The sequence below is a fragment of the Perna viridis genome, chromosome 3, assembly GCF_037379345.1.
Source record: "Perna viridis isolate PV_CMFRI_1.1 ecotype Kerala chromosome 3, ASM3737934v1, whole genome shotgun sequence".
Lineage (NCBI taxonomy): Eukaryota > Metazoa > Mollusca > Bivalvia > Mytilida > Mytilidae > Perna > Perna viridis.
The window spans coordinates 8,525,441-8,626,767 of NC_142447.1; the positions used below are offsets into that span (position 1 = coordinate 8,525,441).

The following is a 101,327-nucleotide window of genomic DNA, read 5'->3' on the forward strand; positions in this document are numbered from 1 at the left end:
AGCATTTCCAGAGCGTTTCAGTTTATATTGAAATAAAATAACGAATATATTGACATTCTTATATCTTAAGAACACAGTTCATGGCTGAACTGTTTAAAGATCCTTCAAAACATGATCTGTTGCGAGAATTTAATAACAATTAAGATATCTTGACAAGATAATCCTAACTTTGAAAATGGTTGTATTCCCGAAGCACCCTACTAAGGTATTTACTTTTCATAACTGGTCCGTTTTGCTCGCTCGAAGTTGTAATAAAGTATCAAGTTTTAAAGAACGCAATATATTCCTATTTCTCACCGAAAAGCTTTTGCACCAAGGGTACCGATTTCACAAACTTCTAGAAAAGGCTTTGTTAATATTTTTAGAAGTTTTTAAAGTTTGATAAAAGAATATAATAGCACTTGCAGGTTCTTAATTAATAATGATGTTGCTTACCCAGTTTTTTTAAAATGAAAATATAGTCTTTTAGATTTCTTTGATGCGATTTTTAAATCATTGTCTATTCTTTTAACCTTGTTTTTACAAAAAAAAAAAACAGATATTCGACACCTAATTGCAACCCTACGTACATACTAATTCATTGTTAGTATTGCTTTTATCAAATATCACCTTTTTAGTACATGACGTTACTACTCCAAATCCAGTCCACTGGAATTGTAGTGACCGATTACTTATAACGCTGGTAATTTTGATGGTATTGTCGTTCTTTCGTATGTTCTGAGTTTGCTTGCGTTCTTTAATGGGATATTTCATTTTGTCTATAGGTTGTATGTTGAGATATTCCATGAAGGAGAATTGGATATTTTACTTGGTGAATTATATGGTGTGTGTTGTTTTCATTTTTTACCTTACATTAAAAAGGGATGGTTAAGGCATTATAAAGCCAATTTAACCCCGCCGCAGACATGCGCCTGTCCCCAGTCAAGATGTTTTTTAGTGTTGTTATTAGTTTCTTTTGAAGAAGTGTCATCGTTCTGTTACAATGGATTTTATAACTATTGTTGCCCGGAACTGTCAGAGCTTCCTTCAAGGTGTGTCAATATTTACTGAAGACCTTTTGGTGACCTCCTAAGGTCATTGACAATCTTAAAATATATGTGGATGGCCATTTGATATTGACGGGAGGTCTTGGAAGACTTCGGATCAAACTATTTATTTTTACCATTTTAATGTTTACAATAATTATTTGTTACATAAATCGAATCATATTTATGTTCATAAATGTAAAACTACAATGTTCAGATCAGATTTGTTTGAAAGGATCAAATGATTTATCTCCCATCTTCGAAATTTTTTTTCGTAGAACACATCATCTCAAGCTTAGACAAGAAACTAATGAAGGAGTCAAGATAGGTATTTTATAATCTTATTTGTGAATGATTTATCTCCCATCTTCGAAATTTTTTTTCGTAGAACACATCATCTCAAGCTTAGACAAGAAACTAATGAAGGAGTCAAGATAGGTATTTTATAATCTTATTTGTGAAACTTGAGTGTATGCATTCTTCTTAAAAAATTATTATTGCTTTCATCATAGATTATATCCTGGTTCAACCGGAATTGTCTTCGGTATATCAATTATCCAATTTCTCAGATGTATCATATACTAAGTTTTATACTAAGTTTTAAATGATTATTTATTCGTGATTTGCAATTCATTTCAGTTTTGGTTACAGCTTATTAGTTATTTTCTTTAAACAGTTAAAGGACAAGTTCTTGTAAATAATAAAATCAATTCACTGACTTAATATCTACTCATTGACCTAATATCTACTATGAGCAACTTATTATTTGAAGCGAAATAAAAACAATTATAACCTTTAAAAATAATAATTTATTTACAGAACATCGTATGCTTGAACGGAGTCAAAACAAATCACCGTATTTGTATTTTTTTTCTTTTTTTACGACTAAATGTTAACAGCAAACCTCAAGTGTGCTAAACTATTTTCGAAATAAATTTGAAATAAATATAACCACATAATCAAGGAAGAGAAAAAACGATAAAGGAATATTTTTTTTAATTCACAAAGCTTGAAAACATCTATTGTTCTTTAATTCTGTTGTGTTTAGTTTTCTGTGATAACTCACTAAACAAAGCGAATAGAAAAAATATCGTTATTGCAGATTGTACTTTAAGTTCATAATTACAGACAATGTGTATCAAATAACTTTTATAGAAGTCTCTGGTGCTGGATTTGGCTTCCTATGTTTGATTTTGAGTACCAGTACTAATTCATTTTTAATCTTTAATTTCCTCAGTATTTGGTTCTTGTGTTTTTTGTTTTCAATGTTAATATGATTGGCATTTTAATATTTCCATAGTTGAAAGTATTTCCTATATTCTTTTAAGATCTTGCTAATCATTAAACCAGCTCATTGACCTTATATCACCTACGATAATCAAATAATTTGAATCGAAGCAAAAATGATAAATTATGTACGGAACATCGTATGCTTGAACTAAGGAAAACATATGAACAATATTTGTTGCCTTTCTACTTAATGACTTAAAGTTTACAAAAACAGCGAATCTCAATTGTGCTTGAAATTTACGTAATAAAGTTGAAAATGATCAACTATAACTAAAACAAGGAAGGAATAAGATTCACAAAGCTTATTTCTTTTCCCTTTAATTATATGATTCATTTTGTTTGCTGTTTTGTTCCGTATTTTTTTCTTTTCGTTTTGTGTGGAAACTGACAAACACAAAAACTAGAAAACTATTTTTATTGTAGGAGATTTGTAAATTAAGTTTAATAATTACAGACAATGTATATAAAATAACTTTGAAATAGAAAAAAAATATCTCTTGTATAAAATATACAATTTTTAACATATAACAGTTTAATGAAAACCAACAAACAAGTAGAAAACACAGTTGGCACAAGACCTAACCACTAATAAGATGACTTGACACAAAAAGTAAAACTCAAAACTATAAGTAGTAAACATGAAGCATAAACAATAAGACCCAGTGTATAGCGACAAAAGCTTGAATTTTTTTAATGTTTCAGGTGAGTTTGTTTTAAAAGATAGACAAAAAACTCAGTTGGAATATTTAATCTTCTTTTAAATATAATCTTCAAAATAGTAAAGAAAACATTACAATGGTTTCCAATAGTGAGAGCAAAACAGAATTTTCTGTCAAATTAAGCAACTTTTTTAACGACTTTTATATAATAAACTGATGCCAGATCAAACGAAAATTACAACTTTACTAACGCCTAATTTACAATTTGCTTTCATTAAATGTTTGTCCACCAGAAAAACATGCAAAATCATTTTTTTTAAATATTTATTGATGCACCTAAATTTTCATTTCATTTTGGTTTATACAATATATAAGGGTGTGTTTGAATCATTTTCAACGGAAAAGTCACTTTCTTACGATTTATTGGTATTGAATGCTTAAGGCCATTAAAATCGTGATTTCAGGCCAATTTTTTTTCATGATAATGAGGTGATTTATCACTGATATTCTTATAGGATATTTGCATGGTTTTCTCATAGACATCCATTTAATCACCTTTTCAAATTTATCTCCGTCAGATGAAATAAAATACATTGAAGCAAACTAAAAATACTACATAGAAATTACACATAAATTGCAGCATTTGAAATAGCTTTAATAACAAAAGTTCAGTAGACTGCAGTATTAATTAAGCAGTTATGTCTAATTGAAATTCAACTTCTGAGTGAACTACAACTACAAGTTAAACAATATGTTAAAAAGACACAAACCATGTAATAAGTATTGATAAAGGAATATTAATATGTATTTTAACAATTATCAACACTTGGTTCAACTAGTAATTACGTACACTGTACAATTTGATAACATATACGTGTGTTTTAGTATGAAATATGCAGTATTTTTGTACCAGAACTTACTAACTTCAAAATAAAAATCTGCTTAAAAATTAATGAATGAAATAAATTCAACATTTAGTAACAAATAAATTGCACCTTTAAAGCTTTTTTGAAGACAATCACAGATACGCTATCAAGTCAAGTCCAAAGTTATATGCAAGTACAGATCAAAGCAGTTAAATGAACTTAAAACCAAGGCTCAGTTGCTTAAACTTGCGATTACTACCATTATTATGTATACATAAAATAACCATAAAACAGCTTGTTCACAGGTAGAACAAATTTCAATTTATCAATGAATTGACTATATGTGTATACATCAATGGCAATACAACAGAACTGAATAATTAAAAAAAACATGAATAGTAAGTAGTCCTTGGTAATACCTTCAACAAAATAATTTACAATCGCAACAGGGCATACAAATTCAGGTAAAAAAGCAAGATAACAAAACAGAGAAAAATCTAGCGCCATACAGAAACAAAACATGTCTATATTTAAGTAATACAATATATATTGGCATTTAAACCAATCATAAGCAATAGCATCTTGTAGTTTTTTTCACTTTCAAGACCTAATTCTAAAGCATAATAGAAGTTGGTCTAATTTGTTATTAGCATTTATTTAATTTAACACGGTAATCTGGAAATTGTCCATTTTCCTGAACAGTAGTTAACCACTGAAAATCTAAAGCATAGGAATGGATCTAATGTATCTATAATTTGTTGACTAGAAGAATGAATTGCCCTGCTATATCAAATACAGTAACACCAATCATATAGAAATTATAAAACACTTTCAAACTTATTGTAAACAATATCCTGAAGAACTAAATCACGCTAAAATCATAAGTACTTTTTAAACTGACATTTTTTCATTGAAAACAGCACAATGAGCAATAACAAGAGTGGAAATGATGCAAGGTGTTAACCATTGATTGATTATAATGTGACAAGTGTACTTATAGATTTTATGATGAGAGTAAAGGTTGGGTTATTATACCTATTTAGTATAGGTTGAACATAAGACAATAACCTTAACTAAAACAGATTATTTGGCCGTGTATGGAAACTATTTACATTAAACAAGAAGAAAAACAAAGACCATAATATACATTTTGAACCAGTGAGATTTATACAGCTGTGTGGCTATCTATGACATTTCTGTAAATTTGAAAATATTTTATAATGTTTTCATAAGAAGTTTTTTCCATCACTGCTAACTTTGTGAAAGTTATTAGTATTCACGTGACTTAAAATGATTCCTTTACAAAACTTACTATTTGCATTTCTAGTTACACATTTTCTCAAAGCATGTATATTAGTAATACTGTTAATTAATACTGAATGTAAAATGACGTTTTAATTTATTATGTTTGGAAGATCAACTATGGTTCTTCTTCCAAGAAAGTTTCCAAGTCTTTGTTTTTCTTCTGGAGAACTGTTACGTCCCTGAAGTTAAGTACATCTTAGATGACATCTGTTAGTCAAGAGGTCTATTTACACTGAGTCTATCTGTATCTTTTTGTAGTCACATAGTACATTCCTTGAACTTGTGACAACTGTGTTTGCAAATCTTCAATTCGGATTTCCTTAAGATGTAATAGCTGTTCTAATCTCCGTATTTTCGAATTCAGTATCTGGAAAGAAAGCATATTTTTTTAAATGCTAAGCATGACCAGACGTATCTTATTTACTGATAAATGACAATTAATGTGTAAATCAAACACAGAATAAGAAAAAAAAACCAATTTTTTATATTAAACAAGTTAAAATTACTTTCCCCCATTCTAAGCCAGTGATTAAATATGCACGAAACAAGGGGGTGATTAAATTTCTGCTACAGTATTCCATATTTCACAGTTTTCTACAGACTTCATGGGAGAAACAGATTATCCTCCAATGCTCTACGGGAATACAAGATTCCTCCACTCTCGATAGTTAAATTTAAAATTTTCCTATCTGAGTGATGAAATTTTGTAATTCCCTCAAGACTGAAGGAGAATTTATTTATTTTTCATGACTTCGAAACAAACATCCAAGGAAACAATCAATAAAGCTTGATGTTTCTCAAGAATGACCGATTCATAATCACTTCACTCTACTGCATTATACATAAACCTAAATAAGGAGCATTAACTGCAATCTTATTACAATTAGACCTGTCAATTGTTCCATTCAGTCACTCCATGTAGGGTGTAACAAAACTCCATTTCTTCCTTCTGTTCAGTTGACCTTTCCAGAATTGTTGGGTTTTTCCCTTTGAATAATGCTTTCAAAATCATGACAGATGAACTCTGATTGGCTGATCATCTGAACAGAAAGTAGAATGGAATATAACTAACCAACGTCATATTTCAAAAAAAAATTCTGAAATTTCTAGGTATTTCTCAATTCAAAATCAAAAATTTCCCGCCTACACATCCCTTTTTATTACGTTAAATCTTGAAAGATGCTGGATACATACTAATCATATATATGTAAAGACTTTTATTTTAACGAGGTCCTTGTCTTCCAATAGACTCCTGGCTAAACTGTTGTGCCTGTCTGTAATACATACTTACTTTAATGGTTTCATTTTTTGCAAGATTTTCCATTTCTTTTTCTTCTAACAGACTTCTAGCTACACTGTCTGATGATGGTACTATAAACAATTTAGGTTCGTACAAAGGCTGTTTACCATCTCCTAAATATGTCCTGCGAACAAAAACATAATTTTGTAAGATTTGTAGATCTCTTGACATTAAAAACATTTTTACCGGAACCGGTTGTTTTGCACTCAAGAAAAAAACGTGTTAATATCAATTTGCAAATAATTTTAGACGAACAAAGCCAACAACTGTTTGTATGTTTATCATCAACCAAGCCGTTTGTCGTAATTTTCATTAATCAAGCAAATTCTGTAGTTGTTTTTATTGTTGCAGAGTTTGTATGGCATACATGCGACTGTGCTGGCAAATGACATCATATGAATTGAAAATGAAAAACGTGTGCATCTCAATTCATATGAATTTCAAATGGCATATTTGACAAACCGGTACATTATAAGTAAGCAACAATTATAATCATGGTTAGAAAACATAATTTTTTTCAAGTATTCTTTTATTAGATCTTGATTAATGCAATGCTTAAAGTTGACCAGCGACCTTTGGAGAGCCTACTGGTTACGTTGTATGAGTTGTCGTTATCTCCGTTCCAGCTTCAATGGATTATTTGCATGTTGTATCTTATGCATTTGTAAAAAAATGTATTTAATCCTTAAAGTAAAGGGTATTTGACGGGTTTCACCAATCAGTAAGTATACTTCGAGGCAAGTAATAACGTCCAAGTACCTTGTCTACTACGACTATTTTCACAATTACGAATCTGTGAAATCGACAACAGAACAGTTTCTGTTTTGTGTTTATTGGCAATTTTTACATATTCAATGAGTTAAAGACAATTACATGATATGGTACACATGTACATGTACTTGTTTGTTATATTTTCACTGTATTAAGTCTATTTTTTTTACTCTTTAGTACCAAAGTCTATGTATCCCTTTATAAATAAAATAAATCTAAAAAGTGTTTAAAAAATGTTTTAAAAAAAGAAAAGGGCAAGGAAAATAAAATATGTCGAAGTACAACAACCAGTAACAAACTCAACAGTAGCGCCTTCCATTCTACAGGACTAACTATCTAGTCTACAGTCTAACTTATCGAAATGTAATACCTAAATCCTTAATTCTAGCTAATTCACACCTGTCACCAATTTAAGAATTCTGTGTGTGACAAAATATTATTCAATAATTTTCGCAACATCTCTTTCACCAAAAAAAAATCAAATACTCGTTTATCTTTTATGATGAACTGATATGGTTCGTGTTCATGTATAATTAAAGCTACACATTTAGAGAGCTTCACATGCACATCACAGAGGAAAATGTTTACATCCACAACATCAAAACCATCTATTGTATGTATGTTATAAACACAATATTTATATTGCCAAAATAATAAAATAAAATATGACAGTTTCCTATTTAGATTTGTTTATCATCTCATCTCCAGTTAAAGTTTCATGCATACTAAACTTTCTATATTTTAGCATTAAACAGATATATTAGAATGCATAATTAATTGGCAGAAAAATGCAAAAAACAAGTAGTAGCCAACTAAGCTTTTATTGCATTTTCTTACCAGATTATACTTTTAGGTCTAGGAAATTTTCTGGAAAATGACAAACAGAGTAAAATTTAGGGCACACGTAGTAGAAAAATGCCCAGAATAAATATTTTTTATTACGACTGTTTCAGATTTATATAAACAAACTTCCATTTTTTTAATGTTTCATTATTGTCAAATAATGATAATATCACCAAAATAATCATTCAATTGATTATTACGTGTTCCTATAAATTTTATTTGTAATAATAACATTACTACTTTTATATAATACCGAATCCTATAAACTTATTATACACCAGAAATAGTTCAAAATCTATTGGTATTCTGAACCTACCGAATAAGAAAATTAAGAGTTCTAATTATAAACTATGAAGAAGCTTATGATTTAATTTCTCCAGGTTTTAATCTTTTAAGTTCAAGATAAACCTAGTTCTTATCATATGTAAATACTTCCCCACCAAAACTAGTGAAGTAATCAGAGTATTGATATTCAGCTCAAACGCTTAATGACTTATCAATAATAAATACAGCATTAAATTGGAAAAAAAATGGCAAGCTGTCGATCAGTCTAAAAGTCTGGTTTCGTATCGATCAGATGGGTCATTGCAAGCAATAATCAACAGCTCAATTTATATTTAATCACTCTGCTTTCAAAACATAAAAGTTGGAAACTAGTTAATATATAATGTACAGATGTACAGGTAAATGAGTGTATAATAGCCTCATGAGATGACATTGGGCCAAAATCATCGTTTATATATATATATATATATAACTGATTAATATTCATGATGGTTTTTTACCTCATAAAAACTTATTTTAAGTCAGTAAAAACATAATTGAAAATCATCAACCCACATTACAAACTGGAGCATTAATTGTTAGGACTCATATTCAGCATCTATTATTACATGTAATCTAACATAAGTTTTTTAATCAATAATTGATTTCTGTGAAATGTTTAGATAATGTCTACCTGTTCTCATTGTTCAAATATATGTTCTTTGTTATCTTTTTTCTTATGCATTTTTACTGATGAAGGAAAACATAACATATACAACCTATTTCAATTCAAACTGAGGTTAAAGTGCATTCATTTAACAACAAAGAAGTTATTATCAGCTGCTTCATTTGAAAATTAGGGTTTTTTTTAAATCTCAGTTTTTAACAGCAAATCAGTCTTATGCTTGCAATGTATATCAAAAGCAAACCACTGCCACGGCCAGAAACATGGTGCAACCACAATCCAATCTAAATCAATATTACCCTGGATAGTCGTTTAGACTAGCAGAAAAAATGCTGGAAATAAAGTTTAATTTCTAAACATTACTTTTTTTTTTATAGAAAATGATCATAAAAGGCTATACAAAAAAAATTATTAAAACTCCAAACAAAAAGAAGCCCTAAGCAAACTGCAAGACTTCGCTACTGCATTGACAAATCGGAGGTTTTCTTTAACGAAATGAAGATTTAATGTCTACAGTAATTTAGTCTTATAGCTGTTACACTAAATAATGGCATGAAAAGAATGTATGTAATCTGTGTTTTTTTTATAAATAAATATATATATATATATATATATATATAAATGGAGTGCCACTGTTAATGGTATAGGTAAAATCAACAATTACCAAGGTAAGATTAATCTCATATAATAAAAAGTGGTATTTAAAGAATCTAAATACAAGGAAACATTAGTCAAATGAAGAGTAATAACAAAACTACCGAACTGATTAACTCCACGCAATAGTCAAAAGAAAAAATTAAAAAGGAAAGTCCATAAAACAAATGCCAATATCAAAGCAAAACCGAGAAATGTTGCATGCATGTGAGCATTATTGAGTACGACAGCTTCCATGTCGGTTCATTTAGCAAAACTTTAACGAATCAATTGTTGACTGATAACATTGAGAACCTACGATCTATCTGGGTGACTGTGAGGGATTTCTCCTGCATTATATTTTCTTGGAGACTTCACTTTCTCTGGTGAACTTCTCCCTGTTGATTTGGAAACTGGAACTAAAGCCTCTGTAATGAAAATAATGACATTGATACTATTTACATTTGAAATGGAAGGCAATAATAATCATAAAAAGCATCAAAATATATGAATAAATCATATGTTATCAAAACATTACAGGCTTCGTTGAAACATGTAAAGTCACTTTATCAAATAATATGTAGGGTTTTCCAAATCTGAAAGTTTAATCAAAAGACTTAAAAGTCTTACGATGTCAACGGCTGACTAATTAATTGCAAGTTTGATGGGTTGAACTGTCGTACGTTATCTGAAACATGTAATCATAAAAGCTATAAACATTATAATGTACACTTACTATGTTAAAATTGTCAATTTATTCGTTTGGTTTTCCCAATTAGAAACAAAACATAACTGTTACTTATAAAAATATTTTGCTTAGTTGAAATGTCGTAGAATTCAGAATTTCTTTTATATTGTATATATTTTTATTACTGAATATATGAACATGCAGTATTAAAATGTTGGTTTAAATGTTTATACAGCCATATATAATTATAGTATGAAAATGCAAAATACGTAAAGTGCTGTAGTTACAGACTCATTTATGTTTTGTTCGTCAATAGGTATGTATCAAGTTACAAAAAACGTTGCATTGTTAAAAAAAGACTAAACTGTCATGTCATTGTCCTTATAGATAGTTTTGACAGAATAAATAGGTAAATTATTCTACAGCACGACATAGACAGTAGTAGAACATAAAAAAATGTATCGACAGTAACAGAAACAGGGGAACGGGAAACTAGTGTCTTCTGCTTTTCTAGAAACACCACATGTGCGAATCGGGAGATTTTGAAAAGAGGTTCTAAATACAATTAGTCACTTGATCCCACAGTCCACGAAATTAACCATCATTTCAAACAAAAGAGGGGATCCAACCGCCAAAACCCAACCTCCCCCACCCCGGGTCCACCAATGCACTACATGGCCTACGTAATAACTCAATCATTTATATCACTACATCATAGGCTAAACATAAAAGTCTACCAGAAAAGAACTGTGCAAAAAATTAATAACAGCATCCTCTCTCGCTGTGTAATGAATAAGGTTCACTGCTGTTCATTTGTTTTACCGATCGAATAAACACAAAAAGCGATAACATTTATGCTATTATTTTATTTTGTTAGTCTCTTTATTCCCTTTCTCAGCTTTATAGCAATTGTAGTCTAAAGTCATTTTCAGTAGGAAAATGTTATTCAAATTAAACTGTTAAAGCTTAAAATGGTATATGTAATTACCATTGGTTTTACGCTTCCGGAAGTGTAAATGACGCAAACTATGTTTCCCTAATCTTAATTCACAACTAAATTACAACTTTAAACTCTGTGGAGAAAATATTGATATTTATTCATAACATTTTAAAAAGGAAAGACTGGTAGCATATCTATTGTTGAATATTATAAGCTTTATTTCATGCAAAAATTATGTGCGATTTTGCGTATGTTTATAGAAATGCTGTTCTTAACGTTGCAATAAAGATTGGTATAAGTTTCAAGCCCTTTAAAAGAACATAAACGTGTCATGGTTAACTTTATAACAAACACGAACCCTCACACCACTGCAAGAAATTGTACAAAAGAGTATGTGAAAGAAAAACAATATACATTTTACCACATTTATGTACACATTTCTAAGTACACCCTCCCTGTCTTAAAAAAATTGTTAAGTATTTGCTAAAACCAGTTTAGATCTGACATGATTTAAAACAACATTCATTTTTGAAAGATTCAAAATTCGTTTGCATATGTATCACCCAAGTTAGAGTAAAGAGAGTTCATTTTTTTATCCAAGGATTACTTTATTTGTTTAAAGAAGTATATGTTCAAGCCATGAAAAACTATCGAAGTGTAGTTGAGGGTCATCTCAGAACTAAAACAAATCTAGTTTTCTACGGCCCATAAATGTGTAAAACTGCTTACCAAGGTGTAGACACAGCAAATATGGAGTGTTAAGTAGCAGAGTCCATGTAAATCACAGCAGACTGGATTGAGAAATGTTTTGGAGACTTACTTGAATCTTTATTGAAATCCTTATTGAAATCTTTGTCCATAGATACGTGTTGTAAGTCGATTTCCCGACGACTCCTACCTTGCCGCTCGAGCATTTTATCGATCTGCATTCGTAACAGCATGAGTACTTTCTCTATCACCCTGGGTTTAGGATTTGTTGTGTTAGCTAAAGCTCGAATGACATCATCAGATAAATCTAAATCTAATTTACGAAGAACTCGTCTGAAAAAAATATAACTTGTTTCATAAATTACGGTTCTGTACATAAAATAGATATGATACAACGAATAACTGGACGTGTACTATGCGTATCACTAGAAACAAAAATAAGCCACAGTGATTTATCATTTGGCATGCATTGTCATTATCTGGATAAGTGTCATGATTAAACATGTCTTCCTGTACTCCAGCCTTGATATTTTCTGACTTGAAAGTAGCTGCTATGGAGGAACGAATTTTAACCTTTCATGTTGTAGGACCAGTTTTTCTAAATTGAACTGGTATAAATGTAAAAAGCCAATTGCTGTGATTCAACCTTAGGAATGCTTAACTGTCAACATGACAGTATTTATCATCTTTACCTGGGTTACGAATAATCTTTGTGCCTCGTTTTCATATTCTGTACAGAAAACAGCAGCGTACAACAATTTTTCAAGATTTGAAACTTCCATCGAATTCTCAAATATAGAGAAGGCCAGTAACAGTAAAGAAATGCGCTTTCGCATTGAACGGATTGCAGTGAATTCAAATAAGAGCTGTCAACTCCTGTTTCAATATTTTTAAGTTAACAGAAGTATAGTAAATTCACTGTGTTCTCTCGTAAAGAATGTTCTAGACAAGGAAGAATAATATACAATTATGATCAGTATTTGTCAATTAATGCCAGTACACAGTAGATCATTTAAGAAACTAATGCATAAGAAAGGAGTTGGTTAAGTCATCTTATATTTTTGCGCTTGTATCTCAACGTCGAATGAAGGTCAAATAATGTTAAAAAACGGTACCTTTCTACTTTAAAAAAATTATAAAGTTTTATCGAATTCCTTTTGTGATCTAGTTGATCTCGCGTACAGTGATGAAATATAAATATCATATTGACAGTGTACAAAACAGAAATCCCGAGGCATGTACTCAATGATACTTTATAGAACTGCAAAGTGTCTGTTACTCATATAAAGTAGGAGGTTGGTATTCCGATCCTAAAAGTCGGGTTTGTACCAAGTCGAAAAATAGCTTGCCAGACAAACTCTTGCATTGCTAGAGTAATTTTCTGTATACGATAATCAAAATCGCGTCCATGTTGCAGACCCGAGCACAGACATTGCATCAGTCACGTGATCACAATCGCTTTCGAAAGCAATTCTAAGGACGAAGAAAAAGTAAATAAATGGGGGAAACGCCATACTTAGTAATAACACAAATTGTAAATAAATGCAAAAACATCAGTACTGACAAATAAGATTAACTGGGGACAGAAACACTGACAGAAATTTCAGTGGCAGATCCAGAGAACCAATTAACAGATTAAAGAGGGCACCAGGGGGCTAAAAAATCCTAAATAACACATTTAGACACAAAAATACGCTATTTTAATTTTTGCAAATTGATAAGCAACCCCTTTTGGATCCGCCTATGAATTATACGTTAGTACATGCTAGTCCTTACATAACAAGTGAAATGAATATTTTTTAACGTACATGAACTGCGTGGGTTTAGTAATAAAATATACACTTATATATGAACTTCATACAACTCAGCCCAAGAACTTCTAAATTTATGACACGAAAATTACTTCTTTCTAAATTTGTTCAACAAACAACTTAAATGTATGTGTCAAAAGTCAAGTATTTTATAGCAGTAGTGTAAGTTAAAATATCTTACCTGTTTAACAAGTACCAATTTTCCATTTTCTGTTTCGTAGCAGCTGCTGGTGTGTAATTGTGAAGTTCTACCATTTTGGGTAGGTAATGAGAAATTATTTCTGCGACTAACACTGAAATGAATTGAAAATAGCGTAAAATCAGAGTATGGAAATAGTTGAAAGTAGAAGGAACCAATCCATGTTAACGGAGCAAGAACGATGAACGAGACATTCAAAGTTCAGGGACAAAGACTTACAAAGAAAACATCACAAATAATACAATATTAGCTCAGAGACTGTGTACAGACAACCAAACATTAAATGAGCAACCTGGACGATGATATTGATGCGATTAACTTTGTACGTAAAAAAGGCAAAAACACTGAACAGAGAAAAAATCAAAGCACCAAGACTAAAATTAAGAGATAGAAACAGATCAGTCAATATTGGATTTGATAGAACACCCTGAAATAACTCGTATGATATCAGCTAGTTAAAGCATTCACGGGTTTTATGACAATGCAATGGCTAAGAATAAAACCCTCTAGAATTACGATGAACAATTTATAATTACATCGTTTCAGAATTTCAGTGTAAAACCAAATAAGGGTTGTATAACATAATCGAACTATAACTATCGGAAGGTTCAAACCTTAAAGCTTGTGGTACAATGTAGCTTACTTTTTTTATTGTAGACTAGCGCACATCAGTTACCGATAAAGTATGCCTAAACAGATTTTATAGTTTCGAAGTTTGTTGTAGCTGACAAGACTTTCAAAGCAATTGGAATTGCAACTTAACCAAATTTAAAACACTTTTCGTCTCCTCTTGCATTTTTATTATTAGACCCAACAAATCTGTTTTAAAATTCAGAAGACATTTCGTAAATCATGATTGCCATGCTTGTTCAAATAGCTAGGTGTGGATATAACAACCCAATACTCTTGTATATAGACACGCTTATTTTCAAATTCAATTCCTCCTCTCGATGTTTGTATTGATAATGCAAATAGTTACAACTATTCATTATTGAAGATAATTTTATCAAATGAATAAGACAACTGTCACCCAGTCAGCACGATCATGATGTCAATATTATGGCGTGTTGTCGATTGATACCACGATGATTAAAATTAGAATTTACTCAAGTATCCACAAGTTTGCTTAGAGATATGTATATAGGAATGGCTTCCTGTCATTTAATTTCCTTTACATAATATTTAAGACCATTGAGACGCTGTAATTGTTGACTTTATGGCTAAAATACATATTCCTTCCACTTCTTGTTTGGGATTAGTTCCTAAGACCCCCGGGGATTTTAGTTCAGGATTTCTTTTATTTGTTAAGGTTACTGGACAAAGCACTAACAGCAACAATTTGGAATTTAAAAATTAAATTCCTGATAACATTCACTTTTTTCTGGTGATAGGTGCTTTAAGTGCTGTCGTTTTATTATACTGTACTAGATGTATTGTGCGATTAACTTTTATTTGTTGTAGTAAATGGGATTAAATAGCAACGGCCTATATAATTATACAATATCATATGGTTTTTTTTCATATCAATTGCCGTAATATCCCTGACACATATGTTAATACGAGGGTTTCTTCGAGAGGGTTTATATGGGTTGAGGGGATATGGGGGAACATTCATATCATTCTGTTTATTACTAGAATATATATCGGACAACATCACTCATTTAGGTGATCTATGCCGTTATGGATGCTTACAGTCAATCCGTGTCATCTATGCAGAAAACCCAATGTTATAAATAAAACAAATCAAACCGTTATCCTCAACCCCTCTACAGTCAAAGTTAACATGTGGGTTCTATACGATCAGTGCAAAAAAACAATACATGGTCCACTAGTTGAAAATAAAAGTTTAATATCACGGATTCATACATTATCTCTTTTCACAGTCGTGCCCTTTAACTACATGGCATACAGTGCCAGGGGGCATATTGAATAACCTGTTAAATGCAGGCTCCTTTATTGTAATATTTAATCATTGAAAATAGTTTGGTTATTGGTAGGGGTTGTTTTTTGGTACAGCGACTGGAAGGTATACTAGACCTATAATAGGTTTCGAATGGAAACTATAATTTGCCGATTGGTCAATTATTTTTTGTTTATATACGTAAGACATATATTGCATGATACATGTATATATATATATATATCTGTACTTTACACTTCATATTTTCATATATATGTAGCAATCAAAATCATTCTATGACATTAGTGCAACTTCTTTCGTTGTTATGTGTAAAGGACTATTTAACACTTCCAATCGCTTTGATAAAAAACTTGCTAAATAAGATCCTCGAAATTAGACCCTGAACAAAATCTAATGAAAGATTTAAGATTCTCCGGTAGACTGACTGTCTTTGTGTACTGATTAAAATCACGAAATCAGCCAAAAAGTTATACATAAAAATCCATAAAAAATAAACTATATGCCTTGTTCTGTTATAAATAATGCAAGTTACGGTTATGGAAAGCAGGAAGTAGCTGCATTCCAGAAGGTTAAAGGATACAAATACGTTATGTAAACAAGAATCTTCATTTAAAGCAAAGCCACTTTCTGAGATTGCCTATAGGTTAATATTGTAGCCAGTAATCATCACCACGTCCTGTGCTTTAATAGGAAAAATGGTATGTGCGTATTTGTGTAATCATGTACCTAGTTTGATTGATTGAGAAATGTAGTTTAACGTCCTATAGCAGAAGTTCATGCATTTCTGGAAAAGAGCGACTGACCAATCGAAAAGACCCTATCAGCCCCAGTCAAACAGACTGAGCTGGATTTTAGTGTGCTAGCACCCAGAAGCAACAGTCCGTGGGAAAACGCATTATCCTTCTTGCACAGTATTATAACTCTGAACCAACCAGTTGTAATTCTACTCCCCACTTGGCAAAATATTCCTAATGAACAAACCAAAAAGCTATACTGGAAAGACCTTTAATTCCAACCGATACTCGAATGTTATGCAGAAGATCAGTCTTATTAATTGAATTAGAGACTTTCAATTGGATTGAGAGACTGAAATATTTGGAATGCTTGACAAAAATATAGATGCATGAAATAAAATATATACGCATTAATGAGAATTGTTTTAAAATATACAAAGCAGGTCCAGTTCCAAGAATTATTTCAGCATTTCAATGACATTTAGGCATGACCACGGGGTTTAGAGACTAACGAAAAAAATGAACCCCAACTTGGTACCCCGATATCTTAAGTGTATGCCGGTCGTTTTGAGTGGTCTGTTATACCCATATATGACCCGAGCTACAACAAAATATATCAGTAAAAATGCATGTAGACCTATTGAAACAATATTTAAATTACGTTTGCTTGATTCACGAAAAACAGTGATTCTGCCACATGGAAAAGTTCGGTAGAATATATACATGTAGCGGAACATGTCTTTTCAGACATTAAATTGGGGAAATATATTTATCAGATTTCCACATGTCATTTGAAGACGCATTGACCAAAAAAAACCACTGAAACAATTATTTTAGTACAAAAAACAGCAGTCCCGTTTTACAGGATGCGGAAGGTTAAATTGGAAAAGCCCTGTTGTATTTATATTTTATATTTTAACCACGATTGAACATAAATGCATATACATGTACATGTATGTTCCAGCTTGTGTATTATATAAGTTTCGTAAAAGATTAAGCTACGGTAATCGGCTTTAGAATTCTTTCAAAATAAGCTCATAAATTTGAACTTGTACCAATTAAACGCATTTGATTGATAAATGGTTTAAAATCAATGCCTATCTTGAAGTGGTGACGACACTTCAGTTCAAAATAAAAATCGTTTCTGTAATGTGTGAATCAAATCTACATTTGAAGTTAGAAAGGACATCCATAAGGCCAAAAAAATACAGGGAATATGATTGTTTCCTGTTACCCTAATTACCCCTTTTTGTACGTACCCTAAACATTCATAGCCATTTTTGGCTTCAGCACTTGTTACCTCATTAAGTCAATGTAAAATGTTTATGAAAAATAAAATAATCTTCCTACCTACATTTGTACATACCTTTCTTTTCTTGATGGTAGCAGGAAACAAGACTATTATTTATTTTTGGGCTTAATTTGCGAACTTTTTGTAGTACATTGATGATTGGGAACAGTCCAAATAAAATTAGCCCCTCTGATTTTTATTTGTTTCGCCAGAGGTACCTAGCAAACAAAACGCAGGGTCTAATTTTAATTAGACTGTCATTGGGAGAGGAAATAAAACTTACTAAAAATCCATCAAAATTAAGTATCTACATGTTCTGTAGCAAAAACAAGACCCACAAATGATAAAAGTAGATGTATTATGACATCAAAAGTAAACAAGCAACTCACAGACTATGGGTGCAAGCTTTAGATTTTTTTGTTGGAGTCATTATTTATCATTATTTTTTGTTTTAACCAATTTAAAATGAAGACCAATTGATCTTCATAGAGTAGTTTTCACCTTTGTAGTCACCATACCAAGTCAGTCACAATTAGAGATATTTTACATATGTTCAAGGCTGCATTAATGTACATGTACATGTATATTTTAAAAGGCAATTGATTACCCTATCCTGCAGTAAGATTAAGTATTTTTACATAAATTCAAAAAGCAGCCGGATACGTGAATAAAGATTTGTACTGTTTTTAGCAGCTACATGTACATGTACGTAACATTCATTAAAACAGGAAACTACATGACCTGTATCTACATACAAATGTAAGTGTTCCTTTAAATGCAGTGACTTTAATAGGATTCCATATACACATGTACATTTTTATTCTTGAAATAGCTACACTAATGACACTAAAAGCACTATGTAAAGATTATTATGAAAAGATTGTAAACTCTCAACAGAAAATTTATTAGACTGCAATGAACAAATGTTTATCCTTGTGTATAATATTTTTCCACTTAACACTTTCACAAAGGAAGAATCATACACAGCTTAACAGGCATTTTTTACATATATTGTCACTGTAAGGAGTTATTTTTCCAATATAAATCCTCTTAACAGCCATAAATGCTACATGAATGTAATCTAAGTATGTGCTTAGAATGTAGAACCAACATGCAGTGTATATTTCTCCTAAAGCCAGATCTGGAGACTTAGGAAGCCCCAAAGCAAGATCTGGAGACTTAGGAAGCCCCAAACCCCCAAAATTTTCCTCCAGAAAAATGAAAAAAAAAAGCATGCACTGTATTGTACAATGTATTTAGTACACATATTAGGTGTATCTCATGAACATACATATACATGTAGTTACAAAACTGGTTCATTTGTGAACATAAAAGACTGTAGAATTTAATACTGAACTTTCAAAAGCACAAAGTAATAGGGAACTTTTAAATATAGACCCCTTGCATGTACAAGTACATTATGTACAAGTACTTATCAACAAACAGACAACTCTAATACAGTATCTCTGAGCATTGAAATTTAATTGTATTTGCAGATTCAAAAATCTATATTTGTACAAAAATTAAGATTAAAGATTAAAGAGACATGAAATATGAAACTTCATATGAACAATATTAATTTTTATGGAAATTTATACTTGTAATTACAGTAACTAATTGAGAAACCTGTGTAAAACAAGTTCAACCTCTCAATATTTAAATGAAAGGAAAGAGTAAACATTCCATAAAACAAATCAATTCTCTAAATTGATCAATTTCATGAGCATAAACACTATTTTTCAGGGTCTTAAACTTTTGTATATAAAATACCCAGTGTAATAAAACAGATGAGAGGGTTTAAACAGCATATCACTTTGGAAACAAGTGACGTGGTTATGTAAAGCCTTAAAAGCTATTTTACATTAATTGATCTATAAAATAGGTTACAGTTTTATGTATTTTAACTTTACTTTTCCAATTAAGTTATATTATTTGAATAAGACTGATAATCAACAATTTAAACCTATAGTTATCTAAATAACATTGATCCTCTAGTTTAATTCTTAAGTTTGAAATTTCTTTGCACTTAACTACTCAAGGTTTTAATTTTTTCAATAATAATTAAAATTTTAGGATTGAACTGTATGTTTCAAAATCTGTCAGTAAAATAAAACCTAATTTGTTCACGGTTCAATAAGAACTACTCTATTTAAATGTTTCAAGATATATATCGCATACCTTTCAACACAAATGTCCAACGGTTTTATCAAAAAATGTATGCCAATCCGATATAATAATACAATGGAGGAGTATAAATACTTTAATCCCTTTCCTTTATTTGGAGGCTTTAAGTCCAAAGAAGTGCATTGAAAATTATACAATATTTAATAAATATATCTAATAAATGACCTCCATGCATGACATGTAGGAGAAAACATCCAAAGCAATTACATGTATTTAATATACTGGTTAGTTGTAATTTATGTTATCAAATGTTTCAAACTGTTTCTTTTCTCTTAATTTATGGTTGTCTTGCCTCATTGGACTGTAAAATTACTTTAAAAACATGATAGCAGTATCCAAGCTACACTAAACAAATACAAAATAGTGAAATATCAATCAGTCAAAGTCTGTTTTGAGTATGCAAAGTATTTTCGCTTTCATCAACATATTGGGCAATATACTATACATGTGTATATACTGTATATGTGTATACATGTACACATCTTCCTGTACCAGTTCTACTAGTATTTTCAAAAAAAAAATTTCAATTTGTTTTCTAAGATTTTGAACTAACAGTCACTATCCTTATAAACCTAAGTTTTGTGGAGATTACATGAGATATTACTTGTAAATGAAAAAAATAGAAATAAAATAAACAAATTTTGTTTCTTGGAATTGAAGGTATCCTGTAAAATGTTTTAAGTGGGTGAATAATCAGCAAACCCTCAATGCTTTGCCACCTTTGAGCATGTAAATTATAAAGAATATATGTAACTCTGAATAAGTTGCATGAACATGACGATGTATAACATAATGAATTATCAAAAATGTAAAATTTGAAATGAATGTACAAACTAATACATGTGTATGTTAGTAAGAAATTATCTCTGAAAGAATAATCTTCTTTATATAATTCCTCATTTTATCATTCATTTTGATGTACATGTACATGTATGTGCAGAAAGTAGACAGAAAGTATTCAAATATACATGGAAATGTATCAATATTTATGGTCAAAGTATAATTTGTAAAATAAACATGTAAACTTACACAAGTACCAATCTGATTAAACATATCATAACAACTGATTTTAATCAGATTGTTCATGTACATGTACATTTTGGTACATGCAAATTTTAAAATTCTTTAAACTTCCACAAATGCTACACTTTAATGTACATGTACAACAAATAAAGAGTTGCCTGAAAGCTAAATTCTTGATTTAATGCACCCTTATGTTCTACAATACAAAAAGTTACCATAACCCCTCAGTCTGACAAACATATGTACATGTAAGGTAACATGTACATGTACTTGCACTTGAGGTAGAATCTTGCAGTAAGATGCATGTCCTATGAGTGATTGATCAAGTTGTTTTTGTTAAATGTATTTTTTTCATTATTGTTTTTTACCTTCCTTACAATTTGTATTGATTCAACCCACCAGGGTTAGTTTTTTTTGCAATGAAATTATAATAATAATAAAAGAGTTACATGTATGTAACTAGCACAGGAACTTGAAATCTTATCAATCCTGTTCATAGCTCTATATGATAGACCTCAATAAAGCTCCAACTGATATAAAATCCATATTTTAAAGCCACTAACATGCACACAGCATTTCAAGCTCAACGATGAAATCTCATTTTGAAAGTGCACAAACATTACTTAGAATGCATTCCCTACCTCCGTCAGAAAAGTCTTTGCATATATTTTTCTTTGGTCTTGTTAAAGGAATTCTGTCTAGCCAATGGTATAAATTTTCTACTTCAACTTCATCGAAATATTCTTCCATGTCCACTCTGGTCAGTCCATTTAACTGTTTACGGAAAGTAATTGTGTCCATATCCATTATGAAATGTCATTTGAGAACTATCACACAAAAACAAGAAATTTTAAATTCCAATCAAGTTTTTTGTTACTATTTCCGTTCCTGTTTACATTCATTGAATACACATGGTTATTAAATTACCTGTGATCGAATACAGGTGAGCTTTGTTGTTGTTTGGTTACAATTGTACTATTCAGACGACATTACTTCCGGTTCAGATAGTGCCTTAATCGTCTCGTATCGTTTCCATTTCGGCCCATGGAATGACCACTTATGTAGAATTCTTAAATGTTTTACAGGCAAGCAGTGTTGATTGAAATTATAAAGATAAATATTATAGATCAAGATATAGTTATTTTTAAATCAACTCAAAATTCAAATTAAGGAAGACTTTTTAAAACTTTAGAAAGCAAAGTATTTTAACAAAGTAAAAAGGAAACAACTTCACGAGATTGAAAAAAAAATCATAAACACAATGAGCAACTCGGAAACCACAAAGTCCTGGTGCAAAAGTTGGACAAGTGTGTGTTTTTCTATTTTGAAAAATTTGTTTATTTTGCGCAAAAATTTGTGCAAAAAATGAGCAGTTGATAGCCTGGATTCACCTTTTTTTTTAAATAAATATCCAACCGCAGCGTAATATAAGTTTTCTATAAACCAGTTACTTATTTTTCCTTAGGCCTTATAAAACTAGTTTAAGATGACCGCAGATTTCACGCGCCTGTCCATATTTGGTCATTAATAGTATGTCGTTATATTACTTTTCAAGTTGATTTCGAAGAATTGTTATCGTTCTGATACTTGGAATTTTATTCCTTTTGTTGTCAAGACCTTTCAGGGCTTACTTAAGGTATGGTTACACTTGTTAAATACCTTTTGGTGATCTCTCAGAGTATTTATTAGTTTACTATATGTACCGTTCTTTCCCATCATTTCCAAAATTAATAGCGTTTCCGGGTGCTAAGAAATATTTGGATACTACAATCTTCCAAGGATGTTTTCTTTTCATAGAACATTTTGAACATATCACCAAGTTCAAATCTAGTGCAGTAAAATATATTTCGGTTATTTTCTTTGTATCTTGTTATTTTATTTAAAAAAAAAATAAAGTTAAAAATAATACAATGCAAACGTGCAATCAGGAAGTTAAAAGTCATATATACATGAGTTTATTCCAAAGAAGACTATGTACATGTATATAATTATTTTTCCATTGATAACAAATGGAGGTTATCACACAAAAAAATGACAAGTTTTAGTCCAACATAGCTCCCCTTAAGGGTATTGTATCTTTTAAAATGAACAAGTGAATTATTGACATCTGAAATGGATTATATAAGATAAGATAACTATCATTATATTTATATGATAAACGCACATTGTCGCTTAATCAATTTTACAGCGCGTGTGTTTTCAACTTTGTAATAGGAGTAAAAGTACGGTTCAAACTTTAAAAAGATATACTTGTAAAGTTGTAAAGTCTAAGTACTTGAAGAAAGTAAATCTTATAACTGCATGACGGATTAATTCAACATGGGACAAGAAAATTTGACTGTAGAAATTGAATATTGTGAGCTTCGGAAAAATGACAAGGATACATGCCGAAGTAAAAACAAGGTAATTCTATGATCGACTTTACATTGGCTTACATCCCAAATAAAAGATTTATACCTTTTTTTGTTTGGAAGATGTGATTTTGAATTGGTGTAAACAGATATTTCTAAGTAATTTAATTCCCAACACACCCTTTCAATTCTTATAATTAGATTTGAATATTATTTTCTTTGAATCAGCTAATTCCCATGCACGAAACAAAATGCAAGCTCTTTTCATGGTTGCTGTTAAATCATTGAACTAATATGTTCCATCATAATAAATTATAAAGAATGAAATGAAAATATGGGCTCATATTCTTTATATTTTTTACGTTTTATTTGTATTTTATTTTTATGTAGTTCCTGTTTACCTTTCAAACATAGCTATTGTTCACGTATTCGTTATTTAAATTTCAAGAATATTCTTGACAAAATGTTTCTTTCGTGCACAGGTCACCTGCCAGATTTTAAGAATGAGTATAACATGGAATATTAAAAGCGAGAATAAATGTCAAAATAATTAAATGTTCTCAAAATTCTGCCACAACGAAGGATATTACTTATATTGCATTTATTTTTTTTTTCAAGGAAGTAAAAGAAACAAATTGTTTACACACATGCATTAACATTTATAAGTTACCGCTTATCAACAAATATATTTTGCAGACGAAAAGCGCACGACATTCTTTGGTGAAAAAGTGTTGAAAACATTTTTTATTAAATTCTTATATAAACATGTACTACTAAAATATTTAAACTATTTAGACGGAAAACATAAAATCATAGCTGCTTTTGACTACGTACCCTGTAAGAAATGTACCTAGGAGTAAAGTACAATAGGACAATGCCCAGTGATATTATCAGCCGTATCAGAACAAACCGTGATACAGATAACAGGACGTGGTGATGATAAAATTATAGTTTTATGTAATTTTTCATATCTCACTTTTGTTTAACACAAACATGTACTATTATGTAAAGTGAATAACATTACATATCATTATCGGTTGGAGGGAGCTTGGAAGAAAGTGTAAGAAATGATATTCAGTATTTTTTCAGTACGTGTAATTTTTGGAAATATACCCCTTTCTCCCCCCCCCCAAAAAAAAATAATACAATAAAATAAAAACATCTCTTTGATTGTTTAAGGAGATAGACCTAGGATAAGGGACGCAACTCTAAGAAATCATTGGAACGTTTGTATTCAGCATTTTACTTCAATTTTATGTAAGCATCAAAGAAACTTGGATTGATTTCATTCAGTTTCAAATGAAAGCTTGATAAGCTTTGGTGAAATCAATATGATACAAACATAAAAGATCTTAAGAGTTATGTCCCTTACCCTAGGTCTACCTCGGTAAGGTGTCATAAAACTTTTGTTTTCAGTGGCGGATGAAGAAATTCCGAAAAAGAGGGCGGGGTATTGATTGATCTAATAGGGTGTCCAGTGATTTCCATTTTTCTTATATATAATCAACAAAACTTTCGAGCAAAAAGGGGGATTCTCCTAATGGATCTGCTTATGATTTTTTTTTTCAAATTGCAGGATGAAAAGAAAAATAACTTTTTAGAGAAAGTTGTCCATCTGTGTTCCATAGCAACCATTGTTCTACTGTCCCATGCAACTGTGTATAAACAATGGCTGATACCATATTTTTACGTCATTGTGACGCCTTTGCTTATACTTTACCGTGTGGTGACATACTGGTGAGTACGTTTGATGTAAGTTGAAGCTTCAATATATTGTACTTACTTACTAAAAAGTCCAAACTCAATACATAGGTGCTCTGCAAAGAAAAACAAACAAACAAAACAAAACAAAAATCAACCTAACAAAAACATCAAATATAAATCCTTCAGTAAAGCGAGCATTAGCAAGCATTTTAAAAAAATCGAAATTTTACCATAGAGAGTTTCCTCAAGAACGGAACCACCGAGCATATGGACTCTAGGTTTGCCTTTGTTACTCATTATCAGACATTCGAAAACCTTAGCACAAAGACCTACAGACAGCACTTTAACATACACAAAATGGCGAACAGAAACCAATAGAAACCATACAGAAAAGCTCAACGTAAATGAGCATCCATCAACAAATAGAAGCATGAATAAAGTGCACCGACAAAAATAAAACGGTACGGTATCTAGAATTATACCGAACTGCATGTTAAGAAAACGTTCATTTCAGGAAAAATACTCAAAATCTCAACTGAAACAAAATTCTCATTTGCACGTAAGTTTTTACTTCATTTTTGAAACTTTGCAATATAATATCTTTGTTTAACTATGTATTGCAATTTTATTTCTTCTTTCTTTTGCTAAATTGTTGTTCCTGACAGTTTCCATATTATATGTAGTTCACAAAATATATATTTAACTTGAATCAGTTAACAGCATTCATATCAAAATTGCTTTCTTTAGATGGTAGCAGCATCAACGGTTACATTCAATGTTGTGTTTGTGTGTGTGTGTATTTTAGATGATAATATATCGTTTTTTTTATTATTATTATTTATAGGCAGTGCAAATACCAGTACTTCTTATTCGACTACTGCTATTATGCAAATTTGATTCTGTTTATCTATATATGGTGAGTAACTTTTAAAAATATTAACTAGATAGACTCGATTCACGTTTCTTTTTTTTTTTTTTTTTTTTTTTTTTTTTTTTTTTTTTTTTTTTTTTTTTGAGTTTGCAGAAAATTTACATTTATGAACTTTTTTATGAATTGAACTTGTAATCCATATTTTCTTGATTCAATATGGTCCTAATAGTAAAGAAAAATGAAAACTCGGTTGTTTCCTCTTCAAAGCTGTAGTGCATTAATGGGGGTATAAGTCCTTACCTTTATCGTCCAAACCGTTGTATATCTTTGTATATGTTTATGAGGAGAATGGATTATGTCAAAGAGACAACAACCCAAACGGGATGAAAATATCAGGTCAAGGTCACCCATGTTAACTTTAAATCATAAAATCACCAAGCACATTTTGATAAAGCCCACTAAAATATAAAAGTTAAAATCATATTTCTTATTTATTTGATAAAAATTTCTGCTCGCATATTTTGTTTTTGTCTGTTAGGTTTTTTTTTTTTAAATTTTGTTGCGGTTTGTTTGTTTGTTTGTTTTTGTAATGCTTTTGATGCCTTTTCTTTAGTTTTACTAAGTCAGTCTCATATGACCGCTATCATTACATTCCAGGATACCCGACAGTCATGTCATGTTTTACTTAGTTTTCGGCATGGCCAATGGACCTTTAATATGGGCAATGTTTGTCTACAAAAACTCTGTCGTCTTTCACAGCGTTGACAAAGTGACGTCATCATACATCCATTACCTGCCACCTCTTTTATCTTTTGTGTAAGTTTGTCTTTTTTTTTTTTTTTTGGTATAGGTATGTTTTATTTGTCTTATCTGTTTAATTTAATATCTACTCATAGATTAAGAAAAATGCTTGTTTGTGCCGGACTGATGCCCATTTCTAAACCTATGTTTGTGAGAACTAATAAAAATATAATATTTTTGTTTCAAATACATGTATTATGTGTTCCAAGTTTAATACTGACATCTTCGTATACAAAATTTTCTAGCGGAGCCTAAATCTGAGATTAGAGATGGATAGTTTTGCATGCCTAGATATCCAAATATTTACTTTATATCAACATTAAGTATAGTTGGCCTGCAGCTCGTATTAACAAGTGAAGCTCGATAGTTCATTTTCATCTAATTTGGCAAAATTCAGAATCAAGTTTGAATGACATATAGTCATATGCATGTTCATATACATAATATTTCTTTTTAACAGAATTCGGTGGTATCCAGAAGAGACATTAAAACACTGGGTAGCTCACTATAAGCCACAAACCAATGTAGATGTTAATATGGTGGTTGGGTTAATAGCTCTACCATTTCTTAGCTTCTTTATTCACAGTGTAAGTGGAAATGTTCCAATAACTTGTTAATGAACTGTAAACATACACAAAAAACTAAAACACAAGGAAAAACAAGTACAATGTACTATCTTTAAAAAAAAAGCAGTAATATTTTGTTCTTTTACTAACAAGTTTCCTATTTCATTCAAGAAAATTAGCACATGGTTTCGATACAGTTTTTTTTTCGAACACCACTCAGTTATCAGTTTTTGGCCAATCGGGAAACAGGATTGCGATCAGGTGACTTGCATTTCCATAGAAGGGCGTCCTTAGAGTAAAAGGGTAAAAAGCGAAACAATACCGACTGCGTCAGAAAAATCATAAATATATGAGCAATCCGTATTTTGTTTTAATTCACTCAATCGGAATACCTGAGCCTTTCTAGTTACACTAAAGAAATAAAGGTTTTTTTTTAGAGTAGCGGAAATGGTCGAATAGTTCCGATTGATAATTCATTTCAGAAGTAACACGTTATATTTTTTCGGTCTATTTGAAATAACCTCAATGCCAGCGGTGCACACTTGAAAAAAACCTGTTACGCAGGTTATATGGTGTGCACTAGGTGATTAAGGTTATTTTTTCCTTATGTAAATCAACAAGCAAATTGTGTTCACTTCCTAAACACTTTGAAAATCCGTCTCAATACTACAATGCATGCAAAAGTAATTTTACAGAATTCTTTGAAGCTATAACTATGTGAAAGCTGAGGTATGAATTAGTAGGAAGGTGGCATTTACTTATGCAGTGAGTTATATTTGCTAAAACAGAAAATAAAATCACAATGTAATCATGTTAAAATGGAAACACCTTTGAAATAATGATTCCTACACAACACAACCAGGCCGTAAGCACATAGAACCTTATTCTTATTTCTTTCATGAATAAATTTGTTGAAAATTCAGGTTAATTTTTTTTTGTATAAAATTTCAGATGCTGTATTACATTATAGTACAGAGGTTATTAAAGCCTACAGATGAGTACGTGACGAGTTATAGTTACCTCGGTTTAAAGGAGGAGACGTGTCTGTATAAACTGTTTATGTGCTGTGGGAAAAAGTAAGTTAATTTCTCATGTACAATCTACTTGTATTGGTAAGAGTATGTAACCTGTAAGAAGACGAAGTTGAATACTAGTATATTGATATTGTTATGCTTTATACAGTTTTACATCGACTTGAATTTTTTTTTTCATAATTGTTTTTTTTGTTTTTTGTTGTTTTTTTGTTTTTTGTTGTTTTCTTTTGTTTTTTGGGTTTTTTTTGGTTTTGTTTTTTGTTTGTTTGTTTGTTTTGTTTTTTTTGGGGGGGTGGGGGGCTTTTTTCTGTTAAAGTAACGAAATATCTGTTTTACAAGTTAACTTCCTATCAGACTGAAACCGCTAGGGTCATGGCTTAAATTCGCATTGATAATTGTTATGATGACTTCGTTATCTATTACTGGCTTTTACCTACAATACATAGTTCATGTTGAACGTGTTATAATGACTTAAAGTGCATTAAACGTAACACCAGAAAAAAATAATATTTTTTACATTTCTATTTCAGGAACAGATGTATAATGTACTATGTGTTTAACTGGATATTTTGTTTGGTGACTCTGACTGGTGTGATGTTGTGGTATCATTTCTACATAGCACACTGTGTTTTGCTAATATTCCAAGCATGCGCCATTATATGGAACGGAGCGTCGTATTACATGTATGTGTTTTCAAGACGAGGCACTGACTGAGACTTTTTAAACACAAAACTTGTCAAAAATGTTGATATATTTTATTATTTATGCAATACAAGATTTTATTGGAATTAGTGAATATGGTGATCGAAGCTAGGAAAAGAATTTTTGCTATTCTTTTAGTATTTTTTACATGAGAGAAAAGGGTTAAATGCGTGTCCGGCATATTTTAGTTCAGCAGTGCTATTTTCTTTCAAAGAGTATTTGTATGCTAATGACACAAAGATCTGTGTAAAATGTTACTCCAGCAATGATAGGGGTTGTCTGGTAAGCCATTTTCTGACCTAGTTGGGGTATCCAACCTCTTACATTGTAGAAGTATGTATAACGTATTAACAGTGTTATATATTATTGTCGAGAACTTTACATTTAATCAAAGAACACGATTTATATTTTCTATGAAAATAATAACAGATTTTCAAGAACCTACTTTTGATCCCATCAATACTGAATACACTTGGTTACAAACTAACAAAGATACTAATCTGTCGAATTATTTAGTGCATAAAAATACCAATTTTCTTTCATTCGAATATTTAGGAAGACCGACAAAACGGACTTTTAAAATATTTTTTTCGAAGAATATTTTTTCTTACTTAGAACACATTAGAACATTGTATTTGTTGAACTCAGGACTCACGATGTACGCAACAAGAGTAAAACATATAAATCGTTAACATACAAGGACAAAAAATGTAAACAAATGTACAAACAAAACAATAGAAGCAAAGTAAATGGTCAGCTCACACCATTGACCTTATACTAATTAAAGTCTAAGAAGGCAAGATTCTAGACAGAATTCCGTCTTGTAAGCTGGAAGGGCATACATGTATACAAACCGCTTTTATCGAAGCTAGGATGCACAGATGAAAAAAAAGGACAAGTTACAAATTCCAAAAGTTTATAATATTTGTGATTAACCCTAAATCGGTGGTGTTTCATTAACTTCTTTCGAGTTACACCAAATGCACTCGTAAACACACATTTTTCCATGCTCCACGCAGCGGCAGACGTTCGTTACCTCTCTTACTAGGTCTAGGGGTGTGATATAGAGTATGCGATATAGGTCTAGGGTGTGACACAGGGTATGCGATATAGGTCTAGGGGTGTGACACAGGGTATGCGATATAGGTCTAGGGTGTGATATAGGGTATGCGATATAGGTCTAGGGGTGTGACATAAGGTATGCGATTTAGGGTTTATACAATCACTTATAATGTATATACAAAAAACTGTATAATTTTATCTAAATATATGATATAAGTCATTATTATGAACAGGTGAGTATGGCTATAATTATCTTCAATGTTTTTGCTGATCTATGTCGTTTTTACTTTTTGGTTCTTTGGTATTGTACGATTTTTTGTACTTCATGTGTTGTCGTTTTGTGTTCCCGATGTCTTTTTTGTTTTTTGTTTGTTTGTTTTGTTTTTTGTTTTTTTTTTTTGTTCAAAATAATATCTTAGTTTGTGCCTTTGATATTGCCAAATATTCTTTCATTAAATCATCTATATCATCTAAGTGAAACTTGTTTTTTAAAAGGGTTTTTTATATTCTTATAAATGAGCCTCTTCAATTGGCCTACTACAGCAACTTAGCTTACTTGGTATCTCACATATGAGCTTCAGGGTATGGAGTAAAAGATATAAATCAGATGAGAATTTAACGTAGATATTTTGAAGAATTGCCAGCATCATTTCACTGATCATTGCTTTCTCTGTATCCATTATGCTTTACATGTATATCCAAAATCAGAATTATTTACCTTCATTATTAAGAAAAAAGACTGTCCATTATCCATGCTTAATGCCTTAAGTAGCACTCCAGGTAAGAATCGTGCAAAATGTGATTCATGGTTGGAAAGCCTGCATATTTTTATTTTTGATATTTTGTTTATAATGTTGTGGTTAACAGAAATTGACATGTGGCTTATCATTTAACCCGTGATCTAAGGAGATAAAAATTATATAGAAGAATGTACTGTAGAATTCAAACCGAAGGGATAACTCTGTAAATGACTCTAAAATAAAATAGTAACTATTGGATTTTCAATTAATTTGTATTATCTCCTATGAGCAGACAACATGCAATGAATGATGATACATTTCATCATATAGACCTACAAAACAACTTGGTAACAAAAATAAAAAAAAATGTGTATAGCCTCTTTTAGGTGTATCACATATTACCGAATGTGCATATCAATTCTTATACAAAGACTGCTACTTAACTGCTAGTGCTTTTCAAGATTACGGTATTAAATAGTGCAAACTTTTATGACCTACTAGGAACAGTTTCTATTGTAAGTTACATTTCATGCATTAGGTCTGAAAAATTCCCAACGATGTTAGAACTGTCAAACTCGTACCGCTGTGACATCTATGCAGGCGGTGTTGCCATAGATGTCACAGCGGTACGAGTTCGAGTCCCGCGGAGGGAACAACCAAAAAATTGGCATCGCAAATTTGACAGTTCTAACATCGTTGGGAATTTTTACATGTGCATGTTGTTTTCTGAGAAAAAAACATAATTTTCTGGTAAGATTCCATCCTGATTTAAATGATATGCAAGTAAATAAAGAAAAGAAAATATATGAAAACAATCGAATCAAATGCGACAAACAAGCTTTCGACCAGACAGATGTTTTTTGTTTGTTTTTTTATCCCCAGAGCTTGGATAATCACGGAACCCATTAAAGACACCCAAGCCCACGTTTAAAACTGTTTGACAATGCTGCCGCTCTATAAACATACATGACTATTTGTCCGTGAATCTAGTCTGGGCTTGGGTCAATTTACTAAATAAACTGCGACTGGTGCCATATGTCAGTTTGGGTTTTCACCACTCTTCTTGCAAAAGGGTATAAATTCAGATTTTCTAAATTTCTGTTGTAAAAAGAAGAACGATCGAAAAGCTTGACTTTGTAAGTAGATTGCTATTATTTTATGAAGTTAGCTATAATCAAGGAGAGAGGTTACTTAATTTGAACGACAATAAATATAAAAACAAAATAAATAAATAGATAAACAAAAAAAAATAAAATATATCAGGATAAAAAATTAATGAAGAGATTACATGTACCTTACGAGTTATCAAAATTACCTCGAAAATCATTTTAAGTTTAATCTTCCAAATCAACAATCAGTTATTCAAGACATGGAGCTGAGACAATTAATTAAGGAGAAAGTGAAGTAATCCGAGAGAAATATCTAATTACCTGCCATAATTTAGTTCTGACATTAAAAGTTATATTCTCACACCTTGTGATTAGATCGCTTTTAATTCCTTCAAGTGATATTATCGATAATGTATCTACGAAATTAACATTGTTTTCACCGGAGCAGATATCAGATATTGGATTATTGGGGTGTCATATTTTAAAAAAAAAATGTAAATTTTAGCCAAAGGTTAGTTATTGAATAGTGTTAATTTTCATGTCATAATTCATTTTTTATAAAGTTATATAAAAAGGAAATACGATATAATTTAATGAAAATCACATTGAAGTAGAGGAGACTTGAAGTTGACTACAGAGGTATCTATTTATTCAATATTTTTTTTCTTAAAATCCATTAGTTATCTGTATAATAATAACCACTCAAAACAAACGTATTTTTTATTATAGTGCCAATGTCGTTCTTTTTTATAAATTTGATTTTTGGTTTGTCGTTTATTTTGAAAATAATGCTAAACATTAACGATTCATCTTCTACTACAACATTTGGGAAGAACGGAAATCCACCCCCTTACGTTGTAAACATATTTATCTTCGAAAATGCATTCAACCTTAGCCAATAAGCCTAAAATGCACTAAATAATCTGATGCACAATATTATCTGATACGAGATTATCAATACCTTTTGAAAGCACTCCAAAGTAAAATAAATGTATGTGCATTTTTGACAGGTTTTTATAAAGAATGCAACTTAAACGAAAATTGGCTTCTCCTGGGAGTGATGACAGCCCGAAGAAACCCAGAGCAACCCATGGAGCATCTTTTAAACGACACTTCTCTTTCGGCGTAAGTAGAAATCTATTTTCCAATTTGTTTCGAGTCTAGTTTTATTCGCTTTGTAAAATTGATTTTCAGTCCAGTTTAGCCTTCCCCAATTAAGCCCATATAAATGCATTCATCACCAAAACTCTGGGACCTAATCTGCACATTCCATCATTAAAAATCATGAATAATTGCTTCCGTACTCTTGACTAAAAAACTAAATCAAATCTGTAGTATAGATTCTCTTTATCGTCGTTTAGGACAACCCAATAGAAGCCTTTGACGACTTCTTGTCAGACGAAGCATACATTGCCGATGGCAGCCGACCGTACACTCTACCTACTGTTGCAGGGCAACACAGTGACTTAAAGAGCATAACCCCAGACACAGTGAGTATAAAATAATATTACAAAGACTGCATGGTTAACCTAACGTTTTGAAAATTATATAAATTTAGAAAATAAAGACAATGTACACATCGAGATGAAACCGCATTACACTCAAATCAAACATCTTCACAATATATAAAGCCAGCTACAATAAATACAATACGTTGTTACAGGTAAATCATTAAAATTTAAAAAAAAAATTAATAAAAACATCAAATTGTGCATGTTATCGTCTAAGACTAATAAGTATACTAATCATTGTGGACTCCTTGTAGCTGAAGAATGTGATATGTGGGCGTTACAATGACGTCATTAGGGGCTATAGAATAATTGACTGCAGGTACCCTTATGAATTCGAAGGCGGACATGTTAAAGTAAGTAAAAGGGGACCAGTTAGTTCCCTTTGGATAAACACTTAGTTTGTCGATTATCCAGTCAAATGAAATTTGATAAAACGATTCAAATTAGATAAGCATTTATTTTATTCCTAAGCTTAATGCAATATGTTTTTAGCTTGAGACAACAAAGCATAAGGGAAGAAAAGAATGGTTTAAAAAGCCAAGTTATGTATCGAGAACGAGTCACAGTTTGTTTGTTTGTTGGGGTTTAACGTCCGAGCAGCAATATTTCAGCTATATTCAGACGATGGAACGAGTCACAGAACGAGTCACAGGGCGTGACTGATTGTAACAGGCCAATGCAAAGCACAGTATAGGCCTCCTACAAGCATAGTTTCACGTTTTGTCGGTTCTCTCAATATTTTTAAGTGTTTTGATCATCGTCTGAAATTTTTGCATTGTACTACACGTATTTTTACTTCATTCGAATGAAACAAAAAAAAATAATTGTTGGATAATAATGATATTAAACATTGTCGTCGTTTTTTTTTCTTCTCCGATATGGCTATATTATTAAATCAATGTATGTTACTTCGACAAATACAGTTATAAATGCAAAACTTCTTTTTTTTTATCTTTAGAATGCTGAAAACCGCTTCACCGAAGAGCTGATTGACGAGGTCCTCTTCGAAGCCATGGGTAGCAATCAGTCTGAGAATGAAATCATTATCTTCCATTGCGAGTTCTCTTCAAAACGAGGCCCAAAACTGTGAGTAAAGTTGATAGGTAGTTTTCTTAATTTTTGGCTTTAAGGATTTTCAGTCTCATAAATGTACAAAAAACTAGGTTAATGTACTGCTCCAATTCAGAAACAGGAAAAACCAAATATGCAAACCACTTAATGTATGCATTTTCATGTGGCAAAGCAAATGAAAAAAGCTTGAGTCATTGCGTGGCAACTTGTTAGTGATTTTCATGACCTCTTACATACATGTATTACAGATGCAAATACCTTAGAAATAAAGACAGAGAGTTGAATGGACAATACTACCCAAAGTTATTTTATCCTGAAATCTACATTTTGGAGGGAGGATACAAAGATTTCTACAACTCTAACATGGTAAACTGGAATACACTGACATTATTAATACACTGACAGATCGAAAAAAAGTTCAATAAACAGTATCTTTAATGCACATCGCCCAACGAGATTCGACTTCTATAAACCATTGATTTGCTAGCTATATAATGGCTTCCCGAACGGAATAAGTAAAAAACAAACGCCGTCAAGATAAATCGATATACTGAGGATTGGTGTAAAACTTTCGTCATCAAATGCCTGCATAGGAAAAAAAGTAGTACATGTATATTTAAATAGTTATATCAAATGCATTTACGTGTTTTAAGTTTTGTATTAGATATTTTAACTAACATGAGTGGTGCTCAAAATGTCAACAATTTGTACTTGCAGAATCTGTGTGAGCCTCAAGCCTATGTACCAATGTTACACTCGGAACATAGTAAGGAAGTTGGTCTTTATCGTTCCAGAACATGTAATACAAAAAGAAACTGTAAGAGAAAAATAGACATCAACATTACTCCCCAGAAACTGATTTTCTCTTCATTATGATTCGGTTATTGTGTTTTGTTTGCTTGTTTTTGTTTTGTTATTACGTATAGTGCTATTATATACTAAGTAATTATTTTGTATTTTGTTTATTTCTGTTTTTTTTAAATTGAATACCATTATCAATCTAATAAACTGCCTTAATTACGATTTTTTTCAAAACGCTTGAATATAAAGAAAAGGACGATACGTCAACCCCATCATAAAAATGCAGTTAAAGCAACAAACAAAGAAGGCACCATTTACGCTTCACAAAGCGAAAAGATATCAATGAATTATATCGCTTCTTCGACCTATGGAAGAAAATAAAAACAAATTTACAGAAGATCTTCCTATCCTTGACGACATCATTAAAAAGGAAAAAAAGGCAAAATATGCGAATACGAGAAAAGGACATAACTTTCATGAATTTTTGTCCACGATATTATCGGTTTTACTTAGGTTTTAATTATTGAATTTTTTTAGTTCAAATGCACAGATTTTTGTTCTGGGCTATACGCCATGATTTTTTTCATCACAATCCTCTCTTTCACCAGGGACTCTATGTATACACTTACTGCTCTCGCTGTCGTAAACACTGCTTGGAAAATTTTCAAAATTCTGTTTATGTCAGTGATATAATGAAGTAGCTCTTATTAAAGTAATAAATATAAAAAGCAAAATCGACCCAAAGATAACCCCAAAAAAACTAGAGCTTATTAAAGGGATAAGTATCATGTTACTCCTACAACGTAAGAGGTTGGAATTCCGTTCCTCCATAACCCAATGATGGCACCAAGTCAGAAAATAGCTTGCCAGATAACCTCTTGCATTGCTGGAGTAGTATCATGTAAAAAACAACAAACTCAGCGATAAAAAAATTTACTCAATATATTGTATACTGTAAAACAAAATACAAAGAATGGTAAAAATCAAAGCAAAAGAAAGTTAATTCGAAAATAAAAAAAGAAGCAAAGAGTAACAATTCAAAGAATCTTTGGCAGCAGTTCAAGACTTAGGCTAAAGCACCAAACAGAAAGAATCTGTTTAAGAAATAAAGAAATAACTTGCTGATAAGATTGTAAACAATTTAAATGTGTTTTTCACTGGTATTTGAGAATCTCTGGTCGCGCAAAACGACATAAAGCTGAGTTTATATACGATAATTGTTCAAATATTTTTCAAAATTTGTCATGGAAAAGTGGTTGATCGGAATTAAATTTTAGAACTGTAATTGTTCTCAAAGAACTTAATATATTTAAAAGCACATGTTTAGCCGATATACCGTCAATATTTCTAAAAGATGGGGCATAAGTTCTTATTTAGCCTATAGTAGCAAAGACAATAAAAGACAATACTTGATTTGATAAACCTCAGACACACAGTTGTACAAGAGGACATATACACGTACAAACATAATCACCACTAGGGTCGAATGAGGAGGAGTGCTAGCCGAGATTCGTCTGAATATGGGAGTACAAGGACATTATTTGCCATTTTGTTTGTCTATCTGCTTGTTGTAAGCGTAATTTTCAAAGCCAAATGTAGTCTTAAATTTTTAATAGAAGTCGCTACTACCTGAGCCACACCTACTGAACGCCAATGCTGTTTAAACTGTCTTTCAATTGTATTGAAAGCATTTACTTTAGTACTTGCTTCTAATTATACTTGGTCATTCCAGATAAACGATAATCCAGTGTCATCAAAAATCGATTTAACATGGAAAATCCACTTGAATTTTTTCTGGGTCTAAAGAATGTAATGTTGACATAAACAATTATCTTGTACATGAATGAGGATAGTTTTGTATTGTTTAGCAGAAGGTTGTTCCAAAACATTACCATTCTACATTCGATACTAATATTTAAAGGAAATCTACCTAATTCTGATAGGCGTGATATTTCGAAACTTTTTTTTTCATACAAAGCATAAAGGGTATTTTGGCTTTGATCAAACAACCTTTTCTTTGCTTTGTGGTAACTCACATTATAACTAAAAAACACGTCGGCCTAAGTATGAATGGGTGTCTACAATATCAATATCTACACCATTAAGTTTGAATTTGTGATTTAATTTCATTTTATCATTTATGCGCTTTGATAATAATGCTGTATCATCAACATAAAGAATAAATAAACAATTTTACAAATATTCCTATAGACTCTTGACATACATCAGAAAAGGTTCTAAGACTTTCAAATCATTTGGAAATAGGGAAATAGAAAAGGAGACAAATGTTCTCCTCGCTTTACACCAATGACTGACGCAAAAAAGTTCGAAATCTCTGCACCAATTTTAATGCACGCTTTGATATTCTGAAACATACTATGGATTACAATTAATATCCTTAGTGGCATTATATGTAGTATCCATAGACATGTAAACATTCCTTTATTATGTCTAAATTATTAGAAAGAGCTGTTACAGTATATCATTAATTGGAATATTACTTGAATAAGAACAATTTATCATATGAGTTACAATTTCTGGATTTAGGTCCAAATACTCCACAGACACATGTTTAATACATTTACTATAACATATTAAGTCACAGAATGCACGAGGATTCTATACTGGCATATGATTATGTTCAACCTATAAAAAGCATTGACACCGTCGATCATCAGATATTACGTAAAAAACTTCAAACATTGGGTTATTATCAATTGAACGGTCTTATCTTACTGATCGACACCAGTGAGTTAATGCAAACGGCAATATATCTGATTTTCTTGGGATCAAATTTGGTGTCACACAGGGAAGTACATTAGGTGTTTTACTACTTTTATGCCATCTAAGTGACATGTCTACCAGTGTAGGGTCCGACTGCAAGCTGTTGCTATATGCAGATGATAGTGCAATTTTATTTTCCGATAATAATCCAGATAATATATCGTCTAAGTTAAGCAAAGAACTTCAATCTAGAAGTAAATGACTTGTGGATAATACATAGAATCTCCATTTAGGTCAATCGGAGTGTATTATATTTGGCACTAAAAGGAAACTTAAGAAAATTAGAGTTGTGTGTTACATGCACTAAAAAAAAACGCAAAAAAGCGTTAAATACCTAGGTTACAAATTTATCCGTTCTGGTGGCATTATAGTAAATGGTATGTACTTTAACCGTTCAAAGTGAAGCCAGTTTTAAGACATGTACAGTAGAAATTCTTTCTCTAGATATTTTGAACTTTGTACCTGTGGTAGAATTTTATGTCATATGACAGTTGGAAGCACCACGGTGTTAAAGTTTTAAAGGATATAATAAACATTGAACATAATAGATTTTTCACATTTCAAGATCTCCAAAACAAAATTTCACTAATACCTTTTTGTGTTACTATAGTATCATATCACAGACTCCCAAGAGTATTAAGATTTGTGTTAAAGAGCATTGCAGTAAGGATGTTTTTGTTATTTTTTCTGTGACACATTTCTTGAACAGCTTCTTCATGTTAAAAAACCCAAGTTTTTATACAGTCTTCCTACTAGTAATATATTTTGTCAGCCAACAGAAAAAAACTTTGAAGTGGGAAGAACTGTTAGAATTAGAAACTGTACATTGGCAAAAATACTTCATTTTTAACAAAAACATGTTGTTCTGACAGTTATCTGAGAAGTTTTCAATACAAGCTACTACATCGTATTATTCCTACAAATTCTTTTTAATACGGAATCAAGCCAAAACCAAGCAATCTGTGTTCTTTTTGTAAACTAGATGAAGAAACCATCGAACATTTATCTTGTGATTGTCATATCACAAGACATTTCTGGTTATCAAATACTTTTGTACAACAAAGATTTACTATAAGCAGCAAGATAGTATTATTAGAGCTTCCTCCAGAAGATTCATTTTCTTATTTTGTTGTTTATAATCGCAAAAAAATATCTATATAGATGTAAATGGAAGGAAACTATTCCAAATATGGTTGGCCTTTGTAACCGTATTAAACAGTACTAATCTCTTGAAAGTTACGTCGTAAACAAAAATTGCACATTTGACAGATTTGAAAAATATTGGGCTCTTTTACAATTAATCTATTTTCCATCATAATTTTGCTGTGGACACAGATAAATTTTTATGTACCAATTTCACTTTTCTTTCTTTCTTGAACGTTGAATTTCTGTTCTCCGGATATATTGCAGTCCAAAATTATATATTACAATGAATGAGTGGTAGGTGAATGATATGAGAATGGAAATAGAATATATTAAAGTTTACTCATTTTTTTCATGATAAATATGTTATATGTATCTATAAAATGTTGGTATGTCAGTGATAATATCTCTATTAAGAACTCCTGGTATACTATTGTCAGGTGGTGTTGTAAGGGAATTGTGTAAAATCCTGACTACTATTGTCTGGTGGAGAGGGAATTGTGTAAAATCTCGACTACTATTGTCAAGTAGTAATGTAAGGGAATTGAGTCAAATCCTGACTACTACTGTCAGGCGGAGAGGGAATGGTATAAGATCCTGATTACTGATGTCAGGTGGTGAGGGAATTGTGTAAAATCTTGACACTGAAAAAAAAACAAATGAAAAATATATTACAAAACAAATTAAAGGTGCTGCAATTTCAAATTATACGATTTATTAAAAGAATTTCTTTTTGATAAATGAAATATTTTTGCAAGATACTTATATGTCATAGTCTAATGTATTTTACTTTTATATTTTATTTCTGGTAAACCAGATTAACATCACCATCGTCGTCGTTAACATTTTTTTTCAAAACTCTTCTTCTCTGACCCTACTAGACCAATTGGAACCAAACTTGATATGAATGTTCCTTGAGGTATAGAACAAATGTGAGGGTTTTCGATCCGTCGAAAAAACATAGGTCAGACAGTAGTTTTTCGCATATACAAAATGTACCTCCAAAACCGTTAATTTAAGCCGAGTTGTGACTTGAGTTAAAGAGTTCAGTACGATGAGATGTATCTCTGTTAAAATTTTCATTTTAATATGTTGAGCCATGTACGAATTATTGCCCTTTTTCGGTGTTTTTGCTATTCTTAATGTTATTTCGTTAAAAAAATCTTCTCTTCTGACAATACTTAATCAATCGGAACCAAACTTGGAATGAATATTACTTAGGGTATCCTGCATAGAACTGATGTGGGGATTTTCGATCCGTCGAAAAACATGGGATCAAATTTGGTATGAATGTTTCTAAGGGTATTTTTTAAAGAACTTATGTAGGGATTTATGATCCGTGGAAAAACATCGCCGCTGTTACCAGAAATATAACAAAGGGGTCAGTCATAACATTATCTAGTTTATCTCCAAAACCGCTATGTCTAGCCGAATTATTTCAGTGATGAAATGATCCTTATACTAAGTCCTACAATAGTCTCCATGAATTAAAGTCGTCAGATGACTCCTTGTAAGAGTTATTGCCCTTGAAAGGTGAAAAATAACGGATTTTTAATAGTTTTCAGCCAATTCTTGAAACCTATGATAGAAAGAAAGAAACTTTCAATTGCTGAAATGATCCTTATAATTTGTCTCACAAAAGTCTTCTTGATTCAAAATTGTTGGACAACTCGTCAAATTAAACCAGGTGAGCGATTCAGACTCCCGGGAGCCTACAGTTAATAACTTTTTTAATCTATATTTTTTATCTGAGGACCCCATTGGAATATTTATGGGATATCCTAGGTTTAATATCAGCTTTGGATCAAACTTAATTTTAGCCCAACCTGTTTTCTTGACAGTTTTTTTCTTACTGATAACTTCATATAAAGCGGTTTTATTTATCAAAAATAATCAAAGAAAGATAACTCATTTTTAGAATTCAACTCGGAAGTATTTCGCTTCCGCACCGAATTTTGTAGTCAAATAATTGTGTCGACATCTAGCGGCAATATCATAATGAGCACAATGTTTGTCAATACTTGAGCCCGAAAACCTTGCATTTTCGTAAAATTGAGATAGAATTGACCCAGTCAGGTATCCTTATCTAGATTGCACTGATTTTTTCGTATAGAGATTCTTCCTTTTATCTAAATTATACCCAAACACTTCTGCAAATACGCATATGTTGATTATCATGGCACCAACCATTTTGCATCCAATTGACCCCCATGACAGGTCTATCATGCACAGACTCGACCGTCAATGTAATTGCAATTTTCCTTTTCAACATGATTTTCGATTATAAAGATCAAAGTTGGTAATAAACACTTGCTATATTACCTCACACTACTGTCATCAGTTTGATGTTCATTATATGACATAGTCTCATAGATGTGATTAGTTCAAATTGTACATACAGAATGATGGCAGGTTTGACGTTGAGACAGAAAATATCAGACTGTACAAGATGAGGGAAATGTGTTCTATTGACACATTCAAAATTAATATTGTTCTGTTTATTGTCAGCATCAATAATGAAAAAATGCAATATTTCGCTTACCCTACTGGTGCACCTGGTCCATGCTCCCAGTTTTTAGTGGAGTCCAAGTTGCTCATTTACTTTTGTTACTTTGTATGTATGATTTTAGTTACTTTATGTTCTTTGTTGTGTATGTCTGTTTTCAATGTCTGCTCTTTGTCCCTGGATTACATTCTTTTGATTACCCGCCCCATGCAGGTCCGGGTGTTAAAAGAATAGGCCTGCAGCAGCGCTAAGCTTGTCATAAAAGGCGACTAAATAGTGCTCAGAACCCTAGCCGGGGGCAAGGGCACTCTGTACACAGAGCAACTGGGATGTGTGCCCCAGGTGGTGGAATGGGGTACCCCTGGCGTGTTACATGCTGGGGTTGTCAGGCTATAATATGGAAAACCTGACCGCAAACCATAGTGGTGCACCGTGTTGGGAGGCTAAATTGCCCGACCCTTCCCACCTCTCCCTATTTCAAGTGGCAATCAAAATTTTTTGACCCCATTGTCCTTGTGTCCCATCCCTTTTTCATTTCATCATTTCATGTTCATTTTATCATCAATGTCATGTTCATCGTCTGAATATAGCTGAAATATAGCTGCTGAGACGTTAAACCCCAACAAACAAATTTTGATTACTCTATAACCTTGGTTCCTTTATAACTTTTTCAAATAAAAGTTAATAATAAGTGAACAATAGCCATATTTAAAAGGTAAATGGAAACTCAATAATAATAAAATGCATAAAAATTCAGAAAGGAGGCCAGAATTTTTCAGCCTTACGGCTTTCATAAGGGGCAAAAAGTTCTAATTCAATAGTAGTCTGAAAAACAATCAAGTTGCAGATAGAATATTCTTGAGTCAAAAACATTAGTACAATGCATGAAAATTTTAATTAAACTCACACAATGCACTGATTCTTTTTGAAACATTTTTGTAGCCTTTAAAAAGACTGATACACATAATTTTAAGATTCTTTTTGAAACATTTTTGTAGCCTTTAAAAAGACTGATACACATAATTTTAAGATTCTTTTTGAAACATTTTTGTAGCCTTTAAAAAGACTGATTTGATTGGCCTTCAAAAAGGCTCTTAATATGTAGACTGGCATAAGTGTCCCTTTCATGTCTTTCAGCTTGGTAGTAGACTGGTTATCTTCTCTTTGAACAGTTTGTCCTTGAGTTTCAGGTTGAAGTAGCTGATTGATTTTCCCCTGGATCGCTCAGGGAATATCTTTCTTGGTAGATCTGCAGTTGCATGACCTTGCATCAGTACCACTGTTGGAACAACCTTGTAAAGATGATCTATAAAAGTATTGCAACAATCTACTGTCAAGTCTCTGCTCCAAAATGTTGTAATGGCATTTTCTAAATCATCTTTGGTTTGGAGGTTCTGCTTGGCTAGTCTGCGCTTTAACATGTTCCACACCATCTCAATCAGGTTTAAGTCTGGAGATTCCAATGGCCAGCATTCCCACCAATTGATGCTGTTTTCTTTCATGAATTCTTTGGATAATTTTGAATGGTGTTTTGGATCATTGTCTTGTTGAAAACGATGCTTGTCTGGGTACACCTGCTGAATGAATGGTAGAAGAGTCTGGCTAAGAATCTTTTCTACAAAAAACTCTGATTTCAGTATGCCATCAAAAATCAAGACGAGTACAAATGTAGTTCCTCGTCAACTAATACCTCCCCATACGTGTACTTTTAGAGCATGCTTAGTTTGTGGAATTGGTTGTGCTACTTGGTCTATCAAATGGTATATAATAACTTTATTGTATTGTAGTTGAACCGTACATTCATCAGTAAAAATTATGTCATTAAAATTGTCATTGTCAAATATCAGTTGCTGGCAAAATGCTACTCTTTTCTCTTTATTGGGTTGTCGAATCATTTGACAATAACGTTTATATATATGGCTGTTTAACCAGCTTCTTTGATGGCAATATGTACAGTTGTTTTTGATACAACTGTACCTCTTTCAATAAGTTTACATCGAACATCTGATGCTGTCATTGTGCAGTTTTCATTCAAGGCAGATTGAACTGTCGCAATGTCTCCTTCTGAAACTTTTCTAAATTTAGTGAAGTTTTCTGGTTTGGAGAAAAGGTTGCCTGACTTGTACTTCTGGATTACACTTTTAACTGTGCTCCAATCGACGTCTACACCATGATGACTGGAAAGATATCGGCCGATGGCACTGACTTTCCAGCTCTGTCTGTACAGAGAAACAATCTCTAGTCTATGTGAATGGCTAAGCTTGAACTTAGGCATGTTGTTTATTCAAATGAACTTTTTAAGAATGTAATGATTTTCTCATCATGTTCTTAAATATGTCTTATATGAAAACAATAAAACTGCCAAATGGAATTTACACAGACAACTTGTAGTTTTGGTTCCGGCTGAAGAAATGGTAGGAGAAATAGGTGGAAATGGTCTATGTAATATACAATAAATGAAACAATATGAGAAAAAACAATTTCTTATTGTGACACAAATATCATAATCTGCCATGTAATGTATAATTTAAAAATATATATATATTTGTGTTTTAATATTTAATTGATTTCCAAAAGTGAAATATTTTTTTTTTTTATTTGCGCTATTTAAAACTGATTTTACAAAAATATAAATGAGAAATATGTAATGTTTGTATTGCAATTACTTGACTAATTTCTAGCTTTAAATCTTTTGTTCAGTTCAAAAGTTGATTATTTGTGAATTAACACATTTGTATCTTATTTAAATTGCTGTAAAAACAGAGTGGTGTTAACTATTCCCTAGACCTTTAGAATGTTTTTGTAAACAATATTAACAAAAAAAAAGATGTGCAAATTTATTCAACAACAGATAAAAAAGAACACTTTAAAAAGCATAAATTTATATATTCATTCTTTATAATAAAATTTGATTTTATAAAATATTTTCATTACTTTCATTTATGAATTACAATCCTTATTTATTTTAATTTTAACAATTTTTTTTTTTGATTTTTTTAATGATTTAAATAATTAACATAATGCATAAGCTTTACAAAACAATAACTTAAAAAATGAATTACATTTAACTACTTTTATTTAACATAAAATGTATTTATTTATACAATAATCAATGAAAATTAATGATATATTTTTTGACTAATTATTATTCATTTTTATCTAAGCTTGGTGGGTGTATTTAAGAAGGCAGTTTACTCAAAATGTAATGACCAATTAATTTGAAAATAAGATAAAAAGAGGACTATCTCTTTTTTGTTTTTATAGTTTAGCCAATCACAAAAGAAATCAATGATTCTCAATCAAAACTAAAAACATATAAATTGTTGTGGTCAGTAGGCTTGCACATTATTAGAGTACTCAATACTATGATGACTGTTGGAAATATAACCAAAGAATATGGCCATTTTCTTGTCAAATTTGGCAAAGGCCAATCAGCAGAATACCATGTTGTACCCAGATCCAAGATTATAGCTGAGGGGCATATCAAAATAGGTGACACATACAACACCATTTGGGGAAGCAGTGCAAAGTCAGATGATGCAGAGATAATTTCCACTGGGGAATGGCTTGACATGCGCAAGCTACTACGCACTAAGATTGAAGAATCTTCTCAATCTACACATGACTCTGCAAATCAATCCAGCAACAGTGAATCTGTTGCATCTTCTTATATATCACCACCACCAAAACACAAAAAACTAGCAACCAATGTAGCACCAAAGCCATCAAAGCCAGATGCTAAAGTACTGGGCTGCAGGAAAAACAGTTGCAGCTGACATATATGATTTTGATGCAAGGACATCAACACCACCCGACTCTCCAGTTCTTTCATTTGAATTTGATCCACCAGCACAATACAGTAATAGTGCCTCACCAGAGCCTGAAAAGACACCTGAAGAAACAAATCTACATAAACTTCCAAGAAATGTTTTGCTTACTGCTATATTTGACCTTCAAGCCAAAGTAAAAGTCCAAAATGAAAGAACATTAGCTGTAGAGCTTTCAATGTCTTGCCTTGAAAGGCAAAATGAAAGACTTATTCAACTAGTCCAGAGTCTTATTGATAAGCAGTCAGCATCGCCATCTAATCCTACATTCACTCCACATAGACCTTGGGACAACTTAACTGCAACACCTACCAGAGAACAGCCATCTTGTTCCCAGTACTTTATTTCCACCATCAACACCTGCCTCAACAACTATTAATAATAATCTCAACAAGTCAACATCCTCACACAGACTCTCAACAAGTCAACATCCTCACACAGACTCTCAACAAGTCAACATCCTCAGACTCTCAACAAGTCAACATCCTCACACAGACTCTCAACAAGTCAACATCCTCACACAGACTCTCAACAAGTCAACATCCTCACACAGACTTTCAACAAGTCAACATCCTCACACAGACTCTCAACAAGTCAACATCCTCACACAGACTCTCAACAAGTCAACATCCTCACACAGACTTGTACCATCAGACACTCTATTTTCAACAATTGACAGTCAGTTACAGAATATTCCAGAGGCTAACCATATTCCCACAAGTGACCTTGTTAGAGAGTTCAATTCATTATCAGGTCCTGGTAATTTTGCCTAGCATATTGTTGAACTATTATATCCAGAACTCTTTACATCTGAGTGTTTAAGACGTTTTTATTCATAAAATGGTGACATTAAGAACAATAAGAATCCATTAGACCCTGTTCGCCTGCAGTACCTTCACCAGTATGTGACTCACTTTTATCCTGAAGTGAAACAGACACAAGCTTGGAAACTCATGGTAGTGACAAAAGTGAATCAAGCTTTAAGACACCCAGTGAAAGTGGTTAAGCAGATTGTGTAAGAACATTTGAAAGTTCATAATTACTAAATAAAAGAACTGTATGACATTGAGGTTAATGTTGACAAAAATGTATATTGTTGTTCATCAATTGCTATAATCATGATAATGCTACAATATTTTATGCAATAAATTTAAATTGTTATTTAGTTTTTTATTTTCACTGAAGTCATATATCCCATGTTTTATGGTGTGACATTAGAAAATAATTTCAAAATGCATAATTTATTATTAATGCTGTGCAAGCATTGAAAATAAATTGTGCAGGTAATTTATTTTTTGATGAAACTCCTATTAATTGTTAAAATGCCAATATTATGATGATAATGTTCTAGTTATAATTATCTATTTTTTTCATAAATAGAAACAGCCATCAATAAAAAAAATAAAAAATTAAAAAACAACCTTTTTTCCAAATCATGACATTTATTTTTAAAAAGAATCTGCATATTTTTTAATAATTTGTTGGATGGAAATAAAGCTACAAAAATAAAAGAACAGGTAACATGTTAATAAAACCTGTGAAACTGCAGGTCAATACAGGATGTTAACTACACACTTGATTAACCCACCATGTAATCCTGATTCATCAGACCATGGTTTATGACCCCCAATAAATGTCCACCATCTCTTGGTTTATGACCCCCCAATAAATGGCCACCATTGGATGGTGGCCATAGAGGATGTCCACCATTTATAGGGGTATGTCCCTGTGTGTACTGTATGTGCACCTTTGTTGGAATCATTTAGGTTTATTGCAGCTGATGCATATATTGCAGAAAAAAATGACATGAAAATTATGTATAAAAAATAAAAATTTAGCCATATTTTCCTAACATGTCAGTACTGGTCAAGTAGCAGTTTTTGCTATCTGATAACTCTAGCCACTTGAATTTTCATTGTCACCTCTACGAAAAGTTCTCGCTGAACTTAAGGATCAAATATCCAATATATTGTAGACATTTTACCCTCAAAAATGAGATTGCATTGAGAAATAAAATTTGATTGACCACATTGGCCAGAACTGCTTCTGTTGTGAAATGAGACCTACTCCTTGAACAGTGATTTCAGTAAGAAATACATAGTGCATTTGTTAAACTCTGAGTATCAAGCTGCAACTTTTGAAGCATTTTATTGAATGCCAGTTTTCTTTTTTCTTTATCCCAATCACTGCATGTATGGCAAACTTTAATACATGTACATGTATAAGTTGTATGCTTAAGGTACTACATGTAGGTAACAGAATACATGTGCATATACAATGTAAGGGCCTTCCAAGGTCGTTGCATTCCATATTTGTTGTTCAGTATTACTTGAAGTGAACTAAGTATTTCAATGAAGTGTACATTTGTACTCTCTATGGAGGAAGAACTTGTATAACTACATGTAGATACTAAAAATATATTAAGAGGATGTATGGTGCTGTATATTTTCACTTTTAATTTGTTTAAATCAGTGATTTTTTCAGAGGCCAAAAAAAAAAATGTCTGTTTAGGGTTACATTCATCCCAAAAATAGGGTAGGTCAGTCGGCATTTTCATTTTTTTTTTTTTTTTCATTTTATTTTTTCTTGACTAAAGTACAGCCTATATTTGTAAAATAGCATCATTTTTAAGTCATGAAAGTGTTTGGTTTTAAGTAGAAAGTTTAATTTTTAACATACACACCTATTAATCATGTCTTTTATTACAATACACTTATTTTTTGTAGGAATTTTGAACAAAACATAAGTACACTGTATTTACGCTTGGATTTACATGATATAAATAAGTCTCCTATTCAAACACTATTGTGACCTGGTTTTTAATGTACTTTTGGTTTTATCGGAAATGATCCGTATTATACCTGAAATTGGAAAATTACGATTTTTTCAATTTTGGAGAAAAAATGTATTAGGGTCGGTCTGGAAACCCGAAACAGACATATTTTTTTTTGGCTTGATATACATGTCATATACATGTACTGTACACAATATTAACAAACACAACAGATTTGTAACTCCTATTCCAGCTAATAGAAAACAGGGAAAAAAGTGTTCTTCCCAGGATTCTTTTTTAAGTGCTGAATGCGTGTGGGAAAAGAGAACATGTATAAACACATTATCAAAAAAGAAGCACATTTCAATAAAAAGAAAGCTAAAATAGATACACACCTTACCCTTTATGCATTTTTTCTGACAAAAATTACTACATATATATATATATATATTTTTTTTTTTTACATTTTCTTTTTTTTTTGTAGAATGGGCAATTCAAAATCAACTAAGTGTGCTGAGACTGTTTCCCTTGGGATGCCCCAGAAAGAAAGAGATCTGCATCTTGCTGTAATGGCCAATGATAAAGAGGGAGTAAAGTTATGTATATCTCAAGGTGCTGATTTGAATTATCCCTGGAGCAATCCCGATGTACCCAGTGTAAAGGACAGTACTACACCTCTGCTAGCAGCAGTGTCACTTAATCATGTAGAAATAACAGAGGTACATAAAGGGATAAGCTTATTTTTTAAACTACAACAATGTGCACTGTGATAATATAGTAGTAATGACAAACATCCCAAACTTAGTTTGCAGCATTTAGGAGGTTGAAAAGTGGATTGCTCAGTGTCAGAATATGTGTTTGAGTGGTATGGCATGCCTTCCTGCAGGCTGCTGTTTCTTTCAGCTAGCACATTGAAAGTCTGGCTCAGTGTTTTCAGACTCAGGACTAGTACAAAGCAGGGTCTATTTGGTTGAAAAATTCTTCTCATACTAAAATTGACAAAACATCTGCTACGGGATTTAAAAGTTTAAACTAAAAAAGAATGTAGTTTCTTGTATTGAAAGTCAATGAGCCACTTATTGAAATATATTTACTAAACTGATTGGGTTACAATTTTCATATTATTCCTTGACCACACAACACAAATTGTCAATATTTTAAACTGGAAGTAACACATACCAGGACTGAATACTTAATTAATTATATGAATTTTACATTTGGAATATATATGAATACTAGACATTAGTTTTTTTCTAGAACAATGTGAATTTCCATTTCAGGCTGTACCAGAATTGCCAACTATCAAAGTTTTCTTTGTTTCAGATCCTAATCAAAGCTGGAGCAAAAATCAATCTTACTGATAGAAATGATTGTACCCCTTTATATAAAGCTGCTTTCCATGGACGACCTATTCTGCTTGATATTCTGCTTAAAGCTGGTACTGTATCAATAACCCTTTGTCTAAATTTGAAATTTTTAACTCCATATTTTGACCAGACCATAAATACAGGTCATACATGTATTTGATTATGCAGTGTTCTAGCTAAGATTTGAAAATAGAGGGGTGCAGAAGAGGGCAATTTAACATGTAGTATGTTTTTTTTTTTCAACAAAAAAGGGACATTGATTTTGTATGTTTGTGTTAAGTCAGTAATTTGTATTCTTTTTGCTTAACTGCCAACTTTTTAAAATGATGGTCGTATCATAATTTGCAAACTGAGTAAATTTGACTGCATGATTAATATATGCATGACACCTTAATTGTATTGAAAGACCTTTCTCAGATGACCAAGTGCTTTTAGAAAACAGATACATCTTATATAACACATATATATAGAGGTGAATAAGCTGAAAATGTATTACTGAAGCTTTAAGTTTCCCTATGAAAGAGCTAAGAATTCAGTTTCAATATGACCAGGTTGTTGTGTGGACACAATTTGTCATTGTTCTTGCAGTGAGGCAGCATGTCAAATCATGGTTGTGGTAAGGGCATGTGATTCTTTACATTAATGACATACTATGAGGTGAAATGTTGTATGAAATGTTACAAATATTCAATATTGCTCCAATTAAATATCATATTCTTAAGTAAGTAGAAGGAATATTATTTCCTATAACTACTGCAATTACAACTTATGGAAAATGTCCTTTACTGTTGAAGATATAGGCAATTTTAAGCAATAATTTATAATTTATGGTGTTTATTGCTACTACTATTCATTAGTTAAAGCTCTTTTCATTCTGAAAATTGTGAATGCAAGGGTATATGTGATCATAAGGTTGATTTTACCCTCTTTCAATGAGTGGATAGTATATTGGAATCTCCTTGTCCATCCATCATTTCATCCTTTAAAATTTTTGTCACAAAAATCTTGGCTTCCACTCCACAGATTGATTTCAAATTTGGTATGTGTCTTTACATAGATTGGGCATATGTTGTCAGCTTTTTTGGTTGCTGTCCAAATCAACTTCCTGTTTTGTGGGACTTTTCCCATTTTTCACTGTATTGAATGGTAGAGAAGATTTTTGTCACAAATTCTCAGCTCCCATTTGACAGTTTGATTTCAAATTTGGTATTTGGCTTTATATAACTGGGGCATAGATTGTATGCTGTCCACTATCAACTTTCTGTACTAGTCAGGGTATACCTGGCATGACAATACATGCAACTTTACGTTTTTTCTATTTTAAAAAGGATCCTCAATCTACCCAAGCAGATATTTTTCTGTAACAAATGTTAAATCAAATCTCTGTATAACTAAAATTGTGATACACATGTAAAAGTCATGTTTGCTTTAGTTCTAACTCTAAACAAAGCTCACAGTTTTAAGTAAGATATAAATATTCCAGAAACTTTTCTAAACCAGACAGCTGTTGTCTATTTTTCTCAATGCATTTTGAATTTGTACAAACTAATCTGAATAATCCTGAAACTGTTTTAAACAAGACAGCTGAAGTCTATTTTTCATAATGCATATTGAATTTTGTATAAACTAATATAAATAACGATAATTCTCTTAACCAGACAGCTGAAGTCTGTTTTTCATTATGCATATTGAATTTGTATAAACTAATCATCCCACTAAACCAAACATTTCAGCCATTCAAAGAAATCAGATTTCAGCAGTCAATTTAGAAAAAAACGTGGTAACTGTATAATTGATCCAAAGTAGTGACATCGCAATGCTATTTTCTGTTGAGATGTCATTACATAATCAACTTTATACTTACATTCTTTTTTCTTTTTTTGTGAAATTGACCTCAGGATTTAAGTGTAAATCTTCTTTTATTATCAGGTGCTGATATAAACAAGAGTGATAAAGTTGGACAGACCCCATTGTATATATGTGTACAGAATGCTATAGTACATTCCAGTTACAAAGCTGTGGAAAGACTTCTCACTGCAGGAGCCTCAATGCAGATGTAGGTCAAAATCATCTTTGATGTACTGTTTAAGTGTTTTTTTAGTGTGTTTGTTTTTTTGTTGTAAAAAAGGGCGAATTCACATTATTTTAATTTTTTCGTAAACTCACAGAGAAATAACCGTTAATTGTTATTCATGATAATTTGTGAAAATAGCGAGAATCAAATGACAATGAAAAAACACTTATACAATACTCTTCAACTTTATTGTAATTCGAAAAGTATCCATTGTTTGTTTGTTATAGGGGTTTTTACATTTACCTCCGGGACAATATTGTTGGGTACATACATATTTTATCCTTTCCAATCCTTATGCCATTCCACAACAACGGAAAGTCTCATGGACTTTTTTCTTAATCCTTTACAACTATAAAGCTGAGTTTTTGGTGTGTTTTTTTCTCTGAAGGTTATATTACATATACTCTAATGAGGTATGTATTTAACTGTTTCCTTTATATTTATTCTATTAACTGACATCACTGTATTTAACAGTAATTGACAACACACCTGATATTATCTATTAACTACTTCTTCTTTATACTGAAATTTCCATCTTTGATCTTTGGTGGGGTAATACACAAAATGTAGAAACAAGACTACAAACTACTACAATCTACAATAAAACAAACATTTTAGTAACCATGGCAATGAAAAGAACTTTTCTCATACTTTGTGAAACTTCTTTAACTCCACATAAATACTGAAAACAATTTGATAACACATGTAAAAATAGAAAACGTTAACATGTTTATTTTAATTTTAGTGGATCTTTTATTGCTCACATGTAATTATGCTGCTCATTTGAGTACATGTATCGGGGATTATCCTGGGATGGGCCCTTTCAATTTTTCATGAAAATGTGTTGAGATAGAATTAAACTGGGCCAATTGACAAGGCACAAAAAAAACTGTTTATTTGTCCCTTATGACAGTATTAAGAGATTTCTGGCCCATTGAAATTTTGCAAGGGTCTTTTTTTCAAATGCCCCATTGAAATCCTGAATACTTTCATAGGCTCCTTTATGAAATGGACCCTTGGTCCATCTTATGGGCCCATAATGGTCTAAAGCCAGAAAACTCCTGTGTGGTCCATTTATAGTACATGTACTAGTGTTAAAAGTACTTATTTAATGAGGATAGGTATGGTGTAGATGTCAAAGAGACAACAACACTACTGGGGTGAAAATGTCAGCCCAAGGCCACCCAGTGGCCTTTAATGAATGACAAGGAAACCCTCATACCACAAAGCAAACTGAAGCTGACCCCAAAACTTCATTATATGCAGGTGCAGCAAAAGAGTTTACCCTATATACTTAAGCAACATAAAAATAAACTAAAGGTGAAATCAAAACAAGACATACAGAGGCCAGAAATTCTTACATAGGTGCAAAAGAAGTGGCGGGAATGAAGTACTTTGGCGTGATCACAACCCTCCCCTTCCAAAATCTGACCACTTTGAAAAAAATATTCCACAAATAAACACGTCTGAAAATTAGATCAAAAAGGTCTGAGTCTTTTCTTACAACAGAAATAAAGAAACTACTAATTAGCTATATTTTTCTCTCTGTGTCAATTTTTTAATTATTTGTCTTGTTATAGAGGACAAAGTCCGCACAAGGGTATTTAATAGGAAATAAAGGCAGAGCTTGGAAGCACTGAGAGCCCGATTTCAGTGTGACAGGAAGTCACATTTTTCAGCGCTTTCCATACAAATTGCAGTATTTTCATATCTTCATCACTATTAAAAAAAGCTTTTGTATGGTCTTCAAAAATTATTTAAATTCAGATACTTTATTCCAATTCTGCCATAAGAGTAGGTCATTAGGCAGGAAATTGGAAGTATGAATACTAAGTAATACCTGTCTTACTAATTATTGACAAGAAGTGTCAGGAAGCATCTAGAAGTAACAGAACCGTCAAGATGTCCAAAAAAGCAACAATAAGGGGAAAATAGCAAGAAGATTCAACTTCGTCCTCTCACAGGTTGCATCTGCCTTATATTATTGGAAGAAATAGTAAGAATACTCAGATATGTGGAAGGTTTGATGATGAAATACAGTTTTACAGACACATTTTTTATTACTTTCATTTTTCTTCGTCAACTGATTCTATTGACAATGGAAGGTTTTATTTCCTTTATGCAGCTAGTTATATAGTCGTGTTGTTTTTCTAACTAACAAAGAAAACCTCATTCTTTACTCCTGTCTTTTAGTAAGAATGGTGATTTGATATAGATTCTCTGAACCAATGACTGTATCCTTAAAATCACCAAGTTCTGTGCAAAAAAAAAACAAAAATTATATGGTATTGCCTACAAAACATGAAAAACATCTCTTGCTTTGACACTTAATGCCATATTTTCATAAGATTTTACCCAAATCAGTTAAATTCGTGGATGTACTAAGTTTCAGATCTCTCCTGTACCAGTTGATTTTGCTTTGATTACTATGGCCAGATTTTAGACTATATTTCACCAGGTTTAATGATTACTTTGGCCTGCCCTATTAACAGATTTTAGATTATATTTCACCAGGTTTAATGATTACTTTGGCCTGCCCTATTAGCAGATTTTAGACTATATTTCACCAGATTTAATGATTACTTTGGCCTGCCCTATTAGCAGATTTTAGACTATATTCCACCAGGTTTAATGATTACTTTGGCCAGATTTTAGACTATATTTCACCAGGTTTAATGATTACTTTGGCCTGCCCTATTAGCAGATTTTAGACTATATTTCACCAGGTTTAAACTTCAAATAAGCTTCTAGAAAGAGAAAAAACACTTTGAGATTTAAAGCCATTAGAAATGAAAACTCCTTCATAGAACCTCTTTATCATTGATGGAATATACAAAGACCTAATTTTGCAGGTTATCCCTAAAATGTGAAGTAACAAACCTTATAACCTCTCCAGTCCCTTATGTCTGTGACAGTGACCCAGGCTAATTGCTGTATAGGGTATCAGAACCTCTCCAGTGTGAGCCCATTTTGTCTGTGACAGTGACCCAGGCTAATTGCTGTATAGGGTATCAGAACCTCTCCAGTGTGAGCCCCTTATGTCTGTGACAGTGACCCAGGCTAATTGCTGTAATCATGATTTTGTCTTCAGACTTTATCTTTTACAGTTGTGACAATGCAGGTAAATCCCCTTTACATGTTGCTGCTCACTGGAAACTTAAAGACATGATCAAAATTCTCCTCAAAGCTGAACATGATGTTAATAAATTGGATAATAAAGGACGTACCCCACTGTATGTGTGCGTAAGCTCCCTCAGTACTGGGCTGTACAAAGAAGATTTAAAGTATCAAGTACCTTGTATTAAAGTTCTGTATTCAGCTGGATGTGATATGCTCAACTTGACAGACTGGATAAAATGGAAGGGACCAGGAATTCCAGAGGAGCTCATGGCTGATGATCCAGCTTTCCTGGATTGGTACAAAAATAACATGAACACTCCTCACAGCCTGGCAAATTTAAGTCGACTCGTTATTCAAAAGAGACTTTATCAACACCGAAAAAGAAATATAGTTCAACTGGTTCCCAAACTACCAGTTCCTTGCAAAGTTAAAACTTATCTAAGTCGAGCTATGTTTCATTTACCAACCCCAACAACATCCATTTAGTTTATTGTGAGTCTGTGTGTCTGTGTGTGAATTTATAGATTTGTTTTATGTAAATAAAGAAAAGGTGTATGGCAAGATGACACAGTAGACCTGAGTCAGACTTACAAAAGGCTGAACAGGTCCTTTGTAGGAATGAAAGATTTGGGTTTTTTTATGTATTCAAAATTTTATTTGTTCTAAATATAGAAAAGGAGATATGGAGAAATCACCAATTAACAAGATATTCTTCTCTAAAAATTGTTCTTAAAAGGCACCTTTCAGTTTACTATGATGAATTCTGATGTTATTCAAAGGAAAAACATATATCTATTTGAATGGCAGTTGTCTCCCTTAGAATATAAAATTACAACATTTCCTTGTTATCATATTGACAAATTTCAAACCCATTTTTAGCCTGAATATGGTTTGTTTAAACAGTAAACGTGCTTGTATTTGATAATTTATGATTTTTGGAATTTCATGTTCCTTGTGAAATATTTTTATCTGATATAACAGATAATGTATGTTTTAATTATTAATGTGTTTTTTGTACAGATGAACATTTTTGTTTTTGACAATAAAAATCATGTTAATTAATTATTTATGTTCAATAAATTGGGAAAGTATTGACAACATTTTCATTCTCTGTCATTGTAACAAATATCATTATGCTGTTTATAATTCCTAGCTTGTTTTGGTTATGTAATCAAAGATATTTTACAAGTTGTAAAATGTATGAGAAAGGTTGTGTCACATTTTATGAAATTTAAAATGCTTTTTTTTTTTGCATACAGTTTGCAAATAGAACAAAAATAAATTGAATGTTTATTTTTGGTTTAAAACTTTCATTCGTTTACATAATGTTATGACAAAAAGGAAACTATGTGAGTTTACTGTCATATGGTGGAAATAGGATCAAAAGTTTAAATTCTTTTTTATTCAATGGTTTTATTAATCAATATATTTTTTAATACCTAATCACACGAAATGGCAAAGTATTATATGATACCCTCCAAAATTGTGTGTCTGTCCGTCTCCTCACAGTCTCCAGATGATAGTTTCAGAGGATTATATAGTTAATATATATCATACAATACAAGTCAAGTTTGAATTTCAGTTTGATTGGATTATTTACACAAAAATTATGGTCATTTTGAATTGATTTTATGCCCCAATATTTTTTTCAACATGGCAGAATATCATTTAATGCCTTATTAGATGCCTTAATTTTCTTCTCCTTAGATCTTAGGTAGAGAAAAAAAGTTATAAGGGCAATAAGCTCACATCATTTCCTTTTTTGCTCTATCACAGTGGGGCTGGCCCCATTGCTTGTACTTATGTGAGTAAATGTGCAACTGGGAATAAAAAAACTTTTTTTTATTATACATAGCATCCTGTATGTTTATAAAATTTTAGAATAGCTTGTTTTCTTATATGCTTTGAATAAGATCATGAAATTATACTCCTGGTATAATGTTTTTTTAATACATTGCATTTCAAAGTTTTTGTGCGTTTTAATTAGTGGTTTTTTTTTTCGTGATATTTATTTTACATTTTGTAAGGAATGAACAGATGCTCCAAAAATATGCATATACAGTACATGTACAAAAATTGGCTAGCATGATTCTCTGAATTTGGAAAATCATCAAATATTACACACATAAGACTTGTTACCTCAACACTTGTACATGTATTGAGATCTTGCATTTTAGAATTTTTGTATGAATAAAGCAGGATTTGTTATGATTTTGCAAAATTGAAAATAGCATTTTTGTCAAAAATGACAAAATTGCAATAAATGCTGAATTCACAGTTATGATTTGATTTTATAATACATATAATACAAAATTCCAGAATTTATTATTTTCTTAATTATCATATATTTGCTAGAAGCATGTGGATTTTTTTTTCTGTGGAGTTTTTCTCCAGGCAGATTCGTAAGAAGCTTGTTATTCAACACTATATATAGTTGTTACAGAGTTACTGGTTAACTTAAGATTGATGTGATACAAACGAGTATTGTTTGTGGACAAGGCAGCCGGTCTGCCATTGTAAGCCAAGTTGGCAAGTTTGAATGGATTATTTTATTTCAATTTTTATTGCACTACCTTGTGAATAACTCATGCAGTTTTTTTGCAGGAAATTACACTGCAGTTGATATGACTTTTATCATTTCCACTCACCTTCATAGAAGTGGATATACCTTGAACAGTAATTTATACTGCTTTTAATTACTCAACATATAGAATGGACAAAATGGTCTTGTTTTTACTACATACACCTTTTTGTCTGTCGGTCTGTTAGTTTTGTTACAGATTGCCTAGAATCATTTGAAATTTGGTATATGCCATTATCACTTACATGTATGCTGAATAAGAGTGCTTAGGAAAACAAGAAGTGAAAACATCTTGACTCTCCCTGCATCAATATAAACACATTAGAAAATATATTGCACAATATCCAGACTTTCACTATGGAATGGTTAAAGGCAAATTTATATGATCTGTAGTGTACATAATCATATTCTTTGCAGGTGAGTCTGATAGAAAATCATTTCTTATGAAATGTTTTGAGTAGATAATGAATATACCTGTACATGTAGTCTTCAATATATGAGGAAGATGCTACTATTCCTCATCTCAAATGTATCAAGTTTTTTTTTTTTTTCTTCACTTTTATAAGTAAAAAAATGACATTAGATTGTAATTATGGATTTTGCCATCACTTATTGGATAAAAAATGTACTTTTAAATAGCATTAAAATTATCTTTCTTTAAACTGACTCACTTGCTCTACTTTTATCTAAGGGAATGATTTGTTTTGTCAAATTCTAGTTTAGTTTTATCATTTATATTATAGATAGTATGTATACTAGCCATAACATTAAAATGAATACAATTGGAAAAATATCTCTTGGAACTGAAGATTTACTTTGTTAAGTTCTTTTGATAACACAGGTCTATGTTCACATAAAAAGATAAGAATTAAATTCAAAATAGGGTTGGAATAGTTAATTTTCAGGTCCCCAGTGTTAATTATAGAAAGGCTTTAGTTATGCCCGGTTATAGATAGATTTAAGGTATGCAGAAGTTGTATAGACTGGTTTCATCTATACGTAGTGTTTAGTGTTTTGGTTTTAGGAATGCACAATGTTAAAAACTGAATGTTTCAGGTATGCCCATTATCAACAAAATATATGCCCAGTGTTAAATGTAAATTGTTTTCCAAAATTTCATACTTACGTTGAATACACAGTAGAATGTGAAAGGTAAAGTTTTACATTTTTGTTACAGATTATGTGTAATTATGTGAATCGAGTCACCTACACTATATTCCACATGAATTTCATTGAAAATATTTATTTCTTATTTAATTCACATGAATTTCTTGTGTAGCTTGTTTTTAACATGATCTGAGTCAACTACTATGTAGAGGATAGTACATTTTAAGGGCAGATCAAGGGGGTGCAAGGGGTTTGAACTACTCCGTTTTTATTTTTTTTAATTTGACATTTTCATGTGTTAAATTGACAAAAAATGGTAAACAATGTCCTAACTCCCCTTTTTTCTGAGGAACCATGGCTGGCAGCCCTCTATTTCAAAGTGTCTGGATTTGCTCGTTTTATGTCTTATTTTGTGTAAGTAAAGACGTTACCAGGCTGGTCCTGGGAACACATTGTCTACTTTCATTTCCTTGGTGGATTGTACTCTAATAATACCAGTCTCTGTAAAAATCAGGTGAATGGGGTGCGTTATACTTTCATTGAAGTGCAACATATGAACGATATGAGGGAAGATCTTTCAAAAATCAGTTTTATAAATTTTTAACACGAATTTTCTCAATTTTCACTGTCATAGATATCTTTTACTGGTCCTTTCAATTAGGTATACATACTACTGACAGGTTGGTGTCTGCAATGCATGTTGCATATTTTCCAAATTCTGCCTGATTCTTTAAGAGCTGTTTTTATATTAAGCATCTGTCTTTTCTTTTTTTAAGAATCAGGCAATAGGTGAAATATGATATGAAATTCTCACAATAGGGCATGTAAGTCTGGTTCTAGATTCATTTCCTTTACCGGAATTTCGGATGTATTGAAAACCGAAGAACAATCTGTATTTTATTGTTTGCTTCCAGGTACTCGAAACTCTGTATAACAATGCAAAATCTTCTAGTTTATGTTTTTCTTACTACATTTATCATATAGACATAGTTATTTGTCATTTTTATGATGATTTTTTACACAGAGAGATTTTTGCCCTTAACACTGAACTCAGCACTCTCTAAATGACAAATCTCCATGCTTTTGAATGGTAGACTAGGACCCATATATCGTGAAATCGCGGGGTCACATGACGATACTTACGTACCCTATTTTGACAGTTTAATTTGACCAATTATAATATCAGAATAAAGGAATGAAAACGATTTTCCCTATCATTTTGGTAAAATAAGTTAAAATTTCATTGATATGCACTAAATCACTGTCTTAAACCCCCGTTTTCGTACATTCTATTGAAAAAATTACAAACATTTGCAGTGATGCAGATATTAAATAATGGTCACATGAAATGAAGAAGACTTAGTGAAAGTATTATGTCAGATCTGTGGGTTTTTTTACATACAGATTGGTCCCATTTTGCCTGATTCTTACCTAGAGTTTCTCAGAGCTGTATAATTCTACAATATTTTATTATTCTATGTAACAAGTGTAATCAAGTTCATTTTAGTCACATATATGATAGACAATTGTATGATTTATTGTTGAATTTTTTTTATTTTTAATGATTTTATATTGTTCTGATTGTAGTCAATGTTTTCTATTGTATGAGTAATTCTGAGTGAGGTGGATATTGGACTGGGGTGGCTTTTGATTTATGACATTACTGATCTTTTGTTGTATATTTAAAGTTTTACAATTACTTCTTATTTATTGATTAGTAACTTTGAAATTGTGTAGTAAATTATTAATTGTGTTTTGACCTACCAGAACGAGTTTCATTGTGTGGATTACATTATTTATTGCATGAACTTCAGTATTGTTGTTTGCAATGTATTGTCTATAGCTTTCAATCACCATTATGTTCCAATATTGGTCATTGCTAATTAGCATGCGTTTACTTTTGTTAAAAGAAGATATAACATGGCATTTAATGAAAGCAGGTGGTTAGATAATGCCTGCAGAACAGTCTAATAAATGTAAACCCCCCTAAAAAATCTGAAGGTACAGGATTACAATTACCCTTCCCCCCCCCCTTTCGAAAGTTCCTCTTTTATTGTGTTTCTTCCCGATTTTTTTCTTAGCTCTCATAAACTTTATTGCTTAGTACATTGTGTATTTGCTAGGATCAAAATTACATGTGATTTTATTTCATTCTCCAATTTCATGTTGAATTTGTGATTTGGTCCTGTGGAATTTTTTACATAAAAATGATGATGAAACATACAGGAATCTGGCTTTATGTATGTGTCATTATTAGTGAAGTTTGATTGAATTTGAAGTGGTGAATTAGTTTTTATTTGTTAAAATTGGCCTGTACATCATATATTGGGAAGGGGGATAAGTACTGATGTAGTCTTATTGTTTGTGGGGTATCAGTTTGTGGTTTTCGTTGATTTGATAAGCCACAAAATTTGTTTTTGAATGAAAAGAAAATATCCTATACATTTGCAGGATGGAATTGTCAAATTTACAAATATTTTTTTTTATTCCAGAATATTAATAACTGACATTTCTACCCTAAACCACAAAAAATGATAACATTATCAAAATAATAAATGAACTTGTAAAATCAAGGATAAAGTAGAAAAAAAATAAGCCACTATGTTCTTGACCAGGTACAAGAATAAACCAAAGTAGCCCCACCACCTCCATAGTGACCTAAGAATTCCAGTGTAAATTTGTATTTTGCACACAAGAGTAAAATAGATTGTAGTTGGATATCCATTTGGCTTGAAGTGGAAGAGACATGGTGGATTCAGATGAGTATGTCTTATTGTGGAAGTCTCTATAAATAGTGGAGGTAGTATGATACAAGAAATATGTGTTGGCATTACATATATGGTGTTGATTCATGATCAGAATCTTGATTTAAGTTCTGTTGCATTGTTCTTATGAACTTTCAAATTACGGTCATGTTGATATCAATTTGTTGTGACATTTTCTTGAACATTAAATGGAGCATGATTAAGACAAAATTAATGCCAGATAAACAGTATTTGCCAGTGTATGAAAGAGATTTTCATGGAATAATATGTGATGGAGACTGTTAATACTTAATTGTACTTGAGTATTGAATTAATGACCATGTATATTATTTCTTGGACACATATTGTAATTACTGCTCAGATAAAGTATTGGTTCTGATCCTATTTGTTGCTGACATCCATCAACTTTTTTGTTATTCGTGTGACATATTTATTTCATCTGATGAAATGTTTGAAGTTTTTTCATCTATTTGTCATTGAATTTCTCCAATGTTTCTAATGCTAAATAAATCAAATACTGAAATTTTGTTGTTTTTAATATTTGTATAATTTAAATGTCATTTCTGCAGTCAAAGGAATATTACTCCATCAAGAAAGAGGTTGCTTGGCAAGTTTTCTTTCTGACTTAGCGCCATCTGGTGTTGGAAGAGTAATCAAGGGAACCAAGGTTATAGCGGTAATCAAAGGAATGTAATCCAGGGACAAAGACATGGAAAACAGACATACACAAAAAAGAACATAAAGTAACTAAAATCATACATACAAAGTAACAAAAGTAAATGAGCAACTCGGACTCCACTAAAAACTTGGAGCATGGACCAGGTGCACCGGTAGGGTAAGCGTCCTGTGCTTTTCTAGAAACATCCGCAGAGTTGCTAATAAAAAGTCAAGTCCGGGGTAGACAAACGAGGAAAGGAAAACTATGACCCGTTGAATAAATCAGTTTTCATAGTGCAGATGGATACACCATAACGATCCACGAGTTCATGATGACGACCATAAAACTTCTGTAGTTGTGACTTCGATCTTGTAGTAACATAACCCTGTTTTAGAAGCCTATTTTTTAGAGTTGTAGTGCGATACAAAAAGTCTGCGTAGTTTCGACAAGCTCTGGCATAACGTATGAGTTGTGATATGAACACTCCATACGCAGGAGCCGAGGGGATGTTGCCACAGATGAAAGGAAAGTTGACAATTCTGAATGAAAAGTATGAAAGAAGGAATCCCAACAGTTTACATTGATGGAACAGGAGTCAACTGATTTTAAATGTCACTGACATGTGTCTCCAAAGTATGGTAAGGATAGGGAAATAGTTTTTTTTTCAGACAAATGCGTGTGATTAAGGTGGTTGAATAGTTTTATGAATTTAAAACACTGACTTCAGATAAATAAATGGTACTTCATGAGGTCATAATTATACCACCGCAATCGAAGTATGGGGGTTTATAGGTTTCACACCATCTCTCCGTCTGTCCGAACTATTTTCTAAGCAGCTTGCAGCATTGTTATGAAATTTTCTTGGATGTATTATTACCACATGGAGATGTGCATACTATTAGGAATTGATGTTTAAGCAAAAAATTGTAGAATTGACGGATGATGGACTTCTACGTTTTTCAACAAAACTTGGTCTTGTGCGTTGTCCGCAACTCCTCCTCAAGGACTTGCAGGATTATTACGAAACTTGATGGAGTGTTAAATTATCATATTGGGATGTGCATATCGTCAGGAATTAATGTTTGAACAAACATGGTAGTAATGACAGCTGTTGAACTTAAACGGTTTTTTTTTAGCAAATCTTGGACTGATGCATTGTCTGCATCTCCTCCTTGACGACTTGCAGGATTGTAACGAAACTCAATGGAGTGTTTGATTATCTTATGGATGTGCTGTGTGCATTCAGTCAAAAACTTGTGTTTAAAGTAAATTTACAGTTATATTCTATCATTGATTTGAGTTTGCAATTGAGTGTTTAAGAAATGGCAGCACATTAGTGTGTCAAAAGTGCTTATAGTCTATTCTTAAAGCAATTGTGTCCAAAATGAATCATGTGTCCACTTTGTTTCCCAAATGTACAGGGTTCAACATGTTGCCGGGGTATTATTGCCGTTATGGGCAATGTCTAGTTTTATTTAAAAAAAAGCCTCTAAATTACTGAATTTAAACTTGATCTCAAGCAACATATATTTGAGACTGCCAAAAATGACACAATACACTGCCTCTTAATGTATAAGAATATTTCACATTGTGTGCTTATCCAGCAACTCACAAAGGGAGGTAATTCTGTTGACTTGTTGGAAATATATCCGAATATAACGAATCTTTATATTTTTTTTTCTTTAATAAATTAGAATTGTACAAAATTTTAATATCCTCTGAACAGCCAATGCACATTAATTAACTCAACAAAATGCACAATAAATTCTACACATTTTTACAACAAGAAACAATACTAAAAATGATCACAGATATTTGAATCACAGTAGAATAATTAAAAAAGCGATTCTAATATCAAAGCAAAGGAAGAAAATATCAAGATATGAATAATTGTGATAAGATACATGGATAAAAAACATGAAAATAAGCACCAGAAAAATGCGTAGTACAAAGCCATAGAGGTAGAAAAGTACGGAAGCCCATTTGGAACGTGAACAAATAAATGACAATGACATCATTATCGTGATATAACTATACTGAGATAACAGTATACAAAACACGTCGAACGAACGATAAAATATGCTATTACAACAATATAGTAATATTTATATAACGATTTGATTATATCGAGATAACAAAATATCGTTTTTGTCCTTTCTGGGCTTTCGTGGAAAGTAGTCTGAAAGTGAAAGAAATAGAAGAAACAGCACCATCCTTCTCCGTCACCAGCTAGCATATTCCTCAACCCGTCTGCACATTTAAATGTGTCTGACTGTCTTACTTGATGTTTAACTAAGAATAAGAATGAAATCCTTTTTCACAATTAAGTCTTGTATTAGTTTTAATTGAGTTCCTTCTATGACTGATCGTTGCTTTCTGTTTTTTCACCTTCCTGAGTTTCAGTTTTATCACCATCTTGTTCTTCGGGTTGTTCACCCTCCTGTCTTTCACTTTGTTCACCAACTTGAGGTTCATTATTTTCCGTTTGTTCTTCCTGTGTTTCAGTTTGTCCTTCTGGTGCACCCGTTTGTTCTTCTTGTGCATCCGTTTGTTCTTCCAGCGTTTCAATTTGTTCTTCTTGTGTTTCAGTTTGTTCTTCTGGTGCATCCGTTTGTTCTTCCTGCGTTTCTATTTGTTCTTCCTGCTTTTCAGTTTGTTCTTGCGTTTGTTCTTCTGACTGTTCCTCTGGAGCAGGGTCTTCCTGTTCTGTGTGTGTTTCCGGGGAATCTTCAACTTGAATTTCCCCAGGATTGAAAAATGAAGAAAGCTCTGAAAAAGATGCACAGATGTTTTCAAGACAGTAGGATGATATACCACAATTTTCACTTTTTTTCAACTCGGACTGCAGAAAGTAGTAACATCGCATTGTGGATTCTCAAAAGACTTCATGTTTACTTACATACGTTCGAATAAATTATTCGTCTAAGCTTTGTCGGTAAAGTGGCATTGAACAGATCTACATGAAAAAGTAAAAAAACAAAAAACAAAAAACGACACTTTAAAAAGTTAAAAAAACACGACAATTTCTTGTAATTTAATTTCAAATGAGTGACAGTGCAAATTTTACTATTGATTCGTTATTATAACGTTATTTTGTTTAGGACTATTTGAATAGCGGAGTACAGACCAATTGGCGCTAAATTAAAAACTGGTACATGCTCCGAGTTTTTTAGTGGAGTCCGAGTTGCTCATTTACTTTTGTTGCTTTATATATATTATCTTATTTATTATATGTTCTTTGTTGTGTTTGTATGTTTTCCATCTCTGGTCTTTGTCCTTGGATTACATTCTCTTGATATCCGCTAAATCTTGGTTCCCTTGATTACTCTTCGTAATTACGTCAAAGTACCAAGCTAGGTTATACAAAATAACCTGGTTTGCTTAAAGAGAACCAACCAATCAGAAATCTTGTTACAAGTATTCTTAAACTATAAACCTATACACTTTAAATTTAGTCTTCAGTTATATACAGAAATATACATTATAAGTTCTAACAGAAGTAAGTTAACAATATTTATTCGTTATTTAACAATTTAATGACTAATTGTTATATAGAACGAACAAGGTATTAAATGGAGATATGATGGTGGAAACCTGTATAAGCTTGACTTTGGGACAATGCCATTCATGTGTACTTTTCATCTTTGAGTGTTTAAAGCTTCTGCTTGTTGTAGCTGTCTTCATAACTTTAATCGTTACTTCTTGACTTTTCAAGTTTTTAGCTTTTAATTACTTTTAGCTTTGTCCGTAGTTGCTCTTCAGAAAACTTCGGACCCAATTATAAAAAAAAACGGGTCTAAATGATCGTCTTCTTTTCAATGTGACCAAACTCGCATTTCTTAGCCTACGTGCTAGATGTAGGAATATTTGGAAGGATTGTCAAACCTTGTGCCGTAATCGTCCCGTCGCCACTTAAATCAATGGTCTGAAGCTCTTGTCGGAACTCCTCGGCCTCCTCGTCATTAAGCTGTTCGTTCCCTTTCGATTTAAGGATTCCTAGTAATTCATCGATTGGATAACCAGCTTCGGGATTGTCAGAGTTAGAAAACAAAACATTTAATGCCTCGACAATGTCGTTTCTTGCCTGGTCTTGTGACACCAAACATTTTGAGATCCAATCGTTATACTCGTCTTTGGACAGACCTGGTACAGCTGCAAAGTTCAAGATTAATTTACAATATTTTATGTGTGTATGTGTGTGTGATATTTCATATATTTCCCACCTTTAAAATACCTCATAGACACCACCAGTATGTCTTTGACAACCTAAAAGTACAATATATTTAACTGTGAAACAAATAGGCACTGAAGACGTTTGATTGCTTCGTCACACTTAATTGATACCCCAGCAAAATATCAAAATTCCAAGTCTCAGAAATACTAAGACTAGTTTCTTTTATAGCATGTTTCATGTCACAAATTACTCCTATCAAGGTCTACCTCTATCGTAGACTACAAGACATGATAACTGACCATCTCAAAGACAAAGGGCGATGCGATTGCCCTACCGGTGCATTTAATCCATCTTAAATGATTGATTAAAATCCTTCCTCATTTCTTTAGCCATTTGTTTTATTTGGCAACGTTAAGAATTACAAAATGAATTTGATTAACAGCTGAACTTATATTTTAATATTCTTCCGACAAAAGAAAACATGATATTTAACTGATTAATTACAAAAATCATTGTAAGTGGAAAACTCACAGTCTTTGTCGAAATTTTCAAAAACAGTATCGACGGCTTCGTCTGTAGGATTATTATTCAGGACTTGTAGAATGGTTTTGAATGCATCTCTAGTGACCACGCCATCGGTACAGTAGTTATCAAATAACTGGTCCAATTCTGAAATGTATCAGGTTGATTTGTTAGTGTTTTAAGCCTGGCGGAAATATTTGAGTCTATGTGTACGTCAGTTGTTGTGCTTGAATAAGAACACAAACCAGAATTACCGTACTTCAACGAGTAATTTAACAGTTGGGGTAAGCTTCTATATTTCTGTTACAATAGAAATCATTTCTTATCTCTGAACACTAAAACAAGAATGACGGTGAACAATTTCACACAAAAATTAATTACAACTATTTTATATATAATTTTCTTTCATAAAGGCATTTCCTATAAAAGATACACACGCTATTCTGTTAGAACTAAAAATAAAATGTATGCACAAGACTTTTTGCACACACAGGGTTGGTTGACGCACCATGTTGATATCGAGCATTTTAGAGCAAACTTGAGCCCGGAACTTCCCTCTTGAACTGCAGAACATAATACAATAGAGTTTCATGGGCCCTCGAGGGGCATAAGAATTATAAACCATGAACAGACTGTTAGGAAATGCATACAATGTTATAAATACTTACTCGCTTGATTAGCTTCCTCCATGATATGTTATTTTCTTCGATCTGAAATCAGAATGTAATGATGATATTTCTATTTAGTATACTTAGTAACCAATGATCTTTATGGTATTATTGAAAGGAATTTTATTGCTTGCTTCTGTCCATCTACCTGTGCAAGTATAGAACAGTATCATTTCTTTTCCAGTTAAATTTACAATTTAAGGGCCCACGTAAGGGCTTTTCACCATTTATTACCTTTTAACACATCCACTCTCATTCAAACTGTCGTAATTAAGCCTAGTTGTAAAGACCCATTCCACATGCCTGTGCTATTTTTTCAAACAGGGATACTCTAATCTTTTCTAAAGTCCCCTAACACCTTAAGTTAACTAACGTTAACTATCCTCAATGACTTTATCAGCACTTGGTAAAAAAGGCCACTGCTTAAGTACAAGTCCTCGTAAGAATCCGGCAAACTGTATAAAATCTAATTCACAAATGTAAAAACCTAACGTTCAAAAGGTTAACATTCCATGCACTCATATTGTCCTTTTTTACAATGAAATTCTAGAAAGTTTGAATTTTTACCAGAATAGTCTGCCCAATCCGAAGAAGCCGACGATTTCCGCCACACTAAATATGCAAGAAAAGCCGAATAGCTCGCTCTTTCAGTGCATCATAGAATGGTATAACTCAATTTTACAAGCAAGATATGGCAAATTGGCATATACATATTTGCTCTGATGCTACAAACATTGATATCATACTGTCAAAGCAGTGTTTACGTTTTCATACACTGCATGATTATCACAAAGACTGGTACGACAACCATTACTTTATGATTGAAGCCTCAATAAATGCAACTCCGATAAGTAAGAATAGACTTAAAAAGATTTGATAGATTTTGGACCTAGTGTAAAGTTATTTTACAATATTACCCCCGCAATGCAAATATTTAAATAAGCAAAGATTTTGAATGAAATGTGTATTAATACCTAAAGAATTTAAATATCCCGACCTCCCCTTACAAACAGAAATTTACTATTATTTCTTCTTAATGAATTTGTTCGTTGGCTTGTAACATTTAAATCAAGTAAGTAAATACGCCGAAAGGTGATATTATTCTTATAAATATATTTGACTGCTTGTTGACCGTGTTTTTGTTTCTGAATTTCAAAGTGCATACTTTAATTCATTTCGAATTTTCTCTGACCCCCTGCAATCCTCCTCTTTTTTATTGGGATATTTATACGTACAAAAAAAGATTGCATATACAATTAAAGAAATAAAGGATAACATGGTTGAAATCTTTTAGGTCTACCTCGTTAAATACATTCAACATTCAATTGGTGTCATGATATTTTCATTTTTATTATGTTTTATTTTAATTCATAGAAGGTCGCGACGACACATACTAGATTTCCCTAGATTTCGATACCTGACGAAACTTTTTCAAGCGATCCATATACACATTGGAGACCAATGACTTCGTTCCGCTCGCATAAATCAAACTTCGACTCCAGCAATAACGAAGTCAGTTCCCCAACATTTAAAAAACTGAAGAATGAAAATCTTGTATGGTCCTATTTCATTTTAAAAGTTATTATTTACATAATCATGTTTGCTGAGCAAAATATAGTTGACTTTGGTGCATGCATAAAAATCATAACACATAATGTACATTTTAGAGTATATTAAACAATACCGAAATCGAAAAGTTCATAGTATTAAGTATACCTTTTAAATAGTACAAAAGGTCAAACATATCGAAAGTGCTAGTGATATCTTAATTGGGAGTAAAACATCTGGACTGAAAAAACGTCTTTTATATCATATATCGAACTCTGGACCCAAATTATTAGAATCCGCTGCAACTACTGGGGATTATTACAACAAAATTTTTAGCATACAATTCTTCCAGTAGAACCTTCTAATTAAGACAGCATGAAAAATATGTACCTTCAGAGTGCTTTAGGCAAATAAGAGAGATACTAACAAGTATTTGCATCTGATAATTAGACTTGTTAATTATGCTTACTCATAAAATTAAAACAAACACCTAATGACACGAATTTCAAATACACCTTTCAATATTTGAAATATTTTGGCATGTCTACGTTCATCTAAGGATATGAAACATGAAACACAATGTATACTTGAGTACCAATATTTGTTATAGGTTTAAGTTCGAACTATTTCTACTTCTGCACATATCCTATTACTTACTACTACATGTACGGAAGCGTATAAGGCCAGTATTGGTATTTTGTTTTTTTTTTTTAATTGTCGTCTTTAAAGTTGGAATTATCGACTTTTAAGTCAGAAATTCCAACTTTGATGTCGATTAATGTCGATATTCAAGTTTTAAAGTCAATCATCGACATTTTGAAAACAATAAAATACAGTGGCCCTAATACGCTTCCGTATACATGAGGTAATGTCACGCTTACGCACGTATTACATACGGACATGGAACATGTGGTCACACTGTCCTTGCTCCTGTCGGATAGCTTAAACTCACACTTTTTTCTTCACATGTTTCACTTTAATTTCTTCTATCGCATGAATATAGCTGAAATATTGCTGCCCGGGGGTTAAATCCCAACAATCAATCAATCACTTTGATTTCTTGGTATCTTGATCAAATTTCATGCAGTTTAAAATGAATTATCCCCCTCACCCGAAAATTTTCTCCTATGATAAAATGATACAAATATTTCAATAAAAATAGAGAGAAGTGGTACGTTTTTGGCAATTTATAAGTATTTGGACGCATGAAAACTTTTAAACCAATATTCTCATTCTTATGTGTCCACTTTCGTCGAATATAAGAAGATATAGCAACTTTATGACAAAAATTCTAGCAATAACAGAGGCTTGGTAGGTTGGTAAGTTACTTTATGACTTCTTGTCGGTATGAATGTACGGAATTCCTACCTCTTACGTTGAGGGAGAATGTCACAGTGAGTAAGAAGGGAAAGAGAAAGCAAATATATAAACGACCTGCACTATACTAAACTGTAAAAATCTGTTGTGTTCCACGCGGATAGCCAAGGCTACCGTCCACGTTACAGAAGTTTAAATGGATATTTATCCCATTTAAATAACATTTGAACCTACTGTATTGAATGTTATGATAAAACATATATGATTATAGGAGAAATTCTCATCTTACAAAAACATCACTTAACAATGAAATTGTTTTAGATAATTGCATTAACAAATTAATTTTAGAATCAATTTGTTTTAATTAATGTAAATGTTCAACTCACCTTCCCGTGTGATGGATTCTAACTTTTTGCTGGTTGGTAAGCGGAGTCTGTTTTGACAACAAAGTAGTATAATATATTCATGTTATCTGGGTAGTTTCGCTCAAATAACTCCTTAAGTAAACTGTGACGTCGTGTGTGATTTAAAAGGGTCTAAGGCGTTGAGTGAGATAGTCTACAATTAAATTTTATTGACTTTTTATTGAAAATCAGCAGTTAAGTCCTGACTTTTGAACTTTCGTAGATTAAAATTTTTAAATTCCCTCTTTTGGCCTCCATTTTGAAAGAAGAGCGTTCATAGCAACCACACCATCTCTCAAGAGGAAGATTTAAATGAATTAAATCTTAATGTGAAATACTAGTGAAATCACTTGGAACATTTCATTTCAAAGTTGTGTCAATTATTTTCTGGAAAAGAGTTATGTAAAAATACAGCAAAAAATAATGTAGGCCCAGTTTACATTTTGTTCATAAATACATGAGATTTTAATTCTCCCGACACACCCTCAACTTATATATATATATATATATATATATATTTATGAATATTGCTTAAACGTATGTTATTCATTTGTCAAGTATTTACAAATATACCCCATAGAGACGCAACTTCAACGAACAGAACAGTAATATGTGTAGCAGAATACAATGTCACCATATTATGTAAATTAATTAGCACGATTAAAGCAATATTATAAAACACAGAACCCAAGTGACAAAGATAAAAGAAAAAAACAGACATACAAACAATGTTTGCAATACGAACACGGACAAACAAAAGAAATTGAAAGTAAACGAGCAATAATTGACCAGGTGATCCGGTAGGGTAATTTAGAAACAGAAACAAAGCAGTGAATTGTAGTTAAAACGCTTTTTAAGATTTGTTGTTCTTGTCTGTTTTGAAGCAAAAAATGTGTAGAGTTTGTCAACTTCGATCACAGTTATGACAATGTAGACAAAACGGAAATATTAGATTGAATGCAAACAAACATATTGCTTCATAGGCAAATATTTTTTTTTTTTCAAATGATATTGAAGTGATTTGTATGTGAAATGGACTTAACATGAACATCTTGACGGTTCGACGCGTTTTAATGTTAGGTAAATTATTTCACAAATGTTATTTGATCAAACCAGATGAAAATCGCGTGAAATTCGTGTGAAATCACGTGAAACGTCTACATGTGTACAAGCATGACAATTGAATACTTGTGAGTTTGAAAAGACATGAAGATGAAAAAAAATTACCGATTCGTAAACCGGATTTTCCTCAGTACCATTAATTTGGAAAAAAAAATCTGTAAAAAATCCATTTTTTTTTTGTAATGAAGACGTTCATTTCGCTATTGTTGTAACAATCACCAAAGAGTTAGAACGAGGGAGTAGGAAAGTATGGTTATGATCAATCATGATCTTTTCAATAAGAATACTTTTTTTTCTTTTTAAAAAAAATGACAATTGTTGACTATTTTATGGATATGGATCCGAATATGGATCGAATTAGTGTTGGGTATTTTTTTTTTTTTTTTTTTTTTTTTTTGTGTGTGTTACCCTTATCTACACATTTTTTTATACATAACTCCAAATATTAAACCGACAGGACATACACGTGGGTTAAAAATACTTTAATCTTAATAAAAAAAATAACAATAACGGATACTCAGGTAAGCACGTATTTTGTTTTCATTTCATTTCATCTATCCCTTCATTAGTTTTCAAATGAATAATGACGATATTTGAGCCACGCTACATCACAAGACGTGAAACAAACGGTCGGCATTCCAATGGGAACAAATTGTGCTCCTTTACTTGCTGACCTATTTCTTCACTCTTATGAGGCTGACTTTATAGCTGATTTGATCAGAAAGAAAGAATATCATTTGGCTAGATCCTTCAATCTCAGTTTCCGCTATATAGATGACGTATTATCTTTAAACAATCCTAATTTCGGGGATTTGATACATCGCATCTACCCAAAAGAACTTGAGATAAAGGATACTACAGACACTGTGAAGTCAGCCTCATATCTTGACCTACACTTAGAAATCGATGGTAAAGGAAAACTATTGACCAAACTTTACGACAAACGTGATGACTTTTCATTCAGAATTGTCAACTTTCCTTTCGTTTGTGGCAACATTCCTTCGGCTCCTGCGTATGGAGTGTTCATATCACAACTCATACGTTATGCCAGAGCTTGTCGAAACTACGCAGACTTTTTGTATCGCACTACAACTCTAAAAAATAGGCTTCTAAAACAGGGTTATGTTACTACAAGATCGAAGTCACAACTACAGAAGTTTTATGGTCGTCATCATGAACTCGTGGATCGTTATGGTGTATCCATCTGCACTATGAAAACTGATTTATTCAACGGGTCATAGTTTTCCTTTCCTCGTATGTCTACCCCGGACTTGACTTTTTATGAGCAACTCGGCGGGCGTTTCTAGAAAAGCAGAGGACGCTTACCCTACCGGTGCACCTGGTCCATACTCCCAGTTTTTAGTGGAGTCCGAGTTGCTCATTTACTTTTGTTACTTTGTATGTATGATTTTAGTTACTTTATGTTCTTTGTTGTGTGTGTCTGTTTTCCATGTCTGGTCTTTGTCCCTGGATTACATTCTTTTGATTACCGCTATGACCGTGGTTCCCTTGATTACTCTTTCGAAAGGATCCTTGCGTTATATTCGAACTTATTTCTTGTACGGCTTGAGTCAGTCGATCTTCCTTGCCGTTGAATAACCACTTTCGCTTTGCAATCAGATTTGTTATTTAAGAAGCGAACGTTACAGAACATGCGCGGATTAAGGTCACCAGAAGTCACATGCATACGAATTTATCTAGGTCGATTTTTTGTCTTGCAAGACAATAAATATATAACCACCTATTTCATGTATTGAATGCATTTTATGTGTGGATATCAAATGAAACTATACAGGAAAAGTACAAATCAGTAGAAATAATTCAAAGTTAAGGTATATTTCAACAGAAAAAAAAATTGACAGCTAATGCAGCTTTAAAACATTGTTATCGCTCGGGGTAAAGCAATGCGTTATAAATGGTTAGTTCGTGGTAAAACGATAATAAAACGGAGTTCCTGTGATTTATATCTTTAATACTATATCTTTAAAAAATTGATTGATTAATTGTTGGGGTTTAACACCCGAGCAAAAATATTTCAGCTATATTCAGGCGATGAACATGAAAGGGATGATATGATAAAATGATGATGAAATGAAGAAGGGATGGGATACAAGGATAATAAGATCGATAAATTTTGATTGCCACAAGTAAAAAGAGAGGGATGGGTAGGGTCGGGCAATTTAGCCTCCTGTGGCGGAGCGCAAAGGTTCCTATTCCTATCGAATACCACAGCAGGGTTCTTTAACGTGCAGGAAACGTGGCATTTTTCCCAACACGGTGCACCACTGTGGTTTGCGGTCAGGTTTTCTGTATTACAGCCTGACAACCCCAGTATGTAACACGCCAGGGGTACCCCATTCCACCATCTGGGGCACACATCCCAGTTGCTCTGTGGGCAGAGCGCCTAGCCCCCGGCTAGGTTTCTGAGCACTATTTAGTCGCCTTTTACGACAAGCTTAGCGCTGCTGCAGGCCTATTCTTTTGACAACCGGACCTGCACGGGGCATCTTTAAAAGAAAACATCTTCTAATGTAATAGGAGAACTGCAGCGAATTTTAGAGTTTTGAAATTGATGTTAAATCTCTGTAGAAATCAGTTATCAATTTCAACAATATCAAGATTATTAAAAAAGAAGTCTGATGTTTTCATTAAAACTGAGCACAAAAATTCATAAATTGAAATGATGAATGTTTAATGCCAGTAATGGTTTCAACGTCCGTAGTTTTATCAAGACTAGTACGGTACTTAGAAAAAGGTCGGAACTGTTGCACATGAAGAGTCACTGTCCATAGATTCTGCCTTTCGCTTGTTTGCTACATCATTACTTGCTGTTTCACTATTCCTTTCAATAGGGGTTTTCATGGTGTTTCTGGTGAAAATGTTAATGAAGTTCATAATATAGTACTTCCGGAAAAGCGTTTAACATACTGGAATAAATTCCCCAAAACTCCGGTAACTGTCAAGTCTATACAAGAATATACATTTGGAGACGCTATCTGTTCGAAGTGTTGTAAGTTTTTTTTAAATAATTGATGCTTTCTAATGTCAATTTGGTGGATTACATTAGGTTTTATTATAAAGGTTTTTACATTGAGTACAGTAAGGGCATGTATTTTAAATCAACTTTGATAATTAAAATAAATACATACAATACGACAAAACACACAACAAAAACAAGTCGTGATTAGATCGATCATAGATACTTTTACAAAAAGATCTTCTAATTTATAATTGACATATAACTTTTTTTTGGATACCTTACGAAAACAATACGCATTCAAATGTCAGTACTAAATCTGGTTATGAAATATGATATACTTAAACAAAATAAATGTGTCCCTTTTATCAGCGGCGTGTTTAAGCCTATAATAAATTTGGATTTCCCACTTACTTCGTCGTTCTAAGCGAAATGTATTCAACCAAACAAATTTCATAACAAAATCGAACACCCTTTAATGTTCTGGTGATAAATTATTTCACGTTTAATGATCATGAGCATCTGTTAAGAAAACATACAATCGTACGATGCACAAATAACCATATATGAAATATGGACTTTAAATATTTGTATGTCTACGAAAGTTAGTGGGACAAACTTTCCATGAACACATTAAACCCATCAATAACGATTTATACTGAAGAGTAATTCACTTCCAGGGGAGGAATGTAATGTAAAATAAAAATAAATTAATCATATATATTGTAGATGTAAACTTGAGTCTATAGTATATATAATATGTACGTCTCCTTAGTATTTGGATGAAAACAAAAGTTATTCGGATACGGTAAATACTATTATACATTTGAAAACAAATTTCATTGATTTTTACCATTAAAAAAAAACCCACAAACCAAACACTTCAAATCATATTAAGAAGTTGTAAATCGAAGTCACACAATTTGTATTTTACCATCTGCCAACAAAAAAGCAAGGCAATATGTTAGATTCATTACATATATATTTAAATTCATGAGTCAAGTTGGTACAGCGAAAGAAAGAAAACAATACGAGTGAAGATGACTGATAGTTGTTTATCACTTTAACCTTTGAAGATTTCGTTACATTTACAAATGTGTCGCAAGTTCCAAGCAATGATTGTTCATCATTGTTGTACTGCGCCGAGAAAGAAATGTATTAGGCACTTATATCAAACATTATTCAGCTCGATTCAACAGTTTTTGCACACGATATTTGTTTTGAAACATTGTCCTTAATATAAAATACCAATCACATAAATACTGCAAACTTTGGAATGTTGTACATGACTCTTCGTGTTTCAGGGAGTAACCTCTCATCAGCAGCATCAGAGCTAAATACATAAAAATAAAAATAGGAAGCCAAAATCCAGCACCAATAAATAAGTTCTACCAAAACATTTCAAAGAAGCTAATGTTTTTGTAGGTACCATGCTTACTACAAGGTTTGACGCATCAGTGTACATGCCTTTCAAATTGTGCTCTACTAAAAAATTCAGCAAATAATCTAATAGAGGTCTGTAATTCTTTTATGTTTGCATCTAGTGCGGTTCAAAACCAATTCTGAGCCCATATGAGTCCACTTCTAGTAAATATACACAATCAATTTAATTACATGTATGCAAAAACTTTATATATACGATACCTTATAAAATTCGAAAAAAAGTCAAGAAGGAAACGACCGAATGTTGTATTTATTCGAACGTGTTACAAAAAAAAATATTCCAAAACTAGATATATGTTAATTTCCCATTAAACATTGAAAAAGTGGAGGTAAAATTGATAAGTAAACCAAGATAATGCCGACCTAAATTATTTGCAAATAACCCTATTGTTTGGATATTCAAATGAGAATTTCTGATTTTATCAGATTTTATAATGCAATTGCTTGACAGTTTTTCTATCAATTATGTATCGAATTCAAGTCAATTATCTTTTAGTAGCGATTAAATGTATTGTTTCGTTTAATTTCGGAAGTTATTCCACTGGATATCACCCGCGTGTATTGGACTGTATTCAGTTGTAAAATTTAGAATGATACACCCTGCAATTAAATACTATCTTTTTCTTATGACAGTTGTTCCATTGCTTTTTACACAGGAAGAATTGCAACATGTATTGTCATATGTTTTAAAGCACGTGGAAAGCAAAAAAAGAATCATTTGTTTGTGTCCATATAATAACACATAGAATCATATGTTTTCAAAAATTATACAAGTACCATACTTTTTCCACATACATAAAGTCCAGTGGTAAACTTATGATTATCATACAATTATTATTTACAATTTTATTCCGAACAAATGGTTCTAAACACGAAAACATATGACAATCGTGTTTAAGGTGAATTTCAAAACATATGTCAAACATAGGTTTTCGTGGTATAATTCAAAACATATGAAAAGATATGTTCTGTTGTTTCTGTGTATCTTTTTTTCAGTGAAATGTAAATATCTAGATGTTTTATTTATTAATACAAATCTTTCAATTCTTTTGAAATGTGATAGTTAAATTGTTCAAAGGGACACAACTAATACCAGAAAGTTGAAAAAATGAAAAGAAAAAAGTAAATGCACCACTCAAATAATGAAAGTACAATAACTGGTATATCGACATGCTAAACTTTAGGCTTGTCCAAAAATGTATATCATACTATTTTCCCAGGCCCCATTCATCAACAAAGATATGAGTTTTGTCAACTAATGGTTTAAACTTTTGTTCTTAAAAACGACGTAATTGTAGAATAAAATATCCAGATCTGTTACAGATTCTGGACAGACCAAGATGGATATACGACCAAGGCCAACGAAATCAATTGCATTTGTACGATTGTAAACACATTGGTGTTCAAATAGATTTTTTCTGCATTTTTAAAAAAAAATGCCTTTTACAACCCACACAATGCCTCGTACTTTCATAATTATAAATGTTGTTCATCCCATTAACCAGTGATTTAAAACATTAAATAGTAATAAAAAAACGAACAATTTATACTTTGATCATGGCTTGATTAAGACAATCGATATTTGGCTTCGTTATGTATGCTTTAAAACGTGATAATGTAATCGATTAGTGATCGGAAGGGTTTTTAAACATTTTTAACAATTTAATATTTCAAAATATTTCCAAAATTGCATTCGATCACCCGCATTGCTTCAGTTATTGGATGTTCTTGGAATTATAGTTTTGCTTCTTGGAATTAGTATATCATTTACAAACAAGTCTGCTTGCAAAACTTTTTTTAGACAGCCTGTTTACTCCAATTAAAATCGAGAGCAAGGACAGCTGTATCACTATATCAAAAACTTCCACAAGGAAAAGGTGTTACAAATTATTTGTAAATTAAAGAAAAAAACATCCTTCTTGTTACGTTAATTAAATCTTATGGAACCATCTTTTTTTAAAACAAGATGAAAGTTACTCATCTTAAAAGATCTTTTGAAGAAATGAAATGAATCATATAACTTTTTGTTCCTTCTGAAAATAGGTACATCATATAACAAAGTGGCATAATACATAATTAACCGAGCAGTGGTTATCATATGAGCGGAGGAGTTTTAGTTTTTTGGAAATTTACCACAATATCATCGTTTTGTTTTTCTCAATAGAAAAATCCTGCATGTACTGGGCGAAACCAAGTATTGCGTCATACAAAAGATTAAACTGATAGATTCAAAATACGAGCATTATCCGCGTTATGTATCGAACTATTCTTAACTGAAAATCAGACATACTCTTTTCTCTCTCCCTCGAATTCCTGGGTACATATTTACAATTTGTCTTCTGTGCTTTTCTCTTTTTCCACGTCTTTTCATTCTTGCTCTTTCTTTGAGTTAATGTTTGTTAAACTATGTTTTTTCGATATTCACTCTTATCAGTAGCATTTAACAAATTGTTTGAGAATAAAACCCCTGAGAAGACAACGTCCCCCTGTAGTCTATCACAAGAGGCAATAATTGTATAGCATGTTTTAAATGTTGATCAAAACATCTTTCCAATATTTATTCTAAATAAAAGCTTGCCGAAGAATTGCGACTTTGTAACACTCATATTTTCATGAGAGTTGAGTTATTGGAATCACGCAATATAAAATATTATGCTGTGTAATTTATTGGGTTAATTATGCGTCAGTAAATAGTAAACTGTAAATGGTAATTAGCTAGATCAGGATTAAGATTAATGTTGTATGCGCAGACTTTCTCACAACCATCTGTTGATTGATCCCAGCATCACAGGATAAAGATCTATAGTCTTCTTTTGATAACATTTTATGACACTATCCCTCGTTGAACATTACACTGTTTTATTAATTGCTTTTGACAAGTAAATATTTTGGTTTGATTGAACTTTAGAAAGTTAGCTATTGGCCATACTTAGAATTTTTAATGTTTTATTTATAATTTGTGGGAGAAGTTTTTTTGGGTGTTATATTCTCTGCACGTTTTTATCTTTAGTTAGCTCACCAGCATGCTTCGCTCTTGTAACATCGAGCGTTACTTATGTTATTTGTAAATATTGTACCATCTATATAACATCATGAAAAACGATATATTTAGAACAGTGGATTCAATACTTAAAATAGTGGAATGCCCAGCTCCTGTTTATTAATTGGTTGACTATTCCGGACTTATACTTTAATTGTTGAACAACATGTCCCCAGTTGTTTAAAGCTGAATGAAATAAAAAGAGGGGGTTGGGGATAAAATGATAAAAAGGGACTTCCAGTTTCCAACGTCTAAGATTTTTCTTACCTATTAAACAAATTTAGTTCAAAAGGTGTTGTGTAAATGAAATTGCATCGATTATTTAATGGCTAACGTTACAAAAACAAACTATGGTTATTAAGCACAATAAAGCAAAAACTTAATCACGAAAGTCAATATTAAGGACTTTCAACAAAGAAATTACTTGATGAAGCAGCCTAACGAACAATTGTTTTAATTTGTATAAAAACACACATTCATCAGCTCTTGAGAAACATTGTCAACTTTTACGTCATAGGAAATACTGTATTTACCGAATTGTGAATAGTGGCAATGAAATGAAATGCTATTAAAATATATATGACGCCGAAGAGATAGTGTCTACATGTGATGTGATACCAGTCATCTCACGCTGTACAATGTAGCAAAAAGCTATTTGATGAAGGAAAATGTTTACTTTTTTTCTGAATGCCGTGAGCCTTTTTGAAAATGTATTAATTTATTCTAAAATTCTCTTAATATTTGACCTTTAACCGTTTTTTTTATTATGGTTTCCCTTCATCCTATCTATTTTGATTCAATACCGAACACAATTAACAAAATATTACCCAATTACATATTACATTTTCATGCTTTGATTTCATTATAATGGTTACCCCTTGGATGGTTGGTCGAACGTATAAATCGACGTGGCTGTGCCACCCATACTGTCATTTTGTTAATTTGAGCAAACCATAAAGATCATGAGAGTCACGGTTCCGCAGCAATCGAATCAAAAGCCGATCTCGCATTGCTCCCGGTTTTCTGTGATGTCACAATCGACATCTAGCATAGTCATGCAGTCTAGATAGACGATGTCAATACGATTATTGTTAACGTTGTTCATCGTCGTTGAATTTTAATAACTTAAACACATGAACACCATAGCTGCTCAGATTTAAGAAAAATATGTACTTGAGTCATTTCATTCCTGTTGCAATAAGCATGTGGAACGTTTTAGTATGTTTTTCTACTGATCTTCTGGCTTGAAAATAAAAGAAACTATATCATAATTATAACGAAAAACTTACTACTAAGAATTAACATGAATTTATACGTATAAAACACAGATTGTAACAAAGGCAACACTTATTTGGTTTACCTTTCAATCTCATGAAAAGTACAAGAGGACATATATAGAACTGCAAATATTCAAATATAGTACATGTGTCAATTTGCTTTAATAATAACGGGTTTCTGTGTAATTATACATTTTGGTTAGGAATATTGACTGCTTTAGAGTTTGTGACTTTACAGCATAAAACAGTGTGTATGATCATTAATGTTTGAATTTCAATTTGTACATTAGAAAAACACATCAAAAGTCTTTGGCCATAGTGCAGTGTTAGTTCTCCTATTTTAAAAGTCATTTATCAAACTATCTAAAATACCAAAACTACCATAACCCGATACTCAAAATAAAGTTATTTGTATACCTTTCTTTGGACTACCACACTCTACTCCCTCTTTCTTGTAGGTCTTTCCGTTTATTAGAAAACCCTGTGGAAATCTACCGAAACCAGAAAATCCGGAAAAATTGCGGAAGTAGGAACAAACTGTGATCCTCTCATGATTACCGGATAAAGGACAGAAATCGATCAGGTGAAGAAAACTCGGTACCGGTTGCCCCAAACCTTGGTCGATCGAATGTGCCAAAGTGTCCTGAAAACTCATGCCAGTGTTCCTAATACTGCCAAAAGTATTTACTAGGATACGATTAGGGATATCAGAAAAAGCATTCGTGAATGAAAATTGTCGATCATCTGAGACTGACGAAAATCTACGACTAAAGTCTATTAATTCTCTTTGCACCGTGTATGAATTGCTTTGTAATAATTTACTTGGTCTGTTGCCTGAAACTCTGAAAATTCTTCTACTCAAACTTTCTCTTGGTCTACGCATACTAAGACGACCGCCTACTACCAACTGGAACGGATCTATTCGACCTAAATTCAGATATCTGTTACCAATATCATCCATTCTATTTCTTCTTGTGAACCTGTAGATGTAGCTCGCACCAGGTATATTTAAACTCTGCAGGTTAGTATTTCTTGAAAGAAGAAACGAGTTTATACTCAAAAATCCTGATCTTCTTATGGATCTTTGAGGAGACATTGGGTAATAAAATGGTTATCTATTCGGAATCAGTTCATTCGGATCATTCCATATAACTCTGTGTCTCCTACGTGGGTGATCAAAATATAGATCTGATAGAATGATGGCATTTGTTAGTGTAATCCCTCCAGGAGAGAATCCTACTCATCTATCAATTCTGAAGTCGGAACGGTCAAAGAGGCATACCACGAGCGTTGAACTTAACAAGATCAGAAAACATTATTATACTTATTGATATTGACATACCTTTTTCAATACTTCGGGAACAACTGTGAAATATGAAAAAGAAATATTGATTGAATAATGCAAGTTATAAAATTTTCCATTTTAGCAAGTTTTCAATGTTACTTTGTAGTGATTGAAAATTCAATATAAAACCCCCTCCTCAATTGATGTTGTCATATTTTCATTTAACATACCTAGAACTTTGAAAAGCAGTGCAATCTTAAAAATAGAACGACTGATTTATATATATTACGAGGTCCAGCGCCATCGACCAATCGGCCGGCAAGGCTATTTAGGCTATATAGCCTGGCTGGCCAAGTGGGCTAGGGCGTTCCAGAGTTTCAGGCAACAGACCGAATAAATTATTACAAGGCAATTCAGAATATATATATAAGGGTCTGAAAAATTCCCAACGATATCAGAACTGTCAAATGTGCGAAGAAAATTTTTTTTGTTGTTTCCTCCGCGGGACTCGAACTCGTACCGCTGTGACATCTATGGCAACACCGCCTGCACAAAATCCAGCGCCCTAGACCACTCGGCTAGCAAGGCTATATAGCCTAAATAGCCTCGCTGGCCGATTGGTCAAGGGCGCTGGACCTTGTACAGGCGGTGTTGCCACAGATGTCACAGCGGTACGAGTTCGAGTCCCGCGGAGGGAACATAAAAAAATTGACAGTTCTAACATCGTTGGGAATTTTTCCGACCTACTATGCTTACTTTATCTTCCTGTATCAATTGTTGCGATGGAGCAGTATAGAGAATAGAGTCGTCACATTTTGAGACGTATATTATATATATGTATTATGTGTGAATGGATAGTATCAGAGCATGAGAAAATGGATTGACAAAATGGAAAAAAAACACATAATTTACCACAAATACATCAAATCCAACTTTTGATGTTAAATTGCAAAAGGCAATGCTCTAAATATTTCATGTGTGGTCACTGAAAATATTGTAATATTTTTTTTCTTTATCCGTCTTGATACGCTAACTAAAATACAAATCTTTGTTCCCTTTGTTCTTTGATGCTAGTTATATCATTGTGTGTATCGAGGGTAATAACAAAACAACCGAATCGGTATAGTTGATTTTAGGATTTTTAAACAATCATGTTTATAACAAAGAAGTACAACATTCATTTATAGTTATATGTTATGTGTTATGACTAATTTGCAAGTATGTGTGAGAAAATAGAAATCAGTGATTGGTTTATATGGCAAACTGCTACTGAGTTTTAAGAATATAGCTTCAAATTCTACTCCAAGGAAAATGCATTTGAATTTTTAAAGGCTTTTTTAAGAAATCAAAATTAAATACTTAAAGGATACAAAATGCATGATATATGAAACATAGTTTTTTTATATAAAAAGGGTGAGTCTTTGTGCTTTTTTATGATACCATAACGCATGGTGAATATGTTTATGTGTTTTAATTCTAATCACCATAATTTACTGTAAAAGTTGGTTGCTAATTTGCTTTTGTTTTTTTGATACGTGTTATTTTGGTTATTTCATGTTTGTTGCATGTCTATTTTCTTGTCTATAGTGGATTAAATTCTTTTGATTACCGACTCAAGTCATAGTTCAAGACCATTATCTGAATATAATAGCATTAAAACCTATGATTTTTCAACACTGTATACCTCTATTTCCCATACTCAGTTAAAATCACGACTTAAAAACATTATACATTGTTGTTTTTCCAAAAAAAGATGGTACACCTAGATACAAATATATAGTTCTTGGTAGAGATTCCTCATACTTTGTAAGAAATAATTCCAAATCATCTTCCAAATATACAGAGGAAGATGTTTACAAAATGCTGGTTAATCGACAACATATTTGTCCAGTGTGGTGGACGTGTTTTTCAACAAACGGTCGGCATTCCAATGGGAACAAATTGTGCTCCTTTACTAGCGGACCTATTCCTTCACTCTTATGAGGCTGACTTTACAGCTGATTTGATCAGAAAGGAAGAATATTGTTTGGCTAGATCCCTCAATCTCAGTTTCCGCTATATAGATGACGTGTTATCTTTAAACAATCCTAATTTCGGTGATTTGATACATCGCATCTACCCAAAAGAACTTGAGATGAAAGATACTACAGACACTGTGAAGTCAGCCTCATATCTTGACCTACACTTAGAAATCGATGGTAAAGGAAAACTATTGACCAAACTTTACGACAAACGTGATGACTTTTCATTCAGAATTGTCAACTTTCCTTTCATCTGTGGCAACATCACTTCGGCTCCTGCGTATGGAATGTTCATATCACAACTCATACGTTATGCCAGAGCTTGCCGAAACTACGCAGACTTTTTGTATCGCGCTAGAACTCTAACAAATAGGCTTCTGGAACAGGGTTATGTTGCTACCAGATTGAAGTCATCACTACAAAAGTTTTATGGTCGTCATTATGAACTCGTGGATCGTTATGGTGTGTCCATCTGCACCATGAAAACTGATTTATTCAACGGGTCATAGTTTTCCTTCCCTCGTTTGTCTACCCGGACTTGACTTTTTATGAGCAACTCGGCGAGTGTTTCTAGAAAAGAAGAGGACGCTTACCCTACCGGTGCACCTGGTCCATGCTCCCAGTTTTTAGTGGAGTCCGAGTTGCTCATTTACTTTTGTTACTTTGTATGTATGATTTTAGTTGCTTTGTGTTCTTTGTTGTGTGTGTCTGTTTTTCATGTCTGGTCTTTGTCCCTGGATTACGTTCTTTTGGTTACCGCTATAACCTTGGTTCCCTTGATTACTCTTAATCCCTTGATTTCCCTGTGTAAAGGATTATATTCTTGTGATTACCGTTTCAATCCTTGTTCCTTTGATTTCCCTTTCCGGAAATCCACCGATTCCGTGCAATGTCATCAACAAAATATGTACCATTACATAAGAATCGATATAAAATTAAACTTATCTATTTAAATTGCACTTCAGATGCCCAATTTTTATGATGAAAAAAAAATTAACAGGATATATGAATATTTAACAAGTAAAGTAATTACATTTTTAAAGTTTAATATATATCATTTCTAAACACGTCGGGAAGTGGAAATCATGAGTTATTGACACGAACCAAGTTCCTTATCATGGACTTTGCAGATGATTGAGGAACATTTCATATTTAATGTAAACTAATGACATGAAAACAGTATATGTAGATCATGTCCAAAAATGTCTTTAACTGTTTTATTTGTGAAAAGGATTTTATTGACCCACGACTCCTTCCGTGTTTTCATACGTTTTGTCGACAATGTCTTAACAACACAATTACAATTGAATTTAAGAATGGGATGATAGACTGTCCGCTATGTCAGGAAACAGTTAAAGTTCCAAAGGACGGAGCAAATGGGTTTCTGATAAATTCATTTCTAAGAAAGAATGGAAAATTTGATAGAACAGTCTTATGTAGCATCTGTGACGAGGATAATTATGCGATATCGAAATGTAACGACTGTCGTGACAACTTTTGTAGGAGGTGTTTAAGTGTCCATAACAAAGTAGAAGGAACTGCTTATCATGCCGTTATGTCTGTTTCGTCGGCATCGCCAGACTTATGTCAGTTACACGACGATAAAACTTTGGATTATTTTTGTAGATCATGCAAAGAAGTCATATGTACCTTATGCATTAGGAAATATCATAGCGCACATGACGTAACTGATATTGAAACCGCTTCACGTGCATGTAAAGACAAACTATACTCGTCAATCGATGAAACTGAAAGGTTCGAAGATCTAACTACTAGTGCAGGAGAACAACGCAAAGTACAGAAAGAAGAAGATAATGTTATTGACGCCATACACAAACAAACAAAGGTGTTTAAAGAAATAGTTGATGAGGTAAGACGCGAATTTACACGTCAGCTTCTTGAAGCAGCATCAGACGCGAAAACAGTTTACGAAAAAACTCATCATTCACGTTTCAAGAGCAATGTTTCCTTCAATCAGCTTTCGCTTTTTGCTAAACACTTTATAAAAAATGCCAATGACTATGACGTAATGAAGTATGGTCCACTTCTAAATGAGAAACTGCAGAACATGAATGCTGCCGGTTTGTCTTACTACGGGCATGCAAAAATGAAATTTACGCCAAAAAAGGTATCTTTTGATGATGTCAAAATGTTGTTTGGATACTTTACACCTTCTTCAAATAGGGATCAAATGAACGTGACCCGGTTTTTCCATTGTTCAATGGAGGACTGTGTTATTACGTCAATTACATACATGCCTGATAACACTGTTTGGGCATGTTTTGGTAGTTACGGAATTCTAGAGAACTACACGGAAGATGGAAAAAAGATAGGACAATTAACTCTTAGGAACAGAGTTGATGATACAGCGTGTAGTCGTGACGGCGTACTGTACATCACTTGTAACGCCGGAAAGAAAATTTTAAGCTTGAATGAGAGAGGTCCAGACAAATGGCAAACTTACATAAATACTGAATCATGTGCCCGGGGAATAGATATAGACAAGCAGAACCAAATTATAGTTGGTTTAACCGAAAGCGATGTGTTTTTTAATGCTAAACGCTATCAAGTTGGAAATGTGGTCGCTATTACTAGAGGAAAAACCATAATAAAGATGTATACCGACGAACTTATTCAGTATCCAGCACGAATAGCAGTCAACAAGAATGGCGATGTTGCCGTATGCGACTGGATAAGTTTGACAGTGCTTATATTCAGAGCGAAAAAGAAAATTGGATATTTTAATGGAAAGGATGATGGGTTTCCTCATTTTACTCCTAGAGGAATATGTGCAACAAAAGATTGTGGATTCATTGTTGTTGATGCTGGGTCAAACCACTTACACTGGATCACAGAGCGAGGAAAACTTAAACGATCGATGAACTGTAGGGATCGACTTTTAGACCCATACAGTGTAACTGTAGATAAACAAGATAATGTATGGGTCGGCACGAAAGATGCAAACATTGCCCAGTTGTGTATGTGTGAAAAAAATGTATCGTATTAATTTTTGCTGCAGCTGTTTACTACTTTGTGCTATTTTCGCGAAACACTCACAATTTTAAGACCATTAAATTGACAGAATATGGGAAATGATTACCTTTACGGTAAATGCCGTTATAGATCTAAAGCTGATATCTTCAAAAGATTTATAATTTTGATTTATTGATTTTTTTTACCTGCAACATGAAATAACTTGGTAATAATAAATATTTCATTACAGTATGAAAATCTATTGTTATTCGTAAGATAGTATTAAAGCAATAAGTTAACTATCCAATATGGAAAGCAGACATCATGCAGCTGATTCTGCAACACTCCATGGTTTGGTGTGAGCCATCCTGATAATTCCGAGTCGTTCGAAATGGTAACAAAATTACCTAACTCATCATCATTAACTGGGAAAAATTATTAAATAATACATGAACTTGACCTTGCAAAGTCAAGAATAAATATGAGAATGAAAATAGCCATAATGCTTCTGACTTGGTACAGTCTATTTAAAGTGAAGTGGTAGGTTGAACAGGTTTCATGGCTAGCCAACCAAATCTCCTGCATTAACTTTGCCTACAAGAAATACCAGTAGGTTTATGCTATGCACACAATAGTAAAAAAAAACAAAAGTAGTCAGCTCAGTGTAAGACGATGTGAATCAGACCGGGAGCACTCAAACTTACTAAAGGTGTTGCAGAATGACTTGTGATTCCAATACAGCGTGTGATACCCTAGTGTATTAAATTATTCAGATTTAACATAAAAATGTAAATAGCAAAATAAATACCTAACGCTACCTTAATTAAATAGAAGTCTAAGAGGAACCCAGATTCGAGCAGGATCAAAAGAATGTAATCCAATGATAAGGCTTAGACAAGGGAAATAGGCACACACAACAAAGAACATGAAATAACCAAAACAACATGTGCAAAGACATAAAAGTAAATAAGCCATACGGACTCCACTAAAGCCTTGAAGCATGCACTAGATGCACTGGTAGGGTCATGAGCTTACCTACCTTGTTAACCACCGTTGTGCCCGGGGGCAAGGACTATGCTTTTTCACGTATTTTTGTCTTATTTCTCCTTTCTCCTTGCCATACCCGTCTTTTTCATTGTTTTTGTCTGCAAAAAGTTTACATCTAATGTTTATTATCAGAGATAGACGTAGAAAATAATAGCAATGATAAGACATATACTGCTACCGCGCTCTCCAAAGAAGAAATTGTGGAAAACCATGCTTCTGTGTTATATTCTTTCGGTCTCTCTACCAAGGACGATGATTGTGGTTTACCGTCTATGTACTGGATTCCTTAACTCCACAAGAATCCATACAAACAACGTTTCATAGCTGGATCTGCAAAATGTACCACCAAACCTCTTTCAAAACTTTTAACTTCTATACTCATAACTGTCAAAGAGGGTCTGCAGTCCTACCACAACACTTGTTACTCCCGAAGTGGTATTAATTCAATGTGGATCCTGAAAAATTCGAAAGATATTTTGGAGACAATCAGTTCAAAACTATTATCTGAATATAATAGCATTAAAACCTATGATTTTTCAACACTGTATACTTATATTCCCTATACTCAGTTAAAATCCCGACTTAAAACATTATACATCGTTGTTTTTTTTTTTCAAAAAAGATGGTACACCTAGATACAAATACATAGTTCTTGGTAGAGAATCCTCATACTTTAAGAAATAATTCCAAATCATCTTCCAAATGTACAGAGCAAGGTGTTTATAAAATGCTGGAATTTTTAATCGACATATTTGTCCAGTGTGGACGTGTTTTTCAACAAACGGTCTGCTTTCCAATGGGAACAAATTGTGTTCCTTTACTTGCTGACCTATTCCTTCACTCTTATAGCTGATTTGATCCAAAAGAAAGAACATTGTTTGGCTAGATCTTGTCATCTCATTTTCCGCTATATAGATGACGTATTATCTTTAAACAATCCTAATTTCGGGGATTTGATACATCGCATCTACTTCAAAAAACTTGAGATAAAGGATACTACAGACACTGTGAAGTCAGCCTCATATCTTGACCTACACTTAGAAATCGATGGTAAAGGAAAACTATTGACCAAACTTTACGACAAACGTGATGACTTTCCATTCAAAATTGTCAACTTTCCTTTCATCTGTGGCAACATCCCTTCGGCACCTTCGTATGGAATGTTCATATCACAAATCATACGTTATGCCAGAGCTTGCCGAAACTACGCAGACTTTTTGTATCGCGCTAGAACTCTAACAAATAGGCTTCTGGAACAGGGTTATGTTGCTACAAGATTGAAGTCATCACTACAGAAGTGTTATGGCCGTCATCATGAACTCGTGGATCGTTATGGTGTGTCCATCTGCACTATGAAAACTGATTTATTCAACGGGTCATACATTTTCCTTTCCTCGTTTGTCTACCCCGGACTTGACTTTGTATGAGCAACTCGGCGGGTGTTTCTAGAAAAGAAGAGGACGCTTGCCCTACCGGTGCACCTGGTCCATGCTCCCAGTTTTTAGTGGAGTCTAAGTTGCTCATTTGCTTTTGTTACTTTGTATGTATGATTTTAGTTACTTTATGTTCTTTGTTGTGTATGTCAGTTTTCCGTGTCTGGTCTTTGTACCTGGATTACATTCTTTAGATTACCGCTATAATCTTGGTTCCCTTGATTACTCTTTCATTGCATACCTCAATCGTCCTCCTACAGGCGACCTTGCAGCCTCCTGGAGTTAATCTACAACCATCAAAAAATTAAATATATTCTATTACTAAGAATATGCATCTCCTAAATATGCAATCCCTTTAAAGATAGTATTCTAGCTTTAATTTCATTTAACAAATAACAAGTAACAGTCTTAGAGTTTCATTCCATATTGTTTCAGTTTTTGATTTAATCTCTCCTTATTGAAAGGTTTATGAAACGAAATTTGAGTTGAAAACTGTTGAATTTTTTTAGATATCGGCAAAAAAATACAGAAGCGTCCGCAGTGGGATGCATGTTTCAAATAACTCAAAATAAAAAATAGCCTAAACGTTAACACTTCAAACAGGGGCGATCTAACAATGTAGCAAACAGAATAACATAGATTACACATAAAAACTGAAGATAAGGGAAACTTGACGTCACACAAAAAAGTAAAGCACTATCAATATGTACTCCCATATTGTACAAGGAATGCCTGTCTGCAGCGGTTAGATTGAACACTGCGAATTTTGAAAGGTTTGTTTGTCTGCAGCGGGTAGATTGAACACTGCGAATTTTAAAAGGTTTGTTTGTCTGCAGCGGTTAGTATGATAGAAACCATCTGCCGCCGTGTGGAGCTTACTTTATTTCATTCATTTATCTTCTTTTAATGGGATTATGTACGAGAAACTAGTGTATCTTAATACAGTTAACTACCAAGGTTTTTTATTTATGTACTGGCAAAATGTTCTAGTCTCATTAAAGAAGTGAATATTTACAGAAAACAAAAATCCTGTAAACGAACCATTCCTTTGTCTCTCTTTTGACTCTCGGATACTACAGATAGTTCATAGTAATGGGAATCAACCTAAATTAAATATAAAAATAATAAAAGATCTTTTACGTTAAAAAAACTCTTCAAATACTTTAATAAGTGAAATTTTCAATAAACTTTACATTTTTGCTATATGATAAATTATTCATTGCCATTTTACGCTGAATGTGTTAACACGCGCCTGTACCACTCATTTGGGATGACCGTACTGATGCTTCTTTACAATGTGAATGGACGATGAAATGGTGTATTTAATGCCTAGCAGGGTTCGCTTGACTCAGATTTCATTCAATACCAATCATATGAATATTGCAAATTTGGGTATGCTGTTTCAAGGATAACTTCTGGTCAACAGTATTTACCATATACATATGAATTCAGTAGAAAGATGGATTCAGGCAATTTAAAGAAAGGAGCAGGAGAAGAAAAAGTATCTAAAACGAAATGAAACAAGCTTTGGAGTTAAACAAGTAATGTATTTGCCAATCATACTATTGTGTGTTTTCTAATTGCATTTTTTGTGTTATGGTATATGTTTGGAACATTTACTTAAGTAGTACACCAGCTAAGAATCATGCAAAGTATGATTCTTTGGTGAACAGCCTACATATTTTTATTTTTGATATTTTGTTTGAATGCCATAGTAAACATGACTTAAAATTCTTTTCATATAACCAGTGTCCTGATGAGATAAAATTATAAAGAATGTACTGCAGAATTCAAAACTAAGAGAGATAATTCTGTAAATGACACTAAAATACAATCGAAACTATTGGATTCCATGTGAATTATCTAGTAAGAGCAGACAATTTGAAATGAATAGTAATATATTTCATCATATAGACATATAAAGCATGTTTTGTAGATCTTTCTGTTCTTATTTTACACTGTAAAAATACATTCGACATTCCCTAACATATTACGACATTCTCTGCCATTTACTGAAGTCTTTGAACACCCTTATCACTTGGTACATAAATGTACTAACCAGCTTGTGTGCACTAATACAAAAAAAATTTAATCTGTTGTCTGTCAGAAGTTTAGGATTTAATTTGAATGACCCCTATAGGTTATGTAAGTCTAGTTCTAGTTTCATTTTCTCTACCGGAATTTCCGACGTAGAACGTATTGAAAACCGAAGATCGATCTGCATTCAATTGTTTACTTCCGGGTACTCGAAACACTGTATAACAATGCAAAATCTTCTATTTTATGTTTTTTTTCTTAATACCTTTATCATGTAGAAATAGATTTTGCCATTTTTATCGGCATTTTTCACACAAAAAGATACATACCCTATTACTCAAATACAACGTAATCAGATGAGTTGCTAGTGTTTAAAGACCTTGAAACCTGTTACCATAGCAAATTGTTCCTCTTTAATCATTTACAAGTCTTAATTATTTGATTCTGCTTCGAAAGATTTTTTCAGTATGTGTCAACTTATTTGGATGGACCTTCGATAGTATGGTACTTCCTCAATGAAGATAATGACTCTTAAAGACAAACTAAACAGCACGTAATGAAAAACAAACAGTCGTCGATCAAAAAAACGGTAGATCTAAGGGTATACTATAGAACGAACTTCTGAAAGTCCTTCTGAGAATTTAATATATGCTTTTTTCAAAAATACTTAAGCACCATAGTTAGATACTTAATGTCACGGAACAACTTTGTTGTTAGCAACAGTAATAAAAGAAGCAAATAAGCATAAATTCTCCTTTTGAATAAATAATAATTATGAAATGAAAAACAATAAAATATTCAATATGTGTATTTATTACCTAAAACGATTTATACATTTGGACTTTAACATCCTGGCGCACCCACCTTATTACAAGAATCAATCATGATTCACGTTCCTGTTACAGATAAATGAATTTAATATTCATTAGGGATTTTGTTTTTCTTTTCCACTGAAAAAATGACGAAGATATTCCCCGGAACTTGAAAAATAATATGCTTAAAGGTAAATATTGTACCATGAACAGTAATTAAGTTTTTAACAATGAGTTGACCTATTAGAAAACTTAACGGTAACTCAAATGGAAATCCAGAACAGCATGCAGAGTTTTATTCCATCAATCAACTGCTACGATTGTGATTTTTAAAAGAAAATCGATTAGCAATGGATTTAGGCCCAAGAGTTGTATTACCTTTGATTCAGTTCCGTGAATGAGACAAAACAGCAGCATCCGTAGACAGTTGGGTGTAGTGTTACACAATATACTGCCGCTATACGAGTCAACATAATCGCTAAAAGAATAATTGGTAATTATTAGACAATAAAATAAACTCAATAACTCATTTTGGAGGATAGAATTACTAACTAAGGATCATGGATAATTTGACTTTAAATAGCATTGGATTCATAGGAAAATTAAAATCTAATGGGTACAGTCAGACAAAACGCATGGACTACTACTGCCATTTGTGTAGAGGGGATTTTAAAGACCCACGGCTTTTGCAGTGCTACCATTCCTTTTGCAGACCTTGTCTGGACGACTACCTAGTCTCCAAGTATGATGATGGTAAATTCGGCTGTCCCTTATGTAAAGAGAAAAGCGTCGTTCCGGTAAACGGTGCTAGAGGATTGCCAAAAAACAAATATGTGAAACAATCTACAGACGCTGTGAAAACCCTTTACTGTGACAATTGTTTGATTGAAAGTAAGGCCAAGGCGACATGTACAGACTGTGATAAAAATTTGTGTAAAATCTGTTTAGTCAATCATAGTAGTAAGAGGGGGTCTAGGTCACACAATGTGGTGCCTGTAGAAAATAACAAGGAAGGACTAACAATGTGCTCCACTCACAGAAATCAAGAACTTATGTTTTACTGCGATGTTTGCGAAGTACCGATATGCACGTCTTGTAATTCAACTGAGCACAAGTTTCATCCCTGCAGGGATATCTCAAGCACGTGTATTGTTCTGAGAGAACAACTTGGGTCTTCATTGCAAAAGCTTGGATTAAATAGAGAAGCAGAATATATAGCACAGAAAGTTAACGAACAAAAACGTACGTTACAGATTCATCAGGAAGACATTATTTCTGCAATTGATGAACGTGAAAAAGAACTCCATCGCATGATAACGGAAATACGAACACAATTAGTCAGTAAAATAGTAAAAGAAAACGAAAGTGATATGACAAAACTTCAAAATGATATCGATGAAGCAAATACAAACGCTTCCGCCGCAGGAGAACTTCTTAGATTCGGCAGTCTTTTCCTAAAACAAGCAGACGACATTGAAATAATTACAAATACAGCGGACATAACAAAGCAAGCACAAAAACTGGCAAACTCTAAGTGTGAAGTAAATGCCATAAAGCCAAGCAATTTTTATCCTTCAAGTTTGTGCGCTTCCGATATTGAAATGCAGCTCATCTTTGGAACTCTTGACAAAACCCCGAAACGACCAAAAGAAATAAAATCAATTTCCAAGCTAGATCAGTTCCGTCGGTCTTTATCAGGAGAGGTTGAGAGAAGTGTCTCGGATCCGCTTTGTTATAGTGCTAATAGAGATAGAGATTCCGTTTCTTTTTATTCAATTGAGAATGGGAATAAAAATTACGAAAAAACGGGCATCACATGCACTGATAGCACTATCACAGGTATAGAGATACTGTCAGATGGGTCAATATGTGCGTGCCTGGGATTTGAATCACTACTAGAAATATATAGCTCATCAGGTCGTCGTAAGAGCAAGATACGTTTCCGGCATCAGGTAGACGATGTGGTAGCAAAAAGTAACAATACTCTGTACGTTAGCAGTAACTCGGATAAACGGATTTACAAAGTTGTTAATGACAGAAAAGAAATCTTCGCAGAAACAAGATCTTGTGTTCGAGGTTTGACATTGGGTAGAAATGGAAGTTTGATAGCATGTATGACAAAAAGAGGTTCATTCTTAGAAGAACAGGGCGAAGGATGCATTATGAAGATAACAAAAGACAATAACATAGAAAAGATTTTTGAACACAATAAACTCACATACCCAGCAAGGGTTGCAATAGGTCAAAACCAACGAATAGTAATTTCCGACTGGATTAAAATGTCTATATTCATATGTGAAAATGGACGAATAGTATCCACGTATTATGGATGCAAGGACACTAGAACAGAAAAAGAGTTTGTTCCAAGGGGAGTATGTTGTCTGTCAAATGGAGATATTGTTGTATTGAACTTCTCTTCCAACTCTCTTCATTGGCTAACACCAAACGGAAGTCTAAAACGCATCATTCCATTAAATAGCCATGACTGTTGGAGCTTAGCTGTCGACCATGACGACACAATATGGATAGGGACAAACCATGGATATATTTTCCCTGTGGAATTGTTGTAAAGTAATGGTGTATCGTTATCTCACCGCTTAGCAACCTATAAATTAAAAACTGAAATATGAAAAAAGAAACTTTTATTATGATAATGTAATCGTACTATTTCGTTTAGGCATTATTTATCAAATTGATTTGTGAAAACAATGTATTCACTTTGTTCTAGTGAACATATTTCTTGTAAATAAATATTTTAAAAATGCGAAAATGTATATGAATCACAGACCATTTTATTCTCGAGGAAGGGGCTGGGATTATTTGTTGAGTTAGAAAACTGTTATAGAAGCAGTCGGGGTTAAATAAATATTTGAAAATCTACATTGTAATATCATTGGTTAAATATTGCAATATGGCCCTAGCTGAATAAAATCGTGGATTTTTTTCAAGAGCCCCCCCCCCCACCCCCACACACACACCCCGCTAATAAAGTGGTTGGTGTCTCAGTACACTAGATAGTTAAAAACGAATAGTAAGGAGTAAACAGAATTTCATTGAATTCGCTGAAACATTAGATAAGATAAAGATTCCGTCCAAATTGTATAAGAATGCATTCGTTTTTAGCTCACCTGGTCGGAGGCCATGTGAGCTATTGCCATCACTCGGCGTCCGTCACTGTCTTCGTCCGTCGGTGTCGTTAACATTTTTTTCAAAACCCTTCTCCTCTGACACTACTCAACCAGTTGGAACCAAACTTGGTATGAATGTTTCTTGGGGTGTCCTGCATAGAACTGAAGTGGGGATTTTTTTATCCTTAAGTAAAAGTGTTCAGCATGATAAGATCTATCTGTGGTCAAATTTTCGTTTTAATCTATCGAGTCATGTTGGACTTATTGAACTTTTTTTACTTTTTTTTTTGCTGGGAGCCTCTTGTTTAACACTTGTATTTCAGTCTTAATATGCAGTAAAACCTGTCTAAACCAAACCTCTTTTGGACTTAAGACTTTGTTTAGTTTAGGAAGGTGTTCAGAAGTAATCTGGTTTGGACAGGGCATCAGTTTTCGGTTCAGACAAATGTTACTGTATTAGGTTTGTAGGCAAGAAAATGCTCATTGATTTTGTTCACACTTGTTTACCCTTACCAAGTGATGACGCCACTATAGAACAAACAGAATCGAAATTATAGAAATGATTATTTAATCATATTTTACGTAAAGACGGTCAATAACAAACCATGGGATTGAAGTCGAGTGTTGTAAATGTTCATTGTATATATTGTTCTTTTATGGGTAATATTGATATTCAAGAGGATTCAATTACTTGTATATTTTCCATATGTCAATGAAGATACTGTATGAAATTTAAAGCTATATAAACTTTATCGGTGTACGTTAAATAAAACCAGTTTTGAAATCTGGACAGTAGATCAAACCATTTCTAATTCCATCTTTTAGTAATAGCTGGTCGATTCACTAACAAAGTACAGTATGGTGCAACAAAGAACTGGCAGGTTCTGTTCTACCATCATAGTCTTGCGTCATGACGAGCGTCATTTAGGAGTTGTTTTGATAAAATAAAAAATGGTAAAACAAATGTTCATTAATGTTCCTTTGTTATAACCTAGTTATAGCATTTTTGAAAATAGATGGCGAAAAATATAGCGTACCATGTGGCCGAAACAATGTAAAATTTAAGTTCGATGTGCTTCCTCATCACTTTACATATTTTGGACAAGTTTATGGAAAAAATGAACCTTCATCTTGACTTGAAAAGGGACTGAAAAACACATGATGAGAACAAGTTTATTTTCAAAGGCTCCTAAAATAGCATCATCAGTCATTATAGACGATAGAGATATATTTAAAATTTAGTTGGAATCCAGTATTGTTGGAAAATTGTGTTAATTCCGATTCCTATTTGGGCAAAAAAAATATCCACATTAGTCGGTATTTCCTCTCATTATCAAAATATCCCGATCCACCTATGAGTATCGACCTAACGGACCATTTTCTTTGCATTGATGGCTTTAGTGTTTCGATTTAAAAAGACAGAATTTGGAGGAATTGATTTCCGTGTATGTCATATACGAATGGCGTTTTGGTCGATTTTATTAATATTGTCACCCAACTTCTTACATTTTAAATGATTTTTCTGTAATAGTTCTGCGTCTGATATTCCAACAGAACTCCTCCTGATACTGACAGGCAAACAGAATCGACTTTTGATACTGAAACTATCTCTTGGTAGTAAAATGAAAGATATTCTACAAATTTTACATATTGGAAAAGCAGCAAGTTGTGATTATGTAAATCATCATATGCTGAAAAAATTATGTAAATACCGTTCCTGCCGTCATGTGTACTCTCCAATCATTCAAAATTAAAGAATCTTTTTGGAGTTCCCCTTGTCTAAAGGGAGTTAAATCAAACCAAACTAAGTTGTTTTATACATTTAGCGTAACTGCGAAATTTATATTGAACATATTTTGGTAATAGTTTATTTATTCCTGATCAAAACGGGTAACTTCTTTATGGTGTAACAGCTTATCAGGCAAACCGAAACGATTTTATGATTTGTGCATTACTCTTGCAAACACAGTTTTTTTTTTTCCATTATACAAGTCTGTCAATTATGTTACTGTTCTGTAAGTTCTTCTCTGATTGATGTTTATCAGTTTTAACTTAATATTTAAAATGATTATGATGTGTATTTGTTGTATATTGTATGAGAGGTACACAGGCCGGATACTTCATCCCCACTTCCATCCTCTAGACCTACTTCTTTCATTTTACCCCGGTTATTGTTTCCAACCATTATCCCCATTTCCGTATTTTCAAGTACGCGTTCCCCGTCCATTCAACCACCGTTCCCCACTCCTTCAACCACCGATTCCCGCCCCTTAACCCCCGTATCCCCACCCACTGTCTACCCTCCCTTATATTTGTTATGTTCATTATGGAGACGACAAAGTAAGTTAGTATAATTTGCTAATTTTGCAGTAAAATACACAATAAACATCCCTTGTCAGCTAATATTCTGTTTGTATCAGTGGGACCAGAAATTCCGGAAAAAGGAGCCTGGGTCGCTATTTTAACATTATTGATCAAAGTATGGACTGAAACCAGGATTTACTTACACAAGTTATCGTAATGTTTGCTGTATGTATGTATGTGATTATTTAAATATTGTTAATGTAAATAAGCTGTTTAAGCTATATTATTAGAAGGCATTGTCAGTTCGAAGCTTTAAATTAAATGTTGTGTTGATCTTTAAGGTGCAATGCATGATCTTTGAAATAAAGTTCAGTTTTTGACCTTGACCTTAAAGCCTATTCATGACATATCTTGTTTTTGGTGGTGAACAATCATGCTGTAAATGACTTGTGTATTTGGACCTGATGGGTCATATCGTACATAATTTTTTTTGTTTCTTATTTCAAGGACATGTATATAAAATTTGGACCTAACATTTAGTATAGAAGTTATATTTTCTTAAGCTTGGCATTATAGCTGCACAATCAACAGTTTATTCTTGATATACCTATGGTGTTTGTTTACATTCATGCCTAGTATCATTTATTAAATTGTAATAAAGATATTTTATACTTATTATTGGTAATGTAACGACTGTAAACATAAAGAGATCAAGACTTGTACTTCGCGGAAAGAGTTGTTAGGATGATGACGTTAAGCCTTTCTAAATAAAAAAAACTCAGAAGGAAGTCCGAAGTATCGGAAGATCCCGAAAAGCGAACACCTGGTGTTTTCTTTTTAAGTGACCCTCCCTAGTCTGATGAAATGTTATCCAATGAAAAATTACCTGACCAAAAGTGTTATCCAATGAATTAGGATCGTTGATTTTTATCCAATCGCTGTACACTATAACCGACTTCCGTTTTCCGTGACAGGTCAGAAGATGATATTTCCATCTTTCTGTCATCTCGAATGGGATAGCTCAAAATTCTAAAGAATTCTTGATTTTCAACCAAGTATCAACTATTTTATGTAACACCAACTTTATCAGCTATTTGTATCCACATTAAGAATCCTTTGAATACGAGGTAGAAAAATTCTCCAAACAAGCAGAGATCACTAGCTACTGGACCAGGTTGTTCCATGCTCCTAGTTTTTAGTGAAGTCCGAGTTGTCATATATTTTTGTTTATTTTTACGCGTTATTGTTTTGTTTTGTTTTGTTTTGTTTTTTTTATAATGTCATGATCTTTGTTGTGTGTGTCTACACTCTATGTCTAGTCTTTACTTTGTGTGTCTATACTCTCTTTCTAGTCTTTATTGTGTGTGTCTGTACTCCGTCTGGTCTTTATCATTGGAATATAGTAGCAAATTGGTACAACCCTGCAATCTAACTAAACATTGCCTATTGATATTAAAAAAAAACACGAACATTATAATGACAGATCGTCCACACAAAATGTCACGGTTTTACATTTGTAAACTACTTGGAAGGTTTTTAACCGAATTATATCTGTGACAATACATAAGTTATTCTTTTGAGTACCGCTCGAGTCTTGATTCCCATAATTACTGTTTGCTTACGTCAACAACGGTGACCCGTTCGACACCGTCCGTTTGTCTTTACAATAAGGGCAACCTACATTGAGTAATGTGGTACTCAGTAAGTATTAAACTAATATTATTCAAGCTTTGAACCGTCTTTATATACATACTGACGATGTGCACGTCCTGTCATGGACACATTTTTTTCTTACATTTTCAGCATGTTTAACAGCCATTTTGTAGCAGTATATTGATTACTCTTTTACAATACAACACCAAAAGAGCACCAAAATTACAACAAACGAAGAACAAAGAAGCAGATGGCCACACCGAAAAGTCACACAGAAAATCAAATAGTACTTTAAAGGGTGTATGTGGATGGGTGAACATATCATGTTTTTGTTTGTGTGAGAGTGTCAGTGTATTTATTGATTTGCTCAGTCCTTCTTTAGCCTTTTTATCATTAACTAATTAACATTTACAGATTACTTTTTGGTAACGTTTTTCTTTGTTTAATTGATTGTTTATTGTATGATTTTTTGCTTTTTTTTTTGTATTCTTACTGATGTTGTTTTTTGTTGTTGTATTCTTACTGATGTTGTTTTTTTGTTGTATTCTTACGGATGTTGTTTTTTTATTATTATTCTCTGCTTTATTTTCTTTATCCGTTGCTTATTTCTTCTGACATCGTTGTCCTGTTTTAGTTTTTAATACCTTTGTAATTCTTCGATCATACATGTACCACAGTATTCACGAAGCAAGTTTTCCTGTACTGACATTTGTGTTTGACGCATGTTTCCGCAATAATAGTACGTGTAGTTTGTTATTTAATATGGATGTAAACTTCTAAAGGTCATTATCCTTAAAACAATAGACTTGTATTTATTACACTTTAGTCGACATGACCCGTATTGATCTCCGTGTAAGTATATCTTAAGAGAAATCAATCCAATTGAAAACCACTCAAGAAAACAAATTTGAATAAATTCAGTATATATGCCGTACACTTTTGTACCGAATCTAGGATAAGCAAAAAATCTCCAGGTTTTTAAAAAGGGAGTTTTGACTTTTTACTGTCTTGCTCTCTATATCTCTATGGGAACGGATATGACTCAAGTTTTCACTTTTTTACTATATGCAAATTCATCTGTTGCAGGGGCTGATTCTGAACATCTTGTATTAATATGGGGTTAGCCAAGAAATCTAGAAAAGAAAGGTAATTTGCTCATATTTGCCCTAATTTTGCACAAAAGAATTTTTTTTTCAATAAAAAGGTGGCTTTCACCCCACTTTTTGGATCTATCACAGAGCTTAATGTGTAAAGTGGATGATGAACTATCTTGCAAATCTACCATTAAATCTGATAACACATAATTCTGTAAAATCCTGGTGTCCATCGACTTGAAAACATGTAGCCAATAGGTATCATTACGGATGTGTTTGAAACACATTTCTGTCTGTTTGCCAAAAAAAAATTAACTGCAGCGCTAGCTAAAGATTACAGAAGTGAAGGCCGTGACGTGAAAATGACGATACTTTGTGAAAACTTTTTTTCTGATAAAAGAAAAAGAGATACAAAATATTTTACCATGAAAAAGTTCAGTTTTGAAAATTTTGATTGAATGGTTTATTCTGTTAATTATGAAATTAAAGCAAAATAATAATAATAATATTCCCCCCCCCAAAAAAAATGAAAATTCCACGGGACAGTACAAACCGGTAACGCCCTAAAGGACTTTTTGCAAACAGGCACAGTTGTAAAGCCTGGCTTCAATGGAACAAAATCCTACTTGTTTGCTAGAATATAACTGCACCTTTGAAGTTCTAATGGAGGTCGAATGAATCTCTCCCATTTCAGGCCATATGAGTGTATAGTATATGTGAAAGTCATTGACCATTATTTTAATATTTATCATGAAAACGCTATAAAACTAATTTCAGAGTTAGTATGAATAATCAATGTTCAAAGAGGCTAATGGCTTTTGTAAGAAAAAAGGCTTGCTAGAAATTCATAGAATCCTTCTATTTTTCACCTAATAACAGT

The 101,327-nt window shown here is 32.5% G+C and overlaps 7 protein-coding genes and 1 pseudogene across 16 annotated transcripts; 6 read left to right on the forward strand and 2 right to left on the reverse strand.

The window, feature by feature from the left end:
* Nucleotides 1–2,716: 2,716 nt before the first annotated feature.
* LOC148620894 (sperm flagella and cilia-associated protein 1-like) lies at nt 2,717–22,251 on the reverse strand. 8 transcript variants are annotated; one of them, XR_015921028.1, is made up of 9 exons: nt 21,782–22,251; nt 13,970–14,081; nt 12,090–12,310; nt 9,961–10,069; nt 9,308–9,340; nt 8,054–8,083; nt 6,437–6,569; nt 6,035–6,185; nt 5,375–5,512 (listed from the first exon to the last, which is right to left on the reverse strand). XR_015921028.1 is itself a non-coding variant. In XM_088574759.1 (8 exons), exons 1-8 carry the CDS (start codon nt 21,945–21,947, stop codon nt 5,384–5,386), a joined length of 855 nt encoding a protein of 284 aa, XP_088430885.1. In that variant the 5' UTR covers nt 21,948–22,238; the 3' UTR covers nt 2,717–5,383. The 8 variants fall into 8 exon arrangements, 7 of the variants coding, with proteins under 7 accessions (XP_088430885.1, XP_088430880.1, XP_088430882.1 ...); XM_088574759.1 differs by lacking the exon at nt 6,035–6,185 and having other exon boundaries at nt 2,717–5,512; nt 12,168–12,310; nt 21,782–22,238; XM_088574754.1 differs by lacking the exon at nt 6,035–6,185 and having other exon boundaries at nt 2,717–5,512; nt 21,782–22,238.
* Nucleotides 22,252–23,168: 917 nt separating this feature from the next.
* Nucleotides 23,169–29,613, forward strand: LOC148620895 (uncharacterized). The gene is made up of 7 exons (XM_088574762.1): nt 23,169–23,543; nt 25,068–25,228; nt 26,040–26,111; nt 26,724–26,882; nt 27,328–27,454; nt 28,385–28,509; nt 28,998–29,613. Exons 1-7 carry the CDS (start codon nt 23,460–23,462, stop codon nt 29,179–29,181), a joined length of 912 nt encoding a protein of 303 aa, XP_088430888.1. The 5' UTR covers nt 23,169–23,459; the 3' UTR covers nt 29,182–29,613.
* A 3,401-nt stretch (nt 29,614–33,014) lies between these two features.
* Nucleotides 33,015–35,682, forward strand: LOC148620896 (M-phase inducer phosphatase-like). The gene is made up of 6 exons (XM_088573946.1): nt 33,015–33,205; nt 33,442–33,570; nt 33,846–33,944; nt 34,550–34,677; nt 34,911–35,028; nt 35,380–35,682. Exons 1-6 carry the CDS (start codon nt 33,104–33,106, stop codon nt 35,536–35,538), a joined length of 735 nt encoding a protein of 244 aa, XP_088430072.1. The 5' UTR covers nt 33,015–33,103; the 3' UTR covers nt 35,539–35,682.
* A 5,667-nt stretch (nt 35,683–41,349) lies between these two features.
* On the forward strand, nt 41,350–58,300 carry LOC148620897 (uncharacterized). The gene is made up of 5 exons (XM_088574763.1): nt 41,350–41,466; nt 48,981–49,215; nt 49,820–49,934; nt 51,793–51,919; nt 55,045–58,300. Exons 2-5 carry the CDS (start codon nt 48,982–48,984, stop codon nt 55,541–55,543), a joined length of 975 nt encoding a protein of 324 aa, XP_088430889.1. The 5' UTR covers nt 41,350–41,466; nt 48,981; the 3' UTR covers nt 55,544–58,300.
* On the forward strand, nt 45,135–46,848 carry LOC148620898 (uncharacterized; annotated as a pseudogene).
* Nucleotides 58,301–63,833: 5,533 nt separating the features above from the next.
* Nucleotides 63,834–70,931, reverse strand: LOC148620899 (uncharacterized). Of its 3 annotated transcripts, none has more exons than XM_088574765.1 (5): nt 70,784–70,931; nt 67,533–67,574; nt 66,874–67,011; nt 66,054–66,320; nt 63,834–64,937 (listed from the first exon to the last, which is right to left on the reverse strand). In XM_088574765.1, the coding sequence occupies exons 2-5, from the start codon at nt 67,552–67,554 to the stop codon at nt 64,525–64,527; spliced, it is 840 nt and encodes a 279-aa protein (XP_088430891.1). In that variant the 5' UTR covers nt 67,555–67,574; nt 70,784–70,931; the 3' UTR covers nt 63,834–64,524. The 3 variants fall into 3 exon arrangements, with proteins under 3 accessions (XP_088430891.1, XP_088430893.1, XP_088430892.1); XM_088574767.1 differs by lacking the exon at nt 70,784–70,931 and adding an exon at nt 68,100–68,347; XM_088574766.1 differs by lacking the exon at nt 70,784–70,931 and adding an exon at nt 67,767–67,982.
* A 14,109-nt stretch (nt 70,932–85,040) lies between these two features.
* Nucleotides 85,041–87,676, forward strand: LOC148620900 (protein meiotic P26-like). The gene has a single exon (XM_088574768.1). The coding sequence runs from the start codon at nt 85,159–85,161 to the stop codon at nt 86,971–86,973; it is 1,815 nt and encodes a 604-aa protein (XP_088430894.1). The 5' UTR covers nt 85,041–85,158; the 3' UTR covers nt 86,974–87,676.
* Nucleotides 87,677–92,436: 4,760 nt separating this feature from the next.
* Nucleotides 92,437–98,375, forward strand: LOC148620901 (protein meiotic P26-like). Its single transcript, XM_088574769.1, has one exon. It carries the CDS (start codon nt 92,829–92,831, stop codon nt 94,836–94,838), a length of 2,010 nt encoding a protein of 669 aa, XP_088430895.1. The 5' UTR covers nt 92,437–92,828; the 3' UTR covers nt 94,839–98,375.
* The last annotated feature ends 2,952 nt before the right edge of the window (nt 98,376–101,327 follow it).

Excerpts from the sequence above, each read along its gene's own strand:
- LOC148620899 (XM_088574765.1), bottom strand. The coding sequence starts at position 67,554 with ATGGAGGAAGCTAATCAAGCGA. Across the intron at positions 66,321-66,873 it reads TGAAAATTTCGACAAAGACT|CTGTACCAGGTCTGTCCAAA; the intron begins GTGAGTTTTCCA and ends TGAACTTTGCAG. Across the intron at positions 64,938-66,053 it reads CGGGACGATTACGGCACAAG|AGCTTTCTTCATTTTTCAAT; the intron begins GTTTGACAATCC and ends CATCTTTTTCAG.
- LOC148620896 (XM_088573946.1), top strand. The coding sequence starts at position 33,104 with ATGCAACTTAAACGAAAATTGGCTTCTCCTGGGAGTGATGACAGCCCG. Across the intron at positions 33,571-33,845 it reads AGAGCATAACCCCAGACACA|CTGAAGAATGTGATATGTGG; the intron begins GTGAGTATAAAA and ends GACTCCTTGTAG. Across the intron at positions 33,945-34,549 it reads TCGAAGGCGGACATGTTAAA|AATGCTGAAAACCGCTTCAC; the intron begins GTAAGTAAAAGG and ends TTTTATCTTTAG.
- LOC148620895 (XM_088574762.1), top strand. The coding sequence starts at position 23,460 with ATGGGACAAGAAAATTTGACTGTAGAAATTGAATATTGTGAGCTTCGG. Across the intron at positions 23,544-25,067 it reads CATGCCGAAGTAAAAACAAG|GATGAAAAGAAAAATAACTT; the intron begins GTAATTCTATGA and ends TTCAAATTGCAG. Across the intron at positions 27,455-28,384 it reads TTAGCTTCTTTATTCACAGT|ATGCTGTATTACATTATAGT; the intron begins GTAAGTGGAAAT and ends ATAAAATTTCAG.
- LOC148620901 (XM_088574769.1), top strand. The coding sequence starts at position 92,829 with ATGGATAATTTGACTTTAAATAGCATTGGATTCATAGGAAAATTAAAA.
- LOC148620900 (XM_088574768.1), top strand. The coding sequence starts at position 85,159 with ATGTCCAAAAATGTCTTTAACTGTTTTATTTGTGAAAAGGATTTTATT.
- LOC148620894 (XM_088574754.1), bottom strand. The coding sequence starts at position 21,947 with ATGGATATGGACACAATTACTTTCCGTAAACAGTTAAATGGACTGACC. Across the intron at positions 14,082-21,781 it reads CAAAGACTTTTCTGACGGAG|TGTTAGTCGCAGAAATAATT; the intron begins GTAGGGAATGCA and ends AATTCATTTCAG. Across the intron at positions 10,070-12,089 it reads GGATTTCAATAAAGATTCAA|AGGCTTTAGTTCCAGTTTCC; the intron begins GTAAGTCTCCAA and ends TTTTCATTACAG.
- LOC148620897 (XM_088574763.1), top strand. The coding sequence starts at position 48,982 with ATGGGCAATTCAAAATCAACTAAGTGTGCTGAGACTGTTTCCCTTGGG. Across the intron at positions 49,216-49,819 it reads ATCATGTAGAAATAACAGAG|ATCCTAATCAAAGCTGGAGC; the intron begins GTACATAAAGGG and ends TCTTTGTTTCAG. Across the intron at positions 49,935-51,792 it reads TGATATTCTGCTTAAAGCTG|GTGCTGATATAAACAAGAGT; the intron begins GTACTGTATCAA and ends TTTTATTATCAG.